At 36.0% G+C, this 125401-nt stretch overlaps 1 protein-coding gene across 1 annotated transcript; it reads left to right on the top strand.

The window, feature by feature from the left end:
• Window positions 1–22975: 22975 nt before the first annotated feature.
• On the top strand, window positions 22976–123674 carry LOC150078977 (spindle assembly abnormal protein 6 homolog). Its single transcript, XM_090382908.1, has 16 exons — window positions 22976–23080; window positions 28980–29102; window positions 35843–35903; window positions 46805–46884; window positions 52550–52654; window positions 66316–66490; window positions 75381–75578; window positions 79458–79574; window positions 84416–84685; window positions 92169–92312; window positions 97447–97572; window positions 101635–101716; window positions 108090–108187; window positions 110699–110773; window positions 115368–115510; window positions 123254–123674. The coding sequence occupies exons 2-16, from the start codon at window positions 29014–29016 to the stop codon at window positions 123513–123515; spliced, it is 2025 nt and encodes a 674-aa protein (XP_090239034.1). The 5' UTR covers window positions 22976–23080; window positions 28980–29013; the 3' UTR covers window positions 123516–123674.
• The last annotated feature ends 1727 nt before the right edge of the window (window positions 123675–125401 follow it).

The raw sequence follows: 125401 nt of genomic DNA, 5'->3' as shown, positions 1-125401 counted from the left end.
ATTGTGTTTTCTATAGTTTACTCACAACCAAAATGGCCTGTGATAATTTGATCTTCTCTGAGGATTTCTCATAGAAGCTATTTCATCTTGTTTTATATCATTTTGTGCACCATCCTGCACAAAAGTTATAATTCCATATAAACCATGTTTTTAATGTCTAGATAATTTTGGTTAGCAACAAGCTAAGACATCGTACACTGTTAATTGTGCATGTCTCAAAATGCTCTCAGTTGTCAATGGTTTGAAAGCAAAAAGGACCAATAATGCCACGTGCAGAAGTGCGATTTTATAGCCGAAATTGGACAATTTTGCCTGTCACAGATCCATAGTGCATTTCATCCGCCAGTAGGATGTTAAGTAATATTTCTGGATCCTGCACAACCATGTCAGTCGTACACTTGGAGAAATCAATGGCTTTGATAGTCTTGTGGTTCCAGTCGTTGTAGATTTTTGATTTAATAGGAAAACAAGTGGAGGCCTACCTTAAGTCTTTACGTAGAGTAGTCCAGGAAATAACAATCACACGAGATGTACGTCCAGCACCAAGCAGTCTGGACGAATTGGATCATGCTTGCTGCAGTTACATCTCATCAGTTCCTTGGATCTCTTGTTGTAATGCCGACAGGCTATCACGTCTAGGCTTAGGAGTTACATAGCCTTCTTCGAAACGCCTTACATTATTTGATATGATTCTTTTCGAAAAAAGCGCTTCTCTAATTGTGACATTTTTCTATCACTGTCACCAATGTTGTAATAAAGTTTAATTAGAAGAACCTTTAGACAACATTTTCAAACGAAACTTGACTGGACTTTTTCTGGAACTCCTCTCTACCTCGTTCTCTCAAATTCATCCATTGTCTTTATCATGCTTCTACATCCACTAATTGCTGGAACTCTTTGAACTTCTTTTCTTTGAAACTCGGACTACGTTACTTAAGATGAATAGAACTTCGAGTTTTTTATGTTGATGACAACGAATGAGACCAGGTTGAAACTGCATTTCAGTTTATCGGCAGATTAAATGAAAATAAAAACCACGCTGGAATGTATCTTGTTTTATTTTTTTTTTGTTACGTATCGAGATAAAATAAAAGAAAAGAAAAATAAGAATACTCGTTTACAGTATTTGATATTCTAATGGCTTAACCGTAAGCTAAAAGAGATTAAATCTCCTTTGGCCATTTGTAACTGGCAGGGCCATCGGAAGAAACCTGTCTGGAAACCGGTAACAGCTGTTGTCATAAATGATCAACACTTGTGCAAAAAATAATAATGAAAAATATATCTATTTAAATTATTTATTAACATTATAATACTTATAAAAGTATTTATAATACTTTTATTAACATTTTATCATTTAATCCCTTTCATTGGATTCCCAACATGAGGTTTTAAATCCTTCCAGATTATAGTACGTCCTGAAGATGTATAAAATAGATGCGGAGCAGCAGAGTGAATATTTATAAGTATCTTTTTTTTTACTTGAATTCTCTTTTCTTCTTTCTCTTTTCCATTTCAGAATACACTCTTTCTTATCTTGAGTAGCGTTGTAATTAGACCAGCCCTTCCCTGAGGGTTGGTCAGCCGATCTAAGGGCAGAGCTGACCGGTCTCAGGCGAGGATAGCATGGTTTTTTCTCACCGAAACACGTATTTGCCGTCCGGCAAACAGAATATGGACCATAGAACACACACAATTTACAGACAATAAGCTCCACATCACACTAACTAATAGCAAATGTCGTTTGTAGTGGTACTGTCTTTCTATTCTTGGGTCAAGGAAAGTGGAAAAACAGAGCCTAGCGTCTGACGATTGCCTAACAGTCGTCAGGATCAGTCTTCAAGATCAGTCTTCAGATCAGGAGGACGAGTGTAGCTGTGGCTGTGGTGATTATCATACCTCAGTGTACTTTACCCATGTTGAAGTTTGGAGGAGGCAGGATCCCGGTGTGGGAACTACTCTTCTTTGTTCGAACACCGACCATTGTCGACAGGTAGTGATAAAACCATCAATGCCCAGTTGCACGCTGATAGACAATTTCTCAGTGTCTATACTTTGACATTTCTGTGGAATGGCTTGCCCTATCCCTGTGTTTAAATGCGATAATTCTCCACCCTCATACAGAAAGTGGTGTAAAAACCTGAGATGGTGGAAAACGAAGTCTTAGAGCACGCCTTGCTGGGCCAGAGACAGACCTGACTCCGATTGAACACTGTGATGAATGGTTCAGGATACGGCTAAGACTCTTTTCATCTACCACTGAACTGGCAATTGCACTGAAGGAGGAACTTACACAGACTCCAGCTGCCAGCTACAAAGAACTTCCTAAAAATGTTCCATGTGGGTAGATGCTGTTGTTGGAACCAAAACTGCTCCACGCTGGTAGATATTACTGGAGGCAAAAGTGGGCCAACACTTTGTTAATTGGTTCTCCTAATGTTTTTTCCTAGCGTGACTACGTCCGAATAATTTTATGTGGTAATATAGTTCTCCAGTATAATTCTGCAGGTAGTATAGTTCTTCATTATAGTTGGCCGAAAAGTTAGTGTCAAAGCGAATTCAATCCGTTTGTATCATGTTCACTTTGTCAGCGGTATGAACCATTGGATCGTGAACTTGTTTCAAAAATTAAAAAGAAACGAGAGTAAAGTCTGATTTTCAAGTGAACTGGAACGTTCATCAACACGTCAAGTCACGACATTTAAGTAAAACTAGTTTCTGATCTTTGTCGAACTACTTTTAAGGATAAAATTTTCTTCTTTTGCCCTTGACTTATAACATTATCTTTCACATTAGTTTCCTGCTTTTAAAGTTCACGCATAATAAATGACTTGTTATTAATTATTATTAATAATTAAAAATGATTGGTTGTTTAAAATTAAATAAATAGTGAAATTTTATTCGTTTTTGTATATTTTTTGGCAGAAAAAAATAGCTTCTCCGCAATCCATTGGACCTCATATTGGCTAAGTCAGTCACACCTTTTACAAGCTATTAGGGCTATTAATTCAACTGGGGAACATAACAGAAGGTCATCGATTATTCGAACTAACTGGGATTGGCCAGTTCGGATAATAAGTTTGTTTGTAAAAAAATGAATAGGAATGCAGGGTTGCATTTACCATTTAGCAGTTCAGAAGGAAATAATATCGATTACACTGTAACGGTGTTAAGTCATTTTTCACATATTTTTAAAAATGTTTAGCGTTTGATCAAATGCGCAGTACTGAGAATGGTACACCCAGTCCACTGCTCCCTCTCCTGAGAGGTAGCAGTGGACCGGGTGTACCGTCGGTTAACCTGTATGTGGAGTCATTTTGTGGATAATTTATATGCATGGGATGCATATAAATTATCAAGCGACTCAGAAGCCTATGGCAGATATAAGCTAGTCTGTAATCAGGTCACAAAGGAGGTTAGGGAAGCGAAGGCAGATTACGAGAAATCTTTGGCAACAGATGCTAAGAAAAACAGCAAGGATTTCTTTACTTATATAAACTGTAAAAGGAAGGGGTTGAATCTGATTGGTCCACTTGATATCAATGGTTCGACTGTTGATGATCCTGCTCAGATAGCAAACAAATTGAATGAGTATTTTGCATCTACATTCACACACATGAGGAGTTATTAAGGTTTGAAAATGGCAGAAGGTTATCACATGGTAGCAAGGTGCTTAATGATTTTGTAATAACTGAGAGCAAAGTGGAGGAGAAATTGTTGAAGTTAAACATAAGAAAAGCACCTAGGGTGGATGGGATCTATCCAGTTATATTAAAGGAGGCAGAAAAGCAACTAAGCAAACCCTTAGCCATAATTATGAGAGTATCCTTGGACTCGGGGGAGGTCCCCACGGACTGGAGATGTGCAAATGTATCCCCAATTCACAAAGGGGGATCGAAGGGTGACGCGAGTAATTACAGACCAGTTAGTTTAACTTCTGTTCCGGGTAAAATAATGGAGTCACTGGTTAAAGATGCATTGCAGGATCATCTAGACAAGACTGCAGCAATAATTCAGACACAGCATGGGTTTGTTAAGGGAAAGTTTTGTCTGACAAATTTGATAGGATATTATGATGTGGTTACAAAGGAACTGGATGCAAAAAATAATTTTGATATCATATATTTGGATTTCAGGAAAGCTTTTGACACTGTTGCGCATGGAAGACTATTGTACAAATTGGAGCAGAATGGTATTAAGAGTAAGTTGCTACAATGGATAAAAGGATGGCTGAGTAGGAGAAGACAGAGGGGGATAATCAATGGGTGCTGCTCTTCGTGGACTAATGTTATTAGTGGAGTCCCACAGGGTTCGGCGTTGGGTCCTCTGTTGTTTTGTATATAAATCAATGATATTGATGAAGATATATCAGGCTTAGTGTCGAAGTTTGCAGATGATACAAAGGTTGGCAGAGTTTTTAATGACAGTAATGGCAGTGTGCTACTGCAACAGGATCTAGATAATTTGGGCAGATGGGCTAAGAAGTGGCAATGAAGTGTAACCTTGACAAATGCAAAGTACTGCGTATGGGTAGAAGTAACCCCAGAGAAAAGTACCAACTGTGTGGTACTACACTTAAGGTGGTAGAAATGAAAAAGACCTGGGAGTAATAGTGCAGTGAGATATGAAGTTTTCTGAGCAATGCAGACAGGCTGCCAGGGCAGGTCATGAGGTTTTGTCAATGATATATAGGAATTTTGCTAGCAGGGAAAAGGAGGTGATTGTCCGTCTGTATAAGGCAATGGTCAAGCCACGCCTTGAATACTGCGTACAGGTCTGGAGGACTCATTTTAGGAAGGATGTAGATTTGCTTGAGCGTGTACAGAGAAGGGCAACAAGATTGGTGAGGGGAATGAAGGGATCCTCTTACCAAGAGAGGCTTAAGTTCTGCAAATTGCAGTGGCTGGAGACTAGGCACCTGCGCGGTGATCTGATTGAGGTATATAAGGCCTTGAATGGGTTGAGCACGCTGAATTCTGATGGGATCCTTCCACTTGTTCAGATTACGAACCTAAGGGGGCATAAATTCAAATTAAGAAAAGACAGATGTAGAATAGATGTGCGGAAATTTTCCTTTAGCCAGAGGGTGGTTAATTGCTGGAACAAACTTCCATCTGGAGTTGTGGAAGTTGATAGCTTAAATAAATTTAAGGAGGAACTGGACAGGCACATGGAGGGAATGGTGTTTTTTTTTTTTTTGGCTGATGCTGCATAAGCTCATACACTTGCTTTCTTGCATCACATGCCACTACTACTACTACTAATTCGCGTGCATATTTACTAAGGCTTTTCAGTAAGAAACACAGTTGGGACAAATACATTCCGATAGTGAGTTTTCCAAGTATCTTTCATAATGTCCATCAGAATCGAAGAGCGTGTGGCATGACTTCTCCGTCAACGATACCTGCTTCCATTGATCCAGGGTACGACGTGCCTTGCAAAATGTCAATCGACGGTATGTCACACACTCTTTCATCAGGACGTCAGCAAAAAATCATGTCATATGAAGCTCTACGTGTAGTGGAAACACTTACAGGTTTTCCTGAGGCCATTCAGAGCTTCATACTAAGATTATATTGAGTGTGATATCAAGATAAGGTAACCAACAGTCTCTGAGTGCACCAGCTCCAATTAGTCAGTATTATACCTACCTGGTCATTTCTTGGGCTCACCGTTACCTCTGGCCTTCCGTTATTTTAGTACTTGCCAGTTATTGACTTGGAAAGTTTAATTCCTCAGCAATAGTACGCCTAGACATTTTTTCCCACATGACATCCAACTACTAATATATTAATCTCCTTTGAAACTTTGTTAACTCATTATGTCTACTAATCGTTCGGTGTATACATTTGAAATGAATTTGGGGATAACTGCTGATGATCAACATATTTGCATATTTTATATTGCAATTATACTTTTGTCAAAACACAATGTCATTCGAATTGGATGAACTATAATTTAAAGCCAAAGAGGTGATCTTTTTAAAGACATCAGAATGGCTAATAACATTATTACAAGTACGTTACAAAAGTATGGAGATATCCAGAGAAGAAATAGCAGTGTATTGATCAGATTTATGATGGGCGAAAAATAATGCTGAAAAATGTAAAGTCCTGCACCATCAAATTGTATCTGTGACGAACGAGCATGCATTACCCAGAATGCGACATATCTCTTCTGCAAGGTTCTAGCCAGTAGAAAAATAAGTGGTCTTCATAGAACATTTTACACTCATTTTTGATATGTCTGTTCTGTGAGTAGCCACATCATTAGGCACACTTCTCCCTTTCACTTTCCTTTCAGAAGCAGCGTCATTTATTCGTACCATACCATATAAAACAGGTGAACAAATAAGTAGGGATGCTGTATATGTATTCTTCAGTATGAAAATGGACATGACGAAATATTTAGGTGACTTTGAATGTGTTATAGTAGTCGGGGACAGGTATGCTGACATCTGTATCTCGAAAACTGCAATCCTGCTGCAATTTTCATGTAAAATTGATTCTCGGGTATATCGAGATTGGTCCAGTAACATTCAACTAACAGCGATCCTGTGGTTGGAAACAGCTTGTTGTTGCGAGAGGACAATGAAGGGTGACAAGACTTCTTCAGGGACACAGAAAGGATAAGCCAATCAAATAACAACACCTGGTAACCAGAGATGCCCCTCTGGTTATCTCGTACTCCTGTCACCGATCGGATATCGCAACCGACGGCCAAATGCTGATTCCACTCCTTTCAGCAAAAACAGTGGGCTCAGAAACACAATGGACAGTGGAATATGAAAAATGTTGCCTGGTGTGACGAATCCAGATTCCTGCTTTTTCAGGCTGATGGAGGACCAGAATTTCGTGAAAACGATATCCATGCATCCTTCCTGGCAGGTGCCAACAGTGCAGGAGTGTTTTTTTAGTGCACTGGGCCCACTGATATCAACCAGTGTAGCAACATTTAGATATCACAGAGATATCTGTAAATTGTCTCCGACCAGGCAAATCCCTTCGTGGCTGCAGTGTATCCAACTGCAAATGGGTTCTTCCAGTAGGATAATGTGCCATGTTGCAAGGACAGAATTTTTACAGAACTGGTTTCAGGAATATGCGAGTGAATTCAGTCTACTGCGGTGGCCTCCCTAATTACCATATTTCGTTTCAGTTGCAAGAACTGTGGGAAACAGTTGAGTTAATATTGATAAGTATCTGTGGTGTCCGCGTCCGACATCTTTTTTTCGAAATAGGCCCCTCTTAACACTCGCGCTGTTTTAGGTGCTAAATGGGGGGGTACTAACTTGCTGTGGGGCAGAATTATTTCTTCATTTTTCTAGCAGAAGTTATTATTTGAGAAAATTCTGTTGACCTTCATTGAAGAGCCCTTGCATTCATCCTATTTCGGTCTACAGCAGTAATATAGATGGAGGGGAATACCATTTCTTGCTCTCCTAGAAGGGAATGTTCCCCCTCTACAGTTTAGAATGCGTTTTTCTGTTTTTAGGGAATTGCTTTTCAAATCTGGAATATATTTTCAGTATCGAAAATTACAATCGTGTGCAGAAGTTAAGGCGGTCTCACTCATTTTCCACTGTTTGAGAAAAAATGTATTTGTGAAATACATCAGTTTCACGGTCATATATCACAAATACAATGAGTGAGCAATACATAAACCAGCCCTGAATGGCACACAGGACAGAGGAGCTAGCGCGAATGGATCAAAACACAAAATATGGTACTCACCCATAATATTCAATAAAAGAAAAAAGACTCATTCATTCATTGGCATGACATATTCGTACAAAACATCACACTCACAAGAACACTTCCCCACAGTGCGGATAATAATTAAAAAAAAACAAGAAGGAGTCGATATGCAAATCTATGTATTAAGTAAAGAGGAAAATATATCCTTTCCATTTCAAATTGAAATCAAGGCACGTTTGAATCTTGGGTTTTGTGTGGATTTTAAATATCATTTTCGAATTCATGTAATGATATTTAAAATCCACACAAACCACACTTTTTTTCAGTGACAAGTGAGTAGATTTTTGTGGATTTGTTTTTACCCTAAGTCCCTTCACAAAAGGACTTTGTAGCGTCCAAGTTCTTGTTCAGTAATAATATAAGCGCCATCTGCCGTTCTTGAACTGATTCAGAGATTTAAATGGGCTGCATGGCAGAAATTTTCATTTTTAATTTGTATATATATATATATATATATATAAGGTTATGTATATGTATATAACGATGAGCCAAAACATTATGACCACCTACCTAATATGATGTTGGTCTTCCAGGTGCAGCCAAAAAAGCTCGTACCCGGCGAGGCATGGACGCTACAAGATTTCTAAATGTGTCGTGGTATCTGGTACCAACACATAACCGGCAGATCCTTTAATTCCTGTAAGGTCTATGGTTGGGACGCCGCAGATCGGAGTTGCTGTTCAAATATAAACCACAAATGCTCGATGGGATTAATGTCTGTGGAATTTGGAGGCCAGGGCAATACCTGGAAGTCTTCATCATGTTCTCGAACAATCTCGAACAATTCGAGATTGGTTCGCGCATTATCCTGCTGAAAGACGGCACCGCCAGAGGGAAAGACCGTTGCCATGAAATGGTGTACCTGGTCAGCAATATTTAGGTAGACGTCAGAGTGCCCGGCACATGGATGACTGGACCCAGGGCATCCCAGCCGAACATCGCCCAAAGCATTACACCGCCGCCACCGGCTTGTTTTCGTCCCACGGTGCGTCCAGGCACCATCACTTCCCCAGGTAAACGACGCAAGCGTACCCGGCCGTCCACATGATGCAATAGGAAACGTGATTCGTCGGACCAGACGACCTTCTTCCAATCCCTCAAGGTCCAGTTTCGATGCTCACGTGCCCATTGTAGGCTCTGTCGTCGGTGAACCGTGGTCAGCATGGGCACTTGGAGCAGCCTGCGGCTACGCAGCCCCATTTTCAGCAGGGTTCGATGTACTGTGTGTTGTGACACATTACTCCCGTCACCAGCATTCGAATTACCGGCGAGTTGTGCCACAGTCGCCCTTCTGTTGCCACGTACCATCCGGGAGAGCCTTCGCTCACCTCGAGCATCGATGAGCCGTGGTCGTCCAACACCTCGCCGGCGGTTCGTGGGTTTTCCCTCCTCTGACCACTTTCGGTAGGACTAACCACAGCTGACCGTGAGCATCCCACCAGCCGTGCCATTTCGGATATGCTCTTACCCAATCGCCTGGCCATTACAATTTGGCCTTTGTCAAACTCGCTTAAGTCCGCTGCCTTTCCCATCTGAAGAACAAGAGTAACACTGATTAACGGAGCTCAGTATCATGTGTTTTTATGCCGTGTTCCGACCCGTGCACGCGCCGTAGTTCACTTGCAGTTGCTTCGATTTGCATACTGGCTGGTCATAACGTTTTGGCTCATCAGTGTATTTGCTAATATTCAAATAACAAATATATATATATATATATATATATATATATATATATACTTTTTTTCAAAGGAGGAGTTATACTTTTTTTCTATTTATCTTCAAGAAGGAGGAGCAGCTAGGAGTTTAGCAGAAGATAATGTACCCTTTTATCAGAGTCGAAGCTATAAATTCTAAAAATTGGGGCAGACCTGGAGGTATTGCAGTTTTTGTCCATTTGTGCCAGAGTATTCACGAGTAAATGAGTCAGTTTATTTGATGCACTAGGTCAAAAACACAAGGCGAAGTAAACTAAATCCAGTTGATTGTTTGTGTCGAAGACATCTGTCCCTTCCTATCATTAATTTTAATGAAAGAAAGACAGAAATTAGTCTCCATTCTTTCAGTTTCGAAATATTTTTGATTTTTGGAGAGATTTATGAAGAGACTAGTTAGGAGAAAAAAAAAATCTTTCTTTAAGGCATCTCTTATCAGTTTGAAAATATATGAGAGCAGGCTGTTTTGATTTTAAACTGGTTAGGAATGTGGTCAGGCGTTCCTACAGTACTCTTAGTTGGAAATTTATTTATTTCCTTTTGTCTTTCTTACTTTGTGTTTTCAGAGCTTAGTTAACTTAGTGCCTGGGGACAAAGAGTGTTTATTTTTATTTAAATAATTAATTAACTAATTTTCCAGTCCCTATCAGAAATGAGCCCTGGGAATGCACCGTTCGCCTTTGCTTTCGTGCCACCCTGGTGGCATTACTGTCTGTGCTTTCCAGCCAGGTGGGGGTGGGAGCTTGGAAGCAAGTAAGAAGGGGGAATTTTTAGGGAATTCAGAGAAAAATCTACATTAGTAAATTTTGGACGTAACCGGGGAATTGGGGAAAGCTTATTGCTGTCGTAGGATTTCATGCATCGGCATGGAATCTCCCCCCCCAGGTTCGTAATCTGAGCAAAAGGAAGAATCCCATCAGAATTGAGCCTGGTCAACCCATTCAAGGCTTTATACACCTCAATCAGATCATCTCGCAGGTGCCTAGTCTCCAGACACTGCAATCTGCAGAACTTAAGCCTTTCTTGGTAAGAGGACCCCTTCGTCTCCCTCACCAATGTAATTTATTGAAAGTTTACATCAATCACGGCCGCCATAGTCTGGTGGTCAGGCGCGCGAGTGCGCAAGTACACGTGCTTTGGGTGACTGTAAATATGGTGCTGTTTCTTGTATTCTCTCTATCTTGTGAATTCCTCTGACCGTTTGGTCGTCCCAGAGTATAAAAAGAAAATTTATTTATTTATTTAATCGACTGTCTCTGTTCTGGCGAGTCTACCTTATTCTGAACGTTGTATACCCTAGCGATAGCTCATACAGCTAATGAAGAAACAGTTCTTTCTTCATTAGCATCGATATCGTTAAACAATATGGAGATACAATACCTTATGTTATTAAAATTGAACATTTATTTAATATGTTAGATAAATTAAGAAAAGGAGTTTGAGCAAAGATGAGAGATTTTTCTTATTAGATGTCACTTCCTTATACACTACCATCGTGGGTAGCACATTGGTAGGATCGCCGTCCTCTCCACAACGGGTGGAAAAGACCTGGGTTCGAATCCCGTCGATGACGAGAGGAATTTTTATGGGTATTTTTGACAACGTGGCTGAGTTAGTCGGTCTCAGGCGAAGATAGCATGGTTTTTTTCCCGAAAACTCAAGTTTTTCATCCAGCAAACAGAAAATCGACAGAACGCACGCAATTTACAGACAATATATATACACAAATTGCCAATAGATTTGTGACATCCCCACATGCATAAAAATTGTGACAGGTATGCTGCTTAAATCGGCCGTAGCCGAGTGGTCAACACTGGTGCATAAGGACACGTGCTTTGAATGACGGAACCAGGGTTCAAGCTCGTAACTGCTAAATACAGTGCTGTTTCTTGTATTCTGTCTATCTTGTGAATTCCTCTGACTATTTGGTCGTCCTGGAGTATAAACAGAAAATTTAATTTAATTTAATTTTCATGCCAAATTATACTGTTCGAGCGTCTAACCTAAATGGATGTCAAATAAACCAAAGAGACTCGGAGCAGAGAAGGAAAATGCATAAAAATTATCAGGTGATGCATATGCATACAATACATAAAAACTAATCTGCAATCAAGTCACAAAGGAGGTAATGCAAGCTAAGGCAGATTATGAGAAGGTTCTGGCAAAGAATTCAAAAAAAAAAAAAGAAGCAAAACCTGCTTTACTTACGTAAACAATAGAAGGAAGGGATTGTATCACATCGGTCCACTTATTATCGATGATTTAGCTGTTGATGATCGGTCACGTTGCTGACAAATATTTTTCATCTATATTTGAACTGGGGAATTCTATAGGGAGGAGGATGCCAGAGGTTTATTAAACTCTAACAGGGTGCTAAATGAGTTTGTAATAACTGAAAGCAAATGGACGAGAAATTGTTGAAATTAAACATAAACAAGACACCTGGGATGGATGGGATCTATTCAATGATATTAAAGGAGGCAGCAAAGAAAGGAAGCAAACTCCTAGCCATAATTATGAAAGCATCTATGGATTTACGGCAGGTCCCCAAGGACTTGAGATGTGCGAATATATCCCTAATTCACAAAGGGAGATCAAAGGGTGACCTGAGTAATTACAGATCTGTTAGCATCAGTAGAGGCATATGATGCAAGAAAGCAAGCTTATGAACATCAGCCAAAAAAAAAAAAAAAAAAAGCCCTTCATTTCACCAACCAACTACTCGCTGGCTAAAGGCAAACTTCCGCACATCTCTCCTATATCTGCCTTTCCTCAATTTGAATTTATGTCCACTCAGGTGATTATTCTGAGCAAGAGGAAGAATCTCATCAACATTGAGCATGCTCAAACCATTCAAGGCTTTACAGCCCTCAATGAGATCACCTCGCAGGTGCCTAGTCTCCAGACACTGTAATTTGCAAAACCTAAGCCTTTCTTCGTAAGAGCAACCCTTTGATCAATTCACTAATCTTGTTGCCCTTCTCTGTACTCGTTCCAACAGCTCTACGTCCTTCTTAAAATGAGGCCTCCAGACCTGTATACAGTACTCAAGGCGTGGCCTGACCATTGCCTTATACAAGGGGATAATTACCTCCTTATCCCTGCGAGAAAAATTCCTGTATATCATTGACAAGACACGATGAGCTACTCTTGCAGACCGTCTTCACTGCTCAGAAAACTTCATATCTGCCTGCAGGTCCTTTTCGTTCTCTAGCACTGTCAGTAGTACCACAGAGTTGATACGTTACTCTAGCATTACTGCTTCCCATATGTAGTACTTTACATTTGTCAATGTTAAACTTCGTTTGCCACCTTTCAGCCCATCTGCTCAACCTTTCCAGATCCTGTTGCAGCAGCATAGCGTCAGTAGTGTCCTTAACAACCCTGCCAACCTTTGTATCGTCTGCAAACTTGGACATTAAGCTTGATATACCATCATCAATATTATTTATAAATACAGAAAACAGCAATGGACCCAACACTGAACCCTGAGGGACTCCACTAATAACATTAGTCCACAATGAGCAGTGTCCATTGATTACCACTCTCTATCTTCTCCTACTCAACCATCCCTTTATCCATAGCAGCAATTTGCCTCCAATGCCACACTGCTCCAATTTGTTCAGCAGTCTTTCATGTGCAACGGTATCAAAAGCCTTTCTAAGATCCAAATATATGATATCAAAGTTATTCCCTGCATCCAGTTCCTTTGTGACCACATCATAGTATTCAATTAAATTAGTCAGGCAAGACTTTCCCTTAACAAATCCATGTGTGTCCGAGCTATAACTGAAGTCTTGTCTAGATGATCCTGCAGTGCTTCTTTAACCAGTGCCTCCATTAATTTTCCTCGAACAGAAGTTAAACTAACAGGTCTATAATCTTGTGTCGCCCTTTGATCCTCCTTTGTAAATTGGGGTCACATTTGTATATCTCCAGTCCATGGGTACCTTTCCTGAGTCAAATAAGCTCTCATAATTATGGCTAAGGGTTTGCTTACTTCCTTTGCTGCCTCCTTTAATATAACTAGACAGATCCCATCCACCCCGGGTGCCTTTTTTATGTTTATCTTCAACAATTTCTCCTCCACTTTGCTCTCAGTTATTTCAAAATCATCTAGCTCACTGCCAAAGTTTAATTCACCTCTGGAATTCCCCTCCCTGAATAACTCCTCAAGAGTGAATATAGATGCAAAATACTCGTATAGTTTGTTAGCCACCTGAGCAGGATCATCAACAGTTGAGCCATCAATATCCAGAGGACCAATCTGATTCATCCCTTTCCTTCTAGAATTTACATAGGTAAAGAACTCTTTGCTGTTTATCTTTGCATCCTTTGCCAAAGATTTCTCATAATCTGCCTTTGCCTGCCTAATCTCCTTTGTGATTTGGTTACAGACCAGCTTATATCTATCATAGGCTTCCCTGTCACCCATTAATCTATATGTATCCCATGCATTTTTCTTCTCTGCCATATGTCTCATTAGTTCATCTGACATCCATTTAGGCCTAAACCTTAAGCAATATTTCTTAGTTGGTATGTAAAGCCTAGTAGCTTCCAAGATAAATTCTTTGAATGCTTTCCATTTTGAATTTGCTGTTGGTAACATCTTCAGTTGGTCCCATTGTATAGAATTTAAATACTGTCTTAGACCACCGTAGTCGCCTTTACGAAAGCAAAAACATTTCCCTTTTCCCCTGATGATAGTTACCTCTTTGAGTAAATCCCACTTCAGCACACTGTGATCATTGTCACCTAGTCTTTCCTTTATCTGCAGATTCTTAATGCATGAAGAATCACTACTGATAATCAGATCAAGAGTATTACTCCCTCTAGTTGCCTCCCAAACATGCTGATGTAGAAAACAATCATCCAATAAATCCACAAAAGCCTTGCTAGTGTGTGAGTGACCAACCCACAAATTCCAGTCAATATCTGGGAAATTAAAATCCCCCATTATTAGACTCTCTGATTTACTGGCCCACTCTATTTCCCTGTACAGTTTCTTATTATACTCATCAGAGTCATTAGGCCTATAGCACACTGCTACTCTCAATTTTGATCTCCCAATGCTTATGTCGTACCAAACTGACTCGACCCTGCACTGTCCAGCGATGTCGACTGGCTTCACTTCCTTGGGATTTATGTGTTTCTTAACTAATAGCATAACCCCTCCTCCCTTCCTATCCTGCCTCTCCTTTCTGTACATCTGTACACATTGTACTCTCCAAATTGCAGTTCTGTATTACTTATTTCTGTGTGATGCCACGTCTCTGATATCCCAACAATATCTGCCTTTGATGTTTTGAGCAATACATCAAATTCATCAAATTTATTTACCAAACTCCTAGCATTGGTGTGTAGGCAAGTATACATGCACATGTTCCTATTCTTAGCTACCCTAACACAACCCATGTGTTTACTTGTAGTGCAATGATTCCCAGCAGTCTCTGAAATACCCTGCATCTTGTTTTCCAGGCTGCTGCTCATTCCAATACAAGCAGTGCAAGAATCGCTTTCACCTCTGTCAGTGGCTACTGTTAATCTATTAGTTCTTGTATCCCTCGAAGCTAGCAGTTTTCCGACCCACCTAACACTGCCTCGATAGCATCAGCAAATATTCTTGCACCCTTTCTATTTAAGTGTATCCCATCCCTGTAGAAGCAGTCTCTTCTGTTAACAAGTACAGACCGGTTTAAAAAAAAATTTACTCCTTGAGCCTTGCACAATCTTTCCAGGGCCGAATTGGTCGACAAAGCTCTCATGATATACTCCCTCCTATCGTGTCTGGGCAGAATTGCAGACACTTTCAAATTCAACTCTAATTCACGGCTTTTTTTCAACAGTGACCTGTACTTGATAAGTAATTCCACCGGTCTGCGACTCTTAATATTATTATTGCTAACGTGTACCACAATATCAGCTTTTGTGCCCTTAAAAGATGATATCCGCTCTACAACGTCATCAACCTTTGCCCCTGGCAAAAATACCTTGGTCCTGTTCCACCTATCCTTTTTACATACCATGTTACCCGTTTCCTTGACAATAGGGTCACCAACAACTACTAGTTCCTGTGGAACCAGCGCATTCTGCCTTGGGGGTTGCCGCTGTGTTGCGTGAACTTGTAGTAGTTCCTGTGGGACCAGCGCATTCTGCTTTGGGGGTTGCTGCTGTGTTGCGTGATGATCAAGTGCAAGCAAAGCTCTGGCGTTGATGTGGGCAGCTGAGAGCTTGATGGGCCACCCAATTTAGGTCCTTCGAAGACTTCCACCCTGTCCTTCAAGTTCTCATATAGGCCCATAACAACGCTGAGTTGTCGCCTGATTTCTTCACACTCCTTACATCACGCACACACACAAAGACATTCCCTTTGGCAATATCATGTCCCGCACCTGATTGTCCAGAAACATCAAACAAGCAGTGCATTTTAAAAGGCTGTGATGCAGAGGGCAACTGCCCCCCTCAGTTCTCCCCTGAGCCACAGCGCTCCCATTAGTTTGAGCGTTTTGCTTTGCTGCTCTAGCCTGAGTCATGATTTCAATTCAATTTCAATAAAATTTCAATTTCAGTACAAAATTATAACCCTAAACTTGTATCCCAACGCAGTTTTAACACTATATAAAAATCTATATATTTTTTTCAGTATCGAGTATTATCTCCGAGTTCCGTTATATAACTTCCGTATCAAGTTAAGTATTAATTAATTATGTTACGTTTGTAAAATCTAAGTCTTTATATGTATTTTGTTAAAAAGTACAATTTAATTGCCAATGAAGTTTAACAAGATTAATAAATTTTACTGATTAATTGATATATTATACACTATACTATAATACGCTAACGGTATCTAGTTCGGGATATAACGTTGAATCGTATAACAATGGCGGAGAGTTACAAATGGTAAAATCTACAGACACTTAAAAAGTATTAATTAACTTCCAAAATCTCGCTGTCTCAATTCAGAATAAACAAGGATCTTGACTAGGTCTATAAGCTACTTATAGAAAATAATTTAATATAACAATTATTCAATAAAGCGGCTAAATATAGCTAAAAAACTTTCCGTTCGCTGGAGCTGCAAAACACGTGGGTTGGATGATACCCTTACCGATACTAAGTAATAACCTACAAAATCTCTATCTAAGCTAAAATTTAAACTAAGTATCGTAACTAGGAATATAAAGCTACTCTAGAAAATAAGTTAATATGCCAATTTAAGTTAATAAAATTAGAAAAAACTTCTCTATTTTCCAGAGCCGTAAAAACTTCTGCAGTTTATATCCTATTGCAATTTATTTTCCCTGGAACAGAAGTTAGTTTAACTTCTGTTCCAAGGAAAATAATGGAGTAACTAGTAAAAGAAGTAATACAGCATTATCTAGACAAGACTGCAGTAATATTTAAGACACAGCATGGGGTTTGTTAAGAGAAAATCTTGTCTGACAAATTTGATTAGATACTATGATGTGGTTACAAAGGAACTGGACGCAAAAAATACTTTTGGAGAAGATAGAGTGGTTATCAATGGCGCTACTCTTTGTGGAGTGATGTTATTAGTGAAGTTACCCAGTGTTTAGTGCTGGGCTATAGCACTAAACACTAAACATTGATAAATATTGACGAAGGTCGTATATCACATTAACGTCTAAGTTTTCAGATGATGCAAAGATTGGCAGGGTAGTTAATAACAGACAGCAAGGTGTGCTGCTGTCTGTTATTAATCTGAAAAAACTTACAAGATGGCTGAGAAATGTCAACCTTATGGGTAGCAGTAATCCCAGATTAATGTACCAACTGTGTTGTAATACACCTAGGCTAGCGGAAAATGAAAAAGACCTGGCGGTAATTGTGTGGTCAGATATGAAGTTCTTTGAGCAGCGAGTGCGGACAGAGCTGCTAGGACAGCTCATGGGATTTGATCAATGGTACAAAGGAATTTTCCTAGCAGGGATAAGGAAGTGATTATGCTGTTGTATACTACAATGGTTAGGCCGCATCCTGGGTACTGCATACAGGCCTGGAGAATTAACTTTAGGAAGGATAGACTGCTGGAATAGGTGCAGAGAAGGGCAACGAGATTAATATGGGGAACCCCCTCTTGTCCCCATACCAATCTCGTTGCCCTTCTCTGCACCACGAAAATCTACCATTCTGCAATCACGGCGTCTAGAGACTAGGAACTTGCAAGGTGATATGCTTAAAGCATTTAAGACTTAAACACATTGAGAGGGCATAAATTCAGGTTCAAGAAGGATGGTTGCAGGATAGATGTGGAGGAAGGTTGTCTTCAGCCTGTGGGTGGTTCATTGTTGGAACAAACTATTGAACATCTGTCATTGTGGAAGTGGATAGTTTGAATAAATTCTTGGAAAAACTAGAAGAATTATTGGAATGGATGAAGAGATGATGGGGAAGTTTTTTTTTTTTTTTTTTGGCTGATGCTGTGTACTCTTGCTTTCTTACATCTTTCGCCACTACTAATACTAAAGAAGAATCAATTTAACAATGATTTGGAACGGAACATCTTTATCCCAGCGGCTCACATTTGGTGAGTATGGGCTTGGCACACCCAGGGTCCTGAGCTGAATATCATCATTCTTCTCTTTCTTAGTGATTCCCTTATACCTCTCTCTCTCTCTCTCTCTCTCTCTCTCTCTCTCTCTCTCTCTCTCTCTCTCTCTCTCTCTCTCTCTCAGGGTAACTCGGGAATTTTTTTTTTTTTTTCGCTCGTGCAGCATAAGCCATTATTATTAGCTACAAGTGTGCACCTTGCAGCTAATAATAATAATATAATACTGGCATGTTGATATATTACGATAGTTATTATTATTATTATTATTATTAGCCATATGGTGCAAGGAAGCCTGAGGCTTATGCTGCACCAGGCAAAAAAAAAAAAAAATTCCCTATTACCTTGAGAGAGAGAGAGAGAGAGAGAGAGAGAGAGAGAGAGAGAAAGAGAGAGAGAGAGAGAAAGTAGAAAGGAATCACCAAGAAAGAGAAGAATGATGATATCCAGCTCAGGACCCTGGGTGTGCCAAGCCCATACTCACCAGATGTGAGCCCCTAGTTGTAACCCCCCCCCACTATTCTTATTAGCGGTCTGCCTTATTTAATAAGTTTTTATGTGAATATGAGTTTTTATTCTCTCAGACGTTTTTAAATCGAAACTGTTCTAATAGTCTGATTCCAGACCAGAAGCAAGTTAAGTAACAATTAACTTCTACAATAACCTAGAGAATTCAGTCACTGGGAAATGTTTTAATTACATTATGGCACAGAAATATCAATATCGCTGATCCAGCTATTTAAAAATATTTAGATATCAAGTTGCTACAAAACCCGTCTGTAAACTAGAGACTGTTTTTAAATTATAGTCCTTTCATAGACCGATTAGCACAGTCCAAAAGCATGATTTTCTGTAGTGCGCGTGCATTTCCTCTTACCAGGTTTCCACCAAATGTACGCTTAAACAAAGGAAACAACAACAACATATAAATTCCGTATCATCTAATCGCCCTGGAGAGCCCATTTTATCATAACACGGAATTCATCCGGATCACAACTTTGCTATTGACAAAAGCAGCATAATAGATACCCAGCATAATTCCACCAAACTTTTGATTTCTGAAACTTTAAAAAGAGGTTATATTTATATCGTGAATCGTTTAACGTTAGGCGTCAATATTTAATTTCAGATTTCTGGTGTTGTTTTTAGAACATGCGCGGTAATCCTTCATCAAGTAGTCTATTTAAAACTTCCCTTTTCGTGCCCAAGGTTAGCCAGTCCTCGACAACGGTGTCGAAAAGTCAAGTCCCACTTTCGGGTTAGGAAGTAAGTTTTTAACCATTTGAATTCTCTTTTGGCATCTCACTTTGAAATCGTGTTGTGTTCCTTTCATTCTGAAATTTATAATGGTAGATTCACTGACCGTTAAAATTCATAGATTTTAAACTTCGAATGGTTCTGAACTGAGTGTTGTTAGTAGTACTTTGCAAAAATAAAGAGGTAAGCCATTATTACTCAAAAGGTGATTAGATGGGCCTTTTTTCACAACTTGGCTAGTTAGTCGGTATCAGGCGAGGGTAGCATATTTTTTTTTTTTCCCCCAGAAATTGGTTTTTTGTCCAGCAAACAACACATCGACCACAGAACACAAAAAGTTTCAGATATATTATATACGGCGCAATATGGCCTTTGCTGATGGACCTAAAATCCTACAACAACAACAATTAAGCAATCTTCCACTGGCATCAGGCGGCTCAGTGTGCTCACAAAAACCCACACCATTACCCTGCCACCACCTGTCTGCATTGTTGACACCATGGGTCTAATGACTCTTGCTGTTTTCATTATAATTTATTTCTCCTATCAGCGTGAAACAGCATGAACTGGAATTTACCAGACCATGAAACTTTTCTCCACTCCACTACTGACCAGTTTTAGTGTTCTTAAATTCACTGTCACCGAATTGAATGACTTAATCATTGGAATGCGACCCGATTTGGTCGTTGTCTGCAATACCCTATCGGTGACAAGGTAAGAGGAGTTGTCCACTTTGGAATGCCCCTTTGTCATCACTGTTATTTGATGTGTTATTTGACTAAATGCAGTCTTCATTTAACCCGTTACCCTTCACAAGTTTTGCCAGCCTATCTTAGTCTCTCGCATCGCGAAGTTTTCCGAACAGCAGATAAGATATAGAATAATGTGATTATTAGGCGAGTTCTCTGGTTCCCCAGTTACCACAGATATTTTTTGAAAAGTTGTTCAGCATCACAATTATCTGGTTCCACAGATAATTGTGATGCTGGACAACTTTCCAAAACCAGTCGGTGTGGATAGTGTGAGTTACGTGAGTTTTTTTTTTCTTTTATTATTTATTGTACTAGACGTTTCCTGTCAAATTCTGGCATCCCGCTGTGAATTACAATACAGTGCGTACAATATTTATTACAATTTACATTATTATGCAAAAAATGTGCTACTGCCATTTACAAGAATAGAACAGTGCCTGTAGTCCATCAGGTTCATTTCACAAAGATAAGAACTGCAGTCCACCTGCACATTTGGCAATCCAAAACTGAACAGCACAATCAGCTGCCCAGTTTAGGCGATAACAATCCAGCACCACTAGGAGATGCTTATAGAATAATAGCTTTCCTCCTTCGAGTCGTCAAGAATGATATTATTTAGGGTAACGAACCCACTGTTAAAAAAAAAAAAAAAAATTTATTATCATATTAGGCAACCCGAATATTTTTATTCATCTGCCGTGCATTGTGTATTATGTCCGTAAATTGTACGAGTTCTTTGGTCAATTTGCCTGTTTTGCTGGACGAAAAACCCGACTTGCCGGGGGGGTGAGACTTGGATATCTACGCCTGAGACCGACTAACTCATCCACATATGTTGGAGGCCAACTTATACATTCCGCCATTGACCTCCAACTTAGTTCTTAACGTAATCAAACCGATGTCAATCATTTTTCTCTAGCCTAATCATCTTGGGTCTGCTCCAACTGCAGGAGTACACGTCTTCTTCGAAAAACCTTCAAGGCAAAAGATTGGAACGCTAAAAAAGTTTCCTTTGTTGCAACGAGACATGCCTCACCTCCTCACCTCTAATCGACTCCCAAGGCATTTAATTTAGCAAAAACGAGCCATGTCCAGTAATAAAGAATGTGGACCATGCAGGTACACCTCTGCCAGCCTCGTCGACGTATGAAAAAAAACTTTTTCGTTATCAGCCCTTTGACGCTGCTGTTCCACCGTTCCTGCCATAACCGCGCCAGGAAAGCCCATATCTTCTTCTTTTCCTCCTTGTAGCCACAGTCACATTGCACTGCAATGGACATTCTCTCATTCATTCGTTCTTCCTGGTGGTAAAAGCACATTTACCTAAAACGTAGGCTCAAATCAACAAATCAAGAGGCATTTTTCCCGTTAATACCTGCAGTTAATTATTTAACACTATCCGGAAGCCATACTGAGCCGTAACTGCATCGCTATCTGAATTATACATATCTTGCGCTCATTTGCCATTTGCAATACACGGGCATGAGCACCATGAGCAACAATTTGTAAAAAGGCAGTCGTAGGATATTGTTCAACTAATCACTTAGCTACTGGGAAGCACGACCACCAGGAAGGGACCTTCCAACATCCGCCAAGGGAACATGGAGCAGGATCAGGCATAGTAGATAGGAATTCTTACTTGGTCACCAATACTCCGACTAGAAAAAGAGCAAAGGCGCTCGAGGAACGGAGTGGATAGTAAGAAATAGTGAAGAGCAGGGACGACTAGAAGGAAGAGATGGAGGATCTCCTCAAGGCGAGTGAAGATAAGGATCCTGAAGAGGTGGGACCCTGTAAAAGCGTAAGTAGAATGGGCTAGCCCTCACAGGGCTTAATGGCTTTAGGCGCATCAACGACTCAGACCATATTGTGCCGTGTGTGTTGTCCATCAACCCTCAGTGTGCTCTGTTTGATTTGACTGTTTCTGGATAAAAAAAACCCACAGAGTTTATGGGCGAGAGAGAGGACCATGATACTCTCGCCTGAGACCGAGTAACTCAGCCATTCTGCGAAAAAAGGGCATAAAAGTTCTTCTCTTCTTTGACGGAATTGAAATCTAGTGCATTTCCACCTGGTGGAGAGAATGGTGATTATAACCACTGTGCTATCTGCGAGGTCATTAGTCAATCAAAAATGAGACAAAATGAGAATATTAGTATATAAGATATGTCAAACTGCAGATTTATTTATTTATTTATTTTTGCAGATTTTTCGTAAATTTAAGGTTCCTTTGCTAAAATTTTTCCAAGTCAAACACTTTTTGGTGGCCCAGAATAGATTATCAGCTCAGTAAATAGAATTCAAGTTAAAACAAATGGTATTAATGCAGAAATATATAAAAATAAAATATTGCTTTTACAATATATTATAATCGATTATTACTTTGACATGAAATATTTCGCGATAATAGAATTGTGCTATAATATCATTTTTATAGTCTTACTGAAGACTATAAAAATGATATTATATCCTTATACACTTAATTCCCTATACATAGATACCATACAATAAAATTAACTAAAATGTATATATATATATATATATTTTTTTTTTTATTTATTATTATTTTTTTTTTTTTCTATTTTAAGCGGTGTGCTTTTTTTCCGCTCCTGTTTGAGAAATGTGCCTGAGAAAAAAACCCTTACACGAATTCAAAATTTTCACTTTTCTGTATCCGCCTTTATCAGAACGTAGCGGGTGGAATACATATTTCTTGCATATAAACACGCTTTGCTCTATTTTTGTTTTATTGATTGTTTTAAAAGTTTTATAACTGTTTTGAAGGTCACAAATAGATGACTCCAGAGTCTCATTGTGTTATCAATAAATTTTTAATTCCATAGTACTGATGTATTTAGCACTTGTTTAGCTTATTTATTATTATTTTTTTTCCCTATTGTGGTAATTTGTTTCGAGAGACACCCAACGGTTATTTTGAACGATACAGATCTATGGTTTGTATGTGTGTGCCGGGAAATTTTGTAATTCGTTTCCAAGTGAGAGAAAAGATATATAGGATTTTGATAGTTTATGGTATGTACTTCATTTATTGTGGATGTAATTGCCGAATTTTCTATGTAGTAAATTTCTGATGGCAGGTTTAATGTTTAGATATTACGATTGGCATTCAAAATATTTTGCAGGCGCTAACTGGTATTATTAATTAACCCCACTTGAGGCCTGCACTTTTTAGCGTAATTTTTTATTGAAATCAGACACCCGGCCTCATGATAGAAACTAATTATTTCTGAAATTTCTACTCAATCTACAAAATTGGAGGGTGAAACGTGTAATAGTTATATTTCAGTACGTAATAAGCGCAGAAAATAATTTCGAGGTTACTGTATGTAATGAGAAAAAAAATTTATCTTCCCTTTGTAACAGAGTAATTGAAATCTCAAAGTAAGAGTTGAGATCTGTCAAAATTTTCATGTTTGGAGGGAAACCTTCTGGGGAATTATGAGTGTTTTTTTTTTTTTTTTTGAAAAAATAAAATAATAACAGTCTAAAATAGTTTAGAACTTCTTTATAACAGTGCAGCAGCTGAGGTAGTGCAAGGCATTTGAATATTGTCAGAAGTCTATTGATCATAATCTAAGATAGGAAAGAGTGATGATGTCAGTACTTAACCCGGTAGAGTTAATCTTTAGAATATTATTATTATTAGCTATATGGCGCAAGGAAGCCTGAGGCTTTTGCTGCAGCAGCAGCAGCAAAAAAAAAAAAAAAAAAAAAAAAAGAAAGAAAGAAAGAAAGAAAATCGCGATTTATCGAGAGAGAGAGAGAGAGAGAGAGAGAGTGAGTGAGTCAGAAGTAGAAGGGAATCACCAAGAACGAGAAGAATGATGATATCCAGCTTAGGACCCTGGGTGTGCCAAGCCCATACTCACCAGATGTGAGCCCCTGGGGTTGTATATATGAGATGCAATCCCACCGATCTTTGCTACAAATGACAGACAGGTCTAGAATTGCCCACCAGTTTGCTGTGATTGAAAGATCTAGACCTGTGAGTAATTTTTTGCTTTTTTCATTGAATGAATAAAAGACTGTGTACTGAAGGTTACTGAAGTGTGGTTTTTTTAATAGATTCCATTTTTGTTTAGTCATAAAAAGCTTAGGTTAGATTATGCTACTAATTTGAGTCTACAACAGCAACATTTAAATACTTATACTCAGATTAAAGCAAAAATCTGTAGTTGTAGACCATTAGTTTTCAACCTTTTTTAATAATGGCACCCCTAAGTAATTTATTTTATTGTGCGCCACCCCTACTCAATCTACTCAATTTTCTCCCTGTTAGATCCGATTCTGTGTGTGTGTGTGTGTGTGTGTGTATATATATATACATATATGTTATATGATATTTATTGCAATAATATAATTATAAAAATTATATTTCATAATACAAATTATATATATACAGTATATAATAATTTTATTCTTTATATAGAGGTACAAAGTAAACATAAATTATAAATCACGCCAAAATTAAAAAGATACTGTACACCATTTAATAACGAAATAAACATAAATGAAATTTTAAAAAATAAGTTTAAGTAACTTAAACCCAAATTACGTGGCACCCCGGTTGAAAACCACTGCTGTAGACAGTACTTTGCTTGAATCCATCCTGAATTAATGGCCTAAACTAACATAGCCTTTTTTGACTAACCAAATATGAAATCTGTAAGGGAGGCAAAGCACTGAAATTGCTAGTCTGCTAAAAATGTAGGTTATGTTTACTGGCCTGTACATGATATTCATGCTGGCTGTAGTTGTCTGAGAAATGGCATTCTCTGTAATACAAGATCTTGATGATTAGCAGTCTGTAAGTAATCGGCAGAGTTAGACCTTCCATCAGTAGTTCCAAAGATTCATGGGATTGCCCTTATATTTTAAAGATTAATCCCTGGTAGTGATATCGCAAGCCTGCCAGGTTCTGCAGAAAAATATTTATGTGTTATTCACTGCTTTGGAATTTGTGGTCGTTGTTATTTGTAACTTCTTAATAGTGCCTTTAGACTTGTATTCCTTTTTTGTCCATTTGTATTGTTCACCTTGTATAAATTGAAGAGCTGTGTAAGAGGGTGGCAGTATCATTTTTGCTTAGTTTCCAGATGTTGCAGAATACCCTTTTGTATCCCTGAATAATCTTGTAGCACACCTGTTCATAAAATGTAGCTTTCATACCTATACACAGTATGCAAGGTGCAGCCTAACCAGTGCCTTTAACAGCAGCATAATTCCTGCATATCATTGAGAGAATCCTGTGAGCTGTCTGAGCAGCCTATTTCTACTGCTAAAGGAATTTAATTATACAGTTCAACATGAACTGTATAATTAACCGTAGTTCTCCTCCACCTAAATGAATGTTATTCTGAGATTTCTGTTACTCACGTGTAGTACTTTATATTTTTTAATGTTAAACCTCAAGTCCCACTTCTCAGGTTAATTTCTCTAGGTCTTAATGCAGTTACATATCCTCATTCCTGCCATTAACTACATGGCAAACCTTCTTTGTACTCTGAGCATCCGATTTGAGCAAGTTATTTAAAATCTCCATTATTTTCCCCAGAACAGAATTTTTTTAGCGTTAGCATATGATGCAAGAAAGCAAGCTTATACAGCATGAACAAAAAAAATAAAAAAAAACCCTTCCCATTCCACCCATCCATTTGCTCCAAATGTTTGTCTAGTTCTGCCTTGAATTTATTTAAGCTGTCAACTTCTACAATGGCAGATGGAAGTTTGTTCCAGCAATCAACCACCTGCTTGCTGGCTGAAGGCAAACTTTTGCACATCTATTCTACAATTGTCTTTCCTCAGTTTGAATCTATGCCCCCTCAGGTTCGTAATCTGAGCAAGAGGAAGAATCCCATCAGCATTGAGCATGCTCAACTCATTCAAGGCCTTATACACTTCATTTAGATTACTTTCTTTGTAAGAGCAACTCTTTGTTCCTTTCACTAATCTTGTTGCCCTTCTCTGTACTTGTTCCAGCAGCTCTACATCCTTCCTAAAATGAGGCCTCCAGACCTATATACAGTACTCAAGGTGTGGCCTGACCATTGCCTTATACAAGGGGATAATCATCTCCTTTTCCCTGCTAGAAAAATTCCTGTATATCAGTGACAAGACACCCGAGCTACCCTTGCAGACCGTCTGCACTGTCCAAAAAACTTTATATCTGACTGCACAATTACCCCCAGGTCCTTTTCATTCTCTACCACCCTCAGTGTAGTACCACACAGTTGATACGCTACTGTGGAGTTATTGCTACCCATATGCAGTACATTTGTCAGTGTTAAACTTCAGTTGCCACCTCCTAGCCCACCTGCTCAACTTTTCTAGATCCTCTTGCAATAGCATACTGTCATTAACAACCCTGCCAACCTTCGTATCATCTGCAAACTTGGCAGACAGTTCTGAAGGCTGTAATTATACACTTGATCCCCTTTATGAATACAGGTGACATTTGCACTTCTCAAATTGGTAGGGATCTCCTCCTCCCCCAAATCCAAGGTTGCCACATAATTATGGTTGAAGAAGTTGATAGCTTAAATAAATTCAAGGAAGAACTAAAACTATTGGAGGGAATGAATTGATAGGTGAAATGGTGTTTTTTTTTTTTTGGCCAGTTATGCATGCTTTTTCTGCTGCTTTTAGTATAATTTGACAGATTCCAGATGCCTTATTTAATTTTAGCTTCAGCACTTCTCTTCCACCTTCCACTTAGTTATCACGAAATCATTTTAACTTCTAATTATACCTTGGTGTAATTCTGGTATTCTTCTCCTTGAAAACTTCATGCAGTTGTGGCATGTGGTTCTGTTTTACATTAAAACATGTCAGAAGCGTTTTTCAAAAAATAATTAAAAACATCCATTTTTAATATAAAAAAAATGGATTTTTCATGGTTGTGTTCACAATAGATTGAAAATGAAGATTGCTTCAGAAAGTGAACAATTCTGAATTATTTTCTTGCTGATGTTTAAAACTGCTTGCACGTGGAGATGCATAGACCCCTGCACTTAGAGGAGTAACAATTCTTGGAGCATCTGGTTATGGGTTATGCTCATAAGAGTTATTTGGTCTATAACATATTCCTTAAGTCATTTTGGTGTGACATAAGCACTGGGAAAACAAGATGAGAGCAAGCGTATGTTATAGGCCAAATGACTCCGATGAGTAAAATGAACGACTGTACAGACAGATACTGTGTTCTGATTCTCGGTGCTTCTTAGCCAAGTGCTGAACTCCTCCTCTTCCCTTCCTGTACATTTTGTACTCGCCCCCCGGGGCGAGTACAAAATGTACAAAATTCTGTACCCCCGGGGACTCACATCTGGTGAGTATGGGCTTGGCACACCCAGGGTCCTGAGCTGGATATCATCATTCTTCTCTTTCTTGGTGATTCCTTTCTACTTTTGTTTCTCTCTCTCTCTCTCTCTCTCTCTCTTTCTCTCTCTCTCTCTCTCTCTCTCTCTCTCTCTCTCTCACTCACTCTCAGGGTAACTTGGGAATTTTTTTTTCGCTGGTGCAGTATAAGCCTCAGGCTTCCTTGCACCATATGGCTAATAATAATAATAATAATATTGAAATTCTGCATTCTGTTTCTGATATCCTTAGAATGTCTATGTTTGGTGCCCTAACTAATGTTTCAAATTTATTAGATTTATTTACTATACTCCTAGCATTATTGTATAGGCATGAACATGTACATCTTTTATGCTCTTAGTAACCCTAAATCGTCCATATATTTGTCTATTGGGACATGCACTGATGCATGTCCCAATAGAAGCAATTGAACATTCAGTTTTGCTTCTGCTTACTATTGCTGTTAACTATTACTCTGTGTATTTTCCTAAACTTGCAGTTTTCTGATCCACCTAATACTTCCTCAGTAGATGAGCAAATATTCTTGTCTTTTATTTGTGTCTTTCCTTTCTTTGTAAAAATAGTCTCTCTTGTTAATATGTTCACTACTTCTGACACATTTGAGCATCAAATAGCACTAGAAAAATGTGCCATTATGCATATAAGCATCAAAAAGGCACCTGAGTGATGTGCCATTATGCATATAAGCATCAAAAAGGCACCTGAGTGATGTGCCATTATGCATATTATGCAAAGCATCAAAAAGGCACATGAGTAATGTGCCATGAGCGGCCAATAAATTCTGCACACTGAGTGAATTCTGGCTGTTTGCAGCAGTGCTTGGATTTTGTTTATAGACTTGGTATGCAGTTTTATTTTTGTTCTCTGCTTGTGTTGAGGTTAGATTATGTACATTGAATAAATTATTGATAACATATTGAGGTTTGTTCTGATTTACAGCTCAGCCCAAAAGTAAGTGTTGCTTTTAGCCATGAAGTCCAGATATTTACTTTGCAAGCATTATTTGTAAATTTTTGGAATGCTATGAAGTAACATTAAAGGAGCTTCCCTGCTTTCAAATGTAGGTGGCAGTAAATGTGTTAATAAGCACAGACTGCTCAGAAAATTCTGTCCCACAAGCCTTGCACATTCTCTCAGAGCTTAATTGATTCACAAGACTCATTGTGCATGTTCTCCTGTTATGTGTAGGCAAAATTGCACACACTTTCATAATCTTACCTTGTGGTTTTTTTTAGAATTGCCTTATATCTGTTAAGTATATCTCAGATCTACAATCCTTAATATCATTAGTATAAATTTGTACATGTACAAAACCAAAGTTTATTATGATTTAACTTTTCACTTTTATGAACTTGATGAAAATAACATGAGAAAGATTATGAAGATGTCAGTAACTGCTGAAGTGCATCAGTTCATTGGTTTTATCTTCGTTAAATCTATTGATTTTTATAAATGAAAATTATTTTATAGAGCTTTTTTTTTATATTGTTTACTAGTGTCTCATCTGAATCCTTTAAAATTATTCTATTTTTAGAAAGAACTTTCCTCATCATGAAAAGGGCAAAACAATGGAGATATCAGTTACTAATGGGGAAATTGAGAGATTATATGGAAAAACAGTATATGTATGCATGAAGGAGGGCTATTCAAATAGCAGGTAATGAAATCAAAATTTAGATTAAATTATTGACTCAGTTTTAAAAAATATTTTTAGCAATAACCCCTAATTTATTGAAAAAGAAGAGTAATATTATTGGTTGCAGTAATTTTTTTTTGAAATTTTAGTCAATAACATAATTTTACACAAATGCTTTTAGGTCCTACTTATGTTGCACTTTTGTGATAACTAAGAACTTTGTCCTGCTGCAGTGGTGATGATTCATTTGTCAGAATTATAACACTAGTAGATTTGAATCTTGATATGAGCATTGATAGGTTTCTAGACAGACAACATGCTCTGAATGATCCATTTTTGATAAAAGTGATTGGACATGTTCTGGCTCAAGCAATAGTGTTGTTTTTTGCAAATTTTATTTGTGTTTGATTTTGTGTTTATAATTTGTTGAACTATAATAGTTTTTATAATTTTGATTACATTGATGTGTTTATTTTATTAGTTTTATTTATTTTATTTAATTTAACATTAAATTAAATTAAATTTAAGTTAATTTAATATTAAAAATTAAAATTCACGAACTGTTGTTTCTCTGGCATCATAGCTGAAGCATTCACTTATCAATTTTTGTGCAATTATAAAAGGTATGTTTGAGTTACTGTAGATGTTGTATATAAATTTACTATAAATAGTGTGGTATTTTGTTTTTTCAGGTTATTTTATACCAAAGTTTGGAACGGTTAAATTAGAGGAACATTAATACTCTGTTCTGAGAATTAATAGTTGATGATATAGTCCAATCATGTCACAGTTCTGTATTTAAATTGAAGTGTAGAATGTTTTTAAAAGTATTTCATCGTATTACAATGTTTTATCCAATATATCATATTGTAATGTACTTTATTGTGATATTTTTAAATTTTGCTTAATTCTCTAGTTGTAACTTTGGTTAGGACTAGATTCAGCAAAGTTAGTATTAGTTTTGTCAATATGATGCAGAGACGCAAAGCTTATATAACATTGGCCGAAAAAAAAAAAAAAAAAAAACTGTTGTTTGTCCAACTCTCCTAACAGTTTATCTAGTTTTTTCTTGAATTCATTAAAATTACCCACCTTTATAACACCAGATGAGAGTTTGTTCCAACAATACACCTCCCTGTCTAAGAGCAAAAATTTATGCACATCTGACCTACAGTTATTCTCAGTTCGAATTTATGCCCCTTTGTATGTAGTCTCAGTAAGAGAAAGGATTCCATCAGCATTGAGCAGTGTGCGTATTCAATCCATTCAAATCCTTAAACACCTCATTCAGATCTTGCAGGTGTCTAGTCTCCAGATGCTGCAATTTACAAAACTGAAACCTTTCCTGGTAACAGCAGGAAAGGTACGAGTTGTACCCCTCGCCAATCTCTGCTCTTCTTTACACCCACTCCAACAGATCCACATCTTTTCTACAATGAGGCTTTCAGACCTGTATGCAGTACTCAAGATGTCTTAACCATTGCCTTATACAATGGGATAATCACCTTCTTATCCCTACTGGCAGGATTCCTGTATATTGTTGACAAAGCCCCATGATGCGTTCTGTCAACCTGTTTGCACTGCTCAAAGAATTTCATCTCTGACTGCTCCCAAATCTTTTTCATTCTCCACTGCCCTGAGTGTGGTACCACACAGCTAGTATGGTAATCTGGGATTGCTGCTCCTCATATAAGGTACCGTGCATTTGTCAATATTAAGCTTCAGTTAACACGCTTCAGTACATCCATCTAATTTGTCTGTATCTTGTTGCAGTAGCATACCATGATTACTGTGATTAATTACCCTACCAACCTTCATTTCATCTGCAAATTTAGACATTAAACCTGTTATGCCCTCATCACTATCATCAGTAAATATAGAAAACAACAATGGGCCTAGCAATGTATCCTGGGGACTCCACTAATAACATTAGTCCAAGAAGAGCAGTGCCCATTGATAACCACTCTGTCTTCTCCCATTCAGCCATCCCTTTAACCATAACAGCAGCTTACCCTTAATGGCACACTGCATAAATTTGTGTAGCAATCTTTTATGTGCAACAGTAACAAAAAAAGCTTTTCTGAAATCTAAGTACAGCAGACTCTTGATTTACAGGGATTGGATTAACTGGGACACTTCAAGACTCCAAATTAAAAAAAAAGAAGAAAATCAACCAGAAATCATAAAATTCAAGTAATAACTAGAATAGGTATAAACAGATGTTTTGCAAGTCGTAAATAAGCGACAAGAAGTTATAAGTCGTCATTGGGAGATTAGTGTACCCATTATCTTGCAACCCCTGCCGTCTTCACACCTTCTGCTCAAAAAAAAAAAAAAAAAAAGAGAGAGAGAGAGAGAGAGAGAGAGAGAGAGAGAGAGAGACAAATGTTAATTTCTTTTAGTGTGTCGTGTCGATTGTTGTGTTCCATCGCACCGCAAAAGGACAATTTTTGTTTCAGTAATTTATATCAGGGATGTCAGAATTTTTTTTTTATAGTAACTTTTTTTTTTCTTTTTTGTTTAGAAATCGTGAAAATGATGGGCAAACGCAAGGGTTGTGCTTTCAATTAAAAAAAACTTGAAATTATTCAAAAGTTTGAAAGTGGTGCATCCGTTAAATCTCTAATGAACCATTATAATGTTGGTGACCAAACCATACGTGACGTAAAAAATAAAGGAAAACTATTAAATTTAAAATCGACATCGTAAAAAAATAAAGGGAAGCATCGTATTGGCCATGCAAGTAGTGCGTGATAAGTTTGTTCATTTTTTATCTATTGCCATACTTTTTACTTAGGTTGCTGAAGATTTTTCGATACAGTAAGTCCCCGACTTATTACGTTATTTTCTTCCTTTTATGTTTTCTTATCTGCCACTGGCTACTTCACCGCTGTCCCCAGATAAAGTTTTTAATTGAACTAATTAAAAATATATAACTATTTTTCTTCATTCTTCTGCGGATATTATGTGGTTTTTGTAATTTTGGCATATCAGGGATATAGTAGCAATATTTTATTATTCATTCCCGAGTTACGTAAAAAAAAAGCTCCACTTATGTAAGAAGTCCTAGAATGTATCTCTTACGTATGTTGGGGACTTACTGTATTTCTGGATTAACTGGGAAATCGATTATCCAGACTTTTTTTTTTTTTTTTTTTAACCATCTATCCCTGAAAATTGAGTCTACTGTATATGGTATAACAATTATTTTTTGCGTGCCGTTCCTCGAAGTTTGCAGTATAACTTTGTTTTTGTGTAAGGTAATCCTGCATTACTTCTTTAACCAGTGACTGCATTATTTTTCCTGGAATAGAAGTCAAGCTAATCTATGTAATAATTTGCTTATGTCCTTCTGTCTGGAATGCTCATTGAACTTGAATAACTCAGACTAAACAAGCTCTTGACCTGATTCCTTTTATAATAGGTTTTATTTAGCAGTAAAATTGAATGGAGGTAAAAAACAGTCTGCAGTACAGTTTTCCAACCGATTTTAAAAATTTACATTATTTAACAGTTTCGTTAGTTTTGGCAAAATATTCACCATGGGTACACTAGAATAATGCAATTTTGTGTGTGCAGCAATTTTAATTTTTTTAAAGGATGTTATAGTCATGCATATAAAAAAATTATCAAATTGCATTTTTAGTATTTTTTTTAAATATATTTTATTACCTGAGTCCATCCTACTGACACCTTACCTAGCAGTGAAGGGAGCAAAGGGAGAGATTTTTGTAATTACTTCAATGTTAATCTTTAACACTGTAACAGTTAGTTTTCATGCTTGTTTATTAAAAACAAGCATGAAAACTAACAAAGGGAGAATTACTGTGTGCAAACAAGACCAGAAATCACAAGCTAAAGCCATTGTTTATCAGTAAAAGTTGAAGTCCCCGGTGTTTTAAGCACATCAGCATGAACTCTACCTGTGATTTATAAAAATAGCTCCAGTACTTGGATGACAAGTGATATTTTTGCTTCAGAGTTTGAAAGTGATTTTGTACCATCGGTGAGATGCCACTTGTTTTCCAAAAAACTTGAAGAAAAGGTCTGTTACTGTTGGATCACTGCCCAGCTCATCCTTTCACCGATGTCTTGAAGTTGAAAAGATGGCAAGATCAGAGTTGCGTTTCTGCCATGGAACACAATTGCACCAATTCAGCCCATAGATCAGGGCATTATTTGGGCCTGCAAAGCCTACTATTGTGGTGAGCAACTTGTGAGTGTTGTGAAATCAGAAATTCAAGTTGTAGAATTTCTGAAAACATTAACACTGAAAAATGCCATACAATATTGAATTAAAGTGGGAGAAAATAAACTCAACAGCAATTGAAAACTGTGGGAAAAAATTTATTCAAAAAGACAAGATCACTAATAATAACCTTTAATTAGCAGCATTTTCAGAACAAGAAACAAAAGCTGCTTGTAACGTACTTGGTGATAGTTTTGGAGCAAAGACCTGGCTGCTTGGATTAAGGTGGATGCAGAAGCTCCAGTTGTGTGTATTTCCTGAGCGAGGAAGAAATTGCTGCCTCTGTGAACAGTGGGAAGACAATTGACAAATAGAAGGCCAGTGACATAGGGAGTGATTCAGAAGATAATGTGGATGACTCATATAAGGAAAAAGCACCAGAAATTAAAGCACTTGAAAACATGAGATGATGGCATGGTTAGAACATCAGAGTGATAGTGAATTGCATCTGACCACTATTAAGAATTATGCTGAAAAAAAATTGCTGTCATCAATTCTGGGAAACTAAATTACTTGACTATTTCAGAATGGGTGTATAAAATGTAAGTCCATAAAAGCATTGTGTATTATTAAAATATAAAGGGAATGATGTAACCTTTAATACTTCGTCTTTTAGTCTCCATACTTATAAAACAGTAAATAAAAGTATTTATTTACTGTTTAAGTATTTATTTACTAAGTGTCTTTATGTAAAAAAAAAAAAAAAAAAAAAAAAAAAAACTGAAAAAAATGGTAATTTTTTTGGTTATAATGTGCTTTGCTGATGATGCTGGTATTAAAATTGTTGCCTGACACCTGTGTCATATCAAGGTTGCATTGTAATTTCATTTATTTCCCTTTGCAAAAAAGTATGCATCTCATGCTCGTCAACATTTATGAAGGTTAGTATAAGTTATAAATTTTATTTAAATTACAGTCTGACCTCCATATAATGAAATCAATCATCCACCTGAAAAAGTTCGTTATACAGAAATTTCACTATAAAGAAATATGACCTTTTCAACAATGAAAAATACCAGAAATACAGTAAAATAAATCAGAAATAAGTGGGGATTAATAAATTTTCAAACATTTTAAAACAATTAATTTATTAATATCACATATTAAGACACTTAAGAATTATGTTGCAAAATATTTGGTTATTTTTTTTGTTCACCAGATTTTACTGTACGTCATTCACTTTTTCCAATAAGCAATGGTGCTTTTTAAATTTGTCCAGCCAACCAAAACTGGCTTGGAATGTTTTATGCCCCAGAAAAGATACATACTCCATAGCCTTTTCTTTTATTAATGACCCTGATATCGGCATGTTTGGTCTCAAATCAACTTCACCCACTTAAAAACTGCTTCATCTCCATCTTCATACCAGCATAATTTTGCACATTTTTGACTAGGTCCCATTTCCTCAAACAGTTTGAGAATCGAAACACTGTTTTTTAGAATGGTTGACATTCTGAAAAACCGTGTTGCTACTGGCAGAGATACCAAATTTTAAAGCGATTTCTGTTTTTTTAATGCCCCGATCTACACTATTAAGCACTTCCACTTTTTCCACTACACTCAAAGACTTCCTCTTAGACATAGTAAGTTTACTTGCACAGCAGCTAAAAAAAAACGATTTAGGGACAACTTGCACCTATCATACAGAGACAGGTGAAATTTAGTGAAAGAGTGCATGACTGATTTCAGGGAAACAACAGATGAATTTCCGGGATAAAGAAAAATCACTCTCTCCTAATTCTCTAATAGGATGCTTACAATAGAAAACAGGTTGACCAGAGCCAATATCTGTGTCGGGAATATGCTTTAATCTTTACCAATATCTGTGGACAACACATAGATAGCAGTTGACCAGCGTGACTTCTCGATACAGTAATGGCTTTACAGGCAACACTAAATTGTGGAATGCTCTTAAGATTTAAACTCTTTAGCAATTAAAAGCTAAAGTGATTAATTTTAATCCTTTTAGCTCTTAATTCCTGCTTTCTGTAGCGTCGGCTCTATTGCCTAAAGGCCAAAGGTGCAAACAATGCATACCCAGGTTTCTCAAAATCAGTTCGTTATATGGAAATTTTCTTCATTATGCAGAAACTATATTCAATGTAATGACAAGGGGAAAAATCAAAAAAAGTTTGCTACATAGAAAAATTTGCTATATGGAAGTTCGTTAAAGAAGTTTGACTGTATATATTAGTATATCTCAAGTATCACTATTTACTATTGTTTTCATTTAACCTGTGAAAGCTACAATGCATGGCAGGTTACATGACAAATGTCTGAGTGCTGCATGTTTGGCTATCCAGTTTGAGCTTTACACTTAACAATTTGTAGTTCAAGTTGGTAGACTAAAATTCCTGGCTTTGTCAACTGTAATATTTAGAAAGTGTATTTAATACAGTATTTACAACTTATTAAAATGCCATTTTATTATTTATTTCTCTTCACTGATTATTATATTAATATCGCTGTTTATTGTTATAATGAAGTTATTGTTTATTATTTCCAAATATAGGAAGGCAGCTCTTTCACTGGTTGTAGAATGGTGTTCTGTTAACACCCCCCTCTTAAGAAAAGTAGGTAAATCTGAAAGTAATAATGAAGCATATATATGAGTGTCTTACTTTGTTGTAAATACTCTACTCAAAGCTATTGGGTGGAGGGGGGGGATGGATATCTCAAGGTTGGCCCTATTCTGCAACAAAATAGTACTGTTTGCCAGCAATACATTTTGTTAATTTTCAATCAAGGTTTAATTTAATGATTTAAACCTAAAAAATAAGTATTCACAAAAAATGAAATAACCTCAGTTCTTTACAGTACTTGCACTGTAATGTCATATTGATGAACTTAGTTACAAAAAAAAATTAAAGTAAGACAAAATATTTTGTCAAATTTTCATTCCCCCAAATAATTTGTTATGCAAATTATTTTGGGGACATTCTTTTTAAGTAAATGATAGCCTTTAAATGTTTCAAATTTAAGCTATTAGGTTTTGGAATTAGAATCCTATATAAGTCCATTGTATTGAACCAGCACCTGCAGTAACTGGAACTGCATATAAACCAACCTGCAACCCCAAAGCAAAAAAAAAAAAAAAATGAATTGGAATCTTAATTTTTTTTACACATCAGTAATAATTCAGTAAATCAATCAATCAGCATTATTACCTTTTATTGCATATAATGCATAAAATTGAATAAAAAATAATGAAAATATTCATTGTATTATAACGTACTAATTGATTTAGCATTTTTCATAAGTTACTGTGCAGAAAGAGGGCATCAATAACAATTCCTGGGTTTAGCCGAGTAAAATTTTGGGATTTGAAATTCTTTGGCATAAAAGAATCTCATTAACTGCTCTGCTAATAGGAATGGCAAGAACATAAGCCATAGCTTCAGGATTTGGAAAGAAAAATTTTTTTCTCTCTCTACTTCAACAACTGAAAATCTTCATCTCATCATCCAAAATTTGTTTTAGAAGTTTCATTCTGATATAATTTTTGAATTTTGTCAGGTGGAAGTTCAACAGTTTCATCACTTGTATCTTCCACATCAAATAAATTGTTCTTTTTCTTTCTATTTTACCTTCTAATTCAGATCTTTCAATGTTGTGTAGCAATGATGTAGTTACCACTTAAAGTTCATTGTTAACTTGTTTTTTCTTTTTGTTCACTTACTAGTCCTATTTAATTCATTGTTTTTGTCTTTCCTGCTTTGTTATTCAAAAGCTTTAAACTTTCAGTTTTGGATGAAAAAACAGCTTTTTTTTAATAAATGTGGTCAAAAATTTTGTCCTCCTTTATTAAATCTTGTTTACAATTACAAGAGAAAGTGAAAATTATTCAAAAATTAAGAGGGATGTCTATTTTCAAATCTGGGTGATATTGAGAGAGAAATACAGAATCGGGGATGAAACAATTTTAAATCTAAAAAACCTGAACATATGTTATAGGCACGAATGTAATAATTATAACAATATCAATAGTGGAGTAGTGGTATGTATAATTTAAATTACACAAAAATAATACAACACATGCCTGATAATTTAATTAATGCAACTTGGGGGGGAAAAAAACTAATAAAAACAGTTATTTTTGCAGTAATGTATTAATTTTTGATATTACTGTAGTAAATTATTTACATTCAAAAACTGAAATCACACCAAACTTGTAAATCTCATAAAAATGATCTAAGACCTAACCTACTTGGAATTAACCCAGGGTTTCTGCAGGTACCAAACTGGATGTAGGACTCGGTTTAATATAGCCATCACTGCCAACTTATGAATTAAATGAGAAATTTAAAAAAATGTGAATATTTTATATATTGGAGGTATAAGTCAGTTTAAGTCAGTAAGTCCTGCGGGTGTGATCAGCAAAACACTCGCAGGGCTCATATAGCATGCACAGCTTTAAATGCTGTCTGTGATCTAATTTTAGGAACAAGAAACAAAAATAAGCATTAGCATTAGTAGAGGCATTTGATGCAAGAAAGCAACCTTATGCAGCATCAGCCAAAAAAAAAAAAAAAACCCCACTTCCACTTCACCCCTCTGTTCATTCAAAATACCTGTCCAGCTGAGCCTTAAACTTATTTAGGCTATCACCCTCCACGACAAGGGATGGAAGTCTATTCCACCAACCAACCACCCGCTGGCTAAAGGCAAATTTCCGCACGTCTATCCTACATCTGTCTTTCCTCAATTTGAATTTATGCCCTCTCAGGTGATTATTCTGAGCTAGAGGAAGAATCCCATCAGCATTGAGCATGCTCAAACCATTCAAGGCTTTATACACCTCTATCAGATCACCTCGCTGGTGCCTAGTCTCCAGACACTGTAATTTGCAAAACTTAAGCCTTTCTTCGTAAGAGCACCCCTTTGTTCCATTTACTAATCTTGTTGCCCTTCTCTGTACTCGTTCCAGCAGCTCTATATCCTTCTTGAAATGAGGCCTCCAGCCCTGTATACAGTACTCTAGGTGTGGCCTGACCATTGCCTTATACAAGGGAATAATCACCTCCTTATCCCTGCTGGAAAAATTCCTGTATATCATTGACAATACTCCATGAGCTACTCTTGCAGCCCGTCTGCACTGCTCAGAGAACTTCATATCTGCCTGCACAACCACCCCCAAGTCCCTTTCATTCTCTACCACTGTCAGTGTAGTACCACAGAGTTGATACGTTGCTCTGGGGTTGCTGTTTCCCATGTGTAGTACTTTGCATTTGTCAATGTTAAACTTCATTTGCCACCTCTCAGCCCATCTGCTCAACCTTTCCAGATCCTGTTGCAGCAGCATAGTGTCAGTAGTGTCCTTGACAACCCTGCCAACCTTTGTATCGTCTGCAAACTTGGACATTAAGCTTGATATACCATCATCAATATCATTTATAAATACAGAAAACAATAATGGACCCAACACTGAGCCCTGAGGGACTCCACTAATAACATTAGTCCACGATGAGCATTGTCCATTGATTACCACTCTCCGTCTTCTCCCCCTCAACCACCCCTTTATCCATAGCAGCAATTTGTCTCCAATGTCACACTGCTCCAATTTGTGTAGCAGTCTTCCATGTGCAACAGTATCAAAAGCCTTTCTAAGATCCAAGTATATAATATCAAAGCTATTCCCTGCATCCAGTTCTTTTGTGACAGCATCATAATATCCAATCAAATTGGTCAGGCAAGACTTCCCCTTAACAAAACCATGCTGTGTCCGAGCTATAACTGAAGTCTTGTCTAAATGATCCTGCAGTGCTTCTTTAACCAGTGCCTCCATTAATTTTCCTGGAACAGAAGTTAAGCTCACAGGTCTATAATTACTTGTGTCAGCCTTTGATCCTCCTTTGTGAATTGGGGTCACATTTGCACATTTCCAGTCTATGGGTACCTCCCCTGAGTCCAAGGAAGCTCTCATAATTATGGCTAAGGGTTTGCTTACTTCCTTTGCTGCCTCCTTTAATATAACTGGATAGATCCCATCCACCCCGGGTGCCTTTCTTGTGTTTATCTTCAACAATTTCTCCTCCACTTTACTCCCAGTTATTTCAAGATTCTGTAGCTTACTGCTAGAGTTGAATACACCTCTGGCATTCCCCTTGCTGAATAACTCCTCGTGTGTGAATGTCGATGCAAAATATTCATTTAGTTTGTTAGCTATCTGAGCAGGATCATCAACAGTTGACCCATCAATATCAAGTGGACCAATCTGATTCATCCCCTTCCTTCTAGAGTTTACATAAGTAAAGAACTCTTTGCTGTTTTTCTTTGCATCCCTTGCCAAGGATTTCTCGTAATCTGCCTTCGCCTGCCTAACCTCCTTTGTAACTTGGTTGCATATCAACTTGTATCTATCATAGGCTTCTGTGTCATGTATTAATTTGTAAGTATCCCATGCATTTTTCTTCTCTGCCATATGCCTCATTAGTTCATCTGACATCCATTTTGGCCTAAACCTTGAACAATATTTCTTAGTTGGTATGTAAAGCCTAGTAGCTTCCAAGATAAGTTCTTTGAATGCTTCCCATTTTGAATTTGCTGTTGGTAACATCATCAGTTGGTCCCACTGTATAGAATTTAAATACTGTCTGAGTCCATCGTAGTCGCCTTTACGGAAGCAATAACCCTTCCCTTTACCCCTAATGGTAGTTACCTCTTTGAGTAAATCCCACTTCAGCACACTGTGATCACTGCCACCCAGTGGTTCATTTATCTGCAGATTCCTAATGCATGAAGAATCACTGCTGATAATCAAATCAAGAGTATTACTCCCTCTAGTTGCCTCCCGAACATGCTGATGTAGAAAACAATCATCCAATAAATCCACAAAAGCCCTGCTAGTGTGTGAGTGACCAGCCCCCAAATTCCAGTCAATATCTGGGAAATTAAAATCTCCCATTATAAGACTCTCTGATTTACTGGCATACTCTATTTCCCTGTACAGTTTCTTATTATACTCATCAGAGTCATTAGGCCTATAGCACACTCCTACTCTCAATTTTGATCTCCCAATGTTTATGTCACACCAAACTGACTCAACACTGCACTGTCCAGCGATGTCGACTGGCTTCACTTCCTTGGTTTTTATGTGTTTCTTAACTAATAGCATAACCCCTCCCCCCCTTCCTATCCTGTCTATCCTTTCTGTAGACGTTGTACTCCCCAAATTGCAGTTCTGCATCCCTTATATCTGTGTGACACCACGTCTCTGATATCCCAACAATATCTTCCTTTGATGTTTTGAGCAATACCTCAAATTCATCAAATTTATTTACTAAACTCCTAGCATTGGTGTACACGCAAGTATACCTGTACCTGTTTCTATTCTTAGCTACCCTAACAGAACCCAAAATATTCAAGTTGACAAATAATTGTTATATATATATATCTATAAAATATTTATTAAATACTTTTAATTTGTATTAATGATAATACATGTTATACTTTTAATATAAAAATATACATCTCTCATAAAAATAACTGTTGTAGTATTCAGTTTTGTTGCTTTCATTTTTGTTCTGTACAAAAACAAATCATCGATGTAAATGTAAGTGCTTTCTACATTTTCATAAATCTTATTTTATATATAATAGTGACTACCTGAATACAGACACTTGTCTAGTTGGTGGGGTTGTCTTGACAACCCCACCAACTAAACAAGTGTCTGTATAGACTGTGCCAGCTAACCAACATTTGTCAATTTGTAATATCATTAATGATAAATACATAAAAAATATACATATCGTTATAATGTGGCTCAGAAACATTTTATTACTCCTGAATTAACCCTCATGCCAAAAAGATTGCTCACCTCTAGTTTAAGGGTCGCATGATCTCAAGTTCATGTCTAATGTTTTATAATGATCCACAATTGTAGATGATCACATGTTTTGGGATGATCACACTGACCACAAAAGACAAAGCTGGTCAGTCATACACTTAATAAGAATTTTTTTTTTTTTTTTTTTATTATTAGCCTGAGTTGGGTTATTTGTGATTTTTTTTATATATATATATATATATATATATATATATATGTGATTTTTTTAATTTTTTTTTTTAGCACATTATTTACTTGTAACAACAATCAGTACTTGATTCTCTATGGATATAATATTATTTCATATAAATCTGATGTAGTATTTTTGCATATTTACTTTTCTTTCATAACTGGGCAAAGCATTGATGCTATGCAAAACCTAAGGTCATATTTAGAATCAGCCCAAATTCATAAATGAACACCAAGAAATGCATTTAAACAGATCCTTTTTGAAATTTTGATACATGTGTTTGTAAGAACAAAATTCTTACACTTATCCTAGCGAATGTTATGTTATAAATATTATAACATAACAAGAAAAAATATGTATATATTAAATAATATTATTTACATAGGATGATTTTCAGCTTAGATTGCGATCGCTCTGTACCATACAGTCAAGTAGGGGAGGATTAACGTAACAATGGGGGGTAGCAGGACGGTACACAAGACAATGGGAGCACTGGAACACTAGTACAAAGGGAGCACCGTAAGGCCAGTTCATGGTCGCATAAACAGAAAGTGAGTAGCTCTTTGGAAGAAAAGAACAAGGGAACCGACTCCCCCTTGTGGAGAGGAAGATTTTAAGAACTAAGAGGGTGAAGGAAACCCTGGATGCGATATACACTATGTGGAAATGGCTAGCCGCTAGATGAAACAGACCGACTCCTTGAGCACTTATTAATTTCAAGGAGCGGTAGAGAAAAAACAGAGTGGACTAATAGCGGTAAGTGAATCGGGAATGATCACAAGGAAATATCTAGAAATTTCTAGATGCCCAGTAGTTCATCGAAGTTTCTGGAAATTTCGTGAACAGGAAGTTACCCCAGGAGAGGGAAGGGCCAAGAAAAACGGAAGAAGTGGGAGAGAGCAAATGAGAATAATGAGATGATGAAGAATGAACGACGATTGGATCAAGATAGAATGAGCGGCTGAAACAAAAAGGAGATGCAAGACAGGGAAGGGAGGTTTTTTTTTTTTTTTGGGAGAGTTGTGAGTTTTGGCAGTTTGGAAGTTTTTGAGAGTTCCCGTGGAGATGCCTGAGTGATGTGCGGCTGGAAAGAAATCCTGAGAGGTGCTGGGAGAATCGCCAGAAAGTAGCGGACAGAGTAATGAGTTGTGGGAGTTGCTGTTTAAGAGTTGTTGAAATAGGAAGGAGATAACCGTTGAAAGATGGAAACACCTATGCTGGAGCTGAGTAAAAAGGATCGAAAAGCCTCACCATAGAAAGATAAGGAAGAGCTACATAGCCAGGCTTCCTGATAAAGCAGTAAGAAGAGTCCTGATAATCCTATTATGCTTCCCAGTTTCGTCGAACTGATCAGACGCCCAAAAAGCAGGCCGGAGCAACTTATTTAATAGCCGTATGGAAAGAAGAGCGAGTTCCTGAACGTAGGAGAATCCCTGTAGATGAGCAGCAGTTCCTTTGCCGATGAATAATTCCAGTTGGAGCCTGATGATGCCTATGCTGTTGATGATGGTCGCCCCTGAACTGAGAAAAGGTTGTGTAAAGGGTGACTCCCTAAGTTATTATGTAAGTACGAGATAATAATTTTAAGCCAGATTTGAGGGGAAGGACTTTAGGAAAATGTCTATTTAGTTGATAGTAGATTTGGTATTGTTTAGTATAAAAAGGAAGAAAAGGGTTCATAAGATATAGATGTATGTACTTCATCTCAAGGATAAGTTAAAGCAACGAAGATTTAGATACATGTACTCGAGACTGGTATGTTCTAAGTTAAGATGTAAAGTGTTCTGTGTACATGAAACGTTACAAGATATTAAGATTGAATTATTTTGGAAGGGATAAATTAAAGAAAGATAGCGGGGATTTATAAATCTAGGACAATATCCATAGAGGGGTTAAGCTCACTGCTGTAATTCCAGTTGGGAAGTTTAACTGTTAGAAAGTAAAGTAATGTTATGAGATGTAACCTAAACCAGAAGGAGAAAAGGCAGAAAGACACGAAGAGACATAATATATCAGTTGCGATTAATTTTACATCTTAACACACATATAATGCCAGTAATTAACATTATACCAATTGATGTTGTATGATACAATTCTTCAATGTATATACTGTGAAATAAACAAATTTGTATATGTTTATCATGTGTAGTATTGAGTCATTCTGAATACTCAGCCAGTCCAGAGGAGACATACACGAACTATTATTCCCCCAGAATCTGTGATCTTCTGTGCAGTATACAAGTCAGGTGTTAATGTGGAGGGGGTAAATTAAGGGGGAAATTTAATTGAGAAATACAAAGTTAAAAGAGGTGGGTCTGGAAGGTTAACGTGATTTATTATTAAAGAAATAAATAATAATAAAAAATAAAAAAAAAAGTATTAACATCCACTAACCACCCCCCCCCCCCACATGTTATTAAACAATTTTATGAAATAGGTGATGGTATATATGAGAAAATGGGTCAATGATTCGGTTGATTTAGATATTTATATCACTTGTTATGGCTCTTATGACCCTATATATAGCTTTTGAAAGTTTTGATCCGATTAAAAGAATTATGGCAGACTTCCACGATGCTAAATTTTTAATTAATTTCCAGATAACTGTTATTCCTGTTTTGAATATGCATCACAGGTTTGGTCTCTTCAACAAAGGATTGTACTCTTGATTTCAAAATGAAATCAAGAGCACATATCCATTATTAAATGGATATGTACATTAATTTTTTCTTTGTTATATTTATTTGATAATATGTTGTTTTATAGTTGCAGTTGTAAGGTGTTTACATGCTATTTTTATTGAAAATCTATATTAATAAAAAAAAAAGGACAGGGAGTAAAAAGTTTACAAATAAACCAAGGGTGGACTTGAATAAAGGAAAGTGGTGAAGAAAATGTTATTTATTTAATCATGTAATACATATCACTTCACATGTACACAGGTAGATCTTTGAAAAACTTGTCTTATCTACTGCTTATCATTTAGAGCTCCTTAAAAGTTGTACATCTCAAAACGTATCCATCCATGGAATGAAGATCCTGCTGTATAATGTAATAGAAATATTTTAAAAACCTAGTTTTCACTATTAATATATCAGATATCATTTGCTAATTGTTACCAAAGTAATTTAGTGAAGGTGATTATTTTAGAAGTGTATATTGTATAGAACTGGTGAGATAAATGCCTTAAAAAGTTGATGAAAACAGATAGATGGGGAAAAAAATTTCAGTTTAAATATCAATCTTTGCTCCTCACACCTTTGAGAAATAACTGAAAAATGACTCTGAAACAGTATTCTCTAAAGGAACCAACCGAGCTGTTAAGGAAGCAGGGCATGTTGATTATGCTTTTCTTTTTTTTTTTTATTTGAGCCCAATCTATAAAAGAAAGTTTGGTAAAGGATGTGGATAGTTCATATTAGTAGAGGTATAATACTGGTCAAATTACTAACAATTACATTGTCTTAATGAGAATCATCAATAAACATATATATATATACACACATACACACTGTACTGCCACTTTATTAGGTACACCAACCTAATAGCATGTTGAGCCGCCTTTAGCCTTCAGAACAGCCTGAATTCGTCTAGGCATGGATTGAACAAGATGCTGAAAACATTGTGCAGGAATGGAGTACCATGCAGACATGAGTGTGTCACGCAGTTCCTTGAGATTCTATCGTCCCTATTCTTCTGTTTTCCCCCCAGTCTTCAGTCTCCCCCCCTCTCAATAAATCGACTGAGTACACCCTTAACAATGCCGCCAAATTATAATCAACGTCTAAATTCTACCGGTTGTGTAAATCTCTAAGACAACTAACACTATTAGCTTTTATCTAGCGTATAGCCTCACATGTCTAAATTTAATAACATCAAAATTTTGCCAACCTATTTGGCCTTTAACACATCTCTTTAGCGTTCAATCCCAACCAGCGATTTCCTAACAGCAATTCCATTAAGCATTAATGTCAAACGCAAATTTTTTTTTTTTTTTAATAGGTCCTAGCCACTGAAATCCCAAGAAACTAGGTGGCAGGACCTGCCAGAGCAATTTGTTGTGATACTGGATACACCCGGCTAGCCTCCATGTGGCAGGGTATGGGCAACGTCGGGCCCCACTAGGGGCCTGGTGGCCCAATAAGTCGGATAAACAATGGGCACAACATATCACACTGCACAGACACGGCCCACACACTTTCAAGTCTCTGGCTTGACAGTGTACTGTCCTCGATACAGCGAAACACACGCGGAGATGGCAGAAATCCCAGGTGCCGTCTGACACGAACATACCTTATAGTTCCTTGAGATTCTACAGAGGTGTAGGCCTGCAGCGAACAGCCCTTTCCAGCTCATCCCAAAGATGTTCAATAGGATTGAGAACCTGGGATCTGAGGACTGAGCAGGCCACTGCAGCAAAGAAAAGTCATTGCCATGTTCCTGGGACCATTCCATAGTGATTTGGGCTTTGTGCATCGGCGCATTATCCTGCTGGAAGTAATCTGACTGAGGATAAACTGTCAACATGAATGGATGCACTTGGTCAGCAACAATGTTTAGGTACAATGTGGCATTCAGATGCGAATCTATGGGTATTAATGGACCCAACGTGTGCCAAGAAAACATTCCACACACCATTACACTGCCCCCTACCACCTTGCACAGTAATCGTCAGACATGATGGGTCCATGGATTCATGTTGTTTTCGCAAAATTCTGAGCCTTCCATCAACATGACGCACCAGGAACTTCGGCTCGTCAGACCAAGCAACTGTTTTCAATCCTCGATAGTCCAGTGCTGGTGTTGCTGTGCTCACAGGCGGCATGCTCTCTTGTTCTTTATTGATAACAAAGGTACGCGATGTGGCTGTCGGCTGTTGTAGCCCATCTGAAACAAATTGCGACTAGTGGTCTGTTGTGATATTTTGTTCTGTGCGCCAAGGTTGTATTCTGGCATGAAGTGCGACATTGTGGCCTGTCTGTTTGCTTGCACAATTCTAGCCATCCTCCTCTGACCTCTCTCATCAACAAGTGATTTTCTTCCACAGGAGTGCCATTGAGAGGATGTTTTCTGTTCGTTGCACCATTCTCAATACAGTCTTGAAACTGTGGTGCGTGAAAAGTTCAAGAGAACTGCCATTTCAGAGATGCTTTGTCCAGCACATCTTGCACCTACTACCATGCCACGTTCGGAGTCCGTTAGATCACTCCTTTTTCTCATTCTTGCTAAGGTTTGTACACTTAACTGATTAGTTAAGTGTACAAAGGTTGTTCTGTTGCATTTATATGCACAACTGTGGTCATGTGACTTGCAACATTGTGGGACAAACCATTTGTGTGCACAGCAGGGGTGTAACGAATAAAGTAGCAGCACAGTGTATGTTATGTATGGTGGCTCCAAATTATTGATAGTATTGTGTTGTCATTGAATTTCTTCATTGCAATTTTTTTTTTTTTTAGGAGCTGGTTGTACGCTTAACTGATAATAATGACCCGTATTTTTTATATACATTAAATCTGAGTGAGGAGGATTTTCTTAGGTAAGCAAACAAGTAATTTCTAAATTTTTACTAGGCTTGAATAGTGTGTGCATAAGAGTGAGTGCATGTGTGCAGTCACAATAATGAAATTTTAACCGATTGTTCAAAAGAAAGTCCATATAAAATACTAATCTGAATTTTTTGTTTCAGCTTTAGGTGTCTTCTTGCTAACATGTAAGGGACAACTCTTGAATGAATTTTTGCCAAATAGCCTAAATTGGCTGGCACGGTAAAGCCATTCCATAAGAGAGAATTTCAAAGAAATGCAGTCTTCAGAGTCCCCACTTGCTCTCTAAAAATAAAGAAAACCCTTTCACTGCAATACTGTTTCATTCAGCACTGAGAGAGTATGTGTAGTTTTACTAGAGTATTAGCTTTTGTTGTCCTTGTAGTCCAGTTGTCATTCTGTTGCTTATAATTTTTGCACTATTAGCGCTGAATCTATATGTTGGTAACTGATAAATAAACATTTAAAAAAAAAAAAAAAAAAAAAGCCTTTATGTGAAATAGACACTAGTGAAAAACAAGTTGACATACAGATCGGGTTTAGAATTCCAAAATCTACCTTGTCAGCTGTCTCGAAAGATAAGGAGAGGATACGAAGCTTAGCAGAATGGCTGCATCTGTGTTCCAACATAAATTACTGCAACTGGGAAACTTTTAGGAAATTAAGAAATAGATTCTACTGTGGCCGTATGGTTCATAGCCTTATCTGCTAGAAATACTGGTTTCAGGCCTGATAACGTGACAGAAAGCAAGAAAGTTTGCAGTAACTTTAGGAATAAAGGGCTTCAAAACAAACAAACAAACAATGTATGATTCTGTTTTCATGAAAGAAGCAGAATTGCTTGGAAATAATTGAATGGTGGGAGTAGATAATACCGTTGTGATATTTACTTTCGCCTGTACTAACAACAGGAAACTACAAGAAATAATTCAAATATGTTAATATGTAGTTAATATGTTTATGTTATTATATGCAGTTAATATGTTCAATACTGATGGAATAGCAATTTTATACTGGCTGTGCCTAATGTTAAATGAAATTAAAAGAAAGAAAGAAATATCAAGATAAAAAAGCATTCTAAATTTATACAACAACAAAAACAAAGAAAGAAATTAAAGGGATACCTATGTCATGGGAAGCTATATACATTCAGCATTTGCATCTTTGTTGTTTGATTATTAGAACAGCAATTGTCCTGAACGAACCAAGATGTTTTCTGAATAGCTGTTAAATGTAAACAGAATCGATGAAAGTGGAAAAAATTAATAAATAATTTGCTGATGAATGGTCTATGTGTGTTGAAGCAATGTGTGCTTAGAATAATTTGTCACCTTCCACTTGCATATTGACGTGCTCAATGCAATGTGTAAAAAGTGGATCAAGGAAAAATTGAGAATACTCAAGTGCATTTCGAAGATCATTACAGAAAATCTTAATTAGCATAATTAAGTAATAATATCTTGAACATTAAGCAAGCATTAAAATGGCTACAGGACCTGATTCTAATTCAGAATTATTGGTGGCAAAGCAAGTCTTTTTAAGGAAGCAGATGCCCCAGTGTCACAAGGCATAGGTTAGATTAGAAGACCTGGATATAGAGCTGTGGAATTGACATTCTTTATAATCTCAAACTGCAGAGTTTAAGTTGTTAATTTATAACAGACCAAATTATCCATGTTGGTAGAAACACTGATTTTTCTGACTGTTATTTTTCCCTAAAATTATATAAAGTATTATATTTCATACTATAGGTTGAGTATCCCAAATCCAAAATTCTGAAAACTGAAACTTTTTTGAAAAATATTCAAACATTCTGGAAACTGGGAGCCCTGGTGGAAAGAGCTGTGATGCAGTGTTGACATCAGTAAAGTGCCAATTATTAGCAATGCAAAGTGTCTATGTCCATTACTCACTGTTTGTTTATTTTATTCTCTGCTTTGTGGTGCAAAGATATTAGTGGAAAATGTCAAAAAAAGAAGAGGAAGCATTTAACTTTATCTGTAGAAAGAAAGTGAATTTGTTGAAGAAACTGGGCAGCGGTGTAAGTGTGAGATATCTTACAGAAGAGTTGGGTGTTGGAACGAGCACCATCTACTACCTGAATAAAGAGAACGATAAGCTGTTCAAGTTCTATGCTGAAAGTGATGAACAGAAGATAATGAAAAATATAAAAACACTGCATAAAGCTAAAAATGAAGATCTCCATTGTGTTTTGAAAGAGTGGATCAGTTAGTGTTCCAGTGAACACATGCCAATTACCGGTCAGCTGATCATGGAACAAGCAAAGAGCTATCATAAAGAAACTGAAAATTGGAGTGAACTGTGAATATTCAACAGGCTGGTTAAAGAAATTCAAGAAAAGACACGTCATTAAATTTTTAAATATTTGTGGTGAAAAAGCATCTGCTGATGATGAGGCAGCAGAGAAATTCATTGATGAGTTTCCCAAGGTCATCGCTGATGAAAATCTGGTGGCAGAACAAGTCTATAATGCTAACGAAACATCATTGTTTTGGTGTATTGCCCCAGGAAGACACTAACTACAGCTGATGAGACATCCCCCAACAGGAATTAAGGATGCCTAGGACAGATTAACTGTGCTTGGAGGTACTAATGCAGCAGGCATGCTTAAGTATAAACTTGCTGCGATGGGCCAAAGCTTGCGTCCTCGCTGTTTTATAGGAGGGAATTTCTTATCAGTCCGTTATTATGCTAACAAAAAAGGCATGGATCACCAGGATCATCTTTTCTGATTGGTTTTACAAGCATTTAGTACCAGCAGCTCGTGCTCACTGCAGGGAAGTTGGACTGGATGATGACTGCAAGATTTTGTTATTCTTGACAACTTTCTGCTCATCAAAAATAATGTTTATGCCATGTACTTTCTCCCAAACATGACTTCATTAATTTAGCCATGTGACCAGGGTATCCTTAGATCAATGAAGTGTAAATATAAAAACACTTTCTTGAACAGCATGCTGGCAGCAGAGGCGTGGGTGTGGAAGGTTTCCAGAAGGAGTTTAACCTGAAGGATGCTGTATATGATGTTGCAAATGCTCAGACCTCAGTGACTAAAAACACAGTTATACATGCCTGGCACAGCCTTTGGTATGTGACTATGCTCAGTGATGATGATGAAGCTAATGATTTTGAGAAAAAGATGATGTCTGAACTCCTTACATATGCAAAAACAGTGCCTTCAGAGTCTGTCAGTAAGCTGGAAAAAGTGGATATCGAAGAAGTCTTTAACATTGATAATGAGGCTCCAGTTATTCATTCAGTGACTGATGATGAAATAGCTGAAATGGTTTTGAATCAAAGTGATCATGGTAAAAGTGACAAAGACGACATTGTTAACACTGCAGTGAAAATGCCTTAGAATACGTAGTGAAAAAGTGTGGTGAACTCATTGAAGCACTAGGGCAGCATGCTTTTATAACAGAACAATAAATTATGTCAATTTATAAAATAAAAGAGACTTCTACAACAAAAACCTTTGTTAATGAGGCAAATGACTCCGGAAGACACTTTTAAAAAGGCCATTCAGCACAATGTCTCCTCATTCCTGACAGACCCAGTTCCTGGTCCCTTGGCACATCATGGCCTTAGTCACCCTTGCACCATAAAACCAAAATCAAATCCTGGTCCCTCAACTGCTTATGATGTTCCTTCTCAAGATGATAAATAAAAAGGAACTTTTTTCGCATGATATATTAATTTTGAATTAGTATTTGTTGCATTTATATTCTTTTGGAAGCAGAGCCCATCATGTTTATTTATTTTTTTTTTTTTTTGATAAATAAAATTAAATTTTTTGCATGAAATCTAAATTTTATATCCACCTTACTTCAACTCCACCATGCCATGTATTCCAAAATTCGAACATTTCTGGCCCCAAGCATTTCAGATTAGGGATACTCAACCTGTAGTTTAGAGGGGAGAGGGAAAGCAGTATCAGTTATTGACTGGCATATTTGGCAAAGATAAACACCCCAATTTCTGTGATCAATAAAAAGTTCACGATTGTGAAGTATACTGGCAAGATAATGGCTACAGTGTTTCGGGACTGTAGAGGCATTTTACTTATAGACTATATGTGAACAGGCAGAGTGCAGTTGTCCACTGTCTGTTATTGCATGACAGTGCATAACTTTGTACTGTCATGCAGTAGCAGACTGACAAGTGTTACAGTGTTTCAAGTGTGAATATTGGACTGTTCCACTTATAAGCCCTCATCTGGCACATATCAATTACCATCTTTTTCCTGGCACTGACGCAGCATGTTGGAGGACAGACTTCAAAATAATGGTTACGTAGAAACAGCAGCGAGAGAATGGCTGAGCTAAAACGTCAGCAGTGGTTAAAATATTACCAATGATCTCTCAGTCTTTCTCTTTTGGGTATGTGGGATAATGTCGAAAAGTAGTAGGATGACAGACAACACCATAGTTGCTTGCATTGTTCATATTATGGATCATAATCAATAATCTCAAATTATGGCTTGCTGAGTTACTCACTAATTGTCCCTTGTATTTAGCAGTCAACAGGATTTCAATTGCCATGAGTAAACACCAGCAGCTTATTGCTTAGTAATATAGAACAAACTTTTTTTATCCATGAGTTGCCTTGAGATGAGTTACTTTTATGTTGTTGAAAGACTATTCTGTTATTTGCTTAAAGTATAGGATACCACTCTGACAGCCAGTTTCAAGAATTCCTGGTAATGGGTAGTCTCAGTTAGGAAATTGCTGTTGACTTGTGAATAACAAACCAGTTCCATGTGGTGTAAAGAAGTAAAACTTGATTATTTTACAATAGCAAGAGCTATATGCCTATTAATTAAATTATTAAATTGCAGATTCTTGTCCTATATATTTAGTGGACATTAGAATTTCATCTTTTTTGTGAGTAAATATTATGGTTATAATACTCAAGATAGTGCAAACTTGCTAATACATAAATCACCTCAAGATGCAAGTACTTTTAAAATATGAGACACTGCCATGCCAGTTTTATTTTTATTTCATATCCCATATAACTTTTTCTGTATTAAAATAATCAAAAGTTTGAACTTCTTTTTATCACATGGTTACTCACAAAGCATTGCTTTGTTTTCAGACCAATCTGATTATAGACTAGCAAGTCTTGAAATAGGCTGTCATAATAGTGTCTTTATTTTAAACAAATAAAAACAAGTAGTCTTTTCACAAAATAACTTTTCCAAATATAAAATAACATCACCAGTTAGTCTTTTGATGGTGTTATTTGATTGTTTACAAGTAGTGCATCTTGAGGTAATTGTAGATAAGGTAGTTTATTCTATAATGATTAAATGCTGTCCTAATCATGAATATTAGAACATAGTATCTGCTCATGGCAGTTGGAATCATGCAAGTTATATTAATATATGGAAGTTTATTAATTTATTTCATAGGCCATGTGAATGTTGCTGTATTAAAATAATCAGAAGATAGGTAAGGGGGGAAATGAGTGTGAAACTTAAATTGTTTTGGCACATAGTAGCTGGTTTAATTATATGCAGTTTGATCATATTGCCTTTTAACTTTATCATATTTTTGACTTTAGTACAGTTAAGTTACTTTTTGATCATTTCTTAAATTTAATAATAATATTATATGTAATTATCTGTTTATATAGTCTGAAAACACAACAAGGATTACTTGTCGATTTTCCTGCATTTCCTCAGAAATTTGTTGAATTACTTGAATTATGTGCACAGGAAGAACAGAAAGAAATTCCAAGGTATTATTTTACTTTATGGATACTTTGTCTCCTACATAATTAGTTTAGGCTCCATTAAATCTCTGGTGATGTTTTACACTATTGTAATTATTAGTATTATAATTAATACTATAATAATACTATAATAAATACTAATAAAGCATCTTCATAACCATCTGTTTACATTGATAGTGTGACCAAATCATAACTCCTATGGCTGCTTCATTTTGGACCACTTTTAATCTCCCCCCCCCCATAGCTTGTAAGCAACTCCTGAATTTTTGTTCTCTACATGCAAAACCTTGCATTTAAAAACTTCAGTTGCAATTTTTCAGACTATTTGTGACAACAGTCAAGTCATTTTGACTTAGCTCAGTTGCCCAAATGGTCTGAAACAGTTTGAAGCAAAATGGCCTGTTTCTGGTCATTAACCACCCTTCCTACCTTTAAATCACTGGCAAACTTTGAAAACTTCTGCACTCCCTCATCAGTGTCATTAAGGTAGATAAGAAACAGAAATTTCTTGACTCCACTTGCTACACTGATCCACTTTGAGGTATGTCCATTTATGAATTCTTTGTCTCCTGTCTTTTAGCCAACCCTTGATCCAGTGAACAGTCTTGCCATTAATCTCAATTTGCTCCAGTTTATATGATAGCCCTTCAGGGGGAACCATATCAAAAGCTTTACTGTAATCAAGGTAAATAATGTCAGAGTTGTTCCTTGCATCCAACTGTTTGATGACTTTGTCATAATAATTAACTGTTTTGTCAGGCAAGACTTCACCTTAACAAACCCATGTTGTGATTCATTAAGGATATCATTTCTGTTGAGATGGTTCTGTATTGTATCATTAATCAGAGATTCCTTGATCTTGATCACCACTGAAGTCAAGCTTGTCTGTAATTGCCAATCACACCTTTTGCACCTCCTTTGTGGATTGGGGAGATGTTGGCACTTTTCTAGACTAGGGGTGTCTTCCAATAGTCTAATGGAAATTCTCAATGGGTTGATCTACTCATGTGTAGCCTTTTTTTAGTATAATAGGTTTTATACCATCCATTTCTGGAGTCTTACCTTTGTTCAGCTTCAGTAGTTTCCCAAATATACTCTTTTCTGAGATTGAAATTATCACTTAATTTACAGCAATCTAGCTCCTTGTCACTGATCACTTTGTCATAAGTGAGCCAACTTATTTGACTCTTCTAGAGGAAAGTGAAACTTTTATTTATGCATTAAATTTTTGGAAATAATGCTACAGCTCTTATTATGAATTGAAAATATTTGATTTGAATAGTGACTCATGAGGGAATACATAGTGTTTAATGATATGGCCTTCACAACTTCTGATAACTGTTTTTCCATAAACAATGGTCTGTACAAAGGCAAAATTCAATTATATGTGATGGGATAATAATTTTTATTTGAGTTAAGGTATAAGGTATGTTCGTGTCAGACGGCACCTGGGATTTCTCCCATCTACACGTGTGTTTCGCTGTATCGAGGACAGTACACTGTCAAGCCAGAGACTTGAAAGTGTGTGGGTCGTGTCTGTGCAGTGTGATATGTTGTGCCCATTGTTTATCCGGCTTATTGGCTGCCAGGCCCCTAGTGGGGCCCGACGTTGCCCATACCCTGCCACATGGAGGCTAGCCGGGTGTATCCAGTATCATAACAATTGGCTCTGGCAGGTCCTGCCACCTAGTTTCCTGGGATTTCAGTGGCTAGGGCCTATTTAAAAAAAAAAAAAAAAAAAGTTTATGCATTTGACATTAATGCTTAATGGGATTGCTGTTAGGAAATCACTGGTTAGGGTTGAACACTAAAGAGATGTGTTAAAGGCCAAATAGGTCGGGCAAAATTGATGTTATTAAATTTAGACATGTAATGCTAGATAAAAGCTGATAGTGTTAGATATCTTAGAGATTTGCACAAAACCGGTAGAATTTAGACGTTGGTTATAATTTGGCGGCATTGTTAAGGGGTGTACTCGGTACACCCCTTAACAATTTAGTGAGAGAGAGGGGGGGTGATTGAAGACTGGGGAGGAAACAGATAGAAGAATAGGGATGGATAGAGTAGGCATCCCCAAAGAGGACAGTGGAGACGAGCCCACCAGGCGAAATATGGGGGGTAGGCAGGGAGGAGAGGAGACAGAGATCCGTCTCCTCCATTCCCTGCCTGGGGATGGGGTTTTAAAGGGAACCAGGTTAGAGTACCCAGTTCGGATCGCCAATGGCGTGTTGGCAACAAAGCCGCAGAATGTCTTCGTCGGTGTCATGTCCAAGGAGTGTCGAATCCGGTATGAAGGTCCAGCTGCCCATCCCGCTCTGGGGGTGGGATATGTTAGCTGGTAGTGGGGAACCTACCAGGTGAGGGGGGAGACACACACATTTACTTCATTCGTAATGTGCATTCTCACTCTACTTGCATATTTTTTTTTATTTATTTATTTATTTTTATTTATTTTTTTATTATTATTTTTTTTATTTATTTATTTTTTTTATACTTTTTTTCTTATTTTATAATTTTTTTATATATATATATATTTTTTTTTATTTTATTTTTTTTTTATTTATTTATTATTATTTTTTTTATTTCACTCAATTCATTCATCTTTTTCTCACACACCAGGAGGGGATGCAATGATGGGTAGCGTAAATTTAAATACTAATTAAAACCAGGATTAGTGTGTACTTAACTTAGCTTTTGTGGTTTGTGTTCTTTTCTCTCACGCTTGCACTTTTATTCATTCTTCTAGCTCTCATCTCATTTATTCGACTCTTTCTTTCTGCACTGCACTCTCTGGGCACCGCAACTTACTGTTATTCTTCAGTTGTGGTGCAGGCCTAGCTGCAAGGGTTTTTTTTTTTTTTTTTTTTGCAGGCCAGGGGAGAATGCAGTGATAGTGTTTATGTGGTTTGTAAATGTTTGTTGGTACAGTATATATAAAGTAATGTAAGTTATTTTTAACTTTGTATTCTTTCGGCCAATTACATTTGCTCTTCTGCTCATTCCCATTCACTTTCTCTGCATGCATTCCCTTCCCCCTCCCCTACATTGGTTTGGGGCCCCAGGTTCCTATGCATGGCATGGTAGTCATGGGGAGTTTTGTTATGTCAGGTTTTCGTCAGGGTGCAGAATACTGCTATCCTAACAGTTTTTAAGTCATCATCTGGGCGTGGTGGGAAACTTGGGCAATTTTACTATTGATTATTGTTTAATTGCTGGAGGGCTGAATTGCCATTCTTTGCATTGCTCTGCACATTTCGAAAACTTTCTGTGTGAAAGATGTAAAAGCTTTATAATTTTGCTCTTATATGATGAAGAGATGTTCTTCTCCCCTGGGAAGGGGACCAATCTGTGCTATTAGCTCTGTTCTGGGGATGTCATATATTATACATTCATAGTGAATGTGTGCCCAGTCTTCACTTTCGCCACAGGTGCAGTTTGGGTCATCGGTCAGGCCTAAGGAGGTTAGTTTCGCCTTTAGGGAGCCGTGCCCTGTCAATATAAATGTTGTAAAAAGTCCAGGGGCATACCACTTAGGTGGCTTTGGGCTAACCATTGACACCAGTGGCAGAAACCGTTTGGTGACCAGACCTCTGGTTTCCTGCTCCCACTTTGTTTGCCATAGCTCGTGGAGCTTTGTGGCTATTCTTTTTCTTTCATCATTGAAGGTATTGGTTGTATCAAGGGCTATCCCCAGAAATTCTGTGGGTATGCCCTTTTTAAATCTATAATATAAGCCTCTTTTGGCTACTTCCAGGTAAAGTGGGAGAGTTCCGGCCAGCAACTGTAGTGCAGGTGTGCTTACTGTGCAACATGCTCTGGTAATAGTGAGTAGTATTGTCCTTTGTATCGATTCTAATTTATTCCTATTTCTTACTATGGCCGAGCGGATGAACCACGCACCGGCTCCATAGGTGATAACAGGTAGGAACATTGCACGGTATATGATTGCCAAGGTCTTTCTTTCGAATCCCCAGTCTGCTCGACTGATCCTGGCAATCATACCTGCATAATTTCGCACTTTCTTCGCCAAGTAGATCAAATGGGGGTAAAAAGTTAATTTTGAATCAAAGACCACTCCAAGATATTTTAGTTCTGTTACCATTTTTATAGTGATTGTGTTAATTTTGATTTGTGGACGTCTTCTTATGTCCAAATTACCTTTTAGAAGTATTTGTTTGGTTTTTTCAGGCGATATTTTGAGCATGTGCATTTGTGCCCACTCCTGCAGCTGCAAGAGAGCGGCATTTGATCTTTGCTCTACAACCACTCGTGAGTTGCCTTTTACAAGGAAAATCATGTCATCTGCAAAGGCCAGGCTTTCCACGGGGCCCAGATCCAAGGCCAGAAATTCATCCAGAACAATGTTCCAAAAGAAAGGGCCAAGGATTGATCCCTGCGGGCAGCCTTTATTCACAGGGCGTGTCAATTCCTGGAACCTTGTGCGTACTGAGACACTTCTGTCTATAAGGTAGCTGTTTATTACCTTACGGAGGTTTTGTGGGGCATTTGCCTGGCGAAGTCTCCTAAGGACACTAGGCCACCACAGTGAGTCAAATGCCCCAGCAAAGTCAATGGAGATTGCCAGCATATATTTCTCCTCTGTGTTTTTAACTGTTGTCAGTAGGTGGTGCATGGCATCCTCCGTAGAATTGCCCTGCTTAAAACCATACTGATTGTTGGAATGCAAGCCTGCTTCTGTGTAATATTGCGCTAATCTGCTGTATATTAATATTTCGTATATTTTCCCTAGTACAGGGAGTAGGGCTGTTGGTCTATATGATTTGGGATCAGTAGGGAGTTTTTCAGGATTAACCTTAACACAGCTTGTTTCCATATTTTTGGGAATATACCTTCTGTCATACAGTTATTATATAGTGCTATTAATTTATCTGGTGCTATTTCTGCTAATTTTTTGATAATCTCAACCTCTAAGATTTCAAAACCTGGGCATTTATTGTTTTTGGTTTTAGATAGTGCTATTTCTAAGTCTTGTATAGTGAACAGAGGTTCAATATTGGCATTGTCATATTCAGTGTTTTCTTTTATAATGTCGAGCTGGGTGGGGGAATGATTTCCAGTTTCAGTCTGAATGATACTGTCTAGGATGTTATTTACAGAATACACCCAACACAGGGTTGGGGTTCCATCTGGTTTGACAATAGTTTCTAAGATATCTCCTCTTGGCAGCTTGTTGGTCACTATTCTGTAGACAACACCCCAAGGGTTATTGTTTCCAGTAGTTCCCACCAAGTGCTTCCAGCATTCCTTTTTCTTATCTCTTATGAGGGCTGTATACTGATTCCTGAGAGTTTTATAGTGACTCATGAGGGAATACATAGTGTTTAATGATATGGCCTTCACAACTTCTGATAACTGTTTTTCCATAAACAATGGTCTGTACAAAGCAAAATTCAATTATATGTGATGGGATAATAATTTTTATTTGAGTTAAGAGATGTGCACATAAATGCCTGAGTCTGAAATAAATATTTGTTTTATGTTATCTGTTGATTTTTGTTTGAATTTTAAAAAATGGCTGTGAAGTTTTCAATGATAAAAAATAATTAATAATAAGCAGATGCATAGCTGGTAAAATGTTTATTCATACTGGATACATGTTTGCTTTTTTTTTTTTTTTTTTTTACCATTGAAAACCTTGTAGCCATTTTTTTAAAATTCATAGTCATAGCTCCATAACTTTTCAGAATTAGACACACATTTATATGAATTTTTTTATTGTTTCCAAGTCCCGAAAGTATAGCGCACACATTGTGAAATACCCTGTGTCTTAACTGTGATGCTGCAAATGAGAAAATTTTTAAAGCTGAATAATTTTTGATTATACATTGAAGAGCTGGTTTCTTAGATACACCAACCTAATATCAAAAAGCCTCAAATTGCCAGGACATTACTTTATGAAGTACCAAAAGTGTTCTGCAGGGCTTATAGCCCATGCAGAGTTGGCCATGTACTGCAGTTGTGCAAGTTTGGATGGTTGTTGTTATTTGGTTTTTAGGAGCATTAGCAACTAAGGCCATATTGCCCGGGGATATGCGGTGGTCATTCCCTGACCTTTCCGCATCCTCCGTATTTGGTGGTCACAGGCTTGAACCCCGGTCTAATCAAGAAGCATGTGCTACACACTGCTGCTCCTACCCACCTGGCTACGGAGGTGCCTGGTTTGGATGGTGGCTGATCCCTGCCACAAACAGTTCATTCTACAGTCTCCCACAAGCTTTTGCTGCACCAGCAAATAAAGGGAAAAAAAAAAAAAAAAATGGTAGGCCAGCGAAGTATGGTAAAGTTACTGTAATGATCTAGAACCATTCCTGAGTCTGTTTTTTGAAATGGCAGGTTATCCTGCTAGAGGTAACTGTTACCAGATGGTTAAATTGTGAGCATAAAGGGCTGCATCTAGTTAGCAACGATGTTCAAGTAGGCTGTGGTATCCAGACACTCCATTGGTGTTAAGGACCTAATGTGTGTGAATGAAAAGACTCTCACACTTTTGGCATTAGCTTGCACCGTTGATACCTGGTGTAATGGGCTCATTGGATCATGCTGCTATACATGATCTAGCTGTTAGTGTGGTACAACTGGAACCAGAATTCATCAGACCTTTTTCTACTCCTCAGATGCCTATATGATCATTCCTGTGCACACTATACCTGTAACTGCTTGGTTTGAGGTGACTACAAGGGAAAACCCAGTAAGGTTGAGTAAGTTGATTGCCTAAGTTGATAATGTCTTTTTGAATAGTACAGCATCACTTGAATAGTAGTTATGAATCCACCGTACATTTAAAATTTTGAGACATTGCCAGGATAGCTGTTTTGAAGCTACTGGCATTTTAATAGCTGGTGGGTGCTCTCAGTGAGCAACCATACATTGAACAGTAAGTAATGTATTTTGTCTTAAGTGAACAGCCAAACAGTGAAACACACAGCAGCTATTACATGTTTGCACCACATGCCTTTAACCTTTAGAACTGGACTGACTGTATTACCCTTTACAATGGGATATTTCAATGTAAAAGTTGAAATAAATTTGACCACTCACCAGCTGATGAGATTAGTATAAGTAAGTTCAAATGATGCAAGGAAGCAGACTTTTTCTTCATCAGCCAAAAAAAATATAAAAATAAATAAATAATAATAATAAAGTAAAACAGAATATTCATGCTATTCTCATTTCCACGGCATAACCATCCAGTCCCACTTTGAATTTAGCCACATTCTGGCATGTTTGATGGCAACTTATTCCTATGCTCATCTTGATGCTCATTGGTAAACTTCATGAGATCCAGTCTCCTGTTATTCCCTGAGATTTTATATTCTGTTCTCCCTGTTCTCAACAGGGAGAACAGATCTTCCTCATAGATGTGCTTCTTGTCTCATCTATGAGGGAGAACAGATCTTCCTCATTCATTTTACTTAGTCCATTCAGCACTTTATACACCTCATCAATGTTCTCTTAAGTGTGTAGTTGTCAAACTCTGTACAGGCAATCCCTGTATAACACAGTACTTCTACAATATGATTTCACTCTAACATGATTGATAAATTCCGGCAATCCTTGCACAACAAGGTTTCTCTCTAACACGGTTTGAGAATTGCTGGAAATCTCGCATAACACTATTTTTTCGCTTTTGTGCTGGGAAAACCCTTTTATTATGTTGGATGTAATTTTTAAATGTTTCTATTCCTTTTTGTGAATCTCCACTGTTGACGACTCACTAGTCGTTATCGCCTTCGTAATATTTTTCTAAAGCACTTTTCTGAAGGTCACGACCCTAAAACAATAAAAACAATTTGAATTTTCTGGTTTATTGGTCTTTTCTGTTAGTGTAATCAGTTATAAAGGGGTAGTAAACTCGATCTTCTTCCATTTGCTATAGTACCGATAGCTGGAATTCTGTGTTTTTTCACATTATTATGGTGAAATGTGTTTCCCTGTCACTGAAATATTCAATCATGTAAAACACATAAATAAATTTTCAGAAACTCATTACTCCGTATCGTGTTTGTTGCAACTTGTGCATGCTGTGTTTTTTGTTATTAATTGCTTATCATTTTTACTGTTTTAAATTTTACAACAAAAAGAAGAAAAAAAAGTCAGTGAACAGAAATATCAATTAGAATGTATATATTACAGTACTTATTAATTAAGCTATGTATGTAGGTGTGAATATATTTTTATTTTGCTAACTGGAAAATATTCTTCCAATTTTCGCATATCATTTAAAGCAGAGGTCCGCTGTATTTTGTTGGGATGTCCCTGGGTTAGGTTTTGTGCTATTGAGCTTGTGCTTGTTTGAGACCATAAAAAATAATTGACTTCGAAGAGTGTGCAGTTTGTGACTTTTAAAGAGAGCAGAAAGTACTTGAAATCTAGATGCTGCAGAAGAGATTGTGCTTAGCAGCGAGGAAGAAAATTAAATGAACGTACATTATCTCACATATAAGTATCACAGTTTGTAAGGTAAGACGTTTGTTCAGTTATTACTATTTAAGTTACTATTATAAAAATAAAGTTAAAATATTAAGTTATTACTACTATAAAAATTAAGTTTCCGATAGTTATAAAAAAAATTGTGTATTTTTGTTAGCTTTTACATGAGATTTTGTAGGAATCAAACTACTGTGTTATACGAGTGTTACCTGTAATTCAGACCTTTTAAGCTGTTCTTCTTATGTACATTGCTTTGCATTCAATAATTTAGTATTAGCATTAGTAGAGGCACATGATACAAGAAAGCAAGTTTATACAGCATCAGCCAAAAAGAAAAATCCCTTCCCATTTCACCGATCCATTCATTCCAAATGTTTGTCTGGTTCTGCCTTGAATTTATTTAAGCGATCAACTATCCGCTGGCTAAAGGCAAACTTCCGCACATCTATTCTACAACTGTTTTTCCTCGGTTTGAATCTATGCCCCCTCAGGTTTGTAATCTGAACAAGAGGAAGAATCTCATAAGTATTAAGCCTGCTTAATTCATTCCAGGCCTTATACACCTCAATCAGATTGCCTCGTGGTGCCTAGTCTCTAGAAGCTGCAGTTTGCAGAACTTAAGCCTTTCTTCATAAGAGCACCCCTTTGTTCCCTTCACCAGTCTTGTTGCCCTTCTCTGTACTTGTTCTAGCAACTACATCCTTTCTAAAATGAGGCTTTCAGACCTGTACACAGTACTCAAAAGGTGTGGCTTGACCATTGCCTTATACAAAGGGATAATCACTTCCTTATCCCTGCTTGAAAAATTCCTGTATATCATTGACAAGATCCCCATGACCTACTCTGGCAGCCTGTCTGCACTGCTCAGAAAACTTCATATCTGACTGCACAAGGTTCCTTTCATTCTCCACTACCCTAAATGTAACACCACATAGTTGGTACATTTCTCTGGGGTTACTGCTACCCATATTCAGTACTTTGCATTTGTCAATGTTAAACTTCAGTTGCCACTTCTCAGCCCATGTACCCAACTTTTCCAGACCTATTTGTTCACCCTTCTTTGAACTCTCTCTATCTCTTCTTTTAGATGTGGTCTCCAGGCCTGAATATAATGTTCAGTATGGTCTAACCACCATCCTATATATATATATCTTCTTTTAAATGTGGTCTCCATTTTTTTTTTTTTTTTTTTTTTTTTTTTATGAAAACCCCAAACACGAGAGGTATTAGAACCCATAGTACTTAGTACCGTGCTTGGGTTGAATGTTGAGAAGATGATAGACGATTATTTATTGACATTAGACTTGAACTTCTATAGACTGTAATTTTCAGGAAATATGTACGAAGGAAGGTTGTTGAATGAAGACAGTTGAATGAATAAACGAGAAAGATGAAAAGTTGGTTCTGTGAGTTTGAAGTTGGACAGTAAATGGATGTTGGCCGGTGACAGCATGTGTTCGGACTGTTTTGAAAGAGAGTGTGGGAATTATAGAAGCTAATTCAGAAAAACGGTGCCCATGGGGGAGCGTCTGTAGAAAAGGCACACAGCAGAAGCAGTATATCTATGAGACAGCGAGTGGAGAGGCTCTGTTAGAGATGAGTCATAAAGTCTGGGGCGGTGCCCATATCTGGCACCGCCCCAGATATGGGAACAATATTCCATGGTGGGGCAGATTTGCGATTTGTACAGAGTTAACAGCTGTTTGGAAGAAAAGTAATGCCAAGAGTGAAAGAGAAAACCAAGTTTTTCAGAAGTGGAGGAAGCAATATTTGTAATGTGCTTGTGCCAAGTGCGATTAGAAGTGAGGGTAATCCCCAAAAGAGATATATCATTTTGCTTAGAAATTGGAGTGTTGCCAAAGATAAGCATAGGAGCTGAAGAATCCTTTTTGTGAGATATAAGACAGGACTGAGTTTTAGAAGGATTGAAATCAACTAAGTTGTCATTGCCATACTGGAGAATTAACTGGTGATTGGCATTTAAGGAATTGGTAGCGGATATTCGAGAAGTTGAAGCTGATTGAGCAGGGCAAGGTTTCTCAAAATGGAAAGTGGAATGCAATGTGCTATCATCGGCAAAACTATGGATAGGATTTCCAGTCAATGGAAGAAGGTCATTAATATACAAGAGGAAAAGAGTGGGGGAAAGCACTGAACCTTGGGGGCACCAGCATTAGTGGAGAAGTTAGAACACAGAGAGCCATCTACCATTACCCTTAGTGAGCGATCAGACAGAAAACTGGATAACCAATTACAAAAAACAGTTGGCAAACCATAAGCTGGAAGCCTGTTTAGAAGACCTTTATGCCAAATACCATCGAAAGCCTTTGAGATGTCAAGAGCAACTGCTTGTGTTTCACCGAACTTTTCCATTGAATTTGTCCGTAAATGGGTAACATAAGCCAGAATATCACCAGCAGATCGACACTGATGGAATCCATTCTGGCAATTGTTGATCAGGCAGAAGGATTCTAGGTAGTTTAAGAGTTGGCAGTTAATTGATTTCTCCATTACTTTAGAAAGAGCAGAAGTAATTGCAATGGGACAATAATTAGATAAGAGGGATTTGTCACCCTTTTTAGGAACTGGCTGGATATGAGCAGTTCCAAGCAGAAGGAAAAACACCTTTGGAATAAGAAAGCGAAAAAAGGCAGCAAAGAATAAGAGTAAGTTGAGGAGCACAGTTTTGAGAAAAAGTGGAGAAATACCATAAGGACCTGGAGCTTTCTTAGCATTAAGATTGGTCAAAATCCTGACATCCTTTTGATGGAATACCACAGGAGGCATTGAATGGAACATGTTGGAAATGGTGGGAGGTGTTTTACCAAGATCATTAATACATGAGTTGGAAGAAAAATGGGATGCTAGCAGGTCAGCTTTATCCTTTAGTTACCATTTTTTGGACCATATCTGCAAGTATTTTTGAAGCACATCATGGCAGTTGTATATTATATGTGAGTTTCGTAGCTGTTTCAAAACTGCTGGCAGAGGTACCAGTGGCTCTGAAACAGGTGTCTTACCAATATCTTAAACTTTTAAATGTAACAGATTCACCTGTTCTTGTGATGCTGTACAAGCTAAAAAAAATATTCACAGGCTGAACTGTGTGAATAATAGTACAGTCGGTCCTCGTATAACACGTGTTTACATTACACAAATTCGATCATACACGATTTATAAATAGGGGAACGATATCTTATATAACACGAACCGAATTCGCTTATGCACGATTCGCCTTTGTGTTTACAAGAAATGGCAGTCGAACGCAGAATCACCCCAACCAAACGCAACACGATAGGAATGAAGAGAAGATTCTGAAAATGTATTTATGTTTTTTATATCAGTGAAGGGGAAACACATTTCACCATAATAACGTAAAAACCAACACAATTCCAGCTATCGATATAATCGCAAATGCAATTAGATCGAGTTTACTACCAGTTTATAACATATTTTACTAGCAGAACGCAACTGGAAATTGTTTTATGGTAGTAACCCCCAGAAATGTGCTTTAGTAAAATGTGAGGTGTTAATAGTGTATCTTTGCCTTTATGGTGTTGTTTATTCAGTTGCTACACGGGCGCAGCTTTGTTTATGTGTATCAAGCATGCCTCCTCGTTTTGTAATTGTGCTTTATTCCCTAAAAATTAGTAAAATACTTAAAGTGTGAAAAGGAAGCGTCCTGGCGAAGACGCTGCAGATTCAGAGAGAAAAAAAAATAAGCAATATTGATAAACAGAGGCGGACTGGGTCAAAAATTCTTACCCGGGAAAATTTATAGTGGCCTCATACTATGGTTTATGGCCAAAATCACACCGGCCTCCGGCCCACTGGGATTTCCCGGGTAAGGCTTATGGCCAGTCCGCTTCTGTCGATAGAGAAAAAATATGAAATTGTGAAACGCTTTGAGCGAAATGAAAGACCATGTGATATTGCACGTGCTACAGACCGAAATGAGGCAGCGCCGAGAATTAGAAAGAATGCAGAGAAAATAAAAACAACTTTCATAGTAGGAACAACACAAAGTGTAATTAAAATCCATTAGATTAAGACACAAAGAATTGGAAGAGATAGAATGGCTATGATCTGTTTGGATAGAAAATCAAACAAAAAACAAGTTTGCTTACGATAGAAGCAAAAGCATTAGCAATATTTTATTACGTAATAGTCGTAATAAAATACGTAAGCATTTTATTACGACTTACGTATTATAATTTATACTTACGTATTATAATCTATACTTAAGTATTTTATTACGACTATTTTATTTAATATAATAAATTTTTTACTATTTTATTAATAAATCTTTATTATTTAAATAAATAATAAAAAATAAATATTTTTTATTATTTATTATATTATAATAAAAATAAAAAATATAATATTATTTTTTATTACGTATTTTAATCGTTATAAAATACGTAAGTATTTTATAACGATTAAAATTACCCGATTATTTATTGTGTTTGGTAATGTTTTGGTTCCAAATGTGTGTTCAATCTTAGGTGGTCGGCACCTAACCCCACTTTTCCCATAGGGCCTGTTGTTTATATTGCACGAGGGTTTCTAGGAACACAACTATCGTGCTATACGAGGACAGACTGTATTTGTCTCTAAAGTGAACATAGAGCCAAACTTTAGTGATGTGTACTTGGCATCGTTCTTTGACTGGAGCAGATTGATCCCTATTATCAGAAATTATGAATTTTACTTTATTTCAACTTCTGGATTGAAATATCCCCCTGTAATCCTGTGGTATTGTACAAGTGTAGTTGTCTGCTGACATACCCCTTTCTGCTCTAGTACTGTGCTGTTATATGTCTGATTTTGACTCATCTTTTAGACCATGATTCTTTTCACCTTCTGTCAGGTTACTACAGTAATCTGTCTCTGGCTGCAGAACTGCCATTGGCTGAATGTTTTCTGGTTGTTGGACAATTGTCAGTATGCTCTGTGTTGTACATGAATACTGGCAGATGCCATTGTCCATGATGCTTGTAGTGGAACATCTAATGGCAGCTATCACACTGCACTCAGAATTATTTAGGCCATGCTGTTGGTGAATTCTCTTGCTGAATTATGCGCATGCACACACACACATACCCATTTGTAAATTTATTATTTATATAAGTAGCAATTCATAATTCTTAAAGATTTGTATGCTTTTTTTTTGTTTCTTGTAATTTAATTAACTTATGTTTACTTGCTTTTTGAAGGTTTTTATTATCTCTCAGTTTGGTTGGGAAATTAGGAGTTGATCCTGGTCCAGCCCAGTTAGATGTTGTGGAGACTAATCCATTTAAGCACCTAACGCACTTATCTCTGAAACTTGTACCAGCATCTGATTCAAATGTGAAAAAGTATTTGGCTAAATGTCTAAAAATCTTACAGGTATTGTATTTTTTACTGTTTTGATTGTTTAAACAAATTTATTCCATTTGTGTGCATTTCTTTGACGGTACGCAACGGTATGGCGTACCGGCACCTTTATTAACAGTGACATTTGGATGCAGTGCATTTTGAAATTTGTAATATTCCGTAAATTTTTTTCACATGTTTATCTACTATTCAAATAAGCTTAAAATTATTTAACTAAATTTACATTTTTTACTGTCTATTGTTAAGATATTTTCTATATAAAACTATAACCATTTTTATAATTCTAAATTACTCAGTCGGACCTCTGTTTAATTATTTTGAATTCCCCTTGAAAGTTATATTTAAAATAGTTTCCGTTGAGCGAGAATATTTTCATATAGCGAACGGATTAGGAGAGAATATACTTGGTACGCACTGTTCACATTTCTGTCCTTCAGGCAATTTAGGCAATTAGTGCTGCTGCGCCGAATTAAGAGAGCTGAAGGGATTACCATTCTACAACTTAGTGGTATCTGGTAAAAACTATTCGACCACCCGTCCCACATACGAAGATGGGTCTTGGTGAGGAAGCTCCCTTCCATTGTTGACTTTGCCTTTTTGTTTCGGGGTCATAAGCAAATACCCAGCTTTCATCCCCTGTAATCACACAAGAAAGCAAATCTGGAACATCTTCAATGCTTTCCAACATCTCCTGAGAATGTCGCAACTGAATTTCTTTCTACTCGTGAGAGAGGTTTTTCAGTACCAGCTTTGCACACACTTTCCTCATCAACAAATTTTTAGTCAAAATTAATCTAAAACTTTCCCAATTAATGTTTAGTTTTTTGGCAATCATGTTTGTGATTAACCGCCTATCGCTTCGAACAAGATCACACGCACGAACAATGTTTTTGTCATGTTGAGTTGTGGAAAGATGCCCTGAACACTCAACATCTTCGACGGATTCACGTCTTTCTCGAAACTGTTTTGCCCAGTTGAAAATGCTTGGTTTCGACATAGTATAATTTCCATAAACTCTGGTCAACTTTTCATAAATATCTGTTGACAATTTGCCACTTTTCACCAAAATTTTTATCATAACTCTTTTCTATAAATTGCCTTCCATTTTTTACGTAACACAGAACTAAAACACATCTTTACACGAACCAACTTGTACAATGACTGACGATGTTTATCCTTTGCATGCAGGGGTGGGGGGAGGTTCAGGCTACACAGTGGGAGGATGTAACGGTTTAGAGTGTGGCCACTTTGGCGGAAACAGAATTATTCTTGAAACTTTGTCACACCTCGTAAATAGATGGCAGTACAGCAGAAAGCAACTTGTAATTGGTTACAACACATTTGTATCTGATTACGAGAGCCGACCGGGCTAGCTGAGTGGGTAAAGTACCTGCCCGGCAGCCCAAAGGTCGCGGGTTCGATCCCCGCCTCGGGCTTGGATCAAAGTACTGCAAAAACCTTGGGAGGTGCAATATGGCCACAGAAGCCGATGCGCCAACAACTACCAAATCAATCAATCAATCTGATTACGAGTTGTAATCGGATACAACACGTTTGTTGCACAACACATGTGACTGAAAGAGGACTGCAAAAAACAGTGCTGCCTACTGTTAACATTTGAATATAAACATCAGTAAGCATTGATTCAGATTGTTTATGTAAAAAATGTAAATAGATGATAGTACAATAATTGTGCCAGCACAGTGGGAAAACAAATTCCATAGTCAGAAATGCTTACAAGGGTGGTGGCTGTGCCATCAGCTTCCAGTCCAATGTTGTGGCCACCGAAATATTTCTTTGGTGGCCATAGAACTGAATAAAATTGTGAAGAAATAGTATAGGACTGAGTTTTAGAAGGAATAAAATTAACTAAGTATTCATCACCCCTTTGAAGAATTACCTGGAAACTTACATTTAAGCAATTTTCAGTAGATATTCAAGAAGTTGAAGCCTTTTGTGCAGAGTAAGTTTCCCTGCCTGGAATGTAGTGTGTTTCATCAGCGAAATTATGAATAAGATTTACAGTCAGTAGAGGAAAGTCATTAATATACAAGAGCAAAAGAGTGGGAGAAAGAACTGAACCCTGTGGAACACTAGTATTAGAAAAAAGTCAGAAGACAGAGCCACCTGTCATCACCTGTAGTGAGTGTTGGGAGAGAAAACTGGCTATTCAGTTACAAAACAGCAGAAGACAAACCATAATATGGAAGTTTATTTGGATGACCTTTATGCCAAACACAATCAAAGGCCTTGGAAATGTCAAGAGCTATTTTTTTTTTTGCTTGAATCTCGCTGAACTTTTCCATAGAATTTGTTCAAAGATGAGCAAAAATAGCCACTGTATCACTAGTCACTATATCACTAATGAAGTAACACTGAAGGAATCAATATTGCCAATTATTGATCATATGAAAGATTTTGAAATAGTGTAAGAGTTGGCGGTTGATAGCGGATTTTTCCTTTGCTTTGGAAAGAGTGGAGGTAAGTGCAATAGTATGATAATTGGAAGGGAGAAATTTGTCCCCCTCTTTAGGAACTGGCTAGATAAGACAAATTTCCATGCAAAAGGAAACGCATTGTAATAAGAGAGTGTAAAAAGGGAACAAAAGAGGATCAAATGCTGGAGCAGAGGTTTTGGAGAAATACTGTTGGGACTTGGTGAATTTTTGGCAACAAGGTTGTTCAGAATTCTTTTAATATCCTTGTGTCACAGGAGGCATTAAGTGTATTGTGTTTCCTATGTTAGAAAGTGATTGCCGAGATCATTGGGGAAATGGTTAGGGGAAAAATAGAATGCCAGTAAGTCAGTTTATCTTTAAAGGATGTAACAGAGGTGTAAGTATGGAAGGGCAGAAGTTACAGTCTAAAAGACTGGAAGATCAGAAGGCTTGACTACCATTTTGGCATGAAGTACATATTTTACTCTCAGCCTGTTTAAAATAAAATGTGGATTAATTAATAACTTTTACAATTTGTCAAAATGAAGTTAGGAGATATGGATATAAGCTAATTGTGATGTGCTGTGTTTTTATCTTGAGGCTTTGGCGCATTTCTTGAATATATAAAATTTATATTAAGGACAAGATTTTAGAATGAGTTGAAGAATAAAGGATATAATCCTTACAAGAATAATTTCACTGAATATTCCAAGCAAACATTAGGATCAGAAGAAAACAGTATTCAGCCAAGGAAAAGAGAAATAAAAATCTTGAATATCATCCCATTTTGCATTCTTGTAATGCCAAACTACATGAGACTGAGAATGGTCCTGGAAACAAGGGAAAGAATTTGTTGGGGAAGAGATCAAGTTATGAATTAAAGCACCTAGAGGACCACCAACATTAACTGAGTACTTTGAAGGGTTACTGGTTACGAAAATATCAAGAATGTTGGGTATGTGGTTAGGATGGCCTGACATCTTAGTAAGCAAATGAACAAGCTCCATAACGTCATTAGTAGTTGCAGAAGCTTCAGCATCTCTGCCACCTACATCTGTTCAACTAGAAAATTGAAGCCAGTTGGAATTGTGAACATTAAAAATTTTAAAAAAATAAAAAAAAAAACAAGGAAGGTTAGATTGGGCAAAGTAAAGTTTCAAAGGAAGGAAGTAAGAACGTTTGAAGAATGAAAGCGTTCGCTCTGATATCAGAGCGAACATTTCGTAGGCACCCAATACTTGAGATTTTGTCAGAAAAAATAAGTGAGGGCTTGGCAGATTGTAAGTGGAAATGGACAACATTGAGATTGGAACTGAGATCTGTTATATTTGTAAAATGAATTAGGAGGTATTTGGGAGGTTTAAGTGGTCTTTTCACAGATAAGTTTGTTCTGTTCACTTAATTATTCATGTTACATTGGTATAGATAAGGTAAAATTGGGGAGGGGGGGGGGTTGAGCATATGTGATTGATGAAATTTTTGGATGAAGCATATGTGCAACACGAATATAGCCAGTTCCTTGACATAATGTGTTCTTGGCAATATCCTTGCATATGTACTACGCTGACTTCCTCCAGTTACAACCAGCATAGAAAAGTGAGATTATATACTAGCTGATCCAGATGCCTCCTAGAAAGTTACTAATAAGTTCAGTCAGTTGAACTATGCACAGTTTCTAGCCTGTGAAAAGTGTTTTAAATCCATACTTTTGAAAAGAAAGGAATATTGGATGTCATTGTGATGCATATCATAACCTCAAAAGACATGACCTATTGACTGCATTGGCTGATAGAGTCATCTACACTTAGTACTGTCTAGTTATCTATACACTGAGGATTGACAATTCTTCTGTGTGATGTCGATCTTATGCCTGCTTATGTTAGTCTATCTACCTCTTGAATGTGGCGCCTCCGTAGCCAGGTGGGCAGGAGCAGCAGTGCGTAGCACACGCTTGATAAGACCGGGGTTCGAACCCGTGACCACCAAATGCAGAGGATGCAGAAAGGTCAGGGAATGACCGCTACATATCCCCGGAGCAATATGGCCCTAGTTGCTGGTGCTCCTAAAAACCAAATAACAACAACAACCTCTGGAATGTACTGGAAGATTCAAAATTTATTTGGCCCAAATCGTAAGTGTTAGTTTATCATTGACAACTTGATGGAATTTGATTGTAACTGCTACAGTGACAGCTCTGGTCATCTAACAGTTGTTATATGTTAACTTTTAATCACTAGTCAGTAGTGTTTTATGTTGAGGGCAGCACATCATTTTCCCAAGACACAGCACATATTCATAATTGAAAATCCAGGAGCCCCAGGTTATTATTTTTCAACCTACTTTAAAGGTGTGGCACTGTATACAGTAATAAACTTCACATATTGGAAGAATTAAAAGTCATCAATTCAGAAATTTTAATGATAACTGTTCAAACACTATCAGGCATCAAATTGTGAAAAGTTTCTTACATTTATTACATAGTGAAAAGAGTTTCTTACATTTGGGAAGGTCACTTTCAGTGTTTATTGTGATCTCTATTATAATTATGTTTATAATAATAATTAAAATAAAACTGAAAATGTACAGTGGTTTAGTGTGTGTTTTGAATTGCCCTGTACTAGGAATGCTGGTTACCTGGTTATATACACATGTACACATGTGTATACAGGGTGTTTCAGTTAAACGTTTCAGAACTTCTAAGAGGGGTAGGGTACATCCTGACAACTCGAAATCATATAGCAATGTGGGGTCGGAAATGCTTTCCTGAAGCGGTGTTGTACACAGAAGCACCATAAAGAAAAGAGACCGTAAGTGAGAAATCGTTTTAATAATACATGAAAAGAAGCAAAAGGTACATGGATTAAAGTAAGTGTTCGAAGTTTCTTCCACGGGCTACAATGCACGCCTCACATCTCCGACGCATGGACATCCGAACATTCTGGAATACTCCAGGCGAATTTCGAATTTCTTGAACAAGAACGCCAAGTTAGTAGGATGGATGATTACACGAACGCAGAGTTAGTCGATATGCATTTGGCGTACGGGGCTGAAAATTGTAGTGGGCCAGCCGCACAGCGTTTGTACGCGGAACGATATCCGACGAGGCGTATTCCCAGTCATAATTTCTTTGCAAGACTGCACCAGAGGTTAGCTGAGAGAGGTTCATTTGAAAGAGCTGACAGGGACAGGGTAAGAACAGCACGGACTCCAGCCGTCGAACAGAATGTGCTGCAGCATGTACAGGGGAATCCAAGAACGAGTACACGAAGTCTAGCAAACGCAGTCGGGGTTTCCCATTGCAGCGTCTGGAGGATTCTCCGAGAACAAGACATGCATCCGTTTCACGTGCAGCGTGTCCAGACACAGCAACCGGAGGATTATGCACCTCGTATTGCTTTCGCACAGTGGTACCTTGGAAAATGTGCTACAAATCCCCTTTTTCCTGCTGAAGTGTTGGTTTCCGATGAGGCATCCTTCACAAGGGAAGGAATTTTCAACACGCATAACGACCATATCTGGGCGGTCGAGAACCCGCATGCAATACGACGTCGTGCAGCACAGATTCGATTTTCGGTCAATGTATGGGCCGGTATTATGGGAGATCACCTCATCGGACCTTACCTGTTACCGTGTCGTCTAACCGGACCTATCTACTTGATCTTTCTGCAGCAAGTATTGCCACAACTTTTGAGAGATTAACAGATTTCTGCATCGACGCTGATTGATTTAATTTGATTTGGTAGTTGTTGGCGCATCGGTTTCTGTGGCCATATTGCACCTCCCAAGGTTTTTGCAGTACTTTGATCCAAGCCCGAGGCGGGAATCGAACCCGCGACCTTTGGGTTGCCGGGCAAGTACTTTACCCACTCGGCTAGCCCGGTCGGCCTGCGTCGACGCAACAGCCAATGTGGTTCCAGTCAGAATGTCCCTGCCCATTATAGCGGAGATGTTCGTAGCTACCTGGATGTCACATTTGGTCAACAGTGGACCGGACGTGGTGGTCTCGTGCGTTGGCCTGCTCGGTCACCCGACCTATCATGTCTTGATTTTTATTTCTGGGGTCATATGAAATCGCTAGTTTATGACACCTCTGTTGACAATGCTGAGGAGCTGGTTGCAAGAATCGCAGTAGCTGCCGAAGAAATTCAAAATTCGCCTGGAGTATTCCAGAATGTTCGGATGTCCATGCGTCGGAGATGTGAGGCGTGCATTGTATCCCGTGGAAGAAACTTCGAACACTTACTTTAATCCATGTACCTTTTGCTTCTTTTCATGTATTATTAAAACGATTTCTCACTTACAGTCTCTTTTCTTTATGGTGCTTCTGTGTATAACACCGCTTCAGGAAAGCATTTCCGACCCCACATTGCTATATGATTTCGAGTTGTCAGGATGTACCCTACCCCTCTTAGAAGTTCTGAAACGTTTAACTGAAACACCCTGTATAGCCAGGAAACTAACATCCCACCATTGTGGTGATATAAACAGAGTATTTGCTAATTGAAAAATTTGCTCAAAACATAAGCAAATAAAACTTTCATTATGTTGTGAATTAAAAAAAAAAAAAAAAAAAAAACATTATAAACATGAAACCATTAGTCACTTTTATTTTCAAGTTTGTGAAACTATTAAATGTTCAAAATTTAAAATTATGCATAGATATTTCATTTTGAATTGTCATTTGTTTAACTTTTGCATTTTCACAGACTTTATTTATCAAGGCAAGGAACTTTTTTTGTTATAATTCTAGCAATAAAACAAACAGTATTTAGCTTCTGTAGCATTAGCAGTGTTTTGGTAGCATACTGCTAGCTATCCAATTGGAAGAGCAAAGTAGAAACCCAAAATAGTAATACAAATGGTGACACTTCATTTGTCAGCATATTTTCCATGATTACTTTGCATAAGCAATAATTTGTGACTTCAAAAATTACTCAAGTAATATATAGGTGGATAGAAAGAGAAACAGCAATTAATCTTGCACTGGTGATTTACATACAATTGATATTTTACTGATGGCCCTATTGGACAAGGTGCTACCACTGTTTGATTAAGAGGTCCTCTCAGTTCATCAGCTATCCAAGCATGATTTTAATATACAATTATCTTTTGATCACAGACCTCTGAATAAAGCTCCTGCATATATATAGTTTCCATTTCAAATTCACAAGAGCATGTCTATGAAACTATAGTTTCACAGACATGCTCTTGTGAATTTATTTGTAATATGGATAAATATTCTTTTTGATTTTGCACTCTTATGCAGCTAATTTTTTTAAAAATAAGTTTGTCACCCTCTACATATATGTACACAATATCTACTGTGCATTACTACTTCTTGATAGAGCTGCTTTCCTCATTGTAGAATGGTATACAGGTCAGAGAAGGTGTTCTGCATATTAGCCTTTCATGAAATTAAATCTGTTGTATTAGTGTAACAATAATTTAGGCATAAGTACAAGAGGGACTTGCAAAGTAAACCATTGTTCTTGGTTGGCATAGGTGTTTTGTGAATGATTGTTGAATCTGTAAGTATCCCCAGACTTGTTAGTGAAGAATGTATTGAAAACATTAGATAATTATTTTTGTGCAGTCCACAGAAATCTTCATTTGTTGGTAGACAAATTCACATACCTGAAATCATTCAGAGTGCCTTTATCTTCATACATATTGTGCGGCTACTGAAACCCACAGACAAAATAAAATGGTGTGACTTTTAATCAGAGTTACTCAAAAATATGGCTAATGATTATATGATTATCAAAAAGTTGGGTTTCAGTGATAAGACGACATTTCATCTCTGGGGACAAATGAATCAGCATAATTTGCAGAAATGGGAGAGTGAAAACCTCTGCAAGTTAATTGAACACGAGACTCCCAGGGTTCATGCCAATGCAGTGGTACTGAAAAGTTGTTTTTTTTTTTTTTGCAAACATCTTTTTGGAAATCATAATCACAGGACTTGTATGCTGCAGGGTTTGAATACCACAGCTGGAAGCAGCACTTTAGAATGCAGGAAGGCATTCAAAATCTGATTTTCTAATAATAAGATGGATCACCACCTCTCTTCTATAATTAAATGAGGTTGTACCTGAATGTTTTCCTAATCAATAGTTGGGCATGGATCAGAGAGGCCCATGCAAAAATTGAAAGGGTATGGCAGGAGATTGAATATTGGTTTGATGTTGCTGGAACCACTTGAGGTGCCCACATTGAAAATGGTTAATTTTTTGTAACACTGCAAGTTGGTTTTACAGGTGGTTTGTATTTCTTAACTGTACCTTAAATATTCTTCTGAGGAATAGAAGATTAATCTTACAAAGATCATTTGACTCATATCTTTATTTGCATAGATTGCATGTGTAATTGTTGCTGTTTCAGTTGTATAGAACTATAATTAATTTTATTTACTTAATAACCTTTTTTCTTTATGCTTCAGATATTTATAGTTGTAATAATTATAGGTTGAAAAGCAACAACTAGAAACTCGTTTAAAAGCCACAGAAAATGATCTTCAGCATAGGCTGTCTCATTGTCAGGAGAGCCTTACATTTCATAGCAAAGAGTTAGAAAAGGTCAAAGTCGAATATAGTACTACACTATCTGAATATTCAAGAAAGCATTCTGATGAATTACAGAATGAAAAAGAACGTCTCCTCAAGGTATGTTGTTAGTAGTTGATATCTTTTAATGTTTTTTTGTTAATGTTTTTTGCTTATAAATTTTATTTTCTTCATTCAAATATTTCGTAATTGAATAAAATTGACTTTGAGGTGGCTGCCTGGGTATATATATTATATTTTTATACTAAAACAACGAATAAGTACTACAAATGGATTGTCCAAAAAAAAAAATCATTTTAATTTGATATTCTCTCTCTCTTATTCTAATCCTGTTGTAACTTCTGCCATCCTCTTAAATAAATTATTTGATTGCCTTTGGAAGCAGCACTCCCTTTGTGCATATCTAGGGAAACTGATGCCTGCTTGTTTGTTTGATGCAATACTTCTTAATTAAGTCATAAAGAGAAAAACTAGTTAGTATGTATGTGATTTTGTCACATCTACCAAGTTGGATTTTTGAGAGACTTCTGAACTTGTGAGAATGCTGTATAACCTATCAGTCATGTTTACCATCAGCATATTAATTCTTTCAGTTGAGAATTGGCCAATTCTTATCAACCTATGGAACAGTCTGTTATTTTCTTTTTAGGAATGCACTGTAACCAGCAAGAAATATGGAAATGCATATTTCTTGTCTTTATATGCAGTACTTTTGCATAATTGAACATATGTTCCTATTTCAGGAAATCCATAAGGATTTCCTGAAATCCTCTTGTCCCAAAAAAAAAAAAAAAAGAAGTAACATGACTTTTTCCAGTGGATGACTAACGCTTGAATTTCTTTTTCATCAGTTGTTTTTAAGTTTTAGGTTCATAAGCAACCTAGATTCTGTTATGCTGAGTGTATCATATATGTACAATTGTGTGTTCATGGGCCAAGTTGCATGTTGTGAGAGCTAAAAACCCCGAGAATAGCTTTTGGGGGAACCCTACCCCCTCCATCTGAGATCAGCTAACTATGGCTCTGATTGAGGAAGCCTTTAGAAATTCCTACGGCCTGTGATATGTTTTGAACCCAGACCTCTCCAAACACCTGACAAGTGGCAAAACCCTTATTGGCTGATGCTGCATAAGCTCATACACTTGCTTTCTTGCATCACATGCCACTACTACTACAAAAAAGTCATGAAGGACTTTTTTTTTTATGTGAAAACATCTATGGTGGCACTAGAGTAAAACCAATTAGTAACAAAATTTTCTTACGAAAATGATGCAATTGATTGTTAACAAAATTTTTTATGGAAAAGATGCAATTGATGCCACTTCCTATTAGGTGGCTGTTAGATTTTAAATTATGCAAATGATGTCATTTCCTAAATGGCACTAATGATGCTAACTCAGTCACTAACGTTGATTTGGTAGAGTAAGTAGTTGATTCAGTAAAGTTCATACTAAGATTAGAAATGACGTCACTTCCTAAATGACACCATCTCAGTCACTAATGTTGATTCGGTAGAGTAAGCAGCAGGTGGAAATATTATACAACAATAAAAGCAGAATATTATGCAAGAATAAAATACAGACTTTAATAAGATTTGCTTCTCGAGATTTTGATCAACATCAACCTTCTAAGTAGCATAAGTAAGTAAGTAAATTTCGATCAAACTGTTCAAAAATTCAAGGTCTTACTCGAGTGCCACCATGGATGTTTTCACATAAAATAAAACATCTTTCATGCATACGGGGTACACACACTGCTTTTTTTTTTAATTCATGAATCCATGTGTTGCCACTCCACAGACTTTGATAACAAGATAATGATGATGTCAAAATAAATTGTTGCTCGTGGTCATGTACCATTCCAGAAGATCAGCACAGGCTTTATTCTCTGCCTTTTGTGATCTGACATTACCATACGTGGAACCTACCTGGAACACAATTTCCTGTATACTAGATTGTCTAGAATTGTTTTCTTCTTCTTGGATTTCTCCATTCTATCAACTGTTATCCTCGACCTAACTTTTTTTTTTTTTAACTTAATTTTGTTCCTCCACTCTTTTCTGTCCTTCTAGTCTCCATTCTTCAATTGCCTCTTTTCCATAGCTGCTCTCACTCCCTCCATCAATGTGCCTCTAGGTCTTCCTCTCCTTTTCCTAGAATTGTTTTCAGTGCATTAATATTTTTTTCCGTGTGTGTGAATAATATTTCACACACACACACACACACACACACACACACACACACACACACACACACACACACACACACACACACACACACGTATCCTAGATCTTAAGTGTTCATCTTCTAAAATCAATTTACCCACCTGTTACTCCTTTGCAATGATACCTTTGTCATTTTTTACACCATTAACCCAACTGTTTTGTTTCTATAGATGTTTCTTAAATTTTGGCAAATCTCAATGGGGGCAGTGTTCTCTGCATTCAGCAACTTGATAGCACACTTCTATTTTCAAACTACTGCAGCCTTGTGACCACATGCGACATGTTGACAGTAACATTTAAATTTTCATGTGACATCAAATATTTTATGCAACATTGCATGAGTGGGGGAAATTTGCAGACATTAGTTTCAAAGTAGCCTTCATATATAAAAGTATCTATCAGTGATTCTTCTGTTGTTGTGATATTAGCATCTTGATTAAATCTGTAATATCCATGAGGTTCTTGTTTTTCAGTGGGATAGGTTAAAGAAAATATTGAATAATTCTTAGATTAATACAGTTATGTAGATTTTATTCTGACAAAAAAATATAAATTCCGGCATCCCACTATCAAAATACTCATAAATTTATATATGCTTTTTTTTTTTTTTTTCATCTAGATTTATGCAGAAAAATTTATTGATTTCTATTAGAAAATTATACCTGGTAGGATGGGGAGACAAAGGGTTGGAAACTGCTGTTCTGGACACTATCTGTTCCAGATGTCATTGGATTCATTTCTTATCACCTACAAGTGGCCATAGTGATGGACTTTAATTGTAACCATCCTATATTGCTGAAATAACTTATGTATACATTTCTCTATATAAAATTCCTGCATGTCCTGTAATTGCAGTTTAATTTGAACATTATTTAGTCTGCTAAGCTGTATTTAAAATATTTAATTTTCCTTTAATTTTTAATCTACTCTGAGCATGATATGGAAAACCAGTGCAGTGTTTGAATGCAGGGGTGTATTCAGGGGTGAGCAGAGGGGGCATATGCCCCTTCTTAACTAAAAATTTGAAATTAAAGAAAATGAACACAGGAGGCATTCTAAAAAGAACTCAAAAGCCTGGTCGCCATGTCCCCTCTTACGATGCTACCAGGAGTGGTTGCCATGCCCCCCTTACGATGATACTGGATATGCCACTGTTTGAAAGCATTATATTCATTGGTGGAAGGAACTCTTTATTCTTATTTTATTTTTTCTGAATCTGTCCAGATATCCAATTTGTCAGTTTTAGTGTAGGGTAAGAAAATTTGCCAAATTTATTCAGTTTATAACTTATGCCTTGATGAAAATGTTTTTTTTTTTTTATTTGTTTTTTTTTTATTACTGGGAAACTCAACTTGCTATGTAGGTAGCAGGTTTATTTCCCATTATATTGGGTTTTTTCACTGAACAGCTATCATTTCTGATAGCTGCTCAATATACATTGACGTACATCATTGTGTCCATCTGTTAATCATTTTATGTGTAATTTCTTTCATTGAAGTTATGATTTCTTGTGAGTTCTTCTTCCCCCCCTCCTCCACACATGAATGCACATGGCTATTTGGGATTATGCTTACAATTGGCCATGTTTTGTTTGCTAGCTTAGCGTGTTGGGTTTTCTAATAAACTGTATTTTTGGAGTTATGACCCAATTGGGCATTTGTTTTTTGGCTAAAACTTATAGTTTAGTTTTTTATAATATTTTGAGGCATAAGCTTGACATTGATATGTCTTTTTTTTTTTTTTTTTTAATTTAGAGCCATATGGAAGAACAACAGATGTGGGAAAAAGAAAAAAAAGAAAAGGAATTTAATCATCAAAAAAAAGTTCAACAGTTAGAGTCTAGAGTAGCATGCTTAGATTCTCTAAATAAGGTATACTTTTTGTTAATCTATTGTGAATTTAATTTAATTTTATATGCCCTTGATTTAATTTTTGTCCGTAAAAACATGTGATGCTTACAGGAATTATATTTTTTTACTATTGGTATGAAAAGTAATAATTATGCCCATATACAAATTTTTTTAGCAAACCTTTTAATGATAAATATCAAAGAGTTTGGCTTATTTTCATAAAGCTATTATTGGGTGAAATTTAGTAAAGGAGCGGGTTTTTTTTTTCCAACACAGAAATTAAAATAAATAGATGATAGATGCTTCCCTACATTCTGTTTCTCTATCTTTCTGTTGAGGAATCTCTGTTCCCTGCAGGCCTTACAGGCTTTTTTTGGTGTTGTTATTCAATTAAAAACAATATTAGTAATTTTAGGTCAACTCTGGAAGATGTTATTTCTAAAGTGAGCATAAGCTCAGGCCTTTTGCTGGAGGGAACAGAGCATCAGTAAGATAGAAGAGAATGCAAGGAAGTGTGTCTTATCTGTTTTGGTGAAGTTTGAGAACAAATTAAAAACTTCGATAAAATTTAATGACTATAAGCAAAAGCCATATCTAATTACACTCGAACTTGGTTATAATGAGCACGGAAATAACAATATTAATGAGCAAAAAGCCATAATGATTTTAATTTATGTGTATTTCCATACAATCACTCACTGTGATAAAGTGTGTACTACATGGATATACTGATCAAATTTTGATAATTATGCAAACATTCTTAATTGCTCGGGTAGTCGAAAAAACCCAATTCTTGGAATAGACGAAAATGAAAAGGGCAACTTAGCTTTATAACCACTGCATCAGATTAGCGGCAGGTTTGACCTTGCCCTTCCAGGGACGGGGGCTGAATAGTGCATTGGCATTCTACTTGTCTCATTACCCTATTTGCAGATTGTCTTGTACTCACTGACCCATAAATTTATTTTGGGACTTTTAAGAACTTTGTATGCACTTCAGGACTTAAAGTGATCTGCATACAAGAACTTTGTATGCAGATCACTTCATCATTTTAAAGTAAAATCAGTTAGAAATGAACACTTCCTTAGGAAACATGTCTGCCAAAAAAAAGAAAATCTCTCGATTCACAAAAAGTCGAAATTATTCGCGAGTTAGAACATAGTGCAAAAAATGTTGAAGTGTGTAAAAAGTTTTCTTTGTTCTCTTCAATTGTATCGACATTGTGGAAGAATAAAGATGTTTACATACCAGCACTGGAAAAGAACATAACTGGAAAAAAAAAAAAAAAAAATTTAGAAAGTGCGAGGTTACACATGTTGATGAAATATTCCTCCAGTGGTTCACCACACAGAGAAGTGCTGGATTTTCAATAGATGGTCCGATCTTGAAGACTCAAATGGAAAAATTTGCTAAATGATTTGGAAGCAACGATTGTGTGTGTTACAATGGTTGGCTGGATTGATTTAAAAACCGACATAACATCGTTTATGCAGAAATTAGTGGAGAATCTCGATCTGCAGATCCAATAATGGCAAATGAATGGATTGACCATGTTTAGGCAGAAGTCAGGAAAGATTTCAATGACGAAGATATCAATAACAGTTGTACTACTGCAACAGCATCTAGACAATTTGGACTGAGAAGTGGCAACTGAAGTTTAACATTGACAAACACAAAGTACTGCATACGGGTAGCAGTAACCCAAGAGAAATGTACCACCTGTATGGTACTACACTTAGGGTGGTAGAAAATGAAAAAGACCTGGGAATGATTGTGCAGTCAGATATGAAGTTTTCTGAGCAATGCAGGCAGGCTGCCAGAGTGTGTCATGGGATTTTGTCAATGATATACAGGAGTTTTTCTAGCAGGGAAAAGGAAGTGATTATCCCTTTGTATAAGGCAATGGTCAGGCCTCATTTTAGGAAGGATGTAGAGTTGCAGGAAGTGTGTACAGAGAAGGGCAACAAGATTGGTGAGGGGAACGAAGGGATCCTCTTACCAAGAACGGCTTAAGTTCTGAAATTGCAGCATCTGTAGACTAAGCACCTGCGAAGTGATCTGATTGAGGTGTATAAGGCCTTTATTGGGTTGAGCATGCCGGATTCTGATAGGATTCTTCCGCTTACTCAGATTACGAACGTGAGGGGGCATAAATTAAAATTGAGGAAAAACAGTTGTAGAACAGATGTGCGGAAATTTGTCTTTAGCCAGCAAGTGGTTAATTGCTGGAACAAACTTTCATCTGTTGTTGCGATAGCTTAAATAAATTCAAGGAGGAACTGGACAAACTTTTAGAGGGAATGGTTGTGTGAAATATTTTTTTTTTTTTTTTTTTTAAGCTCATACTTGCTTTTTTGCATCACATGCCTCTATTACTGACTCTATTACTGCAGTGCTGACGAAACGGGACTTTTTTATAATTTGACACCTGACAATACATTTAAATTCAAAGGGGGAAAATGTGTTGGTGGAAAAAAATCAAAGGCTCGCTTGACAGTGCTCATATGCGTAAATATGACAGGAACTGAAAAAAAAAAAATTTGTTTGTTATCAGAAAATCATTAAAACTTTAGTGTCTCAAAAACGTAAGAAAACTTCCTGGGGATTGCACTGCAAACAAGAAAGTTTGGGTGACTTCGGATATTTTTCGTGAATATGGAAACGATTGGAATAAGGAGCTATTCAAAAAGAAGAAAAAAGAATGTTAGTTGATAACTATCCTGCACATCCCCAGATTCAAAATTTGTCCAACATTAAGCTTGTGTTTCTGCCTCCCACTGTGACATCAATTTTACGACCAATGTACATAAGTGTAATCAAGAGTTTGAAAGGATTTTATAAAAGATTTCTAGTTCTACATCTGATCATCAAAGAGAACAGAAATTTACCGCATCTATATCGATATTGGATGCTATAAATTTATTGGATGATGCATGGAACAGTGTTACTTTGACAACCATATCGAAATGCTTCAAGAAATCAAAATTATGTTCAAATGAAATTTCAATTGTAGATGAAGAAGCTGGAAACGAAGAAAACAACTTACCATTATCTGAATAGTTGCTACGTAACAACTTTGTAGGTTTTAAAACAGATAACATCGATAACTAGTGGTCTTCCCATAGAGAGTGACATTGTAGACTCTGTGCTCAACAGATATAACGACGATGATTGTGATGATGATATGATGACAGTTGAGAGTGAATCAAAATCAGTGCCAGCAATCTCACAAGCTCAAGGTGCAATAGACATTAGTCAATTTGTTTGAAGGAAGTGAGGCAAGTAATGAGACTTTTAATGCATTGAGTGTTTTAAGGGGAAACTTAAGAAATATCAAAGTGAAATCTTTAAAATAAACATCAATTTTAAGATTCATAAATAAAGACCAATTGAAATCGTGTTTATTATTAAATAGCATTGTTTTTAATTACAGAGAAATAAATTGTGTTTAGTATTGTAGTTTATACAAGCATATTAATACAAATAATATGCAAGTATATACATATATTATTTATTTTTTTCTCTAATATTTATTTCGTTTTTTGAATCCATCTTTTTATCAAGTTATTGAGAATTTAAAAAAATGGGAGGTAGATTTAACTTATTACTGATATAAAGTGTTTATTGTTTAACAGCTCCGTGGGTTTTCCCATCTTCGCTATCACTGATATAGTGAGTAACGGTTATAACAAGGAAATTTTGTCGGTCCCTTGATGCTCGTTATAACCAAGTTTGACTGTATTTTTTAAATTAATTATATACAAAGGTTATATAATCTATGTGTAATGCAGTTAAACCAGGTTTAAGGAAATGTTTAAGTTCTTTCAAAAATCCTGTTATACTGCTTATTTAGCTGACTTTTTTAATGTGTTCAGCAGGAAAAGCTAAACTAAATATTTCTATTTATAGCAGAATACAGTAGAAATTTAAATATACAAAAACTAGTTGACTCTGCTTCTCACAGTGTGTATATGTGTACACTTCATAATGGGAAGCTTGACTGATACCTGAACTTTGGGCAGGTGTCAGTTACTGTGTGGATATGCAGTTGCTTATTGATTTCTTTCAGAGTTAGTTATGCTACGTGCACTATAAAATGAAATATCGTATTCACAGTCGCAGTATTCTATTTTATAAAATAGCTCTCATAATGACTATGCTGTAGCTTCCCAAGTTACAAATACCATATGCTCCTGAAAAATCATTTGTTAATTGAAAGTTTCATGATTGGGAGTGATTTTTCTATAGATAAAATGGTATAATGAGAGTATGTGTTGTCTCAAAAAAAAAAATAGTATTCACTCTCAACAATGCATAACAACTGGGATAACTATAAGATTTTAAAATAATATCTTTATTGCAATATACAATAGAAGTGGATTGCATTGTCAATAAAGCAAAAAGGAAGTTTCCGAAAGAAACTGAAACAACATTTAATCGCATATGTTATATTGTTACTGCAAATAAAAATATTTAATTACTGCCAGTACAAATTTTGAATGTGCTTGAATGGTGATAAGAGTTGTGTGGACTAAGGGAAATGAAAAGACAATTGCATGTTTGTGAAATTCATTATCTCGGTATTCTTGGTCTCTTGGCTGGAACAAGATGCTGTACATCAAGATCTGCAGATTGTAAGAGAAACTCAGAGTAGCTCAAGCACAAAAGTCCTTTTGAATTAAAGATGTAAAAAATAAAAATAAAGATGCAAACAAAACCTGATATGGCACTGCTGCTATCCTGAAATCCCTATGCTGAATTGACTAATATATTTGTAGTTTTTAATTTTATAAAAACTTTATAACCACCCTGAAAAATAATTATATATAAATAAATTATTCAACATAATCTTTCTGATGTAGGAATTACAAGAAAAAAATTACAAAAGTGAAACTGCTACTAGAGAATTACGACATAGGCTAATTACCCTAGAAGAGGAAGTACAGCATACTCACCAGAAGTTACAGACTGTTAGCAAAGAAAAATGTTGCTTGGAAAATGAGCATCAAGAGAATGGAAAGACTATTTCACATTTGCGGAATTCGCTATCTCGGCTTGAACAAGATGCTGTACACCAAGATCAGCAAGTTGCAAGATTGCAAGAGCAACTCAGGGTGGCTCAAGCACAAAATGTAAGTTATTTCTGTTGAGGCTTTCTCTTAAGTTATTTCTAATTTTTATCTGTTCTTTTTAAATAACTTATCTTGCATGTTTAATTAATTTGCCTAATTTGACCCACTACAAGATCAAAACTCAAATTGAGATTTCCCTTTTCCTTCGGATTCTTGGTTGTTCCCACCTCTAACTGACAGACTTCTAGTTTGCTAAATAAAAGTCTTAAATATTGTTTGTCCCTTTGCAAATGTAATCTGTGTTGCACAATAAAGATGATTTTTTTATATCAACCTGAATTATGATTTAAGTTACATAGCATATAGAAATAACTTGAATGTTCCTAACATGAAAAGAACTTTCAATGCATGCACTATTCCTCAACGTTGTGTTACTCTCACCAGTTTAATTTTAAAATTCCCACTCTAATTTCTTTAATTTGGTAGTAATAGTAATTACATTCACTATAATACTTTTTTACTTTGACTTGCAATCCTCAGAAATTCTGTTTTACAAGCAATATACCTGTTTGTTAGTGCATGTTTTGAAATAAGCATTTATTCTATTTTTTTCACATTAGTCAAACTCGAACCTTTTATTTCTTCCAAAAAATTAACTAATTATGATAATCCAGCAATGATCTTCTGAATATGTTTCTTTTTGTTTAAAATCTGCATTTTAAAATCAAATTTTGTTTCATCCATGATTTTTTACTAACATTAACCACTTTTACTAAATTCTAACATTAATGTTTATTCAGTCCAAATGATTCCATTACAACCATCTGTATTTCTCTCCTTATTCTACACTCTGTACTGCCTCTGGTTTGGCATTGCTGTATAGCAGTCTAACAGTATAATGTCTCACAAGTTAGCTACATTAAGTGCAGACAGTTGGCAAAGGAATTGTTTTAAAAATTTGTGAAGAACAAAATATATTTGTAATTTAATTAAATGTTTTGTTTATGGGACAATATAATATTTTAGCAATCAAGTAACGGTTAATTTAACTCAAGCTTTCACTCTTTTAAGCAGATACATACAATCATTAATGCACAAGATGCACTGCATATGCATTAAAATTATTCCACATTAAAATTATTTATGTGGAATATAATTTTCACAGTCCACTTCTGCTTCTAATAGAAAGTATCTAAAGAACTCCAATATTACATCTTTAGATGTGGTGGTAGCTGAGTTTTGTACAGATCTGGACATGATGCATCGTCCTGTTGGAAGAACTGATTCAGAGATGGATAAACTGTAGTCATGTAGTGATGAGCCTGGACAGAAAAATTTTTTACAGATAACCAGTGGCATCTATGTATTAATTCACTGGTGTGAATGAGCCCAATGTGCACCATAAAAATCCTCTCAACACCATTACGCTTCTACCACCAACCTGCATTGTTGACACTTGGTAGGATGGGTCCATGCCCTCATGCTATTTTTGCTGTATTCTGGTCCTCTCATCAGTGTGAAACAGCAGGATTCATCAGACCAGGAAATGTTCCAGTCCTCTACTGTACTGTGTTGGTGTTCCTGAGCTTATTGTAACTTATGTTTTGCTGATAGCAGTAGAATCTGGTTTGGTTGTTGGCTGCGATACCCTGTCCGGTGTATTGCAGCCAACGACCAAACATACAACTTGACAGAATACGATTTTTGCATTCTGAAATGCCTCTTTGATTACTACTGTTATGTTGGGTTATTATATGACTGATTATAACCTTTTTGTTGCCTTGCAGAAGTCCTTTCTATCTCCATTGGTCTTTCACATCAAGTGCTATTTTTGATAACAGGATCACTGTTGGCTGGATGTTATTTGGTTAGTGGAAGAACCTTGATAAATCATAGAACAGCCATACACGAAAACCACAGCAGGTTTGCATTTCCCAAGATACCTGTGTTGGCATCTGGTGCAGACTACCATACCATGTTGATAGCACTAACAGCACCTTGAACACATGATGTTACTGAAGGAGCACTGCATTTCATGAAAATGCAATGTAAGTGTACCTAATAAAGTGGTCACTCAGTGAAGACTGTACTAATACCTGATGGCTTTATTTGCCTCAGTACAAATTTACTCATTTTATATTTTTAAGTCTTTATTTTATTTTATTATTTTTTTGTCCCCACCCTTTCATTTTTTGTTCCTCTACAATTGGAGTTTAAATGAGAAAAATCGGTCGACTACTGAGTTCCTGGCACTCAGGATGAAGGGTCCGTAGTCATGAATGGTCGTTAGTGTAGCATCTCAAATAGAGAGGTTTATGGTAACTGAAAAAAGTTTCTAATACCCCGGCTTGGCCTAAAACTGAGGAACTAATGAAAACATTGTCTATTTGAGTCTTTCCAGTTGTGAATGATAAGGGTGGGAGAAGTGACTCTGACTTCTTCCTGGAGAAGTGATTTAAAGTCTTGGGGGGAGAAGCGACTAGCAGGTGAGGGCTGTGCAAGACTCCGCGCCGGTGCCTCCCCACCACCACCCCCTCAACACTGGCTCTCTGAGTACCTCCTTGCCGGGACAACTCCAGCTTTGAAAATTGTTAAAAAATACTTCTTGTCACAAAATTTATAAATGACTTTTATAGAATTATTAACTATTTAACAACCTTTTTGTCACCAAAAGGAGTAACTCTCCTTTTGGAGAGTTACAAAGAAGCGCACTATCGAAATACAATAAAAAATTTTTTTTAATTTTAACACAAAAAGTAAATGATAGATTTCAGTCGGAATAGTTTTCCCTTGATAAGCATTGACTAACGCATAGCTAATGTGATTAAACCTATTTGTTGAGCTCTTTCCAACGGTTTATAATAAGCTATAGGGTGTTGACAGCATTTTTGTCCCCCCCCATCTCTCAGACAAATTTTTGTCAACAATGATCAATGTGGCGTTATGTTGGCTCACATGATGTACAAATCCATGCAAAATTTCAAGTCAGTAGGTTAACTGGTTCCAGAGATACAGTGCTGTGACAGCTGGATGAACAGACAGACAATCAAGTGACATTATAAGGGTTACTTTGTTAGTTTATGGACCCTAAAAATGAACAGTAACAAAATTGGTTCAAGAAGGAGTGAAACAACAAAGATTTTTCTTGAATTTTATCCACCTTCTTTATGTTTCTTTCTAGAGCTTTGGATACTTTTGCAGATTGTTTCTGTGATTTGAAATTGATTCCTCCCTCCTTTAGTGCAGTTATCCTCTAAGGAGTCTGAGATCTTGCTGAAATGCGTCCAAACTGTCTAGGGTATTTTATTTTTGTTTTGTAGACTTAACATGCTGGTTGCCTTCCACTACTTCTGTTAGTAACTTTTCAGAATGCAAGCTAAGGAAGCTCCAGACCTGGCTGTATTTGATATCTTATTGCTTTGGTGAAATGTGCATTCTTATTATATAGCCTAGGTATATAATACTCCTGCCATATATTTTGTTTGTTCCCCGTTGTATTCAGAGACTGCAAAAAACACAGAATAGCTTGAATGGCAGAAATCCTTCTCTTTCTTTCTCTCTGCCTCCCTCCAACTTAAGATCAGTTAACATGGCTGATTTAAGAGGCCTTTAACCTGGTAGTGGTGGTGCACTATGGCCATAGATGCTGATGCACCTAAAAAATTCCCAAACAAACAACCTGGTAGTAGTGGCACCCTAAAATATAGCAAAAATATCGGCGGGTCACCTGACAGATGCTCAAAACTCTTTAATTTTTAGAAATGATTTAGGTTTTTTAAATTCTGAAATTTTTAAAATTTTTTTCTTAATGGATTGCAGTACTTATTATATGTATTTTTTCTGCTGAAAATTGCAAAAAAAAAAAAAAAAAAAAAAAGTTTTGTAGATAGGAAATAGAAACATCAGTCTCTTTTTCAGTTTAAAAGACTGTTAAATTTTAAACATGTGCATGCACATATGTTTCTATTCAGACATATATATTCCATACTATTAGTTACATTCATTTTCAGGTTTATTTAAATTTATTTCAATCTTGAACTCTTCACATTACATGAAATTTGAAACTATGTCTTGCTTCCCACAGTGTAGAAGCCATCTTGAGAGAGAGGATATTTGGTTGTGTTCATGTCTTTACTATATAAAGACGATAATAAATCTTTCAAAAACAACTAGGGTAAGAGTATAGATGTTTATTGAACTAACGGGAGAAATAAAACAAATAACCTGACACTATGAACACAGTGTCAGGTCAGCGTTTGTCTGGTGGCATGCCACTCTTCAAACAAAAAACCAAATAGTTCCAAGAAGGATAGTGGGTCACCTGACAAGTTTGTGCATGCAATTTCTGTACAAAAAACCATAGGAAAGAAAATCACTTCAGAAATTACAGGTAGCCCTCGATTTGCAGCGATCACTAACCACAATGCCATTGTGGTTAGTGGTAGGTAAAATGCCATTTTTATTTTTATTTATTTATTTTTGCAAATTTTTTATAAATTGAAATTTAAAATCGTCAGACAAAATTTGTCGGCATCATACTGTGCTATCCACTGTTCATGTGATTTAGGACAATCTGAGGCAATCAGCAATTAGCACATCCGTATCAGAGACGAGAAAGATTCCCGCCCTCAAAGTAACCACTCGTGGATGCAGGTAGTAAAGGTCCATGTGGTGAGCCCTTCAGTTGGTTGTTGTTTACGCTATTTACATGTGTTGAAAATTTATTACGCTAGCAATTTTTTATTAATTGTGCTATTAATAAATTAAATAAAAATAATAGTGATATCCATGTGCAGTTTTTGCCAATCATGTTATAAAGTTTTTAATTTAATAGAATAAAGAAATGACATGTCTGGTAAAAGAAGTTCATTGAATCCTAGTGCAATATTCGGAGGATGGAATCTGGTGAAAGCCACCCTAATGTGTGTAGGTATGAATATGCCTCCATTGACTATTACTACAACTATGAAGAGTGTTAATAAAATAAAACAATCGATGCAAAGTGGTAGGTAAAATTTTTTGTGACTGGAACCTAACCCTGTGATTTCCGAATGACTCCATTATATAAAGGGTTCCATTTGCACCTGTCCCCCCCCCCCAAGGAACCTAACCCTGGTGCAATCGAGGGCTACCTGTATTCCAGTAAAAGTTTGACTGTATTTAGGAAGGTAGAAAAAATTTTGCATTTTTAATCAAATACAGTAATACCCCGACTTACGCTACCCCGACTTACGCGAACTCGGAGTTACGCGGTTCTTGATTTTTTCGTTTGGCTGCCGCCCACTATCTTCAAGGTCGTTTTTCATATGTTATCGATATACGGTGCGACGGCGGAGAATGAGAGCGAAAGATGAACAAAATTCAACTTTGCTGCTTTTATGTTTTTTATATCAGTGAAGGGGAAACACATTTCACCATAATAACGTAAAAACCAACACAATTCCAGCTATCGGTATAATCGCAAATGCAATTAGATCGAGTTTACTACCAGTTTATAACAGATTTCACTAGCAGAAACGCAACTGGATTTTTATTGTTTTATGGTAGTAACCCCTAGAAATGTGAGGTGTTAATAGCGTATCTCTGCCTTTATGGTGTTGTTTATTCAGTTGCTACATGCGCGCAGCTTTGTTTATGCGTATCAAGCGTGCCTCCTCGTTTTGTAATTGTGCTTTATTCCCTAAAAATGAGTAAAATACTTAATTAAAAGGTGTGAAAAGGAAGCGTCCTGGTGAAGACACTGCAGATTCAGAGAGAAAAAGAAAAGCAGTTATCGATAAACAGAGGCGGACTGGGTCAAAAATTCTTACCCAGGAAAATTTATAGTGGCCTCATACTATGGTTTATGGCCAAAATCACACTGGCCCACCGGGGTTTCCCCGGTAAGGCTTATGGCCAGTCCGCCTCTGTCGATAGAGAAAAAATATGAAATTGTGAAACGCTTTGAGCGAAATGAAAGACTATGTGATATTGCACGTGCTACAGGCCTAAATGAAGCAACGGCGAAAAGCACATGGAACGAAGAACGCGTTATAGCTACAAAGCAAGGAATAAAAAAAATTATTAGCTTGCTACGAAGAAATTCTGCGTGAAAAAAAGAACGCGCTGTGTCGTCAGACGAATTTGTTAGATTTTATGAAGCCATCGACATCGAAATAACTTTTTAACGTAAGTCATTTGTTTTTTTAATACATATTTTGTATTAATATGTATAAAGAACTGCAATTTTATTAATATTTTTCTTCTAAACTAGTGTTTTTGTTAGTCCTTGTCCCAATTAAGCAAAATTTATATGTATTTATATGCAAAGTTGTACCCCGACTTACGCGATTTTCGTCGGACCCACCTATCGCGTAACTTCGGGGTATTACTGTATTAATGATTAAGATGGTAACATTACCTATGAGGGTAACCTGTCGGGTGACCTGCCACCGTTCGCTGGGCTAAAATCGTCTATTGTACATCTCCAAACCTATATTTCTCCACATGAGCAACAAGTGCCAAAATTATTATGCTGTCATATAGAGGACTGAAATCAACTAAGTAGCCAATTTTGAAGTTTGTATTAGATGAACATTACAAAATATACACCTGCTGTGGCAGATAAAATTTGGCATACTTCAACCCATCAGTTTTAGTGTCACATTTGCCATTTTTTAAAATTCAAACAGCCAGAGCTCTGTAACCATTTAGAATCAGACATTTTTATGAATTTTTCATTTTTTCTCTAAATTAATCTGTAAAGTATGACTCACACATTATGAAACATGTTTTTCAAGATCATTTCATGTAAAATTCAAATATATTGTGTTTGTTATTGTTTTGAAATCATCCAATATGAGATGGCAGTGTAAAAACATCTGAGTCCATTACTTCCAACTAGATGGAAAGGAACAGTCTAAGCAATGGAAACACTTTTCTGTTGGTGGCAAAGTGATGGTATCAATCTCCCGGGAGTCTGAGGGTTTACTGTTAGTAAATTATTTAGAAACGATCCATACCATCAAAGAAGGAATTTTATTTTTCACAGATTAACAGATAATATCAAGGTTAAGGTGGTATGAAAAGCACACAAAAAGAATCATCTTTTACCAGAACAGTGTGAACAAAGACACACTAGCTTGTGGTTATAACGGGGACTGTTGTAATGTTTAAATACACTTCACAACTGTGGATTTAAACTCCTTGCAGATTAGCCTTATTCAGCTGATTTGGCACCTTCAGACTTTATATTTTCCCCAAATTGAGACATTTGGCTAGGATTCATTGTCATACCTATATTTCTAACAGTCATCTGAATTCTGTCAATGACTTTTTGGACAGCTTGGATAAAATCTGTAAGGATGAGATCAGAGCTTTGCAGGAATGGCAGCAGAAGTGTCTCACTAAAGAGAAAAATGTAAAAAAATAATAGGTATTTATTTATTTATTTTTATTTTGTTTTTCATAGTTGGGCCCAAAACATTTCATTCACCCTGTAACTGTTTCTCCAATCTTGAAGAAATGGTATTAAAATTTTACCATATGATTTTTCTTTATTTAGAAAAATCTTGAGGATTTGCTGGAGCAAAACAAAGTTCTTTTAAATAAAAGGGAAACTGCTATAAAATCATTAACAGAAGAAGTTGACAAAGGCAATGAAATAATTCGAAAACTGCAAGCAGAGATGCACAACAATCATGCCAAGGTAAGCAGAAAAACTTCATTTATGATTAGGTATTGTATAAAGTAGTGTTACTCAATATTTTGAATTCAGCAGGCTACTTAATCTGACCTTCCAACCCTGGGAAGTACCTCATTGCCTACTTCTTTTATGGGCACCTATGTAGCCAGGTGGGCAGGAGCAGCAGTGCGTAGCACATGCTTCTTGATTAGACCGGGGTTCGAGCCCGTGACCACCAAATGCGGAGGATGTGGAAAGGTCGGAATGACCACCGCATATCCCCGGAGCAATATGGCCTTAGTTGCTAATGCTCTTAAAAACCAAATAACAACTTCTTTTATCTAGTTTATTTTTTAACAAAAGTAGTTACTTGGTAATGTAGTTTAGGTATAAATAGTTATTATAAATAGTACTATAAAATTCCAGTGAAAATATTTAAACTGATTTTTTTTTTTTTTTTTTTTTTTGGACCCCATTGCCCAAAATCTGTAGTAATTGCGTCAGTTCATATTCATATTTCATCACTTTGTGTACTCAGGGCAAATGAGTGCTCATTCACCTTGCCCCATGATACTTATCCCTTGTACATGTACCACTTTTGTTTGAATGAAATGGCCTTTTCATTAGTGAGTTTTCCAAAAATGTGTGGGCTACTGTGGAAACTCACTCCACAGAGCTCCCCTGCCCAACTGTTCTCATTTTGACGTGATTTCCCAACATTAGAGTAAAGTTATTGTCAAAAATCAAATGAGAACAATTTAAAAAATATATAGAAAAATTTGTAAAAATATCTAAAAACAGTAAAATGCTTCTATAAGCATGTTGCTGATTTTTTAAGCTCAATCTTCTACAAATATTAATGTATGACTTCACACATTAATAGGTTACCATTAAAAAAATAATAAAATTATATGCTTTTTGGAATATGTTGCCTAATAAGAGCACCTCTTAATTTATATTAATCTCAATAGTTGAACCTGCACAGTAGCACACTATGCTGAAAATGAAGTTTGACATTTATTTGCTAAATTAGTATTAAATAGTTGAATGATGCAAGGAAACAAAGCTTGTGTAGCATTTGTCATAAAAAAAATTAAAAAATAATGAATAAGATAGAATATCTTCTAAATTTTATATTTTATAAAAATATGAAATGTGTACTTTTTTAAATTTTATTTTAAAAATATTCAGCTTGTCTTGATAAATGGTGTAGTTGGAGAAAGCCCTTGCCTGTGCATTGATTTTGCATTTGTTGGTTTTGTTTTCTCTCTCATGTGATTTTTTTTTTTTTTTTTTGTTGTTGTTTCAGATCTAACCTGTTCAAATCTCCTCTTAAGTCGGTTTTAATACTTCCTATTTTTGAAGATCAGTATTCATGGGTGAATGGAAGATTTATTTGAATAATGATGCCATTCATATCTAGTGGGTGGATGTAGTTCATCTCTTTCCTTCTAGTCTTAACATAAGCAAAGAATTCTTTGCTACTTTTCCTAGCATTCTTAGCCAAAGACATCTCATATTTTGTCTTAGATTGCGTAGCCTCCCACCTTAATGACTGATTGCAAACTAGTTCATACTTACTGTTTCTTTGTCCCCTGATAATCTATAATCATCCTATGCATTTTTCTTTTCTGCCACTAGTCTCATCAGTTCATCTGGCATCCATTTAAATCTAAACTTTGAAAAATATCCCTTAGTTGATATAAAAAGCTTAATAGCATCTGTGATTACTTCCCACCTAGAGTTTACAGTTGGTAACTTCATCATTTGGTACTGCTAAAAAGCATTTAAAACTAAGACCATTGTAGTCATCTTTAAAGAACAAAATCCCTTCCCTTTACCTTTGACAAGGGTTAAGGGAAGGGATTTTGCTTTTATAAAGGTGACTACACTTTATGGTCACTGCCATTTAGTGGTTCTTTTATTTGGAAATTCTTAATTCATGAAGAAGGCCTTCTGATAATCAGATCAAGAGTTTTAATTTTTCTTCTTTCCTCTCTAACATGATACTGTAGAAAACAGTCATCTAATAAATCCAGGTTGTTTTTGTTAATCTACTATTCTTCTCAGTATCATTCAAGTTTCTGAGGATGATTTTAAGTGCATTATTCATTTTTTAAAATATTTCTACCTTAGGTTTTGATATTCCAAGTTTTTGGTGTGAAAATAGCCACATTTTTTTTATTTGCTTTTGATTTATTTAATTGGTCCTTGATTAAATAAATTGGCTTTGGTTCTAGATAAACTTAAATATTATTGAGTTACTCCTGTTCTTAAATGTCGTCCTATTTTGTGTGCTAATTATCTTTATTGTTTTCATCCTGGTGCCTCACTTTCTGTTAAACTACTTTATTCACTTTGTTATGAACTTTCTGCTCATTCCAGTGAACCTGTTTGTCTTATCTTTAATATGGCAAAATAAGAAACTTTTCACTTTTTATACACATTTCTGAAATTTTTGATTCTTAGTTATGATTATTGGTTTCGTTAAAATCATAATTTCATCTTGGTGGTTCTCTTTTTGAATTAATCTCTTTGTTATTAACAAGATATTGATGAGAAATACTACAACTTTCTGAAAGTGATAAAGCCCAAGGAACCTATAATTAAAAAGAAATCCAAAGAAGAAAAAATTAGTCAAGAAACACTTGTCATGGTGAACCGAAGACGACAAATGAAGAGCAAGATAAACACTGACAAGAACAAAATTGGGTATACTGAGTTATGCAAAGCCATTAGAAAGAGACTCAGAGAGTACATAAGAAGATTTAACACAGGAAAAGTAGAACAAGCATTAAGGGAAAACAAAGTACTTAAATCAGCAGCTTTGAGCAGTAATACAGAAAGACAAATGATACTGAAACTGAAGAATGGAGACGATGTACTTATAAATAGCAGAGAAGGCATAATTCAAATAGCAGAAGACTACTATAAAGAATTATACAAGAAGCGAGGAAATGATGCCAGCAGTGGGGAAGATGGATCACAAATTAGTAACACATATGATATACCTGATATCCTTCCTGATGAGGTAGAACATGTTGAAGAAAATGAAGAATCAGAAAGCCCCAGGGGAAGATGAAGTTACTATACAGTTGTTAAAATTGGGAGGAAGAGACATGACACAGAATCTGGCAAGACTCTTCACAAAATGCATTAGAAGAGGCGCGTGATGCCCAAGGAGTGGAATAATGCAATCATAGTTTTGCTGAATAAGAAAGGAGATAAATCAGAAATTGGAAATTATAGACCAATTAGTTTGTTATCCCACATCTACAAGTTGTTCACAAGGGTCACTACTAACAGATTAGAAAGAATACTTGATGAGAATCAACCGAAAGAGCAAGCTGGCTTTAGAACAGGATTCTCAACTATGGATCACCTTCACGTAATATCACAACTAATGGAGAAAGCAAATGAATATAAACACCATTATGCCTGGCATTTGTGGATTATGAAAAGGCATTTGACTCCATACAGCATAAGGAAATGTTTCAGGCACTGGAAAGACAAGGCATAGATATCCCATATATTATGATATTGAAGAAAATATATGAGAATGCTACCTCCTTTATTAGACTAGACAAAGACAGTAATAAATATAAAATTGAGAAAGGAGTTCGACAAGGAGACACAAATATCTCCAAAGTTTTTACTGCTACTCTTGAAGAAGCTTTCAGGAGGTTAGACTGGTCGCGGAAAGGGGTCAATGTGAATGAAGAGTACCTAAACCATTTACGATTTGCAGATGACATTGTGTGATCATAAGCCATGATCCCAAAGAATTAGAGGAAAACCTTAATCAGTTATGCAGAGTTAGCAAGGATTTTGGATTAAAGGTGAATATGGCTAAAATAAAAGTAATGACAAACAAGTATGCCACAGAAAGGGATATAATCATTGAAGGAGTAGTAATTGAAAAGGTGGATTCATATACTTACCTGGGACAAGTCATTAGCTGTAATAATGATAAATGGCTGGAAGTGAAGAGAAGAATAAATTTTGGATGGATAGCTTTCAGGAAAGCTATCCATCCAAAATTTTGAGGAGCAATATCCCAATTTTGTCTGAAATTTAAAATAATGAACCAATGTATACTCCCACCATGACTTTTGGAAGTGAAACTTGGGCACTCACCAAAAGAATGGAAGAGAAGCTGAAAACTACTCAGTGAAGAATGGAATGAATTATATTAAAAATCATACTGTTAAATAAGAAGAGAAACATGGATTAGGCAGAAAACTCAACTAAAGGACATTCTTATCAAAACTAAAGAACTAAAATAATCTTGGGCAGGACACAGCTTGAAGACGTCATAACAGATGGACTAAAAAAATAGCAGAATGGTACCCAAGAGGAGCTAGAAGAAAACCTGGAAGACAATGATGGAGATGGACAGATGAAATTCACGAGTTCATGGGTAGCAAATGGATGTCCGTTGCACAAAACAGAATGAACTGGAAAGTTGCTGGAGAGGCCTTCATCCTGCAGTGGATTGAAAATGGCTGATGACGATAATGTTATTAAATAATGGAAATCAAATTTTCAATTTCAGATTTATACTTCCATTTGACAAGATTTTCTCAAGGCAGTGCCTACGTTTTTATTGGTTTCATTCATTTTATTGTCATTCTTTTTTATTCTAATTTATTTTCTAATGCTGACATATACTTTTTTTCTAACTGATCTTCTTACTTATCAGTGGTTGCTAATTTTGAGGGTTTTTTTCCTTTTCTTCAGTATATCATACATTTTAGCTTCCAAACAAAATGATACCATTAATTTTCTTATCCCTCTATATTTCTATATTTTCTTAGCTTTGTGTGTTTTAAATTGTATCTTATTTGGGTCATGATGCTAGTTGGCACCAGCAGTTTAATATAGCACAAAACATGAATTTCCTGTTTTTGCGATATAGAAAATGCAAACAAACACGATGTGTCCAAATTACTTCTGTCAAATTTATATTTTTCCACATGCAGATAAACTTCTCATTACTTTTTCTTGTAAGATTTTCTTTAAAAATAGAGAACTTTTTAAAAAGCAGTAAAGCCATCGTTTACTAAATGTTTTGGTTTATTCATTTTTCTTCTAAAATATTAGCTTACATACTTTATTATTTATTAGTCTTACATACTTTTTTTTTTTTTTTTTTCAGTTGAAAGTCCGGGCTAAAATAGCAGTAAAACAAGAAGACTTGTTGAGTGAAAAAGAACATCAGCTTCAGCATTTACAAGAAGAACTGGTAACTATCAAAGAAAAATTAAAGGGCAAAGAAGAAGAAGTAAGTGATACTTTGAAGCGAAACATTATAGGAAAAAACTGTTAATTGAATAAATTAAGTTTGTATGGTTATGGAAAAATTTCACAGGTGTTTTAAACTGGATGTTCAGGCTAAGTGTGATAAGTCCACCATATAGAGAAAGATGGAGTCAAAATATTTATATCTTATTGTATTTTTCCTGTATTGTTCTTTCTTTCTTCTATTAAAAGAAGGAAAAATCCTTTTGGTAATGCATTATATCTTCCTACAAAGAATTTACTACCTTTAAGCTTTAGTTATTGCAGCAATTTTGAAGTGATATAATACAAAGTCGTCTTGAGAAATGAAGAATTCTCCATGTGGGAGATCAGTGCCATAAAAAAAAATAATAATAAAAATCTAAGACTTGAATAGGAAAAGAACATATGGGGAGATTTTTTTTATTTCAAAACATAACATGTCTGTAATTATGGAAATTAAGATATAACCTGACTTTTTTTTTAGCTCATTTTGTGAATCCACTATTTTTCTTTAAAAGAAGCAAAATTTTAGCAACTAAATGTGATTTAAAACTAGGTTTGCTTCAAAAATTCATTGCTCAGTTGTTTTGAAATGTAACCTAATACATGTCCAAGCATTAAATAGTTTAAGGAATATTTTTTTAACATAACATTTTCATGAGCAATACTGTGTGGTGTAAAGTTTGATTTTATTCCAAGTTATATTGCCCTTTTATAGCTCTTAGGATTCATGCAGTCTGTGGTCTACATCCATTAGCTTAATATTTTTCAGCTTGAGAATGCTAACAAATTCAAATTTCAAATAAACCACAATGATACTTAATTTGTCATTATGGTTTGTTTGAAACTTGAATTCCTACCATTAGTATCTATCAGAATCTGTCATCCATGTAAAATATTTTTCCATTTATTGTGGTTGTATTGGTTGCACTTTTCCTTTTGAGTTTTAAAATGGAAAATACTGTTATTAATTTGAATAGTGGTTGAATAGTTGAATAGTTATTAATTTGAGAAAAAATTGGTTGAATTGGTTTGAAAAAATTGGTTGAATTGGTTTGAGAAAGTTGGCTGAATAGTTATTAATTTGAGAAAAAATTGGGTCTTTCAGGACTTCTGGCTTTAAAAGTGAAAAGTGTGCTGATCCTGATCCTAACTTGTCAATTTTGAAATGGAGGGAAAAAAAAAAAAAAACTTTTCAAGCATGATAGCAAGAAAATGAATTGCTCAGAGTTGTGATACTTTCAGATATCAAAAACAAATTTTATCCAGTGGTAAGAAATACCAAGTCTTGTTACAGTACTTTTTCTTGGCTTCTTACCCTACTAAGATGTGAATCCCAATAATTAGTGGACTGAGTAAAGCAAAACCTGTGAATATTAGCTACGTTTTTAAAGACTGCTCTGGAGGAAATGTTGCTAGTTTGCACAAATTTTTTAAGAAATTTTCCCAATGAATTGCCCATTATCCTCAGGAGGAAAGAATAATGTACTATGTAAAGATTGGGTCACCATCCCAAAGCTACCTGACACCAGGAAATACTCAGCAGATCTAAGGTATATAAAGACATTATGGAATTAGTAGAAGCAGACAGATTCCATGGGATCACTTGGATGCTTTTAGTCACATTTAATTCATTTTTTAAAAGTTTTATGATAACTATTCAAGAATGATAATTTTTCTTGTTTTTGCCATGAATAAGCTAAATGAGCTTTATACTTTGGCATCCATTTGCACCTTGAATGTATATGTATCTCAGAAATGAAGATATACATTTTATGCCTCTTCTGTTAAGTTTTATGTACTGGATGTGTTATGTTTTGATAAAAAGCTCCTCATATGTGAAACACATTCAAATATAAGGTGTTAAGATATGTTTTGTGAATTTGTAATTCCATGTCAGATGTGATAATCCATCTTGACACAAAAAGCTGTATGTGGATGATCTGTGTTTACTGGTAGTTTTTAAAGATTAAATAGCAGTAGCTATTTTACAATATTAATGTGCTGAAAACATATTCTGCAGTCTGGTATACAACATTTCTTGCGGTGATTGCAACTCGTCTTACCAGGGTTCGACTCGTTTTCCTTTGAATATTTGTGTTAATCAACATGTGGCTTCAGTTCATGCTTCTCGTGCAGCATCAGAATTAGCCATCCACACTGTTAACAAAAAACACTTATTTATTTAACGAGGCCAAAATACTTAGTGTTCAACGTAATTATACGCGACTATTAATTTCAGAAACCATTGAAATTAAATTACACAAAAATTCTGTTAATGTTCATCGGCCATGTCTGATCTCCGATTCGTGGGCTTTTATGCACATGCGTGAAGACTAATAATCCCTATTTAAGTTTCATGCGCAACCATATTCGGTAATTTTCATTCCTGTGATCACGACATACGGTCAAAGAGCATTATTGGCTTCAGGAAAGAAAAAATCGTTTTGCAATTTTTTTGTTCAAATTCCTTTAATTAATTTTCTTATTTTTAATTGCGTTAAATTGAATTTTCTTGTGTTAAATTGATTTTTCATTATTTTTTAATTATTTGTTACTCTAATGTAAGTTTTTTTTATTTTTTTATTTTAATTTCTGGAGAGTAATATACGGAAGTGTTCTACATACTATATTGAGGTAAACTCCTCTTATTATTTAATATTGATATCAACGTAGAACTTGAGCATCACAGCTCTGGTTCATACTAAGAAAAGAAAACATAAAAGAAAGGAAAAATGCATGTTATTGTACTGTAAAAACTGATATGTATTTCATAGCCTTGGTTATTATAGTTGACTTCTTTTGTGCTGATCCCTTCACCGCTTCTTCACATATTCTGTCTTTGTCCTTTATTATTGTGTTAACTGTTGACACTGGCAAATCTAAATTCCGCACGATACTTTTTAATATTTGACCATTTTCACACATCTTATTATTTTAATTTTCTGATCCAAATCGATAACTTTCCTTTTCTTGGTAGATTTACTAGTACTGCTGTCACTTATTCTCTTAGTTTGTACCATGATAACAGTCAAAATGAAATTTTCTGCGAAGAACTTTACAGGGGAAAAACACTATTATCACCTCATGCACTCACATTTTACTAAAATGTGAGCAATAATAAAGCACATTTCTGGAGGTCATGACCATAAAACAATAGACAATTTGCAGTTTTCGGTTTATTGGACTTTTCTGTTAGTGCAGTTCATTATAAACAGATAGTAAACTTGATCTTATTTCATTTGCAATAATATCTATAGCTGGAATTCTGTGGATTTTTATGTTATTATGGTGAAATGCGTGTCCCCTTCACTAAAATCTTTAGTCTATAAAAGAAAACAAATTTTCGAAATGTTCTCTTCATTCCTATTTTTTAAGGTTGTTACTCCATATCTCGTTTGTACAATTTGTATGTACCGTGTTCATCTTTATTGATTGATTGGTGGTTTTTTTTTTTTTTTTTTTACTGTTTTAAATTTTACAATCCTAAAAAAAGAGTGGAAAAAATTTACGCATGTCTGAAGTTACGTAACTTGTGCTTATCTAAGTGGGGGACTTACTGTATTTGTTTCTCTATGTTCTTTATTTATGCACATACATAGTGGAGTGAGTAATAATAATAGAATTTTGTGATTTGTATTGTACCTTCTAAATGTAATAGAAGTGTTTAATGGATGGCTGTTAATTGACTGTGTTGTTAAAATAAAATCAATTGACAAAAAGTGCTATTAGAATCCAGTTAAAAAAGAAAAAGAATATATTCAAATGAAATAAGGCAGACATTATGACACTACTTTTAAATACTGAACTATTTTTGGACTGATTTTATTTACAGATAGTTTACTATCATGAAACTTACTCATAATTTCACAAATTGATCATTTTAATGACAGGAAAAAAATAATTTTTTCCTGATAAAAATTAAAACTACCTGTTTATTTTTAAAATTTCTTTGTCCAGATTAGTTCATATTAAAAGTTTAATTTGAAATCAATAAGATAATCAAAAGAATGAAGTTTATAATTAGTTGATTTTTAATTTTTTTTTTTTTTTTTTATTGAAGTTGGCAAAGCAGTCAGAATCTATAGAAAATCTCAACCATAAAGTAGAAGAATATGAAAAACAAGTAAAAACAAATGAAGGTGGTAAGTTCATTTACTTATTTTGTCCTGAATTTTACTAATGAATGAAATATAAAGGGCATTTGAAAAGTTCATGGCCTGAATATGAATGGTTTATATGAGGAGCCTGGTAACATGTTACCAGGCTCTTTTGCTGAGTTTTTCTCACAATTTGTCTTTGATGTTTTCATGCAAGCCCTCACAAGTATGCATAATGTTCCCCCGAGACTGCCTAACCTTTCTGAAGGTAATCCACTAGCAACACTTCATGAGCATCCCAATTTCTTCAGCTGGCATGGTGATGCCATCACCATGCCAGCTGAAAGAATTTGACTTGGCTTACTTTGGAGGGAGAAAAGAGCTGCGTTTCCACTGTTTGAACTGCTCCTTTGTCTCTGGCTGAAATTGATGACCCATGTCTCATCCATGATCACAAACCTTGCAGGGAAATTTTCCTTATCTGCTTTGGTAAACAATGCAAATGTTCACTTGATTGACAACTCTTGTGTGTTTTCGGTCTGTTCTCAACAACTTTGGGACCCATCATGTTGACACTTTTTTCATAGCAAGAAGCTTTGTTATTATATGTACCTGTGTAGATGAGATGCCCCAGATGCTGGCAATGTACAAAACTGTCATTTGTAGATCATGCATTACCACATCATGGATGTGGTGATGAGTGATCAACTTCTGGTGTGATGGATGCTGCAGGTCTTCCACAACTTGGGTCATCATCCTGGCTCTCCCTCCCTTGTTTAAGTTCTGCTGCCCACTTCTTAACCAAGGAATAAGAAGGGACATCCTACCCCAGTGTCGGAACCTTATCCTCATAAATTGCCTCTGCTCCTAGTCTCTTTTTTCCCAAATATTGGATGGCTACAAAGTGACTGTTCATACTCTAGCCACGAACTTTTCAAATGCCCCTGGTATAATGCATTTTTAATGTTTCTGCAGGCTAATATAATAAGCAAATAGTAGTTAGTAGTTATGTTGATTACAAAAAAAAAACACCTTTTCAGACTGCATTTCTGCACTTCTACTATATTGCCCATTCATTTCTCAAATCAGCACATGTATAATATATTATCTAAAAACACAGCACACATAATATCCAATGCCTCAGCTACAATATTCAGTATGTGGATAACCTATGTAATATCTATGGAAAAAAAGAAAAAAAAAGAAATTATAATTGGTAACATTCTATTGGTCCAATTGTAATGGAGTTAATTTGGTGAGGCTTGACAAACCTTTGTAAAAGGGCCAAATATAAATTTCACAGAAATCTATTTTGATAGGCATGGTGAAAACAATAGTTACTTTTTCTATATGTGTTATCACGCCTAGCTGCCCTTGCACCATTAAATCCAAAGAAACAACAGCTGTCATGTCTAAAAAGACTAAAAATTAAATAATTATGATATTTTTCTTTGTTTTAAAATCTTTTCTTTATTTTATAGCATAGCTTTTGATTAGCAATTTTCCAGTCTGTTATAGGGTGTTTGCATGCTGATTCTGCTGAAATGAGATCATCAGTGACAGCATTGGGACTTTGCTACTTTCACTTATTTGGAGTGGTCTAGGATTGAAACCCATAAGAGACAAGGAAAATGCTTAAAGGCTTCTCCAGCTGAGGATGTAAGTTGAATAAAGTACAAGGTGTGACTATTAAACAATGAGATTGCATGTGCAGCCTATGATACTAAGGCACAGAAGGTGACCTTGAACCTTACCCTATTTGTATGCCAATTTGCTTTGCAGTGAGACAAGTTTTCATTACCTTGTGCTTTTGCAGTTTGTCAGAAAAGTGACAGACAAAAGAATTGAACAGTGAATCAATGTTAGATTTTTAACAAAACTAAAGAAAATATCAACTGAAAGTTATGAATTGTTACATCAAGTTTATGGGAAGATACCATGGCAAGAGCTTGTGTGTTTGAGTGGCATAAAATGTTTTTAGAAGGAAGAGAAAATGTGAAGACAATGAACAAACAGACCATCTGGTATCCATGAAAACTAATGAAAATGTGGACCAAGTGAGGACATTGATTGTCATTTAAGCATTAGAATGGTTGCATCAAAACTCAATATGTCAAAAACAGTTGGACAAATTTTTACTGAAAATTTGACACAGAATTTGAAAATTTGACACAGAAGCCTATGATAGATACAAGTTGATATGCAACCAAGTTACAAAGGAGGTTAGGCAGGCGAAGGCAGATTACGAGAAATCCTTGGCAAGGGATGCAAAGAAAAACAGCAAAGAGTTCTTTACTTATGTAAACTCTAGAAGGAAGGGGATGAATCAGATTGGTCCACTTGATATTGATGGGTCAACTGTTGATGATCCTGCTCAGGTAGCTAACAAACTAAATGAATATTTTGCATCGACATTCACACATGAGGAGTTATTCAGCAAGGGGAATGCCAGAGGTGTATTCAACTCTAGCAGTAAGCTACAGAATCTTGAAATAACTGGGAGTAAAGTGGAGGAGAAACTGTTGAAGATAAACACAAGAAAGGCACCCGGGGTGGATGGGATCTATCCAGTTATATTAAAGGAGGCAGCAAAGGAAGTAAGCAAACCCTTAGCCATAATTATGAGAGCTTCCTTGGACTCAGGGGAGGTACCCATAGACTGGAAATGTGCAAATGTGACCCCAATTCACAAAGGAGGATCAAAGGCTGACACAAGTAACTATAGACCTGTGAGCTTAACTTCTGTTCCAGGAAAATTAATGGAGGCACTGGTTAAAGAAGCACTGCAGGATCATTTAGACAAGACTTCAGTTATAGCTCAGACACAGCATGGTTTTGTTAAGGGGAAGTCTTGCCTGACCAACTTGATTGGATACTATGATGCAGTCACAAAAGAACTGGATGCAGGGAATAACTTTGATATTATATACTTGGATCTTAGAAAGGCTTTTGATACTGTTGCACATGGAAGACTGCTACACAAATTGGAGCAGTGTGACATTGGAGGCAAATTGCTGCTATGGATAAAGGGGTGGTTGAGGGGGAGAAGACAGAGAGTGGTAATCAATGGACACTGCTCATCGTGGACTAATGTTATTAGTGGAGTCCCTCAGGGCTCAGTGTTGGGTCCATTATTGTTTTCTGTATTTATAAATGATATTGATGATGGTATATCAAGCTTAATGTCCAAGTTTGCAGATGATACAAAGGTTGGCAGGGTTGTCAAGGACACTACTGACACTACACTGCTGCAACAGGATCTGGAAAGGTTGAGCAGATGGGCTGAGAGGTGGCAAATGAAGTTTAACATTGACAAATGTAAAGTACTACACATGGGAAACAGCAACCCCAGGGCAACGTATCAACTCTGTGGTACTACACTGACAGTGGTAGAGAATGAAAGGGACTTGGGGGTGATTGTGCAGGCAGATATGAAGTTCTCTGAGCAGTGCAGACGGGCTGCAAGAGTAGCTCATGGAGTATTGTCAATGATATACAGGAATTTTTCCAGCAGGGATAAGGAGGTGATTATTCCATTGTACAAGGCAATGGTCAGGCCACACATAGAGTACTGTATACAGGTCTGGAGGCCTCATTTCAAGAAGGATGTAGAGCTGCTGGAACGAGTACAGAGAAGGGCAACAAGATTAGTGAATGGAACAAAGGGGTGCTCTTACGAAGAAAGGCTTAAGTTTTGCAAATTACAGTGTCTGGAGACTAGGCACCAGCGAGGTGATCTGATAGAGGTGTATAAAGCCTTGAATGGTTTAAGCATGCTCAATGCTGATGGGATTCTTCCTCTAGCTCAGAAAAATCACCTGAGAGGGCATAAATTCAAATTGAGGAAAGACAGATGTAGGATAGACGTGCGGAAATTTGCCTTTGGCCAGCGGGTGGTTGGTTGGTGGAACAGACTGCCATCCCTTGTGGTGGAGGTTGATAGCCTAAATAAGTTTAAGGCTCAGCTGGACAGGTATTTTGAACGAACAGAGGGGTGAAGTGGAAGTGGGTTTTTTTTTTTTTTTTTGGCTGATGCTGCATAAGCTTGCTTTCTTGCATCAAATGCCTCTACTAATGCTAATGCTAATGCTAAAAATTTATGCATGAGAAAAGTGTGCCATAGATGGTACCATAAATTTTGAATGATTAGACTTCAAATTTGTGAAGATGTTTTGAAAAACATAGTGAAGAAAATCCAAACTTTCTGAGTACTCTAACTACTTGCGACGAAAGTTGGCTGCCCCAGTACAACTCACAACTCAGAAACTAAAATAAAAGGTGAAACAATTCCCTGGACTAAAAAAAGTATGAATGTCAAAATCAAAAATGAAAACCATGCTTCTTGTTTTCTTCATTATTAAAGGAATTATGGCTAAATACATTCCGTGAAAACAGACATTACACTGAAGTTCTGGCAAAGCTGCTTGAAAAAATTCAAAGAAAGTGAAGTGAATTGTGAACAATGGTTGGATGCTCCAGTAAGACAATGTTGCAGCACACAACACACTCTCTGTTCACCAGTTTCTGGGCAAATAAACAAATCCCTGTGGTTGAACATGCACCCTACTTGCCAGACCTATCCCCTTGTGGTTTTTTTCCCCTTCCCTAAACTGAAAAGTATACTTAAGGGAACCCATTTTCAGTCCATTAAAGACATTCAGAAAAAAAACAACCAAAGTGTTAAAGGGCTTACAAAAGATGACTTCCAGAAATGTTTCTGTGTTTGGAAGAAGCATATTGTGAACAGCATGTGCAAGCTCAAGGCAATTATTTTGAAGTGGATAACTTTTAAGATAGGAAATATTTCGTTTTATTTATTTTATTGCAACAGTCTCATTATTTAAGAACCACACCTTGTAGGAGACAACCTCATCCCAACTAAACATACATATATTTTTGCCTGTGGATGCACATTTGTAGATATAATACATGGTATATGCATGTGAACTAGTACGCCATGACCAAAGTAATGAATGTGCCAAAATTCACAAACAACAAAAGTTGTACTGAAATGTGAATATATGAATAACTCTCATGCTTTGTGTGACATCTTGATTTTGCAATGCAGGGTCATATTCTACCTTACAAATCCATGTAAAACATGAATTAGTTTTTGACATTCTTTTTGAATGGGGGGGTGGGGGGAAGTGTATGTGTATTTTGGATAAATTTATTTTTCTCTGTATTTAGTTTTAAGACAATAATTATACCATGTTATATGATTATGACATAATTATATACAGGGTGTTTCAGTTAAACGTTTCAGAACTTCTAAGAGGGGTAGGGTACATCCTGACAACTCGAAATCATATAGCAATGTGGGGTCGGAAATGCTTTCCTGAAGCGGTGTTGTACACAGAAGCACCATAAAGAAAAGAGACCGTAAGTGAGAAATCGTTTTAATAATACATGAAAAGAAGCAAAAGGTACATGGATTAAAGTAAGTGTTCGAAGTTTCTTCCACGGGCTACAATGCACGCCTCACATCTCCGACGCATGGACATCCGAATATTCTGGAATACTCCAGGCGAATTTCGAATTTCTTTGGCAGCTACTGCGATTCTTGCAACCAGTTCCTCAGCATTGTCAACAGGGGTGTCATAAACTAGCGATTTCATATGACCCCAGAAATAAAAATCAAGACATGATAGGTCGGGTGACCGAGCAGGCCAACGCACGGGACCACCACGTCCGATCCACTGTTGACCAAATGTGACATCCAGGTAGTTACGAACATCTCCGCTATAATGGGCAGGGGCTCCATCGTGTTGGAACCACATTGTCTGTTGCGTCGATGCAGAAATCTGTTCATCTCTCAAAAGTTGTGGCAATGCTTGCTGCAGAAAGATCAAGTAGATAGGTCCGGTTAGACGACACGGTAACAGGTAAGGTCCGATGAGGTGATCTCCCATAATATCGGCCCATACATTGACCGAAAATTGAATCTGTGCTGCACGACGTCGTATTGCATGCGGGTTCTCGACTGCCCAGATATGGTCGTTATGCGTGTTGAAAATTCCTTCCCTTGTGAAGGATGCCTCATCGAAAAACAACACTTCAGCAGGAAAAAGGGGATTTGTAGCACATTTTCCAAGGTACCACTGTGCGAAAGCAATACGAGGTTGAAGAAACTTCGAACACTTACTTTAATCCACGTACCTTTTGCTTCTTTTCATGTATTATTAAAACGATTTCTCACTTACGGTCTCTTTTCTTTTTATGGTGCTTCTGTGTACAACACCGCTTCAGGAAAGCATTTCCGACCCCACATTGCTATACGATTTCGAGTTGTCAGGATGTACCCTACCACTCTTAGAAGTTCTGAAACGTTTAACTGAAACACCCTGTATAGCCACTGGAAGAAAGAATTATTAAATTATGTATTATTTTAGCAGTTATATAATTTTTTGATTTTCAGTGATCAAGTGGCTAAACAAGAATCTTACTGAAGTCCAGATGAACCATCGTCGAGCACCACTTGTTGACCCAACTTCTACTGTGGTACAGCTTCGTCAGGTATGGAAGGAGTTCAGTTGCTATGTTTAAGATGCTTTTTTTTTTTTTTTTTGTACTCAGTTTTTAGTGGCCATCTTGAATCATGAACTTCATTATCTTCTTGGTTTATGTGATATTGGACAGCCAGCATTTATTTTTTTTTTAATACCAGTAGTAATGACTGGAAGTGAATGATTGAAAATAGGAAGCATTGCATTTGCTAAAAGTTTTATTTAATGAACTTGGAAACCATAGAGTTCAGAAACAACTTAGTAGTACCTGTGACACAGGTTTCACACACTAAAAAGTTTAGTAAACTTTTCTGGTCTTGGTTTTTTTTTTTTTTTATATGAATACCCCAAGCACAAAAGGTATTAGAACATATAGCACTTAGTACTGTGTGTGGGTTAAAGGTTGAGAAGATGAAAGAAGATACTTGTTGACATTAGACTTGAATTTCTGTAGACTATAATTTTCACGAAATGTGTATGAAGGGAGGTTGTTCCAGAAAATTTGGGGTTGAAGGAATGAATGGGGAAGAAGAACAGTTTGTTTTGTGAGTTTGAAGTTGAACAGTGAAAGGATTCTGAGTGGTTGCCACATGTGTTTGGACTGGTTTGGAAGAGAGAGTGGGAATTATAGAAGCCAATCTAGAAGAGCAGTGTCTATGAGAAAGAGTGGAGAGAGAGTTTATTATATGGGTCATTAATTAACGTAACTGCCCTCTTTTGAATGGAGTCTAGAAGCCTGAGAGGGGTTTGGGGATGCCATCCCCCAAACCTCTCTCAGGCTTCTAGGAATAATATTCAATGGTAGGGTGGATTTGCTATTTGTACAGAGTGAGCAGCTGTTTGGAAGAAAAGTAATGTCAAGAACAAAAGAGAACACCCAGTTTTAGATGCGGAGGAAACAATAGTTGTAATGTGCTTATGCCAAGAGAGATTAGAAGTCAGGGTAATCCTCCCCAATAAAGATGTGTGATAACACTCTGATTTCTAGGCAAGGAGAGATAACACTGATTTCTAGGCAATTAGAGGGGAGATATAAGACAGAACTGAGTTTTAGAAGGATTGAAATCAACTAAGTTGTCTTAACCCTACTGGAGAATTACCTGGAGACCAGCATTTAAGGAATTGTTAGTGGATATTCAAGAAGTTGAAGCTATTTGTGTAGAGCAAGGTTTCTCAAAGTGGAAGGTGGAATGCAATGTGCTATCATCAGCAGGACTATGAATAGGATTTCCTGTCAATGGAAGAAGGTCATTAATATACAAGAGGAAAAAAGTGGGAGAAAGAACAACCGTGGGGAACACCAGCATTAGTGGAAAAGTTAGAAGACAGAGAGCCATATACCCAGTTACAAAAAAAAACAGTTGGCAAACCATAAGCTTGAAGCTTACGCGGAAGACCTTTATGACAAACACAATCAAAAGCCTTTGAAATGTCAAGAGCAACTGCTTGAGTTTCACCAAACTTTTCCATTGAATTTGTCCATAGGTGGGTAACATAAACCACGATATCACCAGTGGATTGACACTGATGGAATCAATACTGGCAATCATTGATCAAATGGAAGGTTTCTAGGTAGTTTGAGTTGGTGGTTAATTTATTTCTCCATTATTTTAGAAAGAGTAGAAGTAAGTGTAATGGGACAATAATTGGATGGAAGGGATTTGTCACCCTGTTTAGTCATTGGCTGGATATGAGCAAATTCCAAAGAAGGGAAAACATCTTTGGAATAAGAAAGTGAAAAATCAATATGGAACAGGAGTAAGTTCAGGAGCACAGGTTTTGAGAACAAGTGGAGAAATGTCATCAGAACCCAGAGCTTCCTTGCATCAAGATTGTTTAAAATCCTTCTGATATCCTTTTGACAGAAGACACAGGTCTTACATGTACTGGAATGGTGGGAGGTGGTTTTACTAAGATTATCATGAGACAGATCATCAGTTTCTTGATCTGAATAATCATTGATTAAATTAAATATTTTTATCATTTAATTAATGTCTTTACAATAACTATAATTCAGTAATATCTAAAATAACTGATAGTTTATGAAGACTTGTTTTTTACAATTTGTCAGTTATTTTTGGTATCAATTGGATGTTATAGACTGTTTGTAGTATTGAATTTTGTAGTATTGAATTTTGAAGTTTTGCGGCAGTAATGTGCAGTGGTATTGTTAAATGGTAATAAAGCTGCACGATTTTTTTTTTTTTTTTAGCCATTTTTACAGGAGAGAAGGTTGTTTTTTTAGTTCTGTGACATTTTATAGTGTTATAGTAAGTTTTGTTATGATTTGTTTAGCTTAATAGACTTTAATCCTATTCAGTAAAAATAATCGTGTCCTCCAGTATCCCTTTTTATTATATAGTGCATGTGTACTATATATCATATGCCACAGAAGTACATGGAGTGCTAAATGCCATTGAATTTTTCTAAATTACATTAAATATGATTTTTTTTTTCATTGGCTTTATTTTAAAAGATTTTCTTTTCAATTCCTGTATTTTACTATTATTTTTAAATTTAGCCTCTCTCAGTGATACCTTCTGTTGGAACAAGTTCTGCCCTCATCAGAACATCATCCCTTACTACACCATATCAGGTAAGCATAAATATTTCAAATAGCAAATGCCAAAGCACTTCGGCATTATTTTTACATAGAATGCATAGTGAAGGAAATAAATACATTACGAAAATTAATACTTTTATATTAAACTCTTATTAGTAAATTAATAAGAGGAGTTTACCTCAATATAGTACGTGGAACACTTCCATATGATACCCTCCAGAAATTATTATCAACGTAGAACATATTGAGTATTACAACTCTGATTCATACTATCTAATTAAACTCTTATATGTGAATATTCTAGATAAAGCTTTAAGTTTTGTAATGTACTAATAAAACCATAATTCAGCCAATACTACATATATATTATAAAACTCATCTCCTAACTACTTTTATTTCCAACATGAACACCTTTACATGGTAGGTAATATGTCATTAAACCAAAACTTTCAACAAAAACATAGTCAGGAAGCTTGAACAAAGAGCTCTCAAAGTGACTTCTTTGAACTAAATTTATAAAATAAAATTCAAACTTCTTTTAAAAAAAAGCAAAAGCAATATAGCGTGTGCGCGTGTGGTTTGTAAAATAAATAGTGTCTGTAGAAATGGAAATGAAAAGTACACATGGTGCCTGAACTAAGGGATAGTGAAAGTGGAAGTGAAGTAGTGGTTAAACAGGTAAAATAATTTGAAAAACCTAGTACAAAATGAACTGGGACTGAGGAAGCAAACAAAAAAAAAAAATTTCCTGGCTGTGTATCATATTTTCATCTACTATATTCAGATTTTGCATATTTGCCATCCTCTGATTCGACCTCTTTCTAAAATTGCCTTCCCATATCTGAATACAGTGTAACAAGATGCTGAAAACGTGCAGGAATGGAGTACCATGCAGACACGAGTGTGTCACGCAGTTCCTTGAGATTCGATGGAGGTGTAGGACTGTGGCGAACAGCCCTTTCCAGCTCATCCCAAAGACGTTCAGTAGGATTGAGATCCTGAGATCCGGGAACTGAGCGGTCCACTGCAGCAAAGAAAAGTCATTGTCATGTTCCTGGAACCATTCCATGGTGATTTGGGCTTTGTGCACCTGCTCATCATCCTGCTGGAAGTAATCTGACTGAGGATAAACTGTCAACATGAATGGATGCACTTGGTCAGCAATGATGTTTAGGTATGACGTAGCATTCAGATGTGAATCTATGGGTATCAGTGGACCCAACATGTGCCAAGAAAACATTTCCCATACCATAACACTGCCCCCACCACCTTGCACGTAATCGTCAGACATGACGGGTCCATGGATTCATGTTATTTTCGCCAAATTCTGAGCCATTAACATGATGCACCAGGAACTTTGACTCGTCAGAACAAGATGCTGTAACAAGATGATGTTTTGACTCGTCAGAACAAACAACTGTTTTCCAATCCTTGATAGTCCAGTGCTGGTGTTGCTGTGCCCACGGTCTGCATGCTCTCTTGTTCTTCATTGATAACAAAGGTACACGATGTGGCTGTTGTAGCCCATTCACAACAAAGTGTGACTAGTGGTCCATTGCGATATTTTGTTCTGCACACCAAGGTTGTATTCTGACGTGATGTGCGACATTGTGGCCCGTCTGTTTGCTTGCACAATTCTAGCCATCCTCCTCTGACCCTCTCTGATCAACAAGCGATTTTCTTCCACAGGAGTGTCGTTGAGAGGATGTTTTCTATTCGTTGCGCCTTTCTCGATACACCCTTGAAACCGTGGTTCATGAAAACTTCAGGGGAACTGCCATTTCAAAGATGCTTTGTCCAGCACGTCTTGCATCTACTACCATGCCACATTCAGAGTCTGTTAGATCACTCCTTTTCCCCATTCTTGCTACGGTTTATACGCTTAACGGATGCTAGAAAGGTTGTTCTGCTGTATTTATATCCACAACTGTGGTCATGTGACTTGCAACGTTATGGCACAACCATTTGTGTGCACGGCAGGGGTGTACCTAATAAAGTGACAGCACAGTGTATTTTTCTGCTGAGTGAAATTTTCTTAATTCTTCTTTATTTGCTATATCTTCATAAAATTTGCACTTAACTTGTAATATTGCTTTCAGCATTTCTACGGTGAACTGTGTTTTTGTTGATGTCCATAGCTTATCTACTATCGAAAAAACTCTTTCCATTGTACCATTGGTTCCCGGCAAACATAATGCAAATCATTTGCATTATGTTTGCCATTAAGTATGGAGGCTACATGTCCAATCTGGGACATTTTACGTTTGCAATGCTGGAGGCAAACGACTGAAATCCAGGATGTCTGGTCACTTTAACCTTATGTGCTAAAACATTTTTGTTCATTGTGCTCTTTTGGAGTTAAGGTGTCTAAATTCTGGAAATATAGTTAATCTAGAAACTTTAAAAATTTATTCTTAATTTTGATGTTATATTGAATAATAAGGTCAAAAAACATTATTAGAAACAAGTTTTGTTATCCAAAAAAAAAAAAAATCCCAACTATTGTATAGCCAAAAATTGGGTAGTGAAGCTGGCAAAAAAGGGGAAAAAAAATCTTCAGAGAGTTACCGTAGAAATGGTTATTTCTTGATATATACGGTGCTGTGAAGAGTTTTTTTTTTACAGCTAAATTTATCCAATAAAAAATTGGTTAATGATGGAGAATGAATATCATACTGGAGAAATACTGAAATTCACACTGATGTTATTCTAATAATCTTTCTTTTGCATGTCAAGATAAATCTGGTCTATTTTATTAGCTTCTTATGTTTCCTCTTATTCTAGCATGATGATATTGGTAATTCTACCATACTGCACACATTACACCACACTCATTACCAATAAATCTTCAAGACCTGATGGCATTCTTTGATGTCCCATTACAGTTAACTGCTTTCTTCTGTACACTCACACTCTTTCCTCTCTCTCTCTCTCTCTCTCTCTCTCTCTCTCTCTCTCTCTCTCTCTCTCTCTCTCTCTCTCTCTCTCTCTCTCTCTCTCTCTGTATGTGTTTTTCCTCCTTTGTGGGTAATATGCTCATACCCAACAAATTAGTAATTCTAACTACTGTGTCATTTGCCCAACAGTACCTGTTGAGGCAGTGTAGATCCTCTCAACAGACATTATTGGAGTGTTTTTTTTTTTTTTCTTTCTTTCCCTTTTCAGCCATCCTGCATTTTGATAAATGTTCTTTTATCAAAAGATAATTTATCAAATTTTTATTTGAATCTGTGAAAAGTAAATTGATTTATCAGTGTCAGCAAATTAATTGGAATAAAGTTATGACCACTATTTAGATTTGGCAGAATGTGATTTTCATATTCAGTTCTTCATTATCAAGTTGTTGTTTTCGATGTCAACATCTTGCACTGTTGTCTGAGCCATATCAGGATTAAACAAGGTGCCACAATATGGTGACTTGTGTAATACCTTCTACAGCAAAGGTATTAAACAAATAACAAACCTATAAAACAGGACAATACATATGCTCATCAAAGCACGGTAAATTTATTTCTTCTGTGATACGATTGAATATGCATTTACGCATGTAGCCTGATTAAACAAAGCAGTCACCCAGTGGTGGGAACTGAAACATTCTAACATTTGCTGGACATTTGTTAGTAAACAGGTTTCCAGCAAATTGGTGGGTTCTTACATTTTACAGTTTTATTGGTGGGTTCTTACATTTCATTTTATTATTATTATATCAAGCAAAAATATTATCATTTGAACATAGAGCTAAATAAATTATTTTCAATTAAAAATTATGCTATACTTTCAAATATCAGAGTTCAAATTAACAGATACTTTTCCTAATGATGCAAATACCTTACATGTCGTTCATTTAGAATTTTTTTAATATGTTAGAAAGGGTAGACAGGCAGTTGGAAGGCCATGGTATCCTATCATTGATTTGTTGAACGTTTGTTTGTAGAGCTAAAGAAGGTCATGATCCTGCTGTATAAAGTTGTAAGACCGCACTTGAAATACTGTGTCCAAGTATGGAGACACTACACTTCAAGGCATCAATCATTCAAAGACCAGCAACTCACTAGGTTAGATCTGAAAAAAAAAGAACCTGTATGAAGAGAATTTGAATGTGTGCTACAGAGGTTGGTAACCAAGGACCTGATTGAGATCTGTATTGCCCTAGAAGGGAATAGTAAAATGAATGAAGGTGAAATTTCACTGTTATGATTCCAGAAATTCTTATAAATTCAAGAGCATCCCCTCATAAGTTAATTATGGGGAAGATGATTTATACTGGATTTGTAGAAATTTTTCTTTTAGCCGGTGATTTGTTAATTACTGAAATAAGTCGCCTCTGTTTGTTTGAGACTGTTGGCCCAAAGAAATGCAAACGTCAGTTGGATAGGTACCTATGTGAGGAAGGAAACACAGGTTTTTTTATGTTCTCTTTTATTTTTTATATATTTATTTATAGTATTAATACAAATTATAACAGCAGCATGAAATTCTGATGTGCTTCTCATAAATTTTGTTTTCTTTTTATTATAACTGGTGTTAATGTGTTTCCATGCATTATTCTTGTAATGCCTATGCTTGAGTAATTTAAATTTAGAAAAAAAAAAAAATTAAGTTTCCTTAAAGTCTTAATGTTTTCTAGCCACATTATGGAACTTCCTACATGGGCACTTCAGTAGTAAACTCAAGCATTCTTCCACCTCGATCAGATAGTCATTCTTTTCCAAAAGCTCATTTACTGCATACTACTTCTGACAGTTCTCTACCTGTGCCAAAAATATCAAGGTATGTAGTTTAATGAGGTTGAAGTATTGAGATATTTTGCCCAGTTCATTAACAAATAGATTACTGTTTAGTGTCATTTGTAATGGACTTCTTAAAACTAATATGTATGCAGATTTAGGTGACTTTAGAATTCTTTTGAATAAATAGTTATTTAAAAAATTTGCCCTTATTTATGTGTCCATTGATTGTGTAATTAGAGAATTTTTTTAAAAATAATGAAAAACACTCCCTGGGCAGTAGGGTTCTGGACTCCTCACTTTTCAAGACTAAAACAGCAGTGTATTATAAACAAATGTGTATTGGTAGTTAATAGTTTAAAAAAATAAATGCTGAAGAAAAGCTGTTTGTTTATTTTTGAGGTTAACTTATTTATTTTCTTTAAGTTTAAGAAAATATCACCGAGGTTGGTAGATAATTGTATGTTCTTTAGTGATAACAATAAATACAGAACCTGGCTTAAATTGATACTGGTTCCCTAATTAAATATAAATGCTTATTTTCTTTGTTTCTTATTATGGTTCTTCGGTAGTACATAAAAGTGCTCCAAAAAAGCTATTTTTAATATTTTACTTCAGAAATTAATGTACATGAGCAGTTTAAATTTGACCCAAGCATTAAGTGCACATAATTTCTGAATATACAATTCCACATGATATTAATTGTGATGCAATTCACTTCTCTTATTGAGCAGTGATCCCCCCCCCCCCACAGTATTGCCTAACAATGCTTTTATTGTAAATAAGTAGTAGTTACATGAAGACATGTTCAAATTAAAGGGAGGATCTATTTTTTAAATGACATATTTTAGTTTAGAAATGTAGCATTTCTCCTTGTTTTGTAAAGTACTGGAAAATGCAATAATTTATTGCATTATTTTAAAATACTTATATTATGATGAAAAACAGGAGAAAAATAATAGAAAAATAATTACTTAATACAAATAAGTAATTTAGTATATTAATAACTAGTGATTGGCATAATTGAGAAGTTGTAATTCATTTCAGTTATGGTCAATAGTTAGTAGATTTATTTCATAAACATCTTGTTTAATAACAATTATTCTCTCTCTACAAACATTCCAAATGACTGTTAGTATTGTTACTCTTTGAGAGCTTGTTTTGAATAATTTTATTTAATTGAGTTGAAATTGCTTTTTAATCATGTAAAATTTTCATTTAATGTTTGCATATCAGGTCTATTATTTACAAAATACAATATTAATAAACTGGTCAATAACATTAGTTTTCTTACATTCTCTGGTGTATCAGATTTTGAGGCAAATTCACAAGTATAAAAAAGTGCCTGCTCTCTTCAGTTTTCTGTCTTTCTGCATGTAACAATTCTACTCCCAGTGAATGAGTTTCGTTTAAATTTTGTATTTGGGTCTCTTGGAAAGATCTGTCAAGCCATCCTGATTTTTTTAAAATAGTATAATTAGAAATGCAGCAATTTTTTCCATAAAATTTCAAGTTATCTTTGTATATAAATTGAAGTGCGTTTCGGGAGCAGACACTGCTCTGCAGAAAAAGTCAGGTTGACACCAAGTTTTCAGAAATGCTCTTTTGTTCTTTTGGAAGGTTTTAGGATACTTTTTCTGATAGAATTCCAGTTATCGATTGATTCAACCATTGCTCATCTCAGTTGTCTTAATTATTTGCTGTACGATTCCTTTCGCTTCAAAGGTTGCACTTGTGCATATGCCCACTCTGATATTCCCTGTCATTACTTAAAATCTCTGTCCCATTATGTCAAATTCATCTGGTGCCTCTATCATTCTCACAACTCCACTAATCACTTGGAACTCTTTGACTTCCTTTCTTTGAAACTTGACTTTCTCCAGTCCAACTTTTCTAACAGTAAGGTAATTTTCCTTGGTTATTTTAATGTTCATAATTCCATCTGGCTTCTGTTTTCTAGTCACATGGACCAAGATGCTGAGGCTCTTACAGTTATTAATAACTTTGCACAGATCATTTATCTACCAAAAAATCCAGCATCTTAATCACACAGCCAATATTCTTGATCTTTTTCTCATGAACAAACCTTTCAAAGTAAACATTTCAGGTGAGTGGTGTCTGGGCATGTCAGATCACAACTTGGTGATGGTCTCTTCTGCGATGGAGTCTTTCTCTCGTGGCTGTTCTCAACCTAGTGTTGTTTAGCATTACAAGAATGTAAAATGAAATGATCTGAGAGATTTATTTTCCTTGGATTACTGTTTCAAATCTTCTGATGTCAGTGTTTGCTCAGATTGTGTTCAGTAAAATTATCCTTGTACGGATGAAATCATTTATTTCACACTCCACCTTAAAATCTCATCCTTTATCTAAACCTTGATTTTTCAACAAATGTGTCAAGGCTGTTCAAGATAAGAATGTTGCATGCTGCAGTTGGCTTGTTTCCAAATCTCCAGGTTCATTTTCTGCCTACATCAAAGCTTGCAAAAATTGTAAGGCAGTTACTTAATCAGTCCAAACTAGATTTTGAAGAGGCTTAACAGTAGAAAACTTGCTTCTTGTCAAAACAGTAGTTGAGTATTTTGGTCTCTTGCATATCTGTTGGCACAACTTTTGTCCATCTTACTCCCACCTCTGTTAAACTCTAATGGTTCTGTTGCCATCTCAGCTAAAGTTAAAGCTGACCTGCTTGCATCCTTCTTTTCTTCTAACTCTTGTATTCATTATCTTGTTAAACAACCTCTTATAATTCCCGGTACACTCCATTTGATGCCTCCTGTGGTCTTCCTCATTTATTCCTTCTACTTCAGTTTTCCTGAACAACCTGCCTTCACACATTTCCTGAGAATTACAAACTACAGAAATTCATGTCTAATGTCAAAAAAAAAGGATCTTCTTTCATCTTCTCAACCTTCAACCCATGCACAGTACGATGTACTCTAGATTCTAATACCTTTTGTGTTTGGGGTTTTCATGGGGAAAAAAAAATACAGAGAGAGAGAGAGATTCTGATTCAATATCTCCCATTAGTTCCCAGCCTTATTTAAATGTTTATTGGTTTTGGGTGTGGAGCCTTACTCAAGATGGAAAAGTCAGATCAACACAACAAACTTTCAGCACGTGTTTTGTTGATCCTTGAAAGCTTTTAGAACTAATTGTGATTCCATAGTGCTTCCTGTTTCCTTCCTCCAGCATGATAGAGAAACATCATAATAAACTGGAACAATTGCTCTGAACCTTCTGAGACTTTGGGACTTATTTAGAGTATCCTTCTAGACCTTATATACCAAATTTCATGTTGACAGGCTTACTCATATTTCTTGCACTTGCTACCCTCTCACAAAAAAGACTTACAAATCCTCACAGCCATCCCATTCGTTTAACACATCATATGGCAGTGTTCACATATTGGGTAGCCATGATAAATAATTATTCATTACAATATAGAAGTTTTTAACTCCTGTTAATTGATAAGCAAATGCACCAAAAATGTAAAGCATTACATTTCCTGACCTGAAAATTTCTAGCTTTGTTCTCATAAAAATAGAGAATTGCAAAATCAATTATTACTTTTCAAAAAAAGTATATCGTATAAATATTTGGAACGTAATAGATTTCTTCCTTCACTTATTATTTTCACAGATTTGGAGAAAACCTGTTTGGAAGGAATAATGTTAATGAAACAGAGAGGTATAGATACAGATTTTAATATTCTTAAAAAAAAATGTTTTTATGTACCTCTAATTTTATTCACTTACAGCTTTATAACCCTTTTTGAGAGGATTGTTTTTATATCTGGACCTTGGAAGTGTTTTTTTTTTTTTCTTTTTTCCTTCTCTAAACTAAACCAGCTAAAATTCAGATCTCTATCATTTGAATTTCAAATGAACTTACTGGTGGTTTTTTTTTTTAACAAATGAATATTTTGATTATTTCAGTTATTGAAATTGTTTTTCAATTACTAATCTTCAAAATTAAATATGCCTGTCACTACAAATAACCAAGCAGAGAAAGAATAAAATTGTTTCTTATGCTTGGAATTCTAGAATTGCACAACCGAACTATTAAAAAACAAAAATTCATTATACAAAAATATGCTGAAGTCATGGTAGGTGTTGATCAGATCAATTTTGTCTTTATCAGTTGTACAAGAATTTGTTGGTAGAATCGCTGTCCTCCCCACACCACGTAGAAAAGACCAACGTTTGAGTCCTGTCGATGACAGTAGGAATTTTTGTAGGCCTTTTGCAGTGTGGCTGAGTTAGTTGGCAAGGGTTGTATGGTTTTTTTTCTCTCAGAAGGTTGGGTTTTTCATCCAGCAAACAAAATCAATTACAAAACCCATGCAATTTACAGACAGTATACACAGAGCAATATGGCCTTAGTTGCTTATGCTCCTAAAATCCTACAACAAAAAATTCTTGAGTATGGTAACCTTAAATATGTAACAGGGCAAGGAATCATGTGGTCACCAGTAGTTACAACACATGCTCCTTTTACTCCTTTTTTCTTATTATATATTTTAGGATATTGTACTTGAAGTTGTATGGTTTTGAAAGACAAAATCCATTTGTCAAAAACTTCCATAGGGTATACTTGCTGTGTTGATTTACATATTATTTTATTTGTAAATAATAGTGGTATATTTTTAGTATTCTTTTTATCTATGGTTTTAGAATGTGATTTATTTTTTTGTCAAATCCTGATATACAGGGTTTGACAGTTAAGTACCAGGACTGAGTCAGTTCAAAGAAAATCAGATTAAGAAGGGAAAAAAGCTTTTAATAATTTAAGTAATTGGCTTGAGCAGCTACTCACTTACAGGATCCTCCTAGAACTGTTGGGCACATTTTTTAAATGCATTTGAATTGATCAACATAGATTGGTTTGTCACATTTCTTTAAAGTTTCCTACACTGCACAGCATCATCCTTTCGGCATGGATTTGATTTTGGAAAACAAGGAGTAATTCAGGGGGGGATACATCAGGAGAATAAGGGGTTGGTTTAGCCTTACTGACTCACACTTTACCAAAAACTCCTTGGTATTCAGTGCAGAATGTAGCCTAGTATTATGCAACATGAATCAGCTCCCTTTTCCTCAGAAGCTTTCATGCTTGAGTCTGAGAAGCTTATATTCATCTGTCAATCAGTACAGAATGAACCTAATGAAGATCTTCTGTTAGCCCAAATTTCCCATCATTAGATGGTCAGACACTGTGATTTATATATATATAGTTTCTGGGGTTGGAAGCATTGCTGGGGGTGCATTAAACACTTATTTTCCCAGATACAGCCATCCTAAAATCCTGCAAATTGATGAAAAACACACAAGTAAGATAGAGCATTGTTACTATGCGCTCATTTTACCAATTTCAGTTGCACTTTTCTCCAACTTAAAACACTTCATTCTTTATTCCATTCCATAACACAACAGCTCTAATGTGACTGCATGCAAACAATTTTTGCTATTAGTAGGAAAGTTATAATTTCAATTAAATGTTTTTCCTCTAAACACTGCCTAGCTGCTTGTTCACATTCAATACTCACTGATCATTCACTGCTCACTTACTGTTTATTCACTGCGCAACCTAAGGTTGCTAATTGAGGTTACCTGTTGTCTGTTACCTGGTGATGGAACCAAATAGTTCCAGAACTGGTCACAGTACCTTTTGAGTTTTTAACAAATAATGAATTTACATACTGGATGGTGTTATTTGTTTAAAAACAATATTATGTACTTCAGGTCGACTCACGAATGAAAATGAATGTAATTATTTTAAAGGAGTGCAAGCTCTGACTCACAGGACATGATCCCTAGGCAGGATTAACAGAAAAACATATTGTAGCATTATTATTATTATTTTTTTTTTTTTTCAACTGTTTCAACATTGTGTTGAAATACATAAATAAATTAGTACAGTGTATATAGGATGAATGCAAAAGTATTCAAGCAGAGTATGTGATCCTATTGTATCTTGAAAGGAAAGACATTTTATAGCTACCATTAATCAAAAAAAAATGCATTTGAAATCATCACATAGGCAGTTTGGATGCGCTTGGAATTGTTTAGTGCTTTGTTTTTCACAAAGCATAGTAGCCCATGCTAACTGTTCACAAAATGTAATTCACAGTTTGTAGTGTAATTAATAGAGTGATGTGGAAGGGGGTAATTATTTCAACTTAAAATGTCACTCTTTAGAAATATGATTTCAACATGAAGTGCACTAGTTCTGTTTATGCAGTTTTTTTTTTGGTTATAGAGAAATACTGTAGGAAGACTCTTGCTGTAGAGTAGTACTATGCCAGATGCTTGTATTTTTCATGCCATGTAGGTGGTTGTGTTTAAATGGATTTTTGAATGGGAATTCACATATGGCACCTTCCATTCTTGAGGCTGCTGCGACATTAATGTGATTTAATAAGATGGTAAAAAGATTCTTAGCAGTTTGCATTGTTACATTTGGCATTTTTACTTCATATCCTATACAAGTTTAAGTTATTTTTGTCATAATAATAATAATAAAGCCTATTTAACAGAATTTTGTCCTATTTTTACTTCCTTTTATCATTACCCCATTATGGGGGTAAATAGAAAACTTTACTTGTTTAATGTACATTTTGAAAAATTTAGTACTCTAGATGTTTCAAAATTATTTTGTTTGAGATTAGTATAACATACTTCACAAACTCTTTAGTGAGAAGTTGCACTGTTTTTTTTTGTTCTTTTAATTTATTTACCCATAATCCAGTGTAAAATGCTTAGCAATCCTATAATGATGAGAAGGGTGAACATTTATATATACCACTCGTGTATTTTTTGAATCTGTAATATTGTTCTAAGAATTTTTAAAATACACCATATTTATTTATTGCAACAGCGTTTATTTTAAGATTTTTCTTTTTAAATTTATTTAATTTTTTTTTTTAGAATTATTAACATTGCATTTTGGTGATCAGTATGCTTATCTAGTGTTTCCAAAAATATATGATTATGCCTACTTTGAATTCTGTTTGGGAGCAGTGGGTAGCTTTTAAAAAATGGTGCCTTTCCAAAAAAAAAACATGATAAATCAACATCCAGTAAACCCCTTTAAATCAGTAACATTGGAGATTTAGAGATGCCAAATTTTATAAAGGTACATTTAATGAATGTGCTTCCAGAGGGAAAAATACTTTCACAGTGGAGGATAAAAAAAATTGACAGTTCCTCTTAATAAATAGTTATAATGAAGTAAGTGCAGTCTTTATCATTTTATATTGCACTTTGATAGTAATGTACCATGGAAAATTTCAATTAATTTCATTTTTACTGCCATTATATATAGCTGATGGGTAATTATAATGTCAGCTAAAACTTTGGTTGTGTGGAATTAAATCTGTTGTTTTTGTGTGTCAGTGTTTGTGGAAAGAATTAATCTTAGATTTAATAAAGCATGCATTTTCCAAATTTTCCTTTAAAAAAAAAAAATCTAATTTTAGATTTACAGGATGTTGTTTTATCATTCATTCTTAAAGTAAAGTGCTTTGTTTCTTATCCAATGCTGTTAAAACTAGCATGTTTCTGTTTGATAGATCTATTTTATGTTTTGCCCAAACTTCAGATGAATGAAGCAGGTAGTAAAGACCACAGCCAAATGTCAAGCATGTTTGTCTGCAGATATTGTACTAAAAAGTATACTTTACATTGCAGTCGCATGATTTAAAATCACTATATTAGCTCATATTTAGCATGTGCATGTTGCTTGCTTTTTATTCATTTTTTATTCTGTTTTACACTATATTTAGCAACCCACCTCTTGATTATCGATATCTTCAGAGACATACTTCTGTTGCAAGCAGTGTTCCTGTCTCTACAGTTGCCAGTACAACTGTAAATCCACAGCCGTCTTTACTAAGTAGTGCTTATGGTAACAGAGCAACAGGAGGCTTAAACAAGAATCCTTTAACAAGAGAACCTAGTGATTTTGAGCCTCATACTTCACGGCCCTGTCCAAGTAAGCCAAGAGATGTGCCTATAACTAGGCCTGCTCCATTGCAATCCACTTAAGAGGAAATTTTATGGTGACCTTTCATGAAACACCTTTAAGCCTTTGGACATTGTAATAAAGGTACATTCTGCCTCCCTCCCTCCCATGTGTGGTTATTGTAAATTAAGATGAAAGAGTTGTAAAATACAAGCCAATTTAACTTCTAATAAATGTAAAGTTGTGTAAATGTGGTTTCTACTGAACAACTATATGTAGCCGTAATTAAAGTAGATTAATTCTTTTATTTATATTTTGTATATACAAAAATTATTAAATTAATTTTCTGCATTGTTTCCAGCTAATGGAATCATGTTTAATCTTGTGCCAGCATTTAAGTAATTTAATGACTATGAAATGCATGCTTGGAGTGAGCAATTCTAAGGTATGGTGGAACACCTTAGAATTCTGTTTGTATTCATTTTTATTAAAAGCAGAAAAATAGTATTGTTGTTAAATGTTTATTTACAGATTTTATTTTTGGTGTGTGTTGTACATGGGAGCATGGACTGGGGTGCTTTCCTATTTTACTTTACCTCTGTTGTGATATTTCCTTTTTATAATGAAGGCTTACCTAAATTGACAAGAGCAGCATATCAAAAAAATATTAATAAAATAATTCATTTTATACTCCACATACATTTATCCAAGGACTAGAGCAGTGTACAGCTTCATTGTTACTGTTTAAAGGTAGTTGATTTGATATAGTATAGTGAACAATGGGCTGGGCATTTTTTCTGACAATATGCAAATTCAGTCTTACAATATACTATTGGTTATACATTTCTTGTGTGAACATGAATACTGCCAGCAGTGGCTAAGCCCATCTTTCACTCTTCTTTCACCAGGAATCTTGAAAATTGTGTATTTACTCTTAATGTTATGGTTGAGCAACCTTCTGTAGACCCCCCCCTCCTGTTTTGTGCATATTATCCTCAGCTTATATAGGACAGGAGTGGTCATAACATATATAATGTATTTCAACATACCATGCTTTCAACTACAGTTTTATATATACTGTGAATGTGATTATGGTACTCAATAAAAAAAAAATGCAGTTTATAGAAAAATAGTTTTACAACAGAAACAGGCAGAAGTAAATATTTCATTATAGAACAGTTCTTTATAACCAATAGAACTTAGACTACTGTAGAGTGACAATTTCTTCCCTACCTCACTTCACTTGAAGATGCAATAAAAAAAACATGTTAATGTATGCAATGTGTTACATTTCAGATGCATTAGCAAAATTTGTTCATGATTTTTAACAAAAAAATAATAAATAATTGCCAGATTGGTTCAATTTTAATGACATTTGATTTGTATAGTTAAGCTATACATAAGATCTAGCCATTTGAGAGGCTTAACAAATTGTTCTAAAAGAGTCAGTTATAAAATTTCATGAAATCCAACAACTACAAGCAAGTTATTACATGAGAGATGGACAAAATAATAATTGCCAGATTTCTGTTGATATGGTTTTAATGACATTGGAATTTTTCAATAAATCTGATAGAGCCAAATGTAAAATTCTATGAAAATCCATCCATTCTTATGTGTGGATAAAGAAATAATAATTGCTGGATTTCTATTGGTCTGGTTTTAATGAAATTTGGGTTGGCTTGAGAAATTTTTCTAAAAGAGACAAATCCATTAGCAGTCCAGTTATTACATGTTGATGAACATGGTAAAAAACAATAGGCCCTTTATGCTAATATGTGTTAAAATGCCTAAAAATACAACTTTTTAAAAAGAATACTAAAGGGTCATGGAGATGCCTAAATGGACTATTCAGACTATTCAATAAAACAGGTTTTTTCATAGCAATAAAAAGTATATGGTAAAGAATGTCAAAGTGTTAAATAAATTCAATACTTGAAGTGTCCATGGGATTTTTAAAAAAAAACTC

This window comes from Mastigoproctus giganteus, chromosome 10, assembly GCF_048544385.1.
Source record: "Mastigoproctus giganteus isolate SK-2022 chromosome 10, ASM4854438v1, whole genome shotgun sequence".
Lineage (NCBI taxonomy): Eukaryota > Metazoa > Arthropoda > Arachnida > Uropygi > Thelyphonidae > Mastigoproctus > Mastigoproctus giganteus.
This window is presented reverse-complemented; position numbering and strand designations above follow the sequence as displayed.

Coding starts and splice junctions, on each gene's coding strand:
- LOC150078977 (XM_090382908.1), top strand. CDS start 29,014: ATGGAGATATCAGTTACTAATGGGGAAATTGAGAGATTATATGGAAAA. Junction 84,686..92,168: donor GGGTGGCTCAAGCACAAAAT/GTAAGTTATTTC, acceptor TTCTTTATTTAG/AAAAATCTTGAGGATTTGCT. Junction 108,188..110,698: donor CTGTGGTACAGCTTCGTCAG/GTATGGAAGGAG, acceptor TTTTAAATTTAG/CCTCTCTCAGTGATACCTTC.